The sequence below is a fragment of the Electrona antarctica genome (assembly GCF_951216825.1).
Source record: "Electrona antarctica genome assembly, chromosome: 6".
Taxonomy (NCBI): Eukaryota; Metazoa; Chordata; class Actinopteri; order Myctophiformes; family Myctophidae; genus Electrona; species Electrona antarctica.
In genome coordinates, this window is record NC_136811.1 from 49,572,111 (window position 1) to 49,716,289 (window position 144,179).

General features: G+C 42.9%; 1 long non-coding RNA gene across 1 annotated transcript; it reads left to right on the forward strand.

Annotated features, from left to right (window-relative positions):
- The first annotated feature begins 12,916 nt into the window (after positions 1 to 12,916).
- On the forward strand, positions 12,917 to 82,712 carry LOC306924775. The gene is made up of 5 exons (XR_013790210.1): positions 12,917 to 13,219; positions 58,952 to 59,003; positions 65,361 to 65,506; positions 80,350 to 80,408; positions 80,699 to 82,712. It is a non-coding gene; the product is annotated as an uncharacterized lncRNA (long non-coding RNA).
- The last annotated feature ends 61,467 nt before the right edge of the window (positions 82,713 to 144,179 follow it).

Consider the following 144,179-nt stretch of genomic DNA (forward strand, 5'->3'; position numbering starts at 1 on the left):
TACTATAAAGAGATGAAACATGGACCTCTACTGTAGGTCTACTATAAAGAGAGAAACATGGACCCCTACTGTAGGTCTACTATAAAGAGATGAAACATGGACCCCTACTGTAGGCCTACTATAAAGAGATGAAACATGGACCTCTACTGTAGGTCTACTATAAAGAGATGAAACATGGACCCCTACTGTAGGCCTACTATAAAGAGATGAAACATGGACCCCTACTGTAGGTCTACTATAAAGAGATGAAACATGGACCCCTACTGTAGGTCTACTATAAAGAGATGAAACATGGACCCCTACTGTAGGCCTACTATAAAGAGATGAAACATGGACCCCTACTGTAGGCCTACTATAAAGAGATGAAACATGGACCCTATACTGTAGGTCTACTATAAAGAGATGAAACATGGACCCCTACTGTAGGCCTACTATAAAGAGATGAAACATGGACCCCTACTGTAGGTCTACTATAAAGAGATGAAACATGGACCTCTACTGTAGGCCTACTATAAAGAGATGAAACATGGACCTCTACTGTAGGCCTACTATAAAGAGATGAAACATGGACCCCTACTGTAGGCCTACTATAAAGAGATGAAACATGGACCCTATACTGTAGGTCTACTATAAAGAGATGAAACATGGACCCCTACTGTAGGCCTACTATAAAGAGATGAAACATGGACCCTTACTGTAGGCCTACTATAAAGAGATGAAACATGGACCTCTACTGTAGGCCTACTATAAAGAGATGAAACATGGACCTCTACTGTAGGCCTACTATAAAGAGATGAAACATGGACCCCTACTGTAGGTCTACTATAAAGAGATGAAACATGGACCCCTACTGTAGGCTTACTATAAAGAGATGAAACATGGACCCCTACTGTAGATCTACTATAAAGAGATGAAACATGGACCCCTACTGTAGGCCTACTATAAAGAGATGAAACATGGACCTCTACTGTAGGCCTACTATAAAGAGATGAAACATGGACCCCTACTGTAGGCCTACTATAAAGAGATGAAACATGGACCCCTACTGTAGACCTACTATAAAGAGATGAAACATGGACCCCTACTGTAGGTCTACTATAAAGAGATGAAACATGGACCTCTACTGTAGGTCTACTATAAAGAGAGAAACATGGACCCCTACTGTAGGTCTACTATAAAGAGATGAAACATGGACCCCTACTGTAGGCCTACTATAAAGAGATGAAACATGGACCTCTACTGTAGGTCTACTATAAAGAGATGAAACATGGACCCCTACTGTAGACCTACTATAAAGAGATGAAACATGGACCTCTACTGTAGGTCTACTATAAAGAGATGAAACATGGACCCCTACTGTAGGCCTACTATAAAGAGATGAAACATGGACCCTATACTGTAGGTCTACTATAAAGAGATGAAACATGGACCTCTACTGTAGGCCTACTATAAAGAGATGAAACATGGACCCCTACTGTAGGCCTACTATAAAGAGATGAAACATGGACCCTATACTGTAGGTCTACTATAAAGAGATGAAACATGGACCCCTACTGTAGGCCTACTATAAAGAGATGAAACATGGACCCTTACTGTAGGCCTACTATAAAGAGATGAAACATGGACCTCTACTGTAGGCCTACTATAAAGAGATGAAACATGGACCTCTACTGTAGGCCTACTATAAAGAGATGAAACATGGACCCCTACTGTAGGTCTACTATAAAGAGATGAAACATGGACCCCTACTGTAGGCTTACTATAAAGAGATGAAACATGGACCCCTACTGTAGATCTACTATAAAGAGATGAAACATGGACCCCTACTGTAGGCCTACTATAAAGAGATGAAACATGGACCTCTACTGTAGGCCTACTATAAAGAGATGAAACATGGACCCCTACTGTAGGCCTACTATAAAGAGATGAAACATGGACCCCTACTGTAGACCTACTATAAAGAGATGAAACATGGACCCCTACTGTAGGTCTACTATAAAGAGATGAAACATGGACCTCTACTGTAGGTCTACTATAAAGAGAGAAACATGGACCCCTACTGTAGGTCTACTATAAAGAGATGAAACATGGACCCCTACTGTAGGCCTACTATAAAGAGATGAAACATGGACCTCTACTGTAGGTCTACTATAAAGAGATGAAACATGGACCCCTACTGTAGACCTACTATAAAGAGATGAAACATGGACCTCTACTGTAGGTCTACTATAAAGAGATGAAACATGGACCCCTACTGTAGGCCTACTATAAAGAGATGAAACATGGACCCTATACTGTAGGTCTACTATAAAGAGATGAAACATGGACCCCTACTGTAGGCCTACTATAAAGAGATGAAACATGGACCCCTACTGTAGGCCTACTATAAAGAGATGAAACATGGACCCTTACTGTAGGCCTACTATAAAGAGATGAAACATGGACCTCTACTGTAGGCCTACTATAAAGAGATGAAACATGGACCTCTACTGTAGGCCTACTATAAAGAGATGAAACATGGACCCCTACTGTAGGTCTACTATAAAGAGATGAAACATGGACCCCTACTGTAGGCCTACTATAAAGAGATGAAACATGGACCCCTACTGTAGATCTACTATAAAGAGATGAAACATGGACCCCTACTGTAGGTCTACTATAAAGAGATGAAACATGGACCCCTACTGTAGGCCTACTATGAAGAGATGAAACATGGACCCCTACTGTAGACCTACTATAAAGAGATGAAACATGGACCCCTACTGTAGGCCTACTATAAAGAGATGAAACATGGACCCCTACTGTAGGCCTACTATAAAGAGATGAAACATGGACCCCTACTGTAGGCCTACTATAAAGAGATGAAACATGGACCCCTACTGTAGGCCTACTATAAAGAGATGAAACATGGACCCCTACTGTAGGCCTACTATAAAGAGATGAAACATGGACCTCTACTGTAGGTCTACTATAAAGAGATGAAACATGGACCTCTACTGTAGGCCTACTATAAAGAGATGAAACATGGACCCCTACTGTAGGCCTACTATAAAGAGATGAAACATGGACCCCTACTGTAGGTCTACTATAAAGAGATGAAACATGGACCCCTACTGTAGGCCTACTATAAAGAGATGAAACATGGACCCCTACTGTAGGTCTACTATAAAGAGATGAAACATGGACCCCTACTGTAGGCCTACTATAAAGAGATGAAACATGGACCTCTACTGTAGGCCTACTATAAAGAGATGAAACATGGACCCCTACTGTAGGCCTACTATAAAGAGATGAAACATGGACCCCTACTGTAGGCCTACTATAAAGAGATGAAACATGGACCCCTACTGTAGGCCTACTATAAAGATATGAAACATGGACCCCTACTGTAGGCCTACTATAAAGAGATGAAACATGGACCTCTACTGTAGGCCTACTATAAAGAGATGAAACATGGACCCTATACTGTAGGTCTACTATAAAGAGATGAAACATGGACCCCTACTGTAGGTCTACTATAAAGAGATGAAACATGGACCCCTACTGTAGGCCTACTATAAAGAGATGAAACATGGACCCCTACTGTAGGCCTACTATAAAGAGATGAAACATGGACCCCTACTGTAGGCCTACTATAAATAGATGAAACATGGACCCCTACTGTAGGTCTACTATAAAGAGATGAAACATGGACCCCTACTGTAGGCCTACTATAAAGAGATGAAACATGGACCCCTACTGTAGGCCTACTATAAAGAGATGAAACATGGACCCCTACTGTAGGCCTACTATAAAGAGATGAAACATGGACCCCTACTGTAGGCCTACTATAAAGAGATGAAACATGGACCCCTACTGTAGGCCTACTATAAAGAGATGAAACATGGACCCCTACTGTAGGCCTACTATAAAGAGATGAAACATGGACCTCTACTGTAGGCCTACTATAAAAAAAATGTGTTGCAGATTAAACTTTTTCATAGATTTCATGAACTTGTTTGGCAGCATTGCCATCAGTGTTGTGTATATCATGTTTTAGTTCTGTTTGTTGAATTATATTTCTATGAATATACTTAAACCAAGTAAACCTGACCGTTGCTCTGTACCTTTTTGCCGAAAACAAGCTCACAATGTCCCGCTGTGTGTGTGTGTGTGTGTGTGTGTGTGTGTGTGTGTGTGTGCGTGCGTGCGTGCGTGCGTGCGTGCGTGCGTGCGTGCGTGCGTGCGTGCGTGTGTTTGAGCAGCCTGATCTCACATAACTAGGTAAATATGTACGGAATTGCAATCCCGTACATACACGACTAGAAAACCCCAAAATCCGTACATATGACACGACTACTGTTTTGACCGTGACGGAGGCGTGGCTTTCACTAGTACGGAAGTGCTATTTCACCATGTGGTTCAGGCTCGGTGAGTTCGGGTTTGACATTATTTATTATTCTGTCCATATCGGGTTATAACTATAGAGCGTCGCAGTCCCACCCCCTTTCATGACGACGCCAGGCCCAGGAAATTAATCACAATGCATTTTTCCCATAGACATTTCAAAAAGTATTTATTTAAAGACCTTTTAAGCGTCGTACGAAACCAACTCTTGTCGTGACAAATCATGACAACACACAATATTATATTATATTATAACAAATAATTACATAGAAGAAAAACAACAAAAAAAGTGTTGTAACCTGCCGTTCTTTTTCTACTTTCTAATTATTTGTTTGGCCCGAAAAATTGTTGTTGTCATGATTTGTCACGACAAGAGTTGGCTTTGTCCGCGGCGTAAACGTCTTTAAATAAATACTTTCTGAAATGTCTATGAGGAAAATTGCAATTCCGTATTTATGTATTTCTGTGAGGTCGGGTTGGTGTAGCCTCATACAGCAGGGTCAATGACTCCAATCAGCAGTAGTGAATGGGTCATGCATACATACAGACCTACACCCTGACCCTGGCTCACTTAATGTCAATGGGTGATGCTCACATACAGACATATACACACAAAGTCATTGATGGAGGCGGTTGGCACTGCTCAAAAAAGACCCCCCTGCAGTAACTCTGAGGACCCTAGGGGTCCCGGACCCTCCGTTGAAGACCCCTGCATGACACATGTGCATTGGCTTAGCCCAATGGCTGAACTGTACACATTGCGAATTAAATTAAAAAAATCACCTCAGTCAGCAGGGACATGAACGATTAGTTAAACAAGGTCACATGCAGCCTAACCAATCCCTGACCTCCGTGCGAAGGCTAGCCAATGACTCAGCAGAACAGCCAACCAATCAGATGAAAGCACCATCCTCACCCTGACCCCAGAGGTGGTGCGGATAAGCAGAGAGGCCACTAAGAGTTGCAGGCAAGGATTACTTTAAAGGCATTTTGTACTTAACCGCCTGACCTGCTGGTTTTGGTGAGGGTTTGCCCTTGACCTTATGGGAGTGGCAGACTGGCAGTTACTGTCCTTCAACGCATATTTATGACATGGACAGGGGCGTGCAGAGAATGTTAGAGAAGCAGGGGCTGAAATTCCCTAAAAGGGCACTTTTGGCAAATTAATGCAAAAAAAGGGGATCTACAAGCTCAGAGAGCTTATAGAAATAGATCAGCTATTTGCATGCGGAGCATGACCCCGCAAAATGCTGCGTTCAAGTTCAGTAGAGTTCGGGAAAAGGCAATTCTCCTGAATGCTGCCCTCCTGCACAGCAAAGGAAGGGGGGCATTTGCATTAATTTCACCATATCGTATTAGTTTATACTGCTTTCATGATCTATGGATGTTATTTTATACACAGGTTAGAGGCCAGGGGCTGCAGCCCCTTTTTATGTGTGCAAGTGCCTGCATGGACCACGATGGCTTATAGCAGGGGTGGGCAACTTTGACGATGGAGAGGGCTGCACTATATATTTCCACACTCACTCACTCCAGAGGACCTCATTGCATATTACTGTACATGTTTGTAAATCAGCTATTTTTGCTATATTTTAATTTAAATCCTGAATTATTTTTGTATATTTTTAAAGTAACTATTGTAATTATTGAATTTCAAATGCATTTAGTTATAGTCGTGTTGACTTGAACTAAATGCATATAGAGGCCTACATTGGACATGAAAAAATACAAAAACAATAAAACATGTAGCCTATTAGTAATTTAAGCTACTAATTTAGATTATAGTAATTAAAGCGGGTCATTGCATGTTTGGAATTGTAACAGCTGAAATCAATATTATATCAGTATTCATTAACCTGCGGGCTGCATTAAGTGAAGGTGGGTGCCGCGGGCCGCCATGTTGCCCATGTATGGCTTATAGGTTTTTTTTTTTTATGTATTTATTTACCCAGGGTAGTAGCTGAGCACAAGTGCTCATTTTCAGCAACGCCCTGCACATAGAAACACAGAGAGAGGGAGCTGACCTGCAGTACAACCACAGTCTTATACTGTTGGCCACTAAGCAGCTCCACTGGAGCAGTTGGGGGTTCAGTGCCTTGCTCAAGGGCACTTCAGCGGTGTTGGGTGAGTGATGACCAATCACTTTCCAACCCAGATCTTTCCTGCCCGTCCGGGGAATCGAACCGGCAACCTTTCGGCAACAAGGGCGCTCCTCTAACCCTTAGGCCACCGCTGCAAGCTTGTACACCTGCTATTTTTGAACGAAAGCACACACACAAAGAAAGCACACACATACACACGCGGTACACACACACACACACACACACACACACACATACACACACACACACACACACACACACACACACACACACACAGGAAAGTCCTTGCGTCTGGGCTCTCTGCACCCCCAGGGCTAATGCTTGTATTGTGTGGAATGGATCATTAGAGTCCAGCCTCTGGTAAACGTGTGTTGTGTTCCTAGACGTTTCACACACGTGTGTGTCTTCTCCACGCCTCTCTGCAGGGTGAGGGGGCAGGGGGAGAGGGAGATAACAAACGCACACGGCCGGATCCCATTAATTGGCTAATTATCATGGCCAGTGGGGAGTGGCAGTGATCGGGAGAGACGGGGGGGGGTCGTCCCTGGGTGGTGCAGCCTAGCGCCCGTCTCTCAGGAGTCAGAACCTGTTTATCAATCAACCGTTTTAATGAAGCCCGGAAAAAAAGACACGTGGGGGAACGGTCGCTGGACATGTACGTCCTTGAGACGCTGGCCGTGTAGCAGGCTGACATTGGCCCAAGTTCACTTTATGATATGGGATGAGATTGAGAATTTGATCACTTAGCATTGCCCCTCAGCCCTCATACGCAAGGTCATAGGAGATAAAAAAAAAAAAGAAATAATAATAATACAATTCCATTGTTTTTATGTAAAGTACTACTGTTGCTTGCTGGGGGGGAGAGGGGGTAAAGGTTACAGCGTCCCATACTGATGAGAGAGAGCGGGGGGGGCTGCATGATTCTTCAGCTCTAAGAGGGATTTGCGGTCTAAATCGTCTGCTGTCTGTGAAATGGCAAGCCCTTTTCCTGAGTGTCTGCGGTGTTGTGTTAAATCAGAGAACGGATTCCGGAGAACATGCCAAGGCAGCCCGCCGTGTAACACAAAAACAATAATATCACCCTGGATGGAAGGAGCCCGGTGACAGAAACATGAAACACGCTCTCTCACACACACACTCACACCCAAAGCTTTAAATCCTCTAACCCCCACAACACGCACGCACGCACGCACGCACGCACGCACGCACGCACACACACACACACACACACACACACACACACACACACACACACACAGCTCTGAAAAACATTGTGATTGGGATATGAATGTGAAATTAAAAAACAAGGTGTAGGCCTATTAGGTGTACTGTATACATATAGATATATTGTACTGTACATACTGTATACTATACAGGTATACCTGTACTACGTATATACCACAGGCGTGGCTGTCAGGATTGTGTCAGACTGTGTGTTGCCGCCAGAGATTATTGGCCCAGTAAACAGCAGGCCTGCCGCCTGAATGGTTCAGGAGGATAGCGGTGAAAAAGGAAAGTCACAGGCGTTTATCCGCCTCTGATCCCCACCACGGGAGCTTTACAGACATAATCCCAAATTACACCCAGACCTCAGCGGCCGTGACCAGATTACACAGAGTGAGACCCACCCAAGCCTAATGGAGTGTGACCAGATTACAGCGTGTGAGATCCACCTGTGGCGAGGATACCGAGTCCCCCGGGGGAATATGCTCCATTCCAGGAGAGGTGGCACGCTTGCCTCGTGATGAATGGAGGCTATGAGGACCGCGTGCAGGACATCTTCTCCTTGGTCCAGAAGATGAACATGCTTAGGAACACACACATGGCATCATTTCAGAGGAAAAAATAAAACGTAAGCCTAAAAATAGCTGATCTACAGATGTTGGCTTGACGGCCTGGGTATCGGAAGAGACCCGAAGCTTTCTTCACCCTCCCAATGACTGATTGTGGGGGTTAGCAGAGATGGAGTACTTGTAGAGAGGCTGGGGAATTGGGAATTGGCTTTACTAAATTGGGACTTGAAGGGGAGAAAATGTTTTTCTTTTGTCTTGAAGGGGCATGTTTTGCACAATAACATAGTCTTTTCATTATGTCTGCCCACGATCTCTGTGATTTATACAGTACGTTTGTTTACCTCAGTCACTGATACTGATTTTGAAAAGAAAGAAAAATAGCTGATCTACAATACACTTTGGAGCTTGTATATTTGGATTTATTATTATGAAAACAATTGGGGGGATTAGCAAGAGGACAAAGGTGGAGAAAATATGCATAAAAGAACAGAATGTGACATAAAAAGACAACGCTATAGGGGGTGGCACTTGCCCTCACCTGGGACCTCAAACGATGCCACACTGAGAGGCGTCTTGTTGTCTCATGATAAATGGATGCTGTTGAGGACCACAGGATGTCTTCTTGGTCCAGGAAGATGAGCTGCTCTCTCCTCCGTGTCCGAATGCACAAGGCAGCAGGTGCACACACAAATGAGCATATAACGAGATACATAATATAGACTACACATTATTCATACCAGTTCATGCTTTAGACCACAGAGACGGTGGTGGGATGTGGGTGGCAGCTGCTGTAACATCGCAATATTAAACACCGGCAGCAGCACTGCATTGTTTATCTGCCGTGAAAGCCAGTGGCACAGCTACCAGCAAGCCTATATACGCAAACTGAGGAATTCTGTATAAATCAACTAATCTGTTACTGCAGCAACACGTTTATTCTGCCCCTAGGTTGTGGGTTTAATAATCAGCCGGTACCAAAATGCTTCATCCTATAGCCGCCGCATAAACTCAGAAAAATATATTGAATTTTGTTCTACCGGAATCAAGAGCATGATCACGCCCATTCAATCTGGTGTGTGCAAGGGACATTCTTCAGCCATCAGGAACTATTTGATATCTACATATGTGACCTATTCAGATTCAGATTTACTTAAATGTATAGTATTTTATACAGTATATGCACTTAGAATCATTTTACATGATGTATGATTTAAACAGAATCTCCCCCTTGATGTTGTGTAATTTAGATAGCATATGTTCTTAGTCCTAGATAACTATTTCTAAGCATTTGATCTTGTGAGTTCTTGCTTACTGTAAATCGCTCTGGATTAAGAACGTCTGCTAAATCCCTACATTGTAATTGTAAATGTTGCTTTCATACATGATACAACTGCAGATAAGAAATTAGAAAGTAACTTAGTAGTTACTTTCCCCCTTTCAAATATATATTACCCCTTTTCAAATGTGTGATAATGTGTGAGACAAAGTCTTTTGCGTATACCTATAGTTTAGCTATAGATAAAACAGAAGAACCTGCAGCCCGTCTTGGTGATGGACCAAGGGGCGACTGTGGCTCAGGAGGTAGAGCAGGTCATCCAATGATCCATGGGTCGGCGGTTCGAATCCCGGCTCCTCCTGTCTACATGTCAAAGTGTCCTTGGGCAAGACACTGAACCCCAAATTGCTCCCGATGTGCTGGTTGGTACCTTGCATGGCTTCCGCCGCAATCGGTGTATGAATGTGTGTGTGAATGGGTGAATGTAATGCACAATCTATGTAAAGCGCCTTGGATAAAGGCGCTATATAAATGCACCATTTACCATTTTATTTATTTACCATTTTTACCTTGCAGGCATCTGGTGCCCTAGGACACGCACGCACGCACGCACGCACGTGCATGTATGTTATTTGCATTTTACGCTGTCATGTGTGTACAGCAGCTTTTTGCCTACAGTGTCTGATGGCCCTTTTCTGCACACCTTGTATTGGCTGTTAATATGGTTATAATCACAATGAAAACGTTCTGAAAAGGTGACAGGTAGCTCATTATAGGCATACTAGTATTAATTGGACATGAATAGCACCATGGTGTATTGAAGTCAATTAATCCTGTCTCGGTGGACGCCTGCACATGTGACGAAGAGGCCGGAAGCCATGACCTCGCTACTGCGAGCGAGTAGAAGAAATCCTTCTGCAACCGCCCACATCTTCCAACCAAGAGTAAATGCACAAGGAAAGTTTATTCCAGCAGCTGAGAATTATGACAGTTTGCAGTTACATGAATAACAATGTCACGTTCACCTGCATGTGCACTATAATTGTCCCTCGTCACCAGCATTTGGCCTGTGAGGATGTTCTATATCTGTCTTCATTATACAATATAATCCACTGTTAACACAGAATGCAGAGCATATTCAAAAGTAATGGAACGAGAATAGAATGGTATTATTATTAAAAGAAAAGAACATTCAGAATCGTTGGCCATTATAATGGGACATATGTGACCAGGTCTAGCAAAATGGTCCTCATCTCGCCTATAATGAAAAGGCAGAAAATCTAAAATAAACTTGATTTTTTTGTTGTTGTGATTTTCGGGGTTTTTTTTCATATTAACACAGCTTGAATGTTGAAGAAAGTTTTCATTCCAACAGATTATTGATTTGGTCAAATTAAATGTATACATTTATAAGTCAAAGTAGGCTAGCCAGCTCTAGGTGTTGAAATGTTGTGAACCTTCAAAGGGGATTTTCTCAGCTTTGGGTAAAACGGCACAATCATTTTAAAATGGTCATATCTCCTTCAAATATTTTCCAATTTCATTGAATGATACATCATATGAAAGCTTACATTCTGTACTTTAATAATCTGTAAAAAACTGAAAAATTACTCTGGTCGAGATGAGGCCCTATTTGCCAGACCCGGTCACATATAGCATAGGGGGGTTTTGAAGGGCTTTGTCAGTTGTCTTGATGTACAATACGTAGGTTATGGTCAGCCTTGCTCCTCTGACCCCACCTTCAGCCAATCATAACCAACTGCTGTCCTATAAAAAGCCATGTGGTTCTGCTCTATATCTCTATATGGATATATATATGTTTGACCTGTTGGTTTGCCGTGCGTGCATATGCTCTGACAGGTAAGACAGGGTCCTGTGCTCTCGATCTATATACAGTACATAGTCATCATGTAGGTTGAATTCTTGTTAGACACACAGGGTGGTTGCCACTCTTGTATTTATGAACATGATTAGAGTAGTTGTAGGTACACAGGCTGTTGTTTCATTGTTAAGGCTCATTCATAGTCTGGATTTTCGGGGTGAGGTGACCACCGGAGCTGAAATAACGTTGAACGGTGGTGAGTAAAAACAGAGAGAAGGGCTGGGGCGGTGGCGGTGGTTTGCTCTTCACAGCGGCTCGTGACGTCATGTTGTAGTTCGGTGGTCACCTCACCACCGAAAATCCAGACTATGAATGAGCCTTTAGTCAGTCTGTCTTTGTTTTCCCTAGGTGCATTTGTTATTTTGATAATATCAGTGTCCACTGCATGATTGTGGCTTGTTTTTGTTCATGCCTTGTGCATATTGTAGCCTAAATAAGAACTCCACTCACTAAAATGGCACCTTTTGCACCTTGAAATCCCATTAGTCAGTGGGAGGTCAGCACAAATGTGCTGACCTCATCACATTTGTGATGACGGCTATGGCCTTTTTAGTGTGTGTTTTTCATGCAAAACTAATGCTTGGAATGGATTCAGAATCCATACTGTATCAATACAGTATAAAAGTATCAATACTGAAATACTCTGCTACAAGTAAAAGTTTTCAAATGTATAATAATCTTTTGAAAATAGCAAATATCATATCAAAAACAGAAGCGTGTCTAACCTAGACACAGGATCCTAGCCTATACAGTATGTCTCAATAGAAGAGCTGGGAGATCAAATAGCCTACAACCACCCACAAGTGTATACGTTATACACCACCATACAGACTCGCACAAAATAACATTTTAGCCTATACACTAAAGAAAGTAAAGTTACAAAGTAAAAATGTCTGATTTTTTTAAGGCAATAATAGCGAAAATAGCTGATCTACAAGCCCATGGCCGGTGTAGATCTATTTTCAATATATGGGGAAAAGTGCCTTTTAAGACATATCTTGTATTGTATTGAGGTCCTGGCACAAAATATTTTCAGATCCCAATACATTTTAATCTGGCATGGGGGGTCCTTGACATGACAAAATGTGGGAACTACTGGTTTAAAAGAACATTAGGAAGCAAGCCCAAATAAGCAACTACACTTTAAAAACAAGCCCAGAGTCGCTTATTATAAACAGACATGGCAATACAGGACTCACTCATTCACTACATTTCTAGGAAGGGAAAAAAGTACCTTATGAATTAACCACAATTTTATAGCCTTACATTTTAATATTTTATAACAAATATCAGATTTACAAGCTTACAACACAACATTGATGTGACAGGAAATTAGCTTGTAGATCTGCTATTTTCAATAATACAGGTCAAACGTATAGTTGCTTCTTTTGGGCTTGTTTTCATAGACCTGGCGCTTGTTTGTTTTGCAGCACTGGCATCAATATTGAAAAGAAGCAGCAGAAAAGTTCAATGAAGCTGCCCTGGAGAAGGGCCACAGAAAAAGGAAGAAACAATATAGTGGATGGATGAGACAAAAACGACACAATTCGACGTACTGTTTGACTGTTAAGTTACTTGTGATTGTGAACGAGTTATTTTTGGCGAGGCCACTATTAGGCGTATTTCGAAATATGAATAATTATGTATAGGGCTATAGGCTCATATATGAGAGCTATTTCTTGGGTTAGTTTATCGGGCTTCACGGGAAACAGCTGCACTTTGCTTTGAAGTCGTAGCCTACTGTCTGGAGGCTACACACGGAAGGAAGAAGACAACAAAGGTAAGAAATTTAACTTTTGCTTTTCTACACTGGCTTGCTTTAGCCATGGGACGGTCATGTCAATAACGTGGTGAATTTAAACACAGCTGTTACCAATGCTAATGAGCTAATGGGCTCTGTTTTGACGTCAGCGCAAACGTGGGCTACAGTATGTGGTTGTTCAGTGGTTTTCCACCAGTGGTCCGTGGACCACCAGTGGTCCCTGAGGGAGTTCAAGGTGGTCCCCAGCTAAATGATGGAGAGTTGGTAACCAAATGGACCCTTATAGATTTTTAACTCTAGTCTAGAGAGTGTAAAATAAATGTACACTCTCCAAAGTTAATTGCCTAATTTACAAGAAGTCTATACAATTAGAGAATGTGGAAGAATTTTTATATTTTGATTAATGTAATTGTCTCTCCTAAACCAACATCAATACAGCATGGACACAATCTTATCCAACTACAACAAAATATTCTTAAATTTTGGGTCTGAGAGGCTAAATGTGAAATGGTGGACCGTGGCTCAGATGCTGAATAAATAATGGGCCTTGATATGAAAAAGGTTGAAAACCACTGTTTTAGTTGAACATACTGGTGAGGTCAGTCGCTGTAGCTACCTGACCTGAACCATGACTGTCATAATCATTGATTGATTGATTGATTGATTGATTGATTGAAGTATTTATTAACAGTATGCAGAATGGGTACATTTCAAACGCAAGCACAACTCAATACAAAAAATGTTACTGTAGACGACACCATGATAAAGCATTACACCTGTTACACAACAGGGTCCACCATTTTCAATTCATCAGAACATTTAGAGACGTACAAATATACACTTCTATATAAAAAAAACACACCCGTGTGAACTGAGTGGTGCAAGGTCTTATATAGCCTGATCAGCTGTGGTCTGACGTAATGTCAGTGACCATAGTAACCATGCTCACCTGTGCACGGACACGTACACAGGTACACAAACATACAGACAAAGCTGGTTGTTGGAGTGGTTTGCACCACTCAAAAAACAGGAAATCATCATATCCTTATATTATAAGGAGGTAAAAATGGGAAAAACATATACAGTTAGAGGTAAAGGGGGGACTTGGTTTCGAATTGCAGCGGTCCGTGTGCCCTCTGAGAGCGGTTTTGAAGGAGTCAAGGACCGCTGTTGGTAGGGCGTTCCACATTTTGGTGGCATAGGAGTGAAATTAATTTTGTCCCTCGTTTGTGGAAGTATTTAGACAGGTACATGGGTATCTTGGTGGTGTAGCGAATTTTGTGGGCCAGACCCATTGCAAGATGCTGTACTCTGTCGTCAACCGCCCTTCCAGCCTGTCAAAATAGGCAGGGGTGAGGTGGGTTCGGGGAGTGAGGCCAAGTAGTAGCCTGACCAGTTTGTCGGGAGTCTGGAGCCTTGTTTTTAGGGCCTTTGGCTTTGAGGTGCTGTGGTAGGTGCATGCATAGTCGAAGAAACCTTGTACAAGGGCTCCTGTTAGGGCCTTCAAGGTGTTTTTGTTGAGGAGATCCTGTATAGGAATCTTGGTCGACTTTTATGATTACGATTTTAAAAATGAAACATTTGCCTCAAGGATGGAACCTGGTAATTTCATTTTTTCGTGTGATAATATTGTCACCCACTCGAACCAAGAAGCCACCTGCCTTATCGTAGCTTGTTATCAGCGAGCCATTTGCAGATTCTAGTTCAGAGCTGAGGGCCTTTTCCACCTGCAGTTTGTCCAGTCCTGTCTGAGACCAGCAGGTCTGAGCCATGTGCGAACAGGAACAAGTTTCAGTCACAAGCTGATGTCATGTCGTTTACATATATTAGGAACAGTAAAGGCCCTAGCATGCTTCCTTGTGGAACGCCACAGCTCACCATCTGTTCTATCCCCTCATGACAGTACTGGTCATAAGTCAAGGCTTCGTGGGGTGTGTAATGTGTATCATTCATTACATATTTTGGGTGAACTACTTGAATTTGTGTGCACTGTATTGATTTGTGGCTTTGTTGTATTTACATATATTCCAAGATATGCCTAGTATAACTTTAATAATGCACTTTCATAATATGACAGAACAACTTGATTCATAAATATTGATGTAGTGTAGGGTGTAAACAAATACATATACATATATAAAAAAGTATATATCAATAACCAGAAATAAATATTTTTTTATAGTTAAAAATGGAAGAGACTCCACAGGGCCTTGGTTGGTGCTTGGTTCATCCGCACCAACTGGATACATAAAACTAAGGAGCAGTGACAGGCATAACTCTCGTAACTTTGATCATGCATTATGAATTCTGAATGTATTATTCATGTAGAAGGAGAAGGGTGCAGTGGAGCTCAAGGAAGGGTCGTTTCCTCCCATCCCTGCATGCTGCTGCCTACATGAGGCAATCCAAGCTTGTTTTCACAACGCTGTCTGTCTCCTCCACCTGCAACTCTCTCTCTTCCCCTTTCTTCAACAGCAGGGAGGCTTCCCTACTCTCTCCATCAACAGTATAGTTGCAGACAGTTTTTGCCATGTTCGCTTGGCGCTTATCATAAGCGACTTTTGGTTAGTTTTTCTGTAACATTGTGAATATTGGTATATATTGGGGGGTGCAGGGGGCTTGTTTCTAAAAGTGTAGTTGCTTATTTGGGCTTATTTAGGCTACTATAGTGTTGTTTAAGCCATTTGGTGCTTTTTGGTGGAAAATATCAGATTGTTTTGAGCTTGTAAATCAGCTATTTTCAAATAGCCGATGTATATAGGTTTAAAGTGGGCTAACAGGATAACCCAATATCATATTCCCACTGTGGTCCTATGTATCCAATTCATCAACAGAGCAGACAATATTAACACATACTGTGCATAAATACATCATGTCTTAAAAAAATCACACCTGTGTGAAGTGAGGGGCGCTAATATATTAAAGTCTAACTTATGTTGATTAGGTGATGTAATGGTGATGTAAAACAAACGGTGCCAACACAAACAAATACGCATAAAATACGCATATTTTCATAGCAATGACAAGCTATGCGATCCGTTGGTTGTGTTCCAGTGATCCAGCTGTGTGACACGTCATAAGTGATCACCAGCCCTGTCGATTACTCCGTCCTTGGATGTAACCCTCTTCTCAATATTTGCCATTGACAATGAAAGAAGAAATGAGGTCAAAATTTCTCCGCCAAATATGACGTAAATCTTGTCCCCACACGTCTCATATTTGCCACTGACAATGAAAAGAGATATTGGGTCAAATGTCCGCCAAATATGACGTAAATCTTGTCCCCACACGTCTCATATTTGCCACTGACAATGAAAAGAGATATTGGGTCAAATGTCCGCCAAATATGACGTAAATCTTGTCCCCACACGTCCTTCCTGTTCTGACATTACATATGCTCTCAATATTTGCCATTGACAATGAAAGAAGAAATTAGGTCAAAATTTGTCCGCCAAATATGACGTAAATCTTGTCCCCACACGTCTCATATTTGCCAATGAAAAGAGATATTGGGTCAAATGTCTGCCAAATATGACGTAAATCTTGTCCCCACACGTCCTTCCTGTTCTGACATTACATATGTTGATCTGACCTCATCAAACCCTGTACACTCAAGACACACTAGAATTCATTCCATATGTTGATCTAACCCCCCATGCCAAAGCGTCAGCGGTTTTGTATAATTGTATGATTAAAATAGAATGTTAGTGTAGCAAATCCACCGTTATTAATGAAATGGCTAACATTAACTGAAAAACATACATCTCCCCTCTGGTTATATTGAGCTGAGAAAGTGTGAAATCTGTCAAAACGTTGACGCCAGGTTTCTCAGATATAGGTATATGACCTAAGCTGTGAGTAATCATGGCAGATATTTACACTGGTATGGTCCATTAAGCAGTTCTTTATAATTTAATAAGGGGATGTGTTGATTACACCTCAAAACTCCATAGCCAGTGATAAAGCAGTGATAAAACCAAGGGCAGAATGTTAAAGACTGTCTAATCATTGTAACGAGGTAATTTTAAGTGTTGTGTGACAAAGCCTTAGCGTTAAGGTATAAATTACCCTTTGGAATATAGTTGGAAGGTCGAGGAAAGACGGAGAGAAAATGATTTCTCTCCTTATGTTCAGTACAGTGCTGTGCTTTGATTAAGACATACAGTAGGGATTGGAGCAGGTGTAGGCCATCATTCAGGCTCACCCGGATTAACCCATTTTGACCTGAGATCAGATTCTAAAAATGTCTTCGAAATCCTGACAGTTTTCTGAAAAAGCGATTTTTCAAAAATAGCAGATCTTCAAGCTCATAGCGCGCCACTCGGTGGCGCGCTATGAGCTTGTAGATCTGCTATTTTTCAATAGCTAAAGCATAACATGATGTTAACACCAAAAGGGTTCCCGCCCAAAATTGGTTAAACGAGAAAAGTCTCTATCCACCCTAATCAGGCAGCTTTTTTTTCCCTCCTCCACATTGTGAATAATGTATCAGAATATTAATTTGGTTCAGTGTCTGAGCTTGTCAGATGTGTGATGGAGAGGCTCATCTAACTCTCAATAATAACTATAATAAGGGGGGCCAGAGCATCTTCTATTCTATGTATGCTGACTATCCATCTTATAGAATGATTAGCCTTGTCTGGCATTCAAACAACTGAAAATGCTACAGAATGCTACAGACAGACCTCATCTTTACCCAACCAGTTATACTGTATAATGAAGAGATATTATTAACTCTTAGATCCATATTTTCAGTTGGACAGTATCTTCTTAAGAATGGGCGATAAGGAGTTGACAATTAAGTCAAGTATACTGTTCTTTACGGGACTACGGCAATTTAGTTTAATCACAATTAATTAAAAGATCACACTCCAAGTATGTGTTTTATTTTGGTTTACTCATCTTTTAATCATGGCCTACACTTGTTTTATATTGTCTCACCCACTTGTTCTATTTTATTATTTACGACGATTAATGTACCGTAAACTCGTTACTCGTATCTGTCCCCCTGAATCCCATCTTCAATCACATTACATTTCCCCTCCTATGTCCAGCTTTGCGGGTTTGTGTAAACACAAACATTGTCTTAACACAAACATTGAATGCCATTGATAGTGATTGGCCAGTTTTGAGTTTTGTAAACGCAAACATTGCGTAAACACAAACATTGAAGACGAAGGTGAGGACGCAAATTGTGATTGGCCGGAATGAGATGATGTATGATGATGCATGATGATATGAGCTAGCCCCTCCTATGTCCAGCTTTTGGTGTGTGCACAAACGTTGTCCTATTTTTGAGTGTTTTGCGTAACACAAACATTGATGACGCAATGTGTGATTGGCCGGAATGAGCTGATGTATGATGATGTACGATGATAAGAGGATCCATGTGAAGAGGACTTCACATGGATTGAAAGTAGCTGAGCTCTGGCAAGCAATCTACCAGAGCTTTGGCAGCTAACTGTATGGATACCAAACCATGCAGAGCCTCTTTGATGCCTACTAAGATGCTAAATCCTATATACATTAGTAATAAGGTTAACCATTAGGCAAGGGAGAGAGGGGAGGAGTCCTTCTGTGATCCCACGCTTGTCTATCCATTTCTGAGGCCTCCTTTAATCAGCTGCTGCAGCAGACTGCAGATGCACGCACGCACAGACACACGGTGGCCACGGTGGCCGAACGGATAGCGGCGCGGTCTAGATACCGGAAGGTTCCCAGTTCGAACCAGCCGTCCGACACGTTAAAATTACCACCGCTGAAATGCCCTTGAACAAGGCATCAACCACTACGATGAAATGTGTTCTATGAGCAGGGCCTGGCTGGAAACAAGTTCTTGAGCTTAGCCCAGATACCCTGGGTAAATATAGATTTCATTTCATTTCATTTCACACACACCAACACATGCAGTATCAGGTACTTCTTCAATTCAAGCTATTCACCTCTAATTTGTATCCATTTGTGACATTCTTCTACAGCCAGGAAACGAGCCACGTATAGAAAATACAAAGGTCATTTGGAGAAGAGATGAAAAGCCAATGACAGAACCTAACGAGCAGAGGAGCAGGGCATGCGAGTGGCACAATGCGACATATGAAAGGCGGAACAACAGAGGAAAGAGGGTGGAAATGGAGGGATGTAAAGGAAGAGGGAAGAATGGCAGGGGGACATGGGACCAGGGGGGGAGAGGCTGTTGATTGGGTCCTATTGAAGTTAACCCATTCTGGGCGGGAACCCCTTTTGTCGTTAGTATTATGTTATGCTTTAGCTATTGAAAAATAGCAGATCTACAAGCTCATGGCGCGCTACGAGCTTGTAGGTCTGCTATTTTTGAAAATTCGTGAAAATGTGGGGCAAATCTTTGAATATATATTCTTTCAGAGCGAACGTTTTTAACTCAAATCTTTGCTTCTGGGGGGGGGGGGGGGTCCCTGGAACATCATATTTCCAGATGGGGGTCGGTGACTCGGTGGCCAATTACATATCATATCAGTCCTTGACATGAAATATTGAGAACCACTGATATAAAAACATGAGGTTTTTCAGAAAAAAAAATACATTTTAAAAAGACATTTATTTTAAATTTCGACGTCAGGCCTGAATGCGTTAAACCCCCTCCAGCAAGCTGCCGGTCCCCTGGCCCCACAATTAGAGGCAGCTGTGGCTCCAGCGTCAGCTTGATATTCAGTAAATGTCCAATAAACACAGTCATTAAACTGTACGCATCCACCATTCTATAGCTTTTGCATGTGCCTCAGAGACACAGTTTACTGCCGTGCAGTGGGAAGTACAGGAGAGCATAAAAGCCTAGACTAATTATTATTCATCGTACGATGGTTTCGCATGCCGAAAGTAGCCGATCTACAAGCTCACCACGCGTCGCGTCCACAACGTTTATCGCTATGTTGTGACACGTGACACTGTGGTACAACGGATCATAAGTGGGACATGAAGGGGATGTAGCTCTTAATGGCAGATCTACCGCTCCATTACCACCTCTCAGAGGTGAGAGGCGAGCCAACCTTCAAGCTGGAACAAACAGTCCCATTTGTTTGGCTCGCTCTTTGAAAATTGTTTTTCACGCATACCATTTGTGTCTATGGATCATGAGTCAGGCTCATTTAATGGTTCCTCTGTTACTGTAGCTCTCACAGATGTGGCCTTAACCCTGGCCTGTTATGTAGTAGACTTGAAGACACTGTCGGCTATTTCCCAAATCATTCAATTCAATTAAATTTTTATTATAGTGCCAAATCACAACAAGCTGTCTCAAGACACGTTACATACAGAGACTTGACATTGAGCAAGCACTTTTTGCGGCAACAGAAAACTCCCCCTTTAACTGGAAGACATGGAGGAATGTCGGGTAGACCAAGGAGGAAGCCATTGGATTCCATGTATGAAAATCTATTTGCAGCCAAAATGTGTTGTGTTTAGAACACTGACTAATTTGTAGATTATAGGCAAAAATAGTCTTTGGTGTGTAAATCCATGAATATGAAAATCATCTATATTTCTGTTCAGTTGCAATACATACTGTATGGCTGAAGCTGTGGATGAAGAATTACATATTGTTGGTGGTATGGTCCTTTAATTCAAAGGCTACGAGGGAGAGAGAGGGAGAGAGGGGGAGAGAGAGAGAGAGAGGAAGAGAGACTTTTAATATTCAGGCAATTTAAGTATATCAGCAGTCTGCTCCCTTATGTTGGCAGGTCTGCACTGTTATCACTGCTCAGAAGGAAATTATAGCTCTATCTTCTACCCCGGAAGGTGTGTCAGCACGGCCCAGCCAGGCAGCGGGGCCACAATCACATAGCAACACACCCAGACTCATTTTGCAGTTCGGGGGATCTCGGTCAGGACACCTAAAGCGTGTGGGAAGTGTTCTCTCTTTCTTTGTGAAACTCATAGAAGGCTTATGCACATGCTCTGCCTGTTCCCAGCTGCCCCCCCCCCCCCCCCCCCCCCCCCACTGCCTTTATAACAAAGCTGGGCCTTCAACGGCAGAACGAGGCTGATTCAATCTGACCCGCTATGAAGGCAACCCTCTGGAGATGCAGATGGGGATTTGATAAGAGGCAGATGAGGAGCGGCTGACTGACTGGGGTAACCTGGGGCTGCCGGGCGGGCTGGCTGCAAACAAGAGCAGCAACGCTCTGCACTGGGATTGCTGGCATAGACGTTAGTCTGAAGACCAGCCGTGTGGCAGTGTCCAAATGCAATTTCACCACCGAGGGGCCTTACCCACAACACACTAACATGTTCTGTCAGAGGCAGTGTTTATTACTGTTAACCCTTAGACAGATTACTACTGGAAAACACGTGGAGTTTTGCATTAGTCTTTTCTGCCCTGTACGTGATTTTCCGTAGTTCTCTTTTTTTATTAATACCAATATATTAATTCGGTCCGCACCTCTGTATATAGTATTGAGCATAAATATCAACTACATTTCCCAGAATTCCCGTGTCACGTGACACACGTGTATGCTTTCCTATTGGAAACTGACGCCCAGCCCCCAGTGAACAGGGGGGTTGGTTGACTCCTCCGAGGTGGGCACTGGAGGAAGAGTTTTTCAGCCAGGTTTGCAGTCGCCGCAAAAAAAACAATCTGAAAAATTATCCATCCGTGTCCAGTGGCATTCTCCAGTCCCAGACCGTTGGCCGGGCTGCAACATCCACCCTCGCGGATTACACGTGTGCAATGTTTTTTCTTCTCCCCACCGGAGTTACCACCAAGGCTGATGCCTTCGCTAAAAGGTAATTTTATTGTATTCGAAAATGCCCTAATATGACATGTCTAGTAAGACGATCCCTATATTTGGCCCGAGCCGACCTAGTGCTGATATCAGATAGATGTGGTAGAACCATATATGGATAGATCTAACTGGTTTAGTCATCGTGACATGCATAGTCGGAGAATATATAACAAGGGTCGGTACTATAGGTGATCGACGTAGCTAACAAAAACATCTGATCAAATGAATGTATTGTACTGTGTCTTTGTGGGCCGAATCGTGGCATCGTGGCATACAAATAGATGTTTGTATAATTAGTATCACGATAAAATAATATGGCGACGTTAGAATGACACCACCAATGAGTGATCGCGTGTAATGTAGCTGCCCAGCGTATATCCAGCACCATCACGTCACCACATTCCACTGGCTGTTGGCTAGTAGTAGTTGCTAACAAACACTGCACAAATGGTACTGGCTATTGGCCGGGCCACAAGCCCGGGCAATAGCCAGTACCAATGTTGCTGGATGATTGCGACGCAATGGTGCTGGATATACCCTGGGCAGCTAGCTACATTACCACCGATCACTCATTGGTGTTTCATTCTAACGTTGCCATATTATTTTATCGTGATACTACTTATACAAGCATCTATTTGTATTTGTCATGCCACGACTCGGCCCACAAAGACACTGCACAATAAAATCATTGATCGCCAGCAGCCGGGTAAAACGCCATGTAATAGTAGCGTGCACTGACTACAGCTAAAATGTTTATTTCTTTTTATATATTTAGAACTGGCATCAGATGAGGAGGAGGAGGAGGAGGATGAAGAGTCAAGACTGCGATGGCGTTCTCCGACACTGAACCGGATTCATTCATTCATTCATTTCAGGGGGGGCAGTTTTTGGGTGTTTTTTTTATTTAGCCTACTCACACATAACCTGACTCCGCCAGATGGGGCAGCAGAGAGTACACTGGGTTCCCCCCTCCTGCTCCCATCTGGGAACTCTCAGGCAGACTTGATGCCCGGCCACAAAACGGCCTGGCCAATCAGCAGCAGCTAGAAGCGAAGTTGCTCACAAAACGGCCTGGCCAATCAGCAGCAGCTAGTAGAAGCTAGAAGCTGCTGCTAGAAGTTGCTAGAAGCTGCTGCTGATTGGCCAGGCCGTTTTGTGGCCGGGCATCAAGTCTGCCTGAGAGTTCCCAGATGGGAGCAGGAGGGGGGAACACAGTGTACACTCTGCTGCCCCATATGGCGGAGTCAGGTTAACTCACACACACACACCGTCAAGGACTGGGTTTGGGGACATTTGGGAGGAGTAGCTCTGATCCATAGCTCTAAATGCGCATTTAGAGCTATGGATCAGAGCTAGGGGAGGAGTAACTGTTTTGTATGTAGGCCTATTTATTTTCTGTAATATTTATCATTTTATTATGTTAGTAGTCGTAAAAAATAAAAGACGCTTTTACAATGAGTTAGACCTGTCATGACTATTTTGTTCACTATTGTGAGGTTTATTGTATATGACTAAGCAAGTTTCAACTGTGATTTACTCTGTAACGGTAGATGGTAATAACTCAATTTCTTTTTTATAATACAGTATACATTCAAGTCTATATTTTGATACATATCATGGGCACCAAGTCATATCAAAACAATGTCCTTGGATGTGTTTTTTATCAAAACTGTGTTTCTTCATAACAGGTTTTTGAGATACATGCATGAATAGACAAGGTACTGGTAAGACTATGTAAACATGGTATATATCAAAATGTGCGTTAGAATGTCTAATTTTACCCCAAAAAAGAATTGAGTTTATATGATGTTCCAATTTCAGAGCTATGGGGACTTTTAGCTGGATAGGTCAGATTGATCATGACTGACCATGCTATTTATAGATGGCAAAATATCTACAGTGGTACATGTGAGAAACTTTTTATTTTATTTTAATTGAACTAGACAACTCACCCTTTAAAATGAGATATTGCATGGCTATGTATGCCCAGCAGAAAAAAAGTTATTTAGAAAATAAAACTTCAACCGGGCATAACTTTTTTTGGTTGTCCTAGAAACAGAAACAGTGTAAATGCAGGCTCTTTTAAATGGCTTCCAACACAAGAACTAAACATTTTATCAACTCAGTTAATTTTTTTCCTGGAAGCAGACAAGTCAAGCTTTCTCTGAAGGTCTTTCGTTGTCACACATTCACAACAGAGAATTTTCAATAAATCATTCAAAAACGCCATTCTGCCATAGAGAAGTCTACAAACTATATAGAAATCCTTGAAACTCTCAAAGAGTTAAAGACCCAATGCCATCATGATTTGGGTAAATCTTCTGCTTTACATACAGTATTACTTCTCTATAGACCACCCGATGTGGTTAAAACTGTGCGAGGACTGTTAGTAGTTTAGCTTTACGGCTGAAAACGGGTGAAAACAGTCCTGTCGTATCATGACTATGTACCTCCCATCAGTGATCACGTTTTCCTTTTCTTTTTTCTTTTAGAGTAGGCACTTATTTTTTTCCCCCCCTTTTTATCCACAATTTAGTTGTTATGCCATTAGATTCCTCCCCTATTCCTCCTATTGTCCCTCCCATTGACACACCAGCTGTAGGTGTTGAAATGTTGTGAACATTCAAAGGGGATTTTCTCAGCTTTGGGTAAAATGGCACAATCATTTTAAATTGGTCATATCTCCTTCAAATATTTTCCAATTTCATTGAATGATACATCATATGAAAGCTTACATTCTGTACTTTAATAATCTGTAAACAACTGAAAAGTGACTCTGGTCGAGATGAGGGCCTATTTGCCAGACCCGGTCACATATTTCTGTCACTCCTCTGACTCACCTGCCAGTGAGGAGCCCCCACCAGGAGGACATATAGAGCCTTCTTTGTCCTATTTCTCCCGCCCAACACTCCATGCTGACAGGTGCCACGTCCCCAGCTGTTAGGATTACGTGTAATAACCAATATCACCTGCCCAGCTTCCCTCCCCGAACACAGGCCAATATGTGTTCGTATAGTATAGTATAGTATAGTATCATCATTGATCACATTGACTTCACTCAATAACTGCCAAGGATGAGTTTGGACACGTTTTTATTGAATTATGCAAGATCGCCGTCTTAATACCATCTGGTTAGCTCTCGGTTGCTAGGCGATCGAATAAACATGCAATGCTCTCGTCCACTTCAATGATAACTGGATTTTTAGAACCCATTTCTCACAACATTTTCAAGTCAAAAACCAATGTCTGCAAATTGCAAAACCCCTGGCTGCACACATCCCATCTCTGAAAAGATTGTTCTCCAGAAGTCCCCATATGAGAAGATTTTTGTACAAAGTTATTCAAATATGTTTTTTACTAATGGGCAAAGTGTTTAAAAAAGATTTCTATTTCTACTTGGCAAAGGAGATAAATAGGGAGATAATAAAATGCTTTGACGGTCAGAGGTATAGGGTGGAGGGAACTAGTCATTTTAATGAGCTGGATGTGTCCCCAGAAGTGCAGCTTTTTCACATTTTAACTGTACACTTTTGGAAGATAAATAATTGAGATATATATAGTACAGTATAATAGTAAAGCGTAGTTATCAAGGAGGAAATAGGAATGTGGCAGTAGGACTTTTGTGTGTGTGTGTGTGTGTGTGTGTGTGTGTGTGTGTGTGTGTGTGTGTGTGTGTGTGTGTGTGTGTGTGTGTGTGTGTGTGTGTGTGTGTGTGTGTGTGTGTGTGTGTGTGTGTGTGTGTGTGTGTGTGTGTGTGTGTGTGTGTGTGTGTGTGTGTGTGTGTACTTGTGTATGAGGGTAAGAAGAGCGATGAGCCTGAAAGCATACCATTAATACCAGCCCACCAGCACCCTCCCCATCTCTGCCCCTCATATTTCTTTGGTGGAAGGAGAATGACGTCTATGTCTGTTTCTCTTTCATTATTCCACATCTGTCATGAGGCTACGAGATGGGTTGCATTAATTCATTGGTATGTGCTGTTAGACTACTACATACATGGCACTTCTAAATCTGCAATGACATTATGAGATATTGTGTGTAAAACAATTGGGATTTAGTCCTGAGGGTGGCACTGCAGGAAAGGTCATTGTGGTCACAGAAATACTTGGGGTTCTTCCTACAGTGAACATGAATGCACTCATGGAGATTAAGGACCTTCTGCTCGTTAGCATGTGAGATCTTATGTGTGCAAGTAGAAGGTTTGGCCTAATGGTGGTGCTAGAGGAAAGGCCATCGGGTCAGCAAAACCAGGAGTCATCCTCTGGAGAGCATGGAGGTGCACATCACATTCCATGGCAGTTGAGCCTGTGTTTTTCAATGGTGTTTGTTTGGGTGTAAAACGTGGAGTGGTGGCAATATAGAGCACCAAAGTCTGACGTCACTTTCAGAAGAGGGCGCCAATATACAGGTTCATGTCTTTTTTTAGTTGCATTGAGATTCACTCGTTTCTAACGCTTTTTGTGTTACTCTTTGGGTATATTTGTACATTTCCACCTTCAGTCGATGCTTCATATCCATATGAGTGAAAAGGCCGGGGTGATCGGTTTATTTTTCAAACACAGTTCTTATATGAGGCGATCTAAAATCCCCCTATGGAGATTACAATGCAAATAAAAAGTAGACAAACCTGTGGATTGACGCCCTCTACTGACAGTGACGTCAGGACTTCGGTGCTCTATAGGAAAGGCCATAGAGTCACCAAAATTAGTTGGGGCCATGTCCATCGAGCTGCAGAGCAATGTTCATCATCGCCAGTAGTTCTCAACGGTACACTGTGACCAAAATGTTTAACCGACCGACTAACCGTTTGACCGATATGGTTATCCTTGGTACACTGCCTCTAGTGGGACTAAAAACTCCTAAGATACATTTGTAACATTCAATTAATTTTAATCTAAATGGCATCGGCAGTGAGTGCAATAAAAACAGCATGTAGATTTGTCGACCTTGGGCCACCACAGCTCAGCGAGGCAGCTTGCTTGCTCGGCTCGTTGGCCAAACGGACAGGTACGCCTGTCACAGTTATTGCATAATCGCTCAATCACAATAATTTGAGAGAATCTCAATTATTTTTTGCAGAATTGTCAATCGTTTCCATGTTAAGAAATAATGTCCATACATTTTCAAACTTGTTTTTTTAAATGGCAGAAATAGCAGATCTACAAGCTTGTTATTTTGCAAATTTTTTTGGAAAGAAAAAATGTGATTTGTTTGTATATTTAAGTTATTTGTCATCTGTCCTGTGCAATTTGTGATTACGAAGCCTAAGAGGCAAGCAGAAATACAAATTGGAACTTTCTCATGTTCAATGCAAAAAAAAACACAATCAAACCGTTAATCACAGTTATTTGTGTGACAATTAAGCGTCAACTTGAATGTGTAATCGTGACAGCCCTTTATAGACAGTGGCAGAGGTGTAATCCAGCAGCAGCTTGCACCATGCTATAACATGCTCAGGTGGCGCAGATGGATCAATAGTGCTAAGGCCCTGCTCCAGTCCACTGACGGGGCTGCATGAGGAAACAGGACACCGCAGGGGGGCTGCGGGCTCCGTGCCAGAGGCCTGGAGATGCCCTAGGAGGCTGCGGGCTCCGTGCCAGAGGCCTGGAGATGCCCTAGCTCTCTGTGGCACCTCCGTGCCAGAGGCCTGGAGATGCCCTAGGAGGCTGCGGGCTCCGTGCCAGAGGCCTGGAGATGCCCTAGCTCTCTGTGGCACCTCCGTGCCAGAGGCCTGGAGATGCCCTAGCTCCCTGTGGCACATATCATTAAGAGAGGTGAGGCCAGATCCCCTCGCAGGAGAGTTGTCTCCACTTTGTATCTCTCTCTTAACCCTCCCCAATTAAATCAAGCAGGTTTTTCTTCTCAAATAAGGCTGGATGATTAACAGGGCTGTGGCAGGAGGGAGCTGAGCTGCCCACAACACGGGGGAAAAGCAGGCAAGCATATAGCAGGCAGTCACTCCAGCGTCCAGCCCGAGACCGCCTCCTGTGAGGAGCGAGAGTATAAGAGAGATGTGAGGGAGGGGCCGGGTTTATTTTCTACTTTCTCATAACGCAGCCAACTGATATGATACTCTGCCATAAAGCATCTCCCTGAATGGTGAGATATGATGGAGGGAGAAAACTGGAGCAAAACGTAGCTTTAACCCATTCTGGACTGAGGTCGATTAAAAAAAAAAAGGCTTCTAAATCCTAATTTCTTTCTGAAAACGCCATGTTTCTATGTCAGCGGTGCTCAACCTTTTTCATGTCAAGGACCCCCAGAATTATCTCTATTGGGCCACGGACCCCCATCTCAAAATATGTAGTTCCAGGGACCCCCCAGAAGCCAATATTTTAGTTAAAAATGTTCGCTCTGAAATATATATTCAAAGATTTGCACCACATTTTCACGATTTAAAAAAAACAGCAGACCTACAAGCTCGTAGCGCGCCACTCGGTGGCGCGCTATGAGCTTGTAGATCTGCTATTTTTCAATAGCTAAATTATAACAATGCTTCAAACACCAAAAGGGGTTCCCGCCAAAAATGGGTTAAAAGGTTTGTCAGGTGGAAGAGATATGCACAGCAGGGAAATAAGGAGGCGCAAATGGCATTTAGAACCCGCTGTATGCACGGAGAGATAGCTGCTCTCCATTGAAGTGTGGCGGAATGGACACATTTCTCAAAAAAAGAGCTCCCTCCTCCCACAGACACGTTGTTTTTATTCTATTCTGTGTGCGAGTGGGTGAGAGAGACTGTAGGGCTCCATTTTCGTCACCGCTAAACCCCTTATCCCTAAATTTCTTTGCCTTTTTTTACTATTTTGAAAATCATTTTTGAATAGTTCCACTCGCCAATCTACATTGGCACGTTGTGAGCTTGTAGACTGGCCATTTTAACTATTCAAAAATGTTTTGCAAAATAGTAAAAAAAGGCAAAGAAGTTTAGGGATAAGGGGTTTAGCGGTGACGAAAATGGAGAATGTGTGAGAGAGGAGGTGCTATTGGCATGACGTGCTAATAACACAACATATATTCTTTACATACATATATGTATAATATATATATATGTATAATATATATATTACATATATATTTAAATTCACTTATAGCTACGTGATTTCTTCCCAGTTCAAACCCGGGCTCCCCCAGAGTTAGTGTCAAAGTGTCCTTGAGCAAGACTCTGAACCCCTAATTGCTCCTGATGTGCAGGTTGGGGCATTGCATGGTTTCCTCCAGCATTGGTGTGTGAATGTAATGCACAATCTCTGTAAAGCGCCTTGGATAAAGGTGCTATATAAATGCACCATTTACAATTTTATTTACCAATGTCCCATTTCAAGTTTTAAAAAGCATACAAATCTTTAGAAAATAGCAGATCTACAAGCTCACAATGTGTCACATCCTGATGCATTGTGAGAGCTTGTAGATCGCCTATATTCAAATAGCCGAAATGTATTTAGGGCAGCATATATCAGATGGCTTCATGAAAACAAAAGAGCACCTCAAAAAAATATAAGGGACCGTCTAAACCCAGTCAAATTTAAATGTAAAAGGCGGTACAGATCTGTAAACCTACCACGCACCACAGAGTGACGCGCTGTGAGTTTATTATACGTCTGTTTTTTAGCGAGTGAGCGGTGTTTAAATTATTATTCGATATTCTTTGCTGCATGCACTATATTTAATTTAATTTAAACATAAGCTGCTGTCCACATTCTCAAATGTGAATGAAATCGTAATGCTACTGATATTAGGCTAAAGACTGCTGTTTATTTACAGCGCAAAACCAAGATGGCGGACACACAACTAAGTTTAATCCATGAATTTATCACAGTTTAATGGATTTAATCACAGATCTGTTAAGCAATGCTTAAAATGAAGTGGTGCAACACATGCTCAAATTAAAATAAATCTTTGATCAACAAATCCTTGATTAACACTAAACTAAGCTTTATTTAATCGTTCTTGGTGCAAACGGCCCAGACGTCATGATGATGTACGATGATAAGAGTGCCCCTCACTTCACACGTGTGATTTATTTTTGAGTGGTGCAAACCACTCCAACAACCAGCTTTGTCTGTATGTTTGTGTACCTGTACACCTACGTGTCCGTGCAAAGGTGAGCATGGTTACTATGGTTAGTGTGTGACGTCACTGACATAGCTGATCAGACTATATAAGACCTTGCACCACTCAGTTCACACGGGTGTGATTTTTGAATATTCTATGACTTGCCAGTTGCCACCCTGCTTTTTCAATGCAAAATGCCACCATGGCCACCATGTGGATATTGTCTATTCATCTCTCTGAGAGCTCTGCAGGGTCAGCTTCCACTGGCTCAGCATCAGACTGAGAGCTCTGCAGGGTCAGCTTCCACTGGCTCAGCATCAGACTGAGAGCTCTGCAGGGTCAGCTTCCACTGGCCCAGCATCAGACTGAGAGCTCTGCAGGGTCAGCTTCCACTGGCTCAGCATCAGACTGAGAGCTCTGCAGGGTCAGCTTCCACTGGCTCAGCATCAGACAGAGCTCTGGGTCAGCTTCCACTGGCTCAGCATCAGACAGAGCTCTGCAGGGTCAGCTTCCACTGGCTCAGCATCAGACTGAGAGCTCTGCAGGGTCAGCTTCCACTGGCTCAGCATCATCTCTCTGAGAGATCTGCAGGGTCAGGTTCCACTGGCTCAGCATCAGACTGAGAGCTCTGCAGGGTCAGGTTCCACTGGCTCAGCATCAGACAGAGAGCTCTGCAGGGTCAGCTTCCACTGGCTCAGCATCAGACAGAGCTCTGGGTCAGCTTCCACTGGCTCAGCATCAGACAGAGCTCTGCAGGGTCAGCTTCCACTGGCTCAGCATCAGACTGAGAGCTCTGCAGGGTCAGCTTCCACTGGCTCAGCATCATCTCTCTGAGAGATCTGCAGGGTCAGGTTCCACTGGCTCAGCATCAGACTGAGAGCTCTGCAGGGTCAGGTTCCACTGGCTCAGCATCAGACAGAGAGCTCTGCAGGGTCAGCTTCCACTGGCTCAGCATCAGACAGAGAGCTCTGCAGGGTCAGGTTCCACTGGCTCAGCATCAGACAGAGCTCTGCAGGGTCAGCTTCCACTGGCTCAGCATCATCTCTCTGAGAGCTCTGCAGGGTCAGCTTCCACTGGCTCAGCATCAGACTGAGAGCTCTGCAGGGTCAGCTTCCACTGGCTCAGCATCAGACTGAGAGCTCTGGGTCAGCTTCCACTGGCTCAGCATCAGACTGAGAGCTCTGGGTCAGCTTCCACTGGCTCAGCATTAGACTGAGAGCTCTGCAGGGTCAGCTTCCACTGGCTCAGCATCAGACTGAGAGCTCTGCAGGGTCAGCTTCCACTGGCTCAGCATCAGACTGAGAGCTCTGCAGGGTCAGCTTCCACTGGCCCAGCATCAGACTGAGAGCTCTGCAGGGTCAGCTTCCACTGGCTCAGCATCAGACTGAGAGCTCTGCAGGGTCAGCTTCCACTGGCTCAGCATCAGACTGAGAGCTCTGGGTCAGCTTCCACTGGCCCAGCATCAGACTGAGCTCTGCAGGGTCAGCTTCCACTGACTCAGCATCAGACTGAGAGCTCTGCAGGGTCAGCTTCCACTGGCTCAACATCAGACAGAGCTCTGCAGGGTCAGCTTCCACTGGCTCAGCATCAGACAGAGCTCTGCAGGGTCAGCTTCCACTGGCTCAGCATCAGACTGAGAGCTCTGCAGGGTCAGCTTCCACTGGCTCAGCATCAGACTGAGAGCTCTGCAGGGTCAGCTTCCACTGGCTCAGCATCAGACTGAGAGCTCTGCAGGGTCAGCTTCCACTGGCTCAGCATCAGACAGAGAGCTCTGCAGGGTCAGCTTCCACTGGCTCAGCATCAGACAGAGAGCTCTGCAGGGTCAGCTTCCACTGGCTCAGCATCAGACAGAGCTCTGCAGGGTCAGCTTCCACTGGCTCAGCATCAGACAGAGCTCTGGGTCAGCTTCCACTGGCTCAGCATCAGACAGAGAGCTCTGCAGGGTCAGCTTCCACTGGCTCAGCATCAGACAGAGAGCTCTGCAGGGTCAGCTTCCACTGGCTCAGCATCAGACAGAGAGCTCTGCAGGGTCAGCTTCCACTGGCTCAGCATCAGACTGCAAAAGATGTGCCCTGCCAGGTACAGACAGCATTCACAGGAATGTGAACCCACGCTAGATGCTTTAGTTTGCTGAGGTTCGTTTTTTTTTTTTTTTTATCACCCCTCCAGTCTGCTGCATCATCGCCATCCTGCCTAATCAGTTTGAACAGGTGGGTGAGCTCTGCAGTGACAACGCCCCTTATTGCCATGTTGACGGGTCTTCATGAATGGGGAGGGAGGGCTGTGCTTCCCAGCAAAGCATTTTAACTCAAATACATACATGTGGTGGTCGGTTCAGCCAGGGTTTCATTTGTAAGGGGGAAAAAAATAAAACCATGTATTTTCTTAAACACTTAGCCTTAAGACCTGAGGCTGATTCTACACATGATTGATGGATAATTTTGAATTATTGTAGATCTGTTATTTTGTGGATGGAAGTTTACATGTTCCCAATGACCATGTATTTTTCATGCCCTGTATCCCACTACATCTCATTTCTGCCACAGCGTAAAACAGTTTTAAATCTCACTCTCCCCCAGTCAGTGAGTAAGAAAGAATTGTTGTTTCCTGAGTGATTGAATATTTTATTAGGCAACATATAAATGCAAATAGCACAATGTACAGTCAGGCATTTTTTTGTCCGAAAAAGGATTACACCGAAGAAAGACCTTGCGGCCTTGTTTCTGCCTTTCTGCGGAAAACACCCTGTTATTCGGCCTTGGTGCTTTGCCAGAGCAGACAAGTTGTCTCCTAGTTACGTTAGCTGGTTGGCATTAACTTTGAATTAGGAACTACATTTACATGATTAACTACATATCCCATACATTATGCTTCCTGGTTTGGACAGGATGTGACAGTGAATCATTCTTTGGTTGTTTGACACGTTGCTCTGTGTAGCGTATTCTATCTGATTAAAATTATATATATACCGTGTCCATTTTGTGGCACGCGGGAGAGACATTTTGTAATTTGGCTGTATGTGGGATCTGTTCTATTCTCTCCGAACTGAAAATGAATTGACTAAACCATAATGCTTCTGACTGGACAATCATTCTTCCTGGTGGACTCATCTTTTTTTATTGGGTATTTAAAGGTATTTTTCTAAAAGAGTATTTCCTGCTTAAGGTAACATTTGGATATTGATCATTTCTCTTAAAAGTATTCCTGTTAAAGCTAATTCTTAACTTTATCATCTAAAAGGTTTAATAACCATTTTTGCCAATTGTTAGAGGCTCTCTGCCTAGATTGTGAGTATTTATTTGTACTCTGATTACTTTCAAAAGAGTATTTTTACAGTTTTATAGTTTCAGCTCTGTTATCGAAGTAATACAGTATTATACAGTCCTTTTTATCATTAGTAAATCATTAATTGTCCCTTCTGCATTTATATGCAACAATTGGTCTTCGAGCCTTCCCTTATCTTAAATTTACATAACATGTCTCCTAAATCCTAACGGTTTGAAAACCCTATGTTGCTAGTGGTGCTCAAACTTTTTTCATGTCAAGGACCCTCAAAATGATATGTATTTGGCCGCACACCCCCATCTCAAAATATTTTCATTTTATTTTATTTTATTTTACGAATATGTATATATTCAAGGATTTGCACACATTTTCACGATTTTTCTAAAATATCTACAATCTCATAGCGCAGCGATCCAATACTTGTTATTCTTGCTCCTGATTTGATTTTCACTGAAGTGTGGAGTCAATTTATATAATCAAGAATTAGCAGTGTTGATGCTGGTGACAATGGTGATGCATTGCATGATCTTCATACTCACTAAGACAGTGAGAAACATGCTAATCCTGGCTTATTCGTCTCAACGGTTATCCCCTCACGGGAACGGTACGCACGGGAGTCGGGAGGCATCGTGCTCTCAGATTTCTGAAGAAAGCTGCAGCCTGCCTTCCTTCCATGCTATGGAGATCTGCCTCATCTTGAAACCTCTCTGTCAGGATCACCACCAGTGGCAGTGACTGATGCCTCGTTGTGGTAGCACTCTGTTCTATCAGGCTAATGGAGTGGCTACAGCTGTAATAGCCCTTTAGCTGACGAGTGCATATTAGAACATGCAAGGTTTGTCATTATTCTATGGTAATGCACTCTGCAGTCACACACATCCCTCCTGGGCACACATGCAGACACATTGGTAGGCTACATTGTGTGCACACTCTCGGGCACACAAGCACACACATACAGTACACACACATGCACACACACGTGCACACACACACACACACACGCACGCGCCATATTTACTGTGTCCTTGGGGAATAGGACCATGCAGCGATGAGGCTCATCTTTAGACCCACCCAGAGCCACCTGCAATATCACATGTACACCATGTACGCTATTTCTCTAATATGTGTATTTATCATTTTGGCTAGACAGCTTTTAAATCATTCACCTGTCAGACCAGCAGACATTGAGCTCAGTGCCAAGGCACCCATTTGTCTCCCAAGTGTCTGACAGCCAGGGTGCCACGCGGCGGTCTGCCTCAAAATATACCTCTCAAATCTGACTTATACTCCATGGTATGACGGTGTTCCATGCCGTAAACGCATTTATTCTTAGTTGTACGGCGGTGTCCCGCACCGAAAAGGGATTTATACTTGGTTTACGCTCCCAAATCAAACCTGCAGTGTCAAGCCGCTGGCATGACCTGATTCTCTGAGTGTGATGTCTTTTCCCCTGTTGTATCTACAGCGCATTTCATGCCCAGCTGTAACTGTATAGAGGGTATGAACTATGCGCGTGACATCATCATCATACCAGGAAGTTATGTGGAAATGCCTACTGGGGGGCAAAAAACTACTTTCTGTCCTTGACAGCCCATAACATCCAAACAGAAAAGTCATATTTGATTGCATTAAATTACTTTAATCAACATTAAATTCACTTTGTCACTCACTTTGCCACTGGATTTGCCACTCGATCTGCCATTCACTTTATGCATGCGCATACCCTCTATTTGAACTGCTGTGCTGCGTTGGGCGACTGAATCCCGGATCAATAAAGGCCTGGTCTTCAATGCAAACTCTATATAATACTGTAGACATGATGAGTGGCGGTGCGTCTCGATGCTTTTCTGTGATCTACAGTAAAATACGTGGCGTCAAACCAAGCTAAGTCTTAACGACGAAGTTAACGACAGTTTCCTGCACAGTTGTACGATGGCGCCCTAAATAGCCGATCTGCTATAAATAGGCATCACACTGCATTGTGCAGTTGTAGGCATGTAGTACACCTTCAAGGTCATATACAATCTGTGTATGCATGTACCCTGCACACACACCCACACAGTAGTGAGATTGATATGACTTTGATTGTCTGGTCAGGCATTTACAGTGAGCAGTGAGGGTGAGGGTGATCTACAGCTGAAGCTCTGCAACATTATGGTCTGTTTGTGCGTACCGACTGTGGTGAAAATAATTTAGACGGTATACTATTCGTCTATTAAATGGGTGTTTGTGTGAGTGAGTATGCATCTGTGCATGAACATAAGTCTGCGTGCATGCAAGGCATTCACGTGGCAATGCAAAACGATGTGGTGCCATATTTATGAGGTGTCTTGTTCTCCATAGGTAATTGATATAAACGGTGTGTGTCTGACTGGAGATGAAGGACCCATTTGTTATTGGTATGCTCACCAAGGCAGTGTCCTTTTCTTTTTTTTAGAGCAATGTGCTTCGTGACGCATCACATCGTCTGCATATAGCTTTCATGAATCCCGCATCCTCGGCGCTGCATAGCCAATCACATCACTTAACTCGTGCCCGAGTCTTTGATCACAGTCTGGGACCAAATCGCCGCGGCTACCCAAGCTTAGTGGAAAATGTCACAGACACTTTGTGGCATCTTGTTTAACCCATTTTGGGCGGGAACCCCTTTGATGTTAGCATTATGTTATGCTTTAGCTATTGAAAAATAGCAGATCTACAAGCTCATAGCGCGCCACCGAGTGGCGCGCTATGAGCTTGTAGGTCTGCTATTTTTTTTAAATCGAAGAACGACTGACATAGAAACATAGCTTTTTCAGAAAACTGTCAGGATGTAGAAGACATTTTTAGAATCTGATCTCAGGTCAAAATGGGTTAACATGCAGCACACATGTACAGTAAATGATAAAACTGAACGTTGTTTAATGACTGCGTGGCTACACATTGACTAAACATGTGGTGACAAGTCTGCAGTGTAATAAATAATCAAGATGTGTGTTGGCGCAGAACCACGGACTGCTGAGTTAACCCGTTAAAACCGGAAAAGCATCTGTGTCATTTTAGATTGTAGATTATAGAAAACTCTTAGGATTAGGAACAGTATAGTTAAAAAAGGCAGATATACAAGCTCACTTTGTTCTGCGTTGTGAGCTTGCATATATAATAAATAAAGTTTAAATGGTAAATGGTGCATTTATATAGCGCCTTTATCCAAGGCGCTTTACATAGATTCACCCATTCATACACCGATGGCAGCGGAAACCATGCAAGGCACCGACTAGCACATCTGGAGCAATTAGGGGTTCAGTGTCTTGCTCAAGGACACTTCGACAGTAACTCTGGGGGAGGCCGGGTTTGAACTGGCAACCTTGCGGTTGCCATCGAGGCACTCTACCCCTGAGCCACCGCCGCCGCAAAGTTTATTATTTGCATAGAATCGGCCTCAGGTCTTAATGGGTTAAGCAGCATACCATGAATGCATGGAACTAAAACAATATGCCCTTGTTGTAAAGAATAACTTTGTACTGTTTTCCTTTACCTGTTACAACGTAGAAATGTTTTTGCCTGTTGCCAGGACTTTGGCGACATCCGTCAGCATGCCTCAGTGTGTGTGTCCCCTGCCGAGCGGCCTTAGAAGATGGATGTGATGTTTTGTGGCATGTCTCTTAGTGAGATGATGAAGTGGTCTGTGCACACTGACAGCACAACACCACGTCAGGAGAAGTGCATCTCTGCATGGGTGCCTCGCTGCATACAGATGACACAATGTCATTGGAGTGTGTATGGGTGTGGAAAGTGAATCAAACAACAACAGAGCCAACTCATCTCACAGCCATGTTCAAGTGAAACGCGACAAATAGTGTATCTCTTTGTAAATGGAGGCAACCACAGACACCCAGTAAAGTATTTTTTTTCTCTTTCTTTTTCAAAGTTGCTCTAGGACTTTTGACTTTCCCAAGAATATAAATGAGCGATGAGAGGAGTTGTAAAGTTCTAGGTTGATCACTACAGGGCCAATTCTCCCACCAGCGGGAAGCAGTGAGACAAAGGTTCAATTGCTTCTAGCAAGAATATGTTTGCATGTGATTAAAACAACACAAGGTAACTTTAATGGGAAAACGGTAATAAAATGGCACTCACTGTATCAATGCTTTAAACCTAGTTAACAAAGCCTGGTATTCAGTGGTATTTCCTGCTGAAATCAATTTCATACAGCATGATCTCAGGTGTGTGTGTGTGTGTGTGTGTGTGTGTGTGTGTGTGTGTGTGTGTGTGTGTGTGTGTGTGTGTGTGTGTGTGTGTGTGTGTGTGTGTGTGTGTGTGTGTGTGTGTGTGTGTGTGTGTGTGTGTGTCGCCAGTTAGAATCCACGGACCGGCACGTTAAAATTACCACCGCTGAAGTGCCCTTGAGCAAGGCATTGAACCCCTACCATGAAATGTTCTATGAGCAGGGTCTGGCTGTAAACAAGCATCTCGAGCTTAGTCTATTCACCCTGGGTAAACAAAGAACTTTGCTTTTTGCTTTGTTTGTGTGTGTGTGTGTGTGTACACAGATGCATTATTAGAGGCAAACTAGATTAAAACTAATGTTTGCTGATTGTTTACCTCCAGGATAACAGATGTGCCAGTTATGGAAACGTCACTCCTGAGCCCAATAGAGTTTAATCGTCAGTAGCGTTGTTGCAGCATGTCTGTTCTGTTAAAATGAGCCTTTGATAAACGGCTATAGCTGTTTTAATCTGTGTGTATGCAACTCTGCATAGACACATAGGATTTGTATCATGGCTCAGTTCTCCATAGGCCTCTTATTGTCTCCACCAGGCCGAAGGCATGGGGAGAGAGTATGTTTTGCACTCCGTCCGTGTGTGTGTCCGTGTGTGTGTCCGTCCTTCCGTCCGTCTGTGTACAGCTAATCTCCGGCACCGTTAACCCGGTCGATGCCAAACTTTGCACACACACTCCCTGGATGCCAACGATGAACCTCTGCCCCGCATTTTCCTGAATGGCCTGTTATAGCGCCACCATGAGGCAGCTTTTCACATTTTTGACCTAAAACTGCACCCATCTGCGTGAAACGTTGCATGCACACTCCCTAGAGGCCAAGGACAAACCTTTGACCTGCATTTTCTGTATCTGCCTTTTATAGCGCCACCAGGAGGCCGACTTTTGTAAAACACATTTTTTGATATTACTCCTCCAGATTCTGTCCAGAAATCTCACAAATCGTTACACACTATCTCTATGGTCATGTGCTCAAGTCGGATCTGTCCAATATTTCATATACATCCTAATTGGCTATAATTGGCTTTCACAGTTTGCAAGATTCCCCCGTTTTGAACAAAAGCCTCAAATCATGAACGCAGCGTGCAATTTACGTGAACTCTTTCACACATTTTCTTACTAGGCTGAGGAATTTATCCCACCCTTTTCTCATTGACCTGTTATAGCTCCACCAACAGGTTGATTTTTGCAAAACACATTTTTGGAACAAAATGCCTCAAATCATCCAATTGCCATCAAAGGCAAACATGTTTATATTACTCCTAAACATTTTGCCAAACATCTCACACAGTCCTATCCTGCTGGTGGAGACCTGTGCCCAGAAGGGCACTTTTTCTAGTTATTATTATTTTTTGTGGTGGTGTCATTTAAAAATAACCACAATTTGAATTAAACTATTGTATGAATTCAGGTTATTAATGCATTTAGCTACTGATCTAACAATACATTTAGATTGAAGGTGTATTTAGTACCACATTAGAATCGGGTCTTGAAACCAGCTCAAAACAAACAGATCAGATGTGTGTTCTCATCGGGCCTGACAATTAAGGACCCAGCCCTACGGGGCCGACCCGGGGCTCGGTCCAGCCCGGTCCGAACAATTACCATGCTTTGTGTGTGTGTGTGTGTGTGCGCGCGCGATATATATAGCTCTGTTAAAGTTTCAAGACTTATATTTCAATAGCTAAAAGCATTGTGTCTAGAATACAATGGGGAAAAACGCACTTGCGAACACACAAAGAAATCTGTTTGAAATGGAAACAATCTGGGAAAATAATGTAGTTTTTAGGTCCAATACCAATATGTGTGTATTGTTACTGCATGGTGATATCTCTCATAGCTGACATGTTTAACAATAGGTGCCTGTCTGGAGCTGAACGCAGGCCTGAGTAATCCTGAATTATGGGTTGAGCCTTCTAAGTGACTGTCTCCAGATGTGACTTATTCTCTTTCCCGCGAGAGCAATATTATTATGCTGATGAGAGTTTTATCCTAATGGAAAAACCATTAGGGTAAATATGCAAATAAAGTGCTCCATTCTTTCAACTCTGTTTGTGGCCCAAGGGTTAGATAATGAGCTTTTATGTTTCCACGGAATGACAATTACCCCACAGAAGCTGGGGGATGGCCATGGAAGAAGGTAAAGGCTGCCATAAAGTTAACGGCCAGAAACCTACAGTACGTACTGTACAATACTGCCTACTTCACCAAAAATACAGCCTACTGCCTTTATATTTTTTTAAACAAAAATGAAAATACTATTTGTTTTAAAGATGTATCATATTTGTTTTGTTTGTAGTTTTACAAGATAAATGAAGCATATACTGGCCACCAATGTGTATTTATATGTTATGCTGTAATGTATGTTCCTCCATTGTTGTTCCAAGTTAGCGTCATTGTTGAAAACGTCCTCACATTGCGACTCGTCACCTCCTGCGTCCTAGATCAAACACTAAAGGCTCATACATAGTCTGGATTTTCGGTAGTGAGGTGACCACCGAACTACAACATGACGTCACGAGCCGCGGTGAAGAGCAAACCACCGCCACCGCCCCAGCCCTTCTCTCTGTTTTTACTCACCACCGCTCAACGTTATTTCAGCTCTGGTGGTCAGCTCGCCACCGGAGCGGTGGTCACCTCACCACCGAAGATCCAGACTATGAATGAGCCTTAAGAGAATCTGTCCAGACAAGTTTCTGTCTGTTATATCCCCCTGGCAGATGCCCATGTGAACCTCTTCTCTTTTCCACATTCTTTATCTTTTCTGGGGGGGAATATTGCACACAGCGCATGGCAATGCAACACACTGTGAGCTTTTAGATCAGTTATTTTCAGTGCCTGACATGATGACCACGTTGGAGTATAGGCTTAACACGGAAGCTACATGTTGCATTACAGTATAGAGCGTCGCAGTCCCGCCCCCTACCATGGACCAGGAAATGAAACCCAATGCATTTTCCCCATAGACATTTCTTAAAGTATTTATTTAAAGACGGTTACGCCGCGGACAAAGCCAACTCGAGTCGTGACAACTCATGACAACACAAACAATATTTTGGACCAAACAAATAATTACAAAGAAGAAAAACAAAAAAAAAAAGTGTTGTAACCTGACGTTTTTTCCTTCTTTCTAATTATTTGTTCGGCCCAAATTTTTTTGTTTGTTGTCATGATTTGTCACGACTCGAGTTGGCTTTGTCCATGGCGTAAACGTCTTTAAATAAATACTTTCTGAAATGTCTATGAGGAAAATGAACGGAGAATCATTTCCTGGGCCCTGGTAGGGGGCGGGACTGCAACGCTCTATAGTGTATCAATATAAGTATGATTCATCAAATTAGTTGTTAGTATTGTGATGTCATCCGATGGGGTAATTGGCATACAGTATAAACTACCAGTAAGACGCCCTGGGGGCGAGAAGCTGAAACAACAGAGCTTCTTAATACGGCACAGTTCAGAAGCAGGATTTAACTATTAATCTGGTGTCCATGAGGTTAGATGTAGAGTTGCTGGCTGGCTGCAGATCTAGGTGATGATCCAGTCTTCTCATTTTATGGCTCTCCAGGATTTGATGAGGTCAGAGTTGATCTTCATATATGGAGATCCAGGTGATGATAGTCAGCTAGGGCTGCACGATTTTGCCTGAAAAAAAAAACCTCGATTTTTTTCTCTGAAACCTCGATTTCGGTTTCGATTTCGATTTTTTTTCAGTAAAAGAAATACATTGTCTCAAAATGTTTTTATTTTTTTTAAATGCAAACAAATGTGAATTTTCCTATTGGAATAAAGTCCAAACCTTAAAAGGATCCCTGTCTACAAGACAAATATGCCTTAAAACATTACACTTGCCCTCTATGAATACAAATACATTTCATAAATAGAGAATCTTTCAAGCAATATTTAAATACTTTTTATTAGCATGTGCATTCCATACATTCCCTGGGGCTGGACCACACATGGACTGGACATGTCATATGACATCCTCAACTTGCGACAGGAGCTGTTCCTATTGAGTGAAAGATAAACAGTGTACACTACCCAACTTTATTTTATGAAAGAAATACAAATATTTAAGGTGTTTTTATTTTTAGTTATAGAGGGCAAGTATAGTGTTTTAAGGCATATTTGTCTGGCCAGGGATCCTTTTAAACAAAGAAAGATAAATCCCCTTTGGGATTAAACAAGTGAAAACGTTTACAATATGTCCAAATTAATTCTTAAAAAATAGCCTATTTAATGTTTAGGTGCCCACACCCTTTTGCAATGTGAAATGCAACTGAATCTGTCTCGTCATATGGGCCATGTGAAAAATAATGATGCCACATCTCTTTTCAACTTGTGACAGCTGATGCTTGTACTGTGAAGGCAAAAGTTTCTGAACGTCTCATCCTCCATTTTTACGCATGCTGAAAATAGCCGATCTACTAGCTCACAGCGTGTTGCGGAGGCGACGCGTCGTGAGCTTGCAGATCAGCTATTTTTTAGCACGCTGATGCAACAGGTCGTACGGCGAAACATAAGACAGGCTTCCCCTTTGTTTTTAGCCGAGGCGACGTACACAGTCAACACAGAGTCAGACACACATGGCTATTGGCTCCTCGATGCAAAATAAACAGTGTACACTACCCAACTTTACGATAATAAGGGACAGTAGGTCGGGACACGCTATTGATATTAAAGCTTCATGTTCTCCAGCACCCACTCGCTGCTTAGCTCTGATCCATAGCCCTAATGCTAGGGTAGAATTAGCATTAGGGCTATGGACCAGAGCTACTCGCCTTGTCCATTCTACTCCAGGCGCTGGAACAAGCCACTCGTGCTGCCGTCTCCCACAGGGACCGACTCTCCACTATGTCGGAACTAAAACCTGTCCCCGTAAAAAGTCGGTGCCTGTGAGAGACGGCAACAACACGAGCGTCCCAACCTGCTCCAGCACCCGGAAAACAAATACAAGCACAGCGATGTGTGCAAAGCGCGTGTGCATCCCCTTTTTACAACTTTTACAACGCTGAGTAATTTGCTCCACATCTAAAACGGAGAAGCCGAACCATTTCCAGACGACAGACATTGTCTTGCCTATTTTAGCAACTAAATCCTCGTTCCTATCGCTCCCCGTGGCAGACATGCTAATGCTGCTTTCAGGTTTTCTCTCTGCGCGGCAGTGAGAGGAGGAAGTAACTACGGTAGCCCGGCAGCCTGCAGGCGAGTGCGAGAGACATTTACCGTAAATGCCCTAGTTAAAGGGAAAAACGATTTTCGATTTTCTTTTTTTGTCATCGTCCAAATCCAAAAATCGCGATTTCGATTAAAATTCGATTAATCGTGCAGCCCTATAGTCAGCTCAGCAACTGTACAAAGATGCCCAGAACATCGGGATGAACCTGTGTAGTTTATGGCTGCTCCAACAGTGGTGGCAAAATTCAACTCTGGAGAGAAACGGAATGTCAAAAAAATACACCAACGCGTGACTGAGACCAAAGCCATAGAGTAATGGTTGAGACGAGGCAGTGAAAGGTCCTGAAAGATGCATAACGTCAGTCTTACCCAATACCCAATCTTTCTGCTGTATGAACACAACTTTATACCTATGAGGTATAAAGTATATACTTTATACCTATGAGGTATGACCTATGTTGCCTGGACCATGGGACCCGTCTCTGAATGTGTCTATATGGGCTTAATATTGATGACATCAGGGATGCGTGTCACCTGTGAGGCGTGACTGACGGACTGACTGACCGGAGATGCAGGTCTTCATAGTAAACTGTGACCTACGGTCGCAATGAAACAAAAGGCAAGTATATTGATGCGGTCCTATTCAATGTTTCTCAGACTGTGCCAAAAGCACCTAAACGTGGCTTCAACGTTGACATCAGTGACCATGAAATGGATGTAAACAGAACAGTGTAATTTGTGAGCTCGCATTCACCTGGTCTGGAACAGTAGTGGACAAGATACTCAACCCCAGTGCTTGAGTTGCAGTAAAGTGTAGTCCTGCTCAAATAATGACTCAACTGCAAGAGAAACTTGCTCTGTCAAATTTGTAGTTGAGTTGAAGTACTGTAATGCTTGATCCATTTTCCACAAGATAATTTTCAACAAAAGAAGTTTTCAAATTTCAACTTTAGTCTAATCAGCCAATCTGCCCACAACCCACAACATGATGTTAGTCAAAAGTATGATATTTGTCTTTGAAATTAAGTGGAGAGATTGTCATATGTATCCATCCATGTATACACAAAGTAAATGTACTGTTACTGTCCATCAATGGAGAGCACTCAGTATTATTTTTGTTCTGAGAACAGTGTAATTATTCAATCTGCCGGCAGCACAGTCTACTACAATCACTTGTTCACTAGAGCAGTGCTTCTGAAACTGTTTCACGTCAAGCAGTGTTAATTTTGACATTTTTGATTTAGTTTAGTCATAGTCTTTGGAATAAAATGTAATTTGGTTTTTTGTCATATTTTAGTCATCTGAAATGTTTTAGTTTCAGTCTAGTTTTAGTCTCAATGTACAGTTGATTTTGTTGACAAGTTAACAATGTATTTTGGCAGGCCTTAATGGCTGATTTTACACTTGGTTGCATGTTGAAAATAGCAGATCTTGTAGATCTTCTATTTTCAGAGCACAACACCCGAGACCAACAAAATTACTTCTACTGGATTTCTTCTCCACTAGTCCCTCCATAACATCTAGTTTTTATTTGTTTACAAAATTATCAATATATTTTGTCTTAGTTTTAGTCATCATAGCATTTTTATTTAGTTATCGTCAGTAAAAAAAAATTGTTTTAGTCGACAAAATTAACACTGATGTATTTGTCCGCATGAAATTGACAATAAAGCTGATTCTGATTCAGCCCATCTGATAATATTTTGTGCCAGGAACAAATATACCAGCCTGGTAAACCATTCCGGTCACGCAAATTCACATGATTTACGTATCTTCTGCAGACCAGTCTGACCCCAAGCACTGACCAAACAGTGGAACAGACAATCAGCGTCTGCGCTCAGGGCCCTGTGATTGACAGATCACAATGACAGATTGAGGTTTTTGTTTCTGCAAAACGCCCACACAGCGACTGGGGACAGACTCAAGAACGGGTCTGAATAACATCAAGATCTATGTTAAAATGTTTTAGTCTATACTGGAATCCCCCAATCCCCATTTTCTTCAACTGCTTTTTATGCAAAGCCAGGGTTTCCTGCAATGCCATGTTCACGTCACAAGTCTTATCTATTAAATGAGAAATAGGGAGCAACGGTTTCATTACAGCTTCAATGAAGCTAACATGGTGCGTTTATCACCAGAGAGCAGGGTTTCATTACAGCTTCAATGAACCTAACATGACGCGTTTATCACCAGAGAGCAGGGTTTCATTACAGCTTCAATGAAGCTAACATGGTGCGTTTATCACCAGAGAGCAGGGTTTCATTACAGCTTCAATGAAGCTAACATGGTGCGTTTATCACCAGAGAGCAGGGTTTCATTACAGCTTCAATGAACCTAACATGGTGCGTTTATCACCAGAGAGCAGGGTTTCATTACAGCTTCAATGAACCTAACATGGCGCGTTTATCACCAGAGAGCAGGGTTTCATTACAGCTTCAATGAACCTAACATGGTGCGTTTATCACCAGAGAGCAGGGTTTCATTACAGCTTCAATGAAGCTAACATGGTGCGTTTATCACCAGAGAGCAGGGTTTCATTACAGCTTCAATGAACCTAACATGGCGCGTTTATCACCAGAGAGCAGGGTTTCATTACAGCTTCAATGAACCTAACATGGCGCGTTTATCACCAGAGAGCAGGGTTTCATTACAGCTTCAATGAAGCTAACATGGTGCGTTTATCACCAGAGAGCAGGGTTTCATTACAGCTTCAATGAAGCTAACATGGTGCGTTTATCACCAGAGAGCAGGGTTTCATTACAGCTTCAATGAACCTAACATGGCGCGTTTATCACCAGAGAGCAGGGTTTCATTACAGCTTCAATGAAGCTAACATGGCGCGTTTATCACCAGAGAGCAGGGTTTCATTACAGCTTCAATGAAGCTAACATGGCGCGTTTATCACCAGAGAGCAGGGTTTCATTACAGCTTCAATGAAGCTAACATGGTGCGTTTATCACCAGAGAGCAGGGTTTCATTACAGCTTCAATGAACCTAACATGGCGCGTTTATCACCAGAGAGCAGGGTTTCATTACAGCTTCAATGAACCTAACATGGTGCGTTTATCACCAGAGAGCAGGGTTTCATTACAGCTTCAATGAACCTAACATGGCGCGTTTATCACCAGAGAGCAGGGTTTCATTACAGCTTCAATGAACCTAACATGGCGCGTTTATCACCAGAGAGCAGGGTTTCATTACAGCTTCAATGAAGCTAACATGGTGCGTTTATCACCAGAGAGCAGGGTTTCATTACAGCTTCAATGAAGCTAAAATGTTGTGTTTATCGCTGGCCATATGTGTGAGGAAACATAAAGAGACTGAGGAAAAAGACAGGCTCTTATTTATTTTTAGTGTTATAATTTTGTCACGTTGCTAGATACTCCAGTGTACTATACAGCCTGTCAGACATTCCGAAATGTGCATAAAACCTACTCTAAATGCTGTTTACTAATTGGATTATAACCCACTGGAAAATGTAGGTTGCTGTTGAAGGTGTTAGAGATGTTTCCCTTTTCTCCCCCAGTAGGGCTAAATTACTTTTCTTGGCATCAATCAGGCTTGCAAATTAATTGTTATTCCCTCAAAACATTAAGCTCCTATTTCAAAGCTGCCTCAGAAATCAGAGCCAAGAATTATTAAAAGCTTTCCAACATTGAAATCACATACGGGTGATGGCAAGTATGTAATCCAACTAAAATCCGCTGTGCACACTGCGTGGATTAGAAGACGTAGAAGGAGGGGAAAAAACCTGCACGTGACAATAAAGTTGAGAGATAGGATGCAAGATACGTTACTCTCTATTTCTCTGTGTGTGTGTGTGCGTGTGCGTGTGCGTGTGCGTGTGCGTGTGCGTGTGTGTGTGTGTGTGTGTGTGAGATTTTGAAAACACGACCAATGACAAAAAACTCCCATATCTGCTGGGCGAAGTACAACAATGTGCAAACACAGCAGCAAGATTCGTGAGTTGCTGTGATAGGAGAAGGATATCAAACGGAACACAACCACCCTAAAGACTAATCATTGTGTATATTCCTGCACTATACCTGCATCCAGTGATCTTGGTACATAGAAATTTATCTATTGAAGATTCTGACTTTCAAATGTACATATTTTTTGTTTTGATTGTATTGCTGTACTGTTGTATTGTGCTTTCTGCTTTGGCAATGTAAACATATGTTTTCTCATGCCAATAAAGCGTGTGTGTGTGTGTGTGTGTGTGTGTGTGTGTGTGTGTGTGCGTGTGCGTGTGCGTGCGTGCGTGCGTGCGCGCGCACAATAAGCTACTCTTCCTGTACTTCCAGGCCTCTTCCGACTTCCTTCACAGGTGTTACAGTTTTTTCACAATTGTTAACACACAAAAATCTAAAACTTGGCACAATTTGCACAACCTTCACTTCATGTACCTAATCGCTTTTTTTTGGGGGGCGGCGGTGGATCAGGGTTAGAGTGCCTGGATGGTAACCGCAAGGTTGCCAGTTCGAACCCGGGCTCCCCCAGAGTTACTGTCGAAGTGTCCTTGAGCAAGACACTGAACCCCTAATTGCTCCCGATGTGCTAGTTGGTGCCTTGCATGGTTTCCGCTGCCATCGGTGTATGAATGTGTGGTTGAATGTAATGCACAATCTCTGTAAAGCGCCTTGGATAAAGGCGCTATATAAATGCACCATTTACCATTTATTTTACCATTTCTTCAAAATTGTGTATGTGCATACACTGTAGAAGGAGTGAGGGAGAAGGAAAGGAGAGTGGGCAGGGAGATGAAGATGCACTATAGGAAGATAAGTATCAAGTATCAGGAGAGAAAGAGGGAGGAAGGTACTGAAGAGAGACAGTGGGTGACTGCGAGAGGGAGCTGATATTTGCATATGTGAGAGAGAACATAGTCGGAATTAAGTTTTATCTATTCAAATAATTAAACATACTGCATATGGGGTGTAGATTGTGGACATTATGGGTATTGGGGACCCTAGGAAGTCACCCTAAAAGACTACCTCTATAACCTTGAGACCTTGAAGAACTCGTAAATTTAGAGGTAATTTCAAGTAAAGTATCTTAAAGGTACTGTATCGTAAACGTTTTCTGCTAAATTGGTCATTCATCAGTATGAGTGGGCACTTACATGGGTTACAGAAGACCCTGCATGGCTTCACCTTCAAACTGTACAGACAAACCTTACAACCTGTAATAAAGCCCAGCTGTCTTTCTAAAAGTGAGACGGAGCGCTCCTGTATAGACCGTACATCAGAGCGCTAACTGCCTCTATAATAAAGATATAAACCTGGGTTGAAGCTGAAGCTTCTCCAATGTGTTGACATTGTGCGCACAACTGAAAGCTATTTATTTGATGACATGCATTCCAATTATGTAGAAAATAACATAGGATTTGCTTGCAATTGCATAACTTCGCTAATGAGGTTGTGAATGCAGGTGCATGCATTTGGCTGGACCGCAACCGCAGAGCCAGCCGTATAAAAACAAGAATGTCTCTTAACTGACTTCACTTTGAATCTGACAAGTACAAACCTATCACACGAAAAGACGTATACGGTTGAGCCAGGTACTGTTGACCTAATCCTGTTTTGTTTGTATGAGGCTGCGGCACCATTTAGATCTGGAAAGCCTATACGTTGTCATCCTTCTACCTAATTAAAAAGGGGTGCAAAGGAGTATGCCCGTTTATCCATTCGTCTTCTTATACCCAAACCACTCTGTTTGCACAAATCTCTCCATGCACAAATACTAATGCACATGCCATCGGAAAAAACACGCACTGCATTGCATGCTTCCAACTTGCATATTCACCCTACATTTTGCATTTGTTTGCTATACTATGTTATTACGCAACATTTCACCAGAAGTGGTTTTTACACACACACACACACACTCACTCACTCACACTCATACACATACACATACACATACACATACACATACACATACACATACACATACACATACACATACACATACACACACACGTGGACGATTGGGCACCTGGACACCTGGATGAGTAAGCACCTGGACAACTGGCCACTTGAATGACTGGGCACCTGGGCAAGTGGGTACCTAGACGAGTGGGCACCTGGTCAACTGGCCACTTGAATGACTGGGCACCTGGGCAAGTGGGTACCTAGACGAGTGGGCACCTGCAGTCAACTGGCCACCTAGGGACAACTGAGTATGTGGACAAGTTGGCACGTGGACAAGTGGCCACCAGGACGAGTGGCCACAGTTAGATCAGTGAGGGCAGCAATGTGGCCTGATATCTAGATGTGAGAACCTCTAGACCCTTTAAATCCAGAAAAGCATACGTGTCATTTTAGTTGGTACTGTATATCGTTGTCGTGCAGAAACCTCTTGCAGTATCTCCACATTCTCACTTTGATGGGTTTTTTCGTAAATTAATGCCCTACTTTGATCATACTACAGCGTCACACAATAACATAAAAGTAGCAGATCCGCAAGCTCGAAACTACGTTTTGAGATTGTAGATCTGTTACTTTTGCTATATTTTTTTTAATTGAATCCTGTAACTACAGAGACGATATAGCAACATGACCTTTTTTAATATATTTTTTCTTAGGATTTAGTTGACGTCTTTAGAATCAATCTCGGGTCTCTTGTGTGTAAACAGAAATCCAGTTTGAACCAGTTTGCATTCATGGAAATGTTTCTCACTGCATTGATTCAGGGCGAGGCATTCAGTTCAATTTGTTGGGACTAGCTGGAGATCACGGCCAGGCGTGCATGCAGCCGGGGGGAGCGTTGGACGGAAGGTCCACACATGGCACACATACAATATTAATTCTGTCTTAGCGAGTGACAGAGTACATGGAAAAATACAGCCGTCACTCCCTTGACAGGACTTTGAATAACAGCCCTCTGGGATTTAAATACAGGTCACTGGTGAAGTATAACGTAGTAGTAGAGTGCAGTGCTTAAAACAGAAATATGAAGGGCACTGAGATTCAAATAAAAATATATAGTATAGTAGCCACTCTCACTGAGCTTCGGCAACAGACTTGAGTTCTCGGTTATGTATAACGTGATTGATCAGAAATGGTTCCAGAGACCACTGAGTCGGTATTTGTCAACATAAGCATTCTCACTTTGGCCAGATTCCATAGAACAAAAACTGCATATATACTGTACAGTGGGGAATGTTACACATACAGCCTATGGCTGTTGTGTGTGACTTTGAGAACTATAATGCATTTTTTTGTTGGATTCAGATTAACAAAAAATAAGTAAAGAAGAAAAAAACTCCCTGAAGGAGAAAAATATTCCAATATCCAAACGGCTCCATCTGGTTTCTGGCTGTTGGACTATGCAGTAAGTGGGCAAAGCAGTATTCCACACTTTAAACTGCTATACGCCCCACTAACCCGACAGATGGTTTCAAAGGTCACAGCATTAACGATAATTTGTTTAGGGTTTAGCTCATATTGTACATATTGTAAACCTGCACAAGCAAGAGCAGTGTGTGTGTGCAATTCATATATTAGTTAATAGGCCTACAGTATATGGTCACATCATTTTTCATTACGTACTATATACTCATAATGCCAAAGGGACCTTGAAAAGGTGATTCGCGTGCATTAGAAGGACAGCATGAATGAGTTTTAGCTATCATGACATAAAGGGTTGATTAATAATCTTTAGTAATTATATAATTGTCTTTTTCTTTTTTTTAACCGCTATTACATATACCTTATGAATAAGATTCATTTATTTGCAGTGAAAATGTGAACATTTAAATACAAATTAAATTTCTGTTTGCAAACCAAAACTGCACAAATTAGTTAAATGTTATACAAAGCTACTGAAATATACAAAAAAAAACAGGAACGCGCCCATGGGGCCGGGCCGGTTCCGGTGAGCCGCCCCGCGTTGAGAAATGACAGAGTTACCGTGTGGGGGTCCCTCTACTCAGTAGAGTCTACTGTACCCTCTACTGTACTGTACTGTCACTGTACTGTACTGGCACACCCGAAATCATCATATATACAGTTAATATGTGCGTGTGTGTTTGTGTGTGTGTTAGGTTGTGCACAGGTGGTGAGAAACAACCATGCTATTTTCATGCTCATACCCTGCAGGCAGCCAGCCACCCACCCACCCACACACATACTGTAGCTCCGTAAGGGAGTGGTTGCACCACTCAAAAAAATGACAGGTACCGATATTCAACAATGTACTGTACCAAGGCCAAAATGAGCCATATCCTTGTCATAACCAACCTCTAGCAATGGCTAGGTACTGTAGATGTTTCCAAGAAGATTTTATAACATGGGCTTAAAGGGGCATTACACTAATTTTCAACATTTTACTATGTCATTACTATACCTTAGAGCTGTTGTGTGGAAATAATAAAAAAGTCCCTCCATTCTGTGTTTCCTAGAACTGTAAGTATGGGAAAAAAATCATTAACATGGTGAAACACATCTTGATGACATCATCAAGATGTGAAGTTTTTTCCAGATCTCCAGTTCTAGGAAACACCGAATGGGGGGACTTTTTATTATTTCCACAGCTCTAAGGTGGAATGCCCCTTTAAGTGGTCAAGGCAACATGGTGTCTCAATGTTTTCAGCCACATTCCCCAGAGTCAGTACAAACACATGCAGCCTAATGTCTTGCTAACTTAGCCACCAAAGGGAAAATGTGCTTGGTTGTGAAATAGTAAAGCTCCTTTAAGTGGTTTATTTTTCCTGCATGTTGTGTCGTTCAGTACAGGCCTAGCAATTTAGGTTAGCTACTTTTTTCTTGCATATCTTATCCATCATCTTTGAGTTCTGCTACAGCTCTGCCCTGTCACTGTTGCCTCCTTACTCTCTCATCTCTGTCATCTCGCTTAAAAGCTAGCCCTTAGTATCATTCACTATACCACTCACTGCATCCCTGATGTGGCCCCTGAATTTCGGATCAGAAAGCTGCCATATTCAGGAGCTCTTGAAATGGAGTTGCACTGCACTTTTAATCAAGAGAAGACAGCACATTTTTGTCTTGATGTTTTCTGTGTATGTGGGTGTCCTTGGGGTCTGGGGATAAGAGTTTTCCGTTTAGAAGTAGAAAACAAGGTCATGTACTTTTCCCCTGAGAGAACATCAGTAAAATCTGCCCCTATGGTTTCGGTGCTGCATTGATGGATTCAGACGTGTCATTCCAAGTCGGGTTGAAGTGGCACTCATGTTTTCTGTCATTGGTCAGGACGTGTTAGGGCAGGGAGTACCCTCTGCATGGACTGGCACAGAAAATCGGCCCAAAAGATGGCCCAAAGACTCCACAACGTATGACTTTTTTTCTTGGTATAACTCATTGTGTAGAGAAATCCTGCAGGAAATACTGTATAACATTTGTTTTTGCTTTTGTTCGTTACACTAAAATCACAATAATAACATTTACATTCATGGTTTCGATTTCAAAACATTTTATAAAGCAGCTAGAGAGAATTGATCGTCACTGCTCCGTACGTACGTCTGTAATCCACCTACTTCAAATTAGACACACGTTCCACACCCCCACAGGGAGTGCAGTGCCCGGTGTTGAGTCCGTCGGATTCCAGCTCTAGTGAGCGTAAATGATAAATAAAAGTAAAAGTAAAAATATATTTTTTTAAATAAATACAGCTGTTTTCAAATTGTGCGTGTGTGTGTGTAAATGGTAAATGGTGCATTTATATAGCGCCTTTATCCAAGTCGCTTTACATAGATTGTGCATTACATTCACCCATTCACACATTCATACACGATTGCGGCGGAAGCCATGCAAGGTACCAACCAGCACATCGGGAGCAATTTGGGGTTCAGTGTCTTGCCCAAGGACACTTCGACATGTAGACAGGAGGAGCCGGGATTTGAACTACCGACCCATGGATCATTGGACGACCTGCTCTACCTCTTGAGCCACAGTCGTGTTGGAGGAAGTTGGCGTGTCAGTCTGTAGCATTCTCAGGTCACTTCTGTATCCACCTCAGGTTGAAAGTGTTGACCAGCCTCCTACGCAGTCCCAAGCCGTGTGAGCTGTAGGCCTACAGCCTACAGTGTGAGCTGTAGGCCTATGCTGTAGGCCTACAGCCTACAGCCTACAGTGTGAGCTGTAGGCCTATGCTGTAGGCCTACAGCCTACAGCCTACAGTGTGAGCTGTAGGCCTATGCTGTAGGCCTACAGCCTACAGTGTGAGCTGTAGGCCTATGCTGTAGGCCTACAGCCTACAGTGTGAGCTGTAGGCCTATGCTGTAGGCCTACAGCCTACAGTCTGAGCTGTAGGCCTACAGCCTACAGTGTGAGCTGTAGGCCTATGCTGTAGGCCTACAGCCTACAGTGTGAGCTGTAGGCCTATGCTCCTTCTCACTTGCTATGGCATCTGTGACAGCCAAAGACTGTGGCCAAAGCCATTTATCCATGGCCAGTCGAATTTGCATACACTGCAACAACAATGTCACACAACCACTATCCGTGGTCACGCAGGACATTTTCTCATCTCTAATGCTCAGTCTGCCAAAGCAGCATTATTATGAAGAAAGGTTGAAATGGGCTGAAGTGGTTCTTTAAACTCATGTGTGGAGCTAAGCTGGGTCATATTTCAGCTTGACCACATGCATCTCTGTAGTGGATGGATGAAAGTCATTTGAATGGTTGAGAATGTCATCCTTCACTTGGTAGTAAGCAGAGTAATCTAGTAAGAGAGTGGTGACATGCTTTGATCTCGCCGCAAAGCGGGTGCCTATGGGCGATAGTTCCAAACATTGCTCCTATGGCTGGAACTATTCCATTGAGATAGAATGAGCACTTCCGCATTCCATTGTTACAATGAGAGTCAACAGGAGTGTCATTACTCTCTTTTATACTCTGGTAGTAAGTAAACTGTACATTTTATTTATTTAGCACTCACAGGGAAAACTGACAAAGTGCTTTACATACAGAAAATAAAAACAAAATCGGATCTCAAGACCTGAGGAAGAGCATTCTACAGTGTGGGCGCTGCGACCTGAGAGGCTCTATCACCTTTTGTTCTCTAATATTCGTGTTAGACAGTTAGCAGAGCCTGTTCAGCAGACCTTAAGGGTAGTATATTAGGGTAGGATAGTAGTGTAAGTTGGGGATTGCAGTTTAGGAGATTGATGTCTTTTTCCTGATGATTTTATTTCTTGTCAAACTTTGCAGCATTTATTTAATTTCTTTCAACCGTATTGACTGGCTGTAATTCTTTGGCTATACACCATGTTGCTCTGTTAACGTGCGCCATCTGGTACTGTCACATTTTATATTTAGATACTTGTCCCAAGTTGTCCGAAAGCTCCAGCAACAGCCAACTGCAGAAATGGAACTGTGATGGACTGCCTTTCCAAGTTCTCTGAATTTTAAGTGGGTGGTGGTGGATCCGTAGATATACAGTATATAAATATTTTTAGGTTTGGTGGTCTTATAGCCCTTTTGACCGCTACCGTTTTACAGAAAACCTGGAAAATTCACCTTCCCACAAGTTATTCTCATGCACTTTTCATTGGGCTTTAAACTGAAATGGGCCCACAGCGGTGCTGTGGTGTTTGGCTTTGCAACTGAATATTGATAGATATCTGCTTGTCGAAATGTGGTCAGTGGAATATTGAAAGTTAAGTGTCTCGAGAGGAACACTTGGTAGTATAGCAGGAGAAGGGCATCATTAAACGACGAGCCAGTCAGTACTGCTCCTGGTAAACGGCAAACGCACATACCACTTAAGGCTATACGACGTATACGTCCTTCCCACTTCTGGTCAGGGATCACAAGTCTGCACGTAATCTCCGTCGCCTTCCTATAGCTGTCTCATTCTCTCTTTTCATTGTTTATCAAAGTAAAGCACACATGCTGAATAATAATCATAAAAAAGAGAAGAAAAACTATAGCGCCGGTAAAACCTAAACACTGTGGGAAATGACATGGAAGTAATAATGGTGGAAATATTATTAAAATATTATTAATATTAACCCATTTTGACCTGAGATCAGATTCTAAAAATGTCTTCTACATCCTGACAGTTTTCTGAAAAAGCTGTTTCTATGTCAGTCGTTCTTCGATTTTTCAAAAATAGCAGACCTACAAGCTCGTAGCGCGCCACTCGGTGGCGCGCTATGAGCTTGTAGATCTGCTATTTTTCAATAGCTAAAGCATAACATAATGCTAACACCAAAAGGGGTTCCCGCCCAAAATGGGTTAATATCATATATTTGTTTCATCCATCCGTTTTCATACAGATGAAAGAAATAATGATTATGTAAAAATGATTGTGGTCAGGCGATTTATATAATAATTGTGACAGGCGTAGAGAGTGAGACACAGGTTGTTTATTGTTTTACCTCTGCACTGCATTGGCCTCTAACCCATTTTGGGCGGGAACCCCTTTTGGTGTTTTAAACATTATGTTATAATTTAGCTATTGAAAAATAGCAGATCTACAAGCTCATAGCGCGCCACCGAGTGGCGCGCTACGAGCTTGTAGGTCTGCTATTTTTGAAAAATCGTGAAAATATTTATTTCAGAAAACTGGAGGATTTAGAAGATTTTTTTTAAATTTCGAGGTCAGGCCTAAACGGGCTAAAGTAGCTTTTCATCAAAGCTCTTTGTCAGTTACCGTGGTTACCAATTTTCTCTGCACCTTTTTGTTGTAAATCTTCCACTGAAATGCAAAGATCATATTTTGTTGTTGGTGCTGCAAAAATTGTTCTATGCCCACTGGAACATGTGTTAACCCATTTTGACCTGAGATCAGATTCTAAAAATGTCTTCTACATCCTGACAGTTTTCTGAAAAAGCTATGTTTCAGTCAGTCGTTCTTCGATTTTTCAAAAATAGCAGACCTACAAGCTCGTAGCGCGCCACTCGGTGGCGCGCTATGAGCTTGTAGATCTGCTATTTTTCAATAGCTAAAGCATAACATAATGCTAACACCAAAAGGCGTTCCCGCCCAAAATGTGTTAAAGGTTAAGATGTGATTTTGTCAATATCCATTTATTTATGCCCCACTTTATCTTAATTGGTAATAAACACAGTGAACAGCGAAAAACAACAAAGATATAACCCAGCAGATTTTGCAGTAGGTGTAGATACAGTATATGCTTCTATGTAATAAAGCAAACTGCTAATAATGTTAATTCATTATGAATTCTGAATGAGAGAGAGAGAGAGAACAGATATGGCAACACTGGACATTTCTTCAGCTAAACTGACCATTAAAAGTGAAGCTTTTGTTCCGTTTAACATGGTGGACACAACACAGTAATACAATATAGGCTATAAATTATATGAAATTCAATTATACTAGAACGGTGTACTTTCTTCTTGCATATATATATTTTTATTGCAATCAATCCAGACAGATAATGCATGCGGCAGGCAGGGGTTTTCATACATACTGTGGGTAAAGTATCTCAACGACATGCCCACAGATAGAAGGCGGTAGAGGCTGCGAGCGGTGGGAGCGTGCGGCGTGGAGTAGGGAGACTGTGGATGTCTAACGCCATGCGAGCTGTGGGAGCGTGCGGCGTGGAGTAGGGAGACTGTGGATGTCTAACGCCATCTCAGGGGAACAGCGGGGGGGGCCTCTAGTTCAGGGGAACAGTGTGAGGCATCAGTAGTCATATCGCATCACTGTGTTCCAACTGCAATTTTCAGCCACTGAGCGCTGGAGGAGTGCAGACAGTGCAACGCAAGAGGGAGAATTACAGTAACGGCGGAGGCGCCTGTCTAATGGCATGCCTTTTTGACGGCATGCAGCAGGCTAGGACTGGAGACGATGATGAATAAGAAATGTTTTTTTTTTGAGAGGCTGATGATACAATAAGCTCATAATCACATTTCTTTTTTTGCCAGCAATGCATGGCAAGTATTACTGGAGACCTGGAAAATGAGATTCATTGTTTTATGGTGTAAAATAATTGATGCTATGGTATGAAGCTCGGCAGAAAGCACACACAGGTAGTCGATACGAGATCACAGACTTGTTTCATCACAAACACACGGGTGATTAAAACGGTACACTAGCAGGTCTGAGGTCTTGAAGATGGATATTAGAGACATGAGGGGAAGACAAGTCCAATGTTGCCTTTGAGATGGATTCCTTCTCCAGGTTTCCCCAATATCTTGATTGTCATTTAACACTTTGTCAGTTGAATATTGACATTATTTACACACAACAAAAGGAAAAGTATAGGATTCAAACCACAACATGGGACTTGTGGACATGGATTTAATGAATTATCATATATATTTAGGAGAAAAACAAGTTTCCCTTTAGTTTAATTTAGATATGCAATAGATTCTATTGCATATCTAAATAAAACGGAAAGATAAAAGGGAAACATGTCGGTGAGAATGACATCAAGGCCTGGGCCATGGCTCAGTGGTCCAGGCACCTTGGCTGGTAATCCAGTCTGGCAGTGTGCCGCGGGTTCGACTCCCGATCCCGACTGCCTTTACTGCATGTCTTCCCCCCATCTCTCTACCCATGTCCTGTCAGCCTACTGTCTGTCCCTCCATAAAAAATATACATAAAAAAAAAGAAAAGGCAAAAGCCAAAAAAAATAAAAAATAGAATGACATCAAATCAAACTGGGGGTGTTGTGATTATGTGATCATACTCTACAGTTTAACATTGTTTTGAAACCTTGTAGTCTAATCTTGTATGGGGTCCCTAGCACTAAATACTTTCAGATGGGGGTCTTGGCTTGACATGAAAATGCTTGAGAACCACTGATTTAAACAGCATTAGGAAGCAAGCCCAATAAGCAACTAGGTCTACAGAAGGACCTATATACAACACACTAGAAATTATTGTGGTAATAATGTAAGCAAGTGTTCGTTCGTTCATTCTTTTTTTTTTTTTTTTTTTGTCATACATCTTTTCTTTTTTTCCATGATGATGACAAAAAACAAAGACAGAACAAAAGCAAAAAACAAAGGGGTGAAAGTAGGCAAAAACGGGCATTAATGCCAAATGTTTTTTTCCCTGATTACGGGATGTTAACGGACATCTGTGGACATTTACCGAGAAAACAATTTACTGAAGATTTGTGGACATTTGTGGACATCTACATGGAATCTACTCCCCATGCTCAACAAAGACACAGCATGGGGTCTGATCCTTGCACATTGACCCTTTGTTTAAAGAAGGGCAGGGGGAGGGCCCCCCTCCCCCTACCCAGCCATGCACAGCCATGCACAGCCAATGCATTTCCTTCTCAGTTTGGCCAATCAGGTTATCATGCTTTTGACTTTGAAATCTTAACTGCCAGCCAGCCGGATGAAAATCAGTTGACTCAGACTGACTTGAATGAAGGTAAGCTAAGCTTCTAGCCTAGATCATGTATTTCTAAATTGTTGCGAACGCAGTGAGCATTTACTATGAGACCCAGCAGATCACGTCTGTGTGTGTGTGTGTCTGTGTGTCACGCTGTAACACCACCCGCCCACCACCAGAGGGCGCAGCTGTATCACACACAAAAACACACACATGCACGCACACACGCACGCACGCACGCACGCACGCACGCACGCACGCACGCACACACACACACACACACAAAAAACTTAACTTAAAAAAAAACTTAACTTAAAAAAAAAACTTAAAAAGGAAAAACGCACACACAAAAAACTTAACTTAAAAAAAAACTTAACTTAAAAAATAACTTAACTTAAAAAAAAACGTAAAAAGGAAAAACGCACACACAAAAAACTTAACTTAAAAAAAAACTTAACTTAAAAAAAAACTTAACTTAAAAAAAAAACTTAAAAAGGAAAAACGCACACACACAAAACTTAACTTAAAAAAAAACTTAACTTAAAAAAAAACTTAAAAAGGAAAAACGCACACACAAAAAATTTAACTTAAAAAAAAACTTAACTTAAAAAAAAACGCACACATACACACACTAAAAAAAACTTGAAAAAACATTTAATTTAAAAAAACTTAAGTACGTAATTTATTCTAATTGTTGTTATTGCAATTTACGAGCTGCGTTCGCTTCCCGCGTTTGCTCGTCTTACTTGTTAGTAGGATACAATTTTGTGCTTGTTTTGTTTGTTTGTTTTTCCAAAGTAACTGATTATACAACTTGCATTTATCAATTACATGTCTGAGTTGTCTGATTATTCGGTTTTTTTAAAGAAAAAAAATGCTCTCTACATGTATTAAGTTTATTTAAGCCCTTCTAGAAATCAACTATGCTTCTTCTCTTCAACAGTTTGTTCTTCACATCATTTTGCACTTATGACGGGTTCCAGAGGTTTTAACAGGTAAGTTAGCAGACAAGGAAAACAAACACACACACACACACACACACACACACACACACACACACACACACACACACACACACACACACACACACACACACACACACACACACACACACACACGTGAGTTAAGAGACAATGGGATGCCAGGAAATGCTACTTCTAACTCCTCTTCTAACTTATCCTAGTATCAACTCTCTCCCCGACATAGATGGTGTCATTATAACAGGTAAGAAAATATATAGACTTTTGTTTATTTTTCCCCCCCCATAAGTGTCCTGTGTATTTAATTCATAAAGGCATTGCCCAAGAGGTGTGACTAGGAAGCAGCCACAGCAGGGGGCCTTGCATATTTAAGTTGGTACAATTTGGACCTCTACATACCGGTAGATTTGCTGATTACAGGCTGGTAAACAACCGTAATCACCCGTAAATTTACTGGATTTACATGGCCTCTACATGTAGTATATCTGCCCGTAATCCTTGTTTTTTGCGCAGTGGGTACAGTACAAGTTCCATCTTTGTTGTTCTTAATACTGAACTAAACTGATAAAGCATTGTATCTTTTTCTAGTTTTTCTGGTATTTACTTAACTTTTCTGCACTAAAGAGCCAATTAACAAAGGTGTTTTGTTTGTCAACTTAACTGTATCTATTGTGCATTCAGCATACTGTGTTAAGCATGCATGTTTTGTTTCCTAGCTTCTTTCTGTGCATGCATGGTCTAGTGCCCTTTCACTCAAGGACTCTTGTCTTGTGGCTACATAATGTGGCATCATCCTCGCGCTGTATTTACATGCTTTTTGATGTCTACACCACTCTGTACTTTCTTTGATCTGACTTCATTCTGCACACATCTCGAATGGAAAATAACTTTTAATGCGATGCATTACTCCTTTCTAGTTATTGTCTCACTCTCGGTGTAATTGTTTCATCTAGCTGTGTCGACAGTGCGGACCTACTCCGATTATGAGCCCCATTGATCTGCGGTAGGAGGGAGATGATATGCAGCACTGCTCATGTAATTCACCTTGTAATATGGGAGATGATTTACACACTGACGATAATGCTGCTCCAAACTCCGCAGCCATGGGGATCGTCCTTATCTCATTAAGTATGATAGACGCCAAACCCAGCATACAATTGGAGCCAGGTTAAGTAAGAATGCATCATAATGCATCATCAGGCCGAAGAGTGTGTGTGTGTGTGTGTGTGTGTGTGTGTGTGTGTGTGTGTGTGTGTGTGTGTGTGTGTGTGTGTGTGTGTGTGTGTGTGTGTGTGTGTGTGTGTGTGTGTGTGTGTGTGTGTGTGTGTGTGTGTGTGTGTGTGTGTGTGTGTGTGTGTGTGTGTGGGGGGGGGGGGGTGTGTACAAATCCAGATTCCAGCTGCGCATTTCTAGCATTGACATATCACAATACAAATCAAATAAACAAACAGTGCTTGTAGATTAATTATTTTCAGTGCACGAGGCCTATGTACACTTCCCGTATAATAGCATGCAGCACCAGCGTAGTAAGAAAGAACAGATCTGCAAGCTCACCGAGGGGGGCGTGGTCCCACCGTAACGCCACATCAATGCATTTTCATGATAAATGCTGAAATTGTCAAAAGATGAAAAAGCACGTCTTCACTTCTTGACTATAGGGCCACCATTGCAGATAAAAGGCCACATAAAGGTGAAAAATATGTTGGAGCTAAAGAAACAGAAAAAGTCCACATTCACTGGAACATATCCACCTACGTTCGCTGTCAGCGTTAATTCTAAGATGAGGATGCTGGAGGATTTGATTCGCATCACTTGACCCATCCTTCTGGATCAAAGTGAAGAAGGAATTGCCCTTTGCTAGTGGTGTTGCTTGCATGTTATTTACTTGAGCGTGTCAAAGCTTATTCTTCATCAGTAGCCTACCGATAACAAACTCTCACTACTGTACATCTCGGAAAAAACAGAATCGATTATGTTTGTGTCCACACATGCACTCAGTAAAGTAAATGTAGATGTTTTCAAGGTCAGAGTTGACGACATAGTAATCTCCAGCAAAGAGGAGATTTACATATCTTGGCTGTATTCTTGACAACAAACTGAAACGAACAAATCAAAAAGTGCTCTCAAGACACTAGCTGGAGCCCTAATTCAGCCCTACTTTGACTATGATTGCACCTCTTGGTTCGCAAACATCTCTATTTCACTAAAGACCAAGCTACAAACCTCCCAAAACAAACGAATTCGACTACTCCTCGGTCTGGGGCCCATGACCCATCTTTTTGTAACCCATCCCATTTTGATAGTCTAGGATGGCTCCGGGTAGAAAACAGAGTTAAGCAATTGCAATTGGGACTGACATTTAAAATTGTAAATGCAGCTTTGCCCTCTATGCTCTCTGTACCTGCATTCCTGACAAACTACCTAAAAAACCTTCCCACAGCCACAATACAAGAGGAAGCGAGAACAACAATCTGGTACCACCCACTTTCAAAACAAACATGGGCAAATTCTCCTTCTACAGCATTGCCACCCAAGTGTGGAATGCCCTGACTCCCTCTACACTACCACCCAAGTGTGGAATGCCCTGACTCCCTCTACACTACCACCCAAGTGTGGAATGCCCTGACTCCCTCTACACTACCACCCAAGTGTGGAATGCCCTGACTCCCTCTACACTACCACCCAAGTGTGGAATGCCCTGACTCCCTCTACACTACCACCCAAGTGTGGAATGCCCTGACTCCCTCTACACTACCACCCAAGTGTGGAATGCCCTGACTCCCTCTACACTACCACCCAAGTGTGGAATGCCCTGACTCCCTCTACACTACCACCCAAGTGTGGAATGCCCTGACTCCCTCTACACTACCACCCAAGTGTGGAATGCCCTGACTCCCTCTACACTACCACCCAAGTGTGGAATGCCCTGACTCCCTCTACACTACCACCCAAGTGTGGAATGCCCTGACTCCCTCTACACTACCACCCAAGTGTGGAATGCCCTGACTCCCTCCCTGTGTGGAATGCCCTGACTCCCTCCCTCAAAAAATACTAATCCCTGGGATCCTTTGAAACAGGCCTGAAGATCCACCTTTCAGCATGCCAAAGGAAGAAGAAATAATTAGCCCCCTTAGTCTAGTGACTACTCCCACCTTCTTATAACCCCCTTCTTTGTTCCCCAACCTGTACTGTATTTTTACCTTTATGATTATTGAATTTTGTTATTTTTCATGTCATGATTATGAATTGAATACCCAGGAGCTGAATGGAAACAAGACCGCAAGGACTGTTTTTTTCGGTGAATCCATTGGAATCGTGGATTTGTCATTTTATTTTGAGTATTTTTGGAGTTTTCAAGCTTGCAGACAAGCCTGACACCACAGAATCTAAAAAATAAAAGCTCTATAGCATCAAAAACAGACAGAACGAAAATAATAAAGACTCCACTCTAAAGAGTCTATGGAAAGCAATACACTTTGTCATGGATTTGACATTGTTATTAGCTTTGTAATTGTATACATTGGTAAAGTTATTTTTTCTTTCTATTTTCTTAAAAGATGAAGTTTTTAGATAATGTGAGATGAGACTGTGAAAGCTTGTGTGAAAACATTTAATCAGATCCTGTAGTCTGTTTAACAAGGACAGAATCTTACCAAATAGGATTAAATGCAATCTGAGCAATCTGACTGCATTACACAAAACAAACCCCATCTACCACAACCTCACAGGATTAATTGGGTTAAATAATGACTCCAAACTGCACTACGAGAGTCACACAATGTGACCGCAGGACAGTATCGAGTCTATCGACTAGCAGGGGGAGTATTTAATTATGCTAAGCAAGGGAAATCAAATTCATCATTCCAGAATTCTAAGTGATTAATTCAATTCATTTGTTGCCCCTGTAAATTAGATGCATGAGTGACTGCTGGAAGGAATATTAAGATAATTATGAAATGAGCTTCTTCCATTCCATTTTACTGCTGTGTTGTTCTAGAATGTATTGAAGATTGGAGAGCTACAGTACAATATCCCTTTGTCTCCAGTGTACCACACCAACAGCGGTTGGAGAGCTACAGTACAATATCCCTTTGTCTCCAGTGCACCACACCAACAGCGGTTGGAGAGCTACAGTACAATATCCCTTTGTCTCCAGTGTACCACACCAACAGCGGTTGCACAATCCCTTTGTCTCCAGTGTACCACACCAACAGTGGTTGCACAATCACCTACTTGGCAATCCAGTCCCGTTCCTCCACAGAATAATGCTCTGCTACTGTATGTACAATGAAAACCCCTCCTACGGTAACTGTAGTAGCAAACGCTATCATGTCTTAATGATGACCTGAAGTGGTATTTTGTTAATTTTCACGTTGTGATGTATTTCCTAGTGAAACGACACAGTTTTCACCATTGGTGAAATTTGTGGGTGTTGTGAAACTTTTTCCAGTCAATAATTACATCAAATTGAACTTTTGTTTTATTGAAAAGGTTACACAATATAGCTTTAACTACATTTTGATACCAATACTTTTACTCAAGTACATATTGAATTCCGGACTTTTACTTGTAACAGAGTACTGTATACATAGAGCACCGAAGTCTGACGTCACTGTCAGTAGAGGGCGTCAGTCCACAGGTTCATGTATTTTTTTATTTGCATTGCGATTTTAGGTCGCTTCATATAAGAACTGTGTTTGAAAAATAAACCGACCACCCCGGCCTTTCTGTCAGGGGAGTGGCTGTGCGTCGTTAATGATGTCCATCATATTTGATACAGCCAGTTTCTGGAGAAAATGGAATTAATGTGGCCGCAAAAGCCTTGAAACTACATATGAAGGCAATGTCGCTGCTAATATACGTCACGCCCAGCTGTCAACACATTGCGTTCCTGAGATTCCTCGTTGACGTAAGCTCAACTGGTGGTGACTCGACTCGTACTAACCACGAAACATTAAATATCAATAAAATAAAAATAAACGTAATTGACATTCAGTTTCTGTTGTGCGACGGGCAGATGCAGCCACCCCCCCTACCCAGAAATGTAGTCTCTGGGTTGTTTGACTCGTTTCTAACGCTTATTTTGTTACTCTTTGGGTATATTTGTACATTTCCACCTTCAGTCGATGCTTCATATCCATATGAGTGAAAAGGCCGGGGTGATCGGTTTATTTTTCAAACACAGTTCTTATATGAGGCGATCTAAAATCCCCCTATGGAGATAATGCAAATAAAAAGTACATGAACCTGTGGACTGACGCCCTCTACTGACAGTGACGTCAGGACTTCGGTGCTCTATTGCAGTAATGATACTTATAAGTAAAAACGGTGTGGTTTTTCCACCACTGCCGTAAGTGAATATTATATAGCCTCATAAAACTGTGGGATGTGTGCAGGGTGCTTGTGGTTAAGTTGGAGTGTGAGTGTTATTGCACATTGCAAAACCAATCCTGTCGTGTAACGGTTACATGACAGTTAATAAGGGAAAATTAGTGAAATGTGTGGAAAATCGGGGGAAAAAATGCTTACCACTAGCTTTCTTCACAGATGTGCTCATAAAGGTGTCTACAATCACATATAAATTTGTTCCAACCCAACTCCCTTGGGAAACTTTGTGACAGCTGCTGAAAGATGGGGTACTATTATCAACCAATATAAGGCAACAATTTCCAAATTTCATTATACTTTAAGAAGCATGTGACATGTCAAACTAGGGGGTTTTCATGATTCTGAATCCATTGCAAGCATTAGCTAAGACAACAGTGTGGCTTGCTCGTTAGCGCACGCTCGCACGTGCACAGACACACACACACACACACACACACACACACACACACACATTATTTATTTTATTTGGATCTGCACAAGAGGCGCAATACAATAGACCCAAACACTGATCAGAATCAGGTTACATTATATGGTCCAACCGAATATAACTGCTGCACATGCTTAACACACAGAGGGAAAAAAAGATAGCACATTGATGACATACTATTACTTGACACACACACACACACACACACACACACACACACACACACACACACACACACACACACACACACACACACACACACACACACACACAATCTCTTCCATACTGAATCAAATTCGATGACTGGGAAACGGAGTGGTGAAATCATCCCCCCACAAGTCTGCACACATAACATATTGGCAGCAATGGTGACGTCTGGATGAAATATTCAAACTGGTCAAGCTATTTAAACTTCCCCTAGAGCGTGGAATGAGGAAAAGAAAGTGATGTTTTAAGGACCTTCTCCAGCCGTACTGGCCTGATTCATCTTTCCTTTACTAACAGAATATTTCTCACTTTGTCACCCCCCTCCCTCTCTCTCTCTCTGATTCTCCAAGGTTCAGGCCGTCTGTCGTAGTTGGCTGTGATGTTTTTATGACGTCTTTCAGTATAAGGACTACGGAGGCTGCTGTGAGCAGGGCTCCCCTCTCAAAGTCACAATGATTCACACACAGCAAGGATCTGTGGAGTGTATTATAGAACTGTAAGTGTTAATAGCCACCGGCTCTTAAAGTGGATTTATTTTTATCCTCCAGAGAAAAGACATGCGGAAAGTATAAGCTGCCAAAGCCAACTGCAAAGGTTGGGTGGAATTTTCCGTGGCTTCACAAAAATATATCTCTATTATGCCATAATTCAGTCAGGATATTTTCCTCCCCTAAAAAAATTATTTTGCCTAATTGTAGGTGCATTAATGCTAGCCTGGCTAATAAGCCAGACCGAATCAGCCGTTGGCAAAAAAAATGCCTGCCGGCGGATTACGGTCTGGTGTGGCCAATCGGGACACAGTATGCAATATGGGCGGGCTTTGGTACAGTGACGTTCAATGCTTGAGACCTTTGACTGACAGTAGCTCTGACCAATTGCGTCAAAGAGAAAATGTTTGAACCCGCCCCCCCGGGAAACAAGATCCATACACAGCATCTCCAGACTCAAATACCACACGACAGTGTGATTTGAGTCTGGCTTATTAGCCAGGCTACATTAATGCAACCTTTTTCATACAAAGCTCTGGAAAGAAAAAAAGTCCAGACAAATAACTTTCAAAGCAGGAAAGCATTGAATATAAAGAATAACCATTGATACGGGAATGTACTTGGCTTTCTCACAAATTAGTCTTGCACCTGTCACAGACTAACCTGACTCCGCCAGATGGGGCAGCAGAGAGTACACTGGGTTCCCCCCCTCCTGCTCCCATCTGGGAACTCTCAGGCAGACTTGATGCTCCGGCCACCAGCGGCCAATCAGCGGCAGCTAGAGGCGGGATCAAGGCATACACAGTGCTCTGCTGCCCCATCTGGCGGAGTCAGGTTAGTCACAGACATGCGCAGATCAAGTTCAGTCAGGAAACTCAGTGCAGTGCAGTTGCTGCCGGCCGTTAATTGGGCCGCCTCAGCATCACGTTCTCATTCACATGATTCACTCACACACTCACTCCATCTTCATACCGGCTATTTAAACTGGAGGTTTTGTACTGCTCTTCTTGCTTGCTTGCTGCTCTGATTCTGCTGCGCTGCTGTATGCCAACCTTTTGCTGCTCACCCTCCACCACCCCAGCTACCACCTGTAGTTTTGGATCTGCTGTTTAGGTATGGGGAATTCGGAGTACCTAATCGGAGTACCTAAAAAGCAGATCCAATTCATCGCCAAACCATAATAAATATATTTCTCATTTTATATTCAGTAAATATATATTCCATCCATTCATGAATGGCGGCGGTGGCTCAGGGGTAGAGTGCCTGGATGGGAACCGCAAGGTTGCCAGTTCAAACCCGGGCTCCCCCAGAGTTACTGTCGAAGTGTCCTTGAGCAAGACACTGAACCCCTAATTGCTCCCGATGTGCTAGTTGGTGCCTTGCATGGCTTCCGCTGCCATCGGTGTATGAATGGGTGAATGTAATGCACAATCTATGTAAAGCGCCTTGGATAAAGGCGCTATATAAATGCACCATTTACCATTTTATTTACCATTCATGAGTTGTCCTGACTGAACTGAATGAAATGGGCTTTGTCCATGTGATGATAAGATAGTGTTTCGAGTGTAAAGATGGACCCTCGTTGGATGCATTATTCAGATTTAAAGTTAAATGAACTCTCTGGATTGTTAGCGCGTACTGGTAATCAGACCGTAGCAGGGAAACGGCACAGGCACCATAGCAACAGCAGGAAGTTGGAGAAGTTGTGAGTGCCGGGGAGCTTCATGCAGTAGCAGCAAGCGAGCAGCGCGCGTTGAGTTGTCGGACTGGAACAGATACACGTTAATTGGAAGTAAATCTGACAGCAGCTCCAAGGGAGAAATGAGGTGCAGGAAAGACTTGGGGGAATTGTCGGGGAGGGAGGGGGGTTATCAGCAGACACCTAGACCCATGGATGAATAAAGAAATGGGAGCTTTCTTAAGAATGGCTTCAAACATGTTGTATTTATCACTTGTGTGACAGACAGACAGACAGTATTTTATTTATTTTTTTACGGCACTTTATTTGTCGCTTCTATATGAAAGAAAAAAGTGGTCTCCATGTGAAAAAGGAGAAAAGGCACACATCTGAGAAACCGTTAAGAATCGTTGTGCTTTGCCTTCATGTGAACTTCATGGACAGCTGGTGATTCTAATCAAGAACAAACGAAATAGGGGAGTGAAGATCGATGAGGACAGGATGTGTGTGTGTGTGTGTGTGTGTGTGTGTGTGTGTGTGTGTGTGTGTGTGTGTGTGTGTGTGTGTGTGTGTGTGTGTGTGTGTGTGTGTGTGTGTGTGTGTGTGTGTGTGTGTGTGTGTGTGTGTGTGTGTGTGTGTGTGTGTGTGTGTGTGTGTGTGTGTGTGTGTGTGTGTGTGTGTGTGTGTGGGGGGGGGGAGTCCACGTTTTCTCATTGGACTCTGTGTTTTTGAAGCTGACAGCTTCCCCTGCCTGCCACCTAAGAGAACACGGCAGGAAGTCAAGATAGAGAGAGAGAGAGATGGGGGGGAGAGAGAGAGAGAGAGGGAGAGAGACGGCGGGGGAGAGAGAGAGAGAGAGAGACGGCGGGGGGGAGAGAGAGAGAGAGAGAGAGAGAGAGAGAGACGGCGGGGGAGAGAGAGAGAGAGTTAGAGAGACACGGCGGGGCGGGGGAGAGAGAGAGAGAGAGAGAGAGTTAGAGAGACACGGCGGGGCGGGGGAGAGAGAGAGAGAGGGCGGGAGAGAGAGATAGAGAGACGGCGGGGGAGAGAGAGAGAGAGAGAGAGGGCGGGAGAGAGACGGCGGGGGAGAGAGAGAGAGAGAGGGAGAGAGAGAGAGAGAGAGAGAGAGAGAGAGAGAGAGAGAGAGAGAGAGAGAGAGAGAGAGAGAGAGAGAGAGAGAGAGAGAGAGAGTTAGAGAGACACGGCGGGGCGGGGGAGAGAGAGAGAGGGATGGCTGCCAGAGAGCCTGAGATGAAAGCACCGGGAAATAATAGATGTCCATGTAACTTCCCGAGGAAAACAAGTGATTTAATAACACTAACAGTTTAATGAATAAATAAAGGGAAAATAGCCGAAATGCACTTTGATGGTCCTCAGTGAGTGGTATAAGTAAAGAAGGATAATGAAAGAATGAGGGGAAAATGGCTACAAGGCAAGTTTATAGCAGATTATTTCTGTGGATAAGGCCATTATTTTTGTTAGATGCGTGATTAAGCCATTCTGGGCGGGAAGTCGGGAACCCCTTTTGGTGTTAGCATTATGTTATGCTTTAGCTATTGAAAAATAGCAGATCTACAAGCTCATAGCGCGCCACCAAGTGGCGCGCTACGAGCTTGTAGGTCTACTATTTTTGAAAAATCGAAGAACCACTGACATAGAAACATAGCTTTTTCAGAAAACTGCCAGGGTGTAGAAGACATTTTTATAATCTGATCTCAGGTCAGAATGGGTTAAGCCAAGGCAGGCGGCTGTGTACTGATGGATAATTGGTGAACCACAGCCAACACACAGACTGATAACGCATGATGAACTGGGGCTAAACTCCTGCAGAGGAGATGAGCGACGCCTCCCCTCAGCATCACTCCGAACGGCGTGGCATTATTCCATCACAACACAAACCTGGCATCCAGAGGATGGCAAGATGGGGCTGAGAAATATGTTTGTTTTTCTCTGTCATCCACACTAATCCCCCCCCCCCCCCCCCATACACACATAAACCCACCCGCCCGCGCTTATCTCACTTCCTGATAAGCCGCGGTGCCAAGTCGTAAACTGGTGTCACAGGAAATGCATTCCTGCCAGTAACGGGTAAGCACAGGTACTTCCCTCATTTAGTTCACGTGAATATTTGATAACAGATACATAACTGCGCCAGTTCGCCCCTGGCACCGCCGTTTGTTTTGTTGCCATGCGGTTACACACAAAAGACAAATGCCTTCTCATCTGAACAGCGTTTGGCACGTTTAGATTTTTCCCTGAAGAGGAGGGGAAGAGCACTGTGAGCCATGTCAGAATAGAGTTGACATTTTGTTTCTCGCGCTAGCTGTGAGTCGTGTGCGACCCATTTGAAATATTAATGCCATGACTTTTAGAGAGTGGTTTTATGACGGTGCCATTAGTAGACAGTGAAGGCGATGAGAGTTGGTTTGTTGTATAATAACGCTGTTAATTAGGGGAAATGTTTAGTTTGCGGTGATGTGTTCTAGCTCATTGAAACACCCCTTTGCACCTGGGTTCTAATTAGGACTTCTGTCACTGGGCAACTCTGTGAACTTACAGGCAACAACATTCATTTATAATAATCACCTAACTTTGTTTCGTTTATAATAATCACCTAACTTTGTTTCATCCAACACAAGTTTATCTCACAAGAGATGGGCGGTCAGCCATTAATTAGGCCATTTGATAAAAACATTTATTTTCTCTGGGACCCCAATCTATACTATATAATCCTCTGTGTTACAGACCCGTAAGGACCCATTAGGACACCCCAATGTTGCGGTGGAAAATGTACTCATTTTGTTTTACAAAGTATCAATAATGCAATATAGAAACACTGTTACAATTAAAAGTCTGGTAATCAAAATCTACAAAGTCCCTATAACTAAAGTTTTCAAATAAATGTAGTGGAGTAAAAGTGCAATATTTGCTTTTGAGGTGTAGTAGAAGTAAGAGTACTGAACATTGGAAATACTAAGTAAGTAAAAGAAAATAACTCTCTCAGTCTTTGCTATCTTGACTCACAGAGAGAGAGAGATAGTGTGTGTGTGTGTGTGTGTGTGTGTGTGTGTGTGTTGTGGGAGGCTATGCTGCAAGTATGTGCAAAAACACATTCTTGAAGTGTGCTGTAAACACTGTGACAATTTAGCTTATTAATGCAAACTGAGTCAGGGATAAGCGTTATGCTTCTCCCTGTCCCCCTTTTTGGCATATTTGACACCTTATTACATTTTTTTTGCGTTAGTGCCTACATGCACGCCTTGCACGGATGTACATAACACAGACATGTATTTTGTTGTCCCAAGAAAATAAACTGAAATGAACACATTGACGTTGAGAAACTGTGTGTTATGCAGAGCCCTCCAATCACAGCAACGTTTAACCACTTAAACCCTGCTATTATACTTGAGTGTAGCCCCCCCTGGGCGCTACACGAGCCCCCCCTGGGCGCTATAAGAGCCCCCCCTGGGCGCTACAAGAGCCCCCTCCTGTTTTCACTCTACACTAAATTCCTTTGCTGAAAATAGTCACATGCATGTGTGGGTACGGTGGTTCAGTCGGTACCACTGTCGCCTCACAACTAGAAGGTCCTGGTTCGATTCCCGCTGGGGACGCTGGGGGCATGTTCTCTCCTCTGCGTCGTCAGTGCCCATACCCTATAGGTGGGGTTGGCAAAACCGTTTTTCTGTGTGGAGTTTGCATGTTCTCCACGTGTCCAGGGTAGGTACCCTCACAAATAACATGCAGTAATCCTGGTCTCTATACTGCCTCCCCATGGCCAGCTGGGCCGCCTGATGGAGTGTAGCGCCCAGGATTACATTAGAGTGATTCGATTAGACAATTGACAATCTGTCCCAGAATAGGCCTAGGGATGCTAGGATTCAAGTGGATAAAATGCCGGAGACGGTGGTGGAAAAAGTACTCGTTTAATCTTCCCCGTGTGAATGCAACATAAGACTCGGTGAGGACCCGGGGATAAAGTCAGTAGGATCCGGGGTTGTCACAGTGTTGATTTCATCGACTAAAACCATGACGAAAAATATCAACTAAAACTAAGACTTAATATATTGACAATTCATTAGAACTAAAGGACAAGTCATTTCATGTTTTGGAGCTTGTAGATTTTCAGCATGCAACCAAGTGTAAAATCAGCCATTACGACGCCACCAAGGCTCGCCAAAATATAGTTTAGTCGGTAAAATTAACTGTAGATTTAGTCGACAAAAATCTTATGATATTTAGTCCACTAAAGCTAGACTAGCCTACTTTTCAGATGACAAAAATGTGACTAAAACTAAATTATATTTTAGTCAAAATGTGAACCTGACATCTCTACAGAGGGTATATGCGCATGCATTAAAGGAGCATTCAGTGATTTGGGTGATTTTGAAAACCCCCCGGCCCACCCCGGTAACAAGATGTGCACATGCACGCACTACAGTGGGGGGACACGCGACAGACCCACAGCACACACACCAAGGCCCGTCCCCGCTCGATCATGATTGGCGGAAGGCCCCTCGCTATCCTGATTGGATGAAGGCTGGGCCACCTAGCCAAAAATGAAACCTACATTTTTTTGACCGCCAGGGGTTAACTGGGGACAGGGAGGAACTCCTTATATGGTCAGCACACTCTATAGTAGGGAGGATTATCACAACAAAACCAAAAAAGAAGTGATATTTGAATTAAGTGAAATCACTGAATATACCTTTTTAAGTGAGTGGCAAATCAAGTGTCAAAGTGAGTGGCAAAGTGAGTTTAGTGTCGTTTAATGTTGTTTAATGCAATCAGATAGGACTTTTCTGTTTGAATATGGACTGTCAAAGCCAGGATGTAGTTTTTTGCCACTCAGCAGGCGTTCCCGCATAACGTCCAGGTATGATGATGATGATGTCACGCGCATACCCTCTATTATGAACCTGGCATCTAAAGAAGTCAAACATTTTCAGAATTAGCAATACTGTACAAGCTCACAACGATTTGGCTACTTCTCAGCCTGTAGATTGGCTACTCACGCATGACACTGTCATACCACCACGTGTAAAATAGGATGAATGGAAAACGTAAAAAGATGAAATGCGGAGATCATAAGGTTTATGCCCGACAGCAACATGCGACAATAAAACACCTTGAACCATGAACCCGTAACATGAACCTTGAAATTGCCTCAAGGCTCATGCACAGCCTCAACTGAGCTGATCTGTTGGGGAAAGGAAAAAAAATCGCCATCTGTCACAGTAAGTGGCCACAGCGTGAGCATCTTTTAGTGGAGTTTTGGTTCCTCATCCCCAGGAGGTTACTAGTATTTCTACTGTTTAACCCATTGAGACCTGGAACGCATCCATGTCACGTTAGCGTTTAACCACATTAACCATTAACCCATTTTGGGGCGGGAACCCCTTTTGGTGTTTTAAACATTGTTATAATTTAGCTATTGAAAAATAGCAGATCTACAAGCTCATAGCGCGCCACCGAGTGGCGCGCTATGAACTTGTAGGTCTGCTATTTTTGAAAAATCGTTAAAATGTGCCTCATCTTTCCGAAAATTTTCATGATTTAGAAAACTTTTTTTTAAAAATGTCGACGTCAGGCCTGAATGGGTTTTAATTCATCACAGCGTCGTTTGAGGCCTGGAGTGTGGATATAGAAATGGGATTGTTTAGTGCCATCTACAGATTAATGCACTGGAAGACCCTCACTGAATGGGAGCAGCAGTGATTTGTAACTTAACATGGTTCTGCTATCAGTAGTTCCCGGGTCCCTGGGGGTCCGGGGACCCCCGGGGGCTCCCATTGGGGTCCCTGGGGGTCCGGGGACCCCAGGGGGCTCCCATTGGGGTCCCTGGGGGTCCGGGGACCCCAGGGGGCTCCCATTGGGGTCCCTGGGGGTCCGGGGACCCCAGGGGGCTCCCATTGGGGTCCCTGGGGGTCCGGGGACCCCAGGGGGCTCCGATTGGGTCCCCAGCAAAGTTACTTAATACGGGAACAGAATCAGTTTAAACATTTTTAACCTATATACCGTACATGGGATATTTTGTAAATTGAACTACAGTTTGGAACATTTAATCTCTTTGGAAGATTTTAACAACGCAATTAATTGTCTGGTGTCCCTGGCACAAAGTATTCTCAGAGGAAAGTCTGTTGAGAAGGGGTTAAAAAAACAGGACGTTTATATGAGGACAGGGCATCGAAAGAAACGGAGGGAGGACGATTGAATCTGCTATTACACCTTTCTTTTGTTTTTGAGATGTGAGCGGGGTTGTTGTATTTCCTCTCACATTGAGTGAATACAGAAACGCGGAACGTGGACTATGAAAAGACAGCAATGACTGATGTACTGATGGATAACAGTCTCTACACAGTGTAGTAAAGTACTGAAACTAAGTGTCAACAATGTTTTTAGAAGACAAAAACAGTCTCTTATATATAGTTTTATATTGTACACTTTTGCGCACGCCTGCAATGGAGATGTCCGCGGAGTCAGGCTACTTCATCGCTCCTTATTCTCCTATGCATCTCTTTGTAATTGTCCTATATTCAGCAGAAGTGAGTGCCTGTCACTTCGTTCTGTCCATTGTGTTTATATAGCCTAATTGTCTAGTCAAAGAAGTTATTTGGCATTGAGCGCCATTCCATTTGCTTGTTCAGTTTCATCACCCCATAGTGCAGCAAATGGGCTCTAATCCGATTTCCCGAACTTTCGTTTTCGATTGATACGGTTTTGTAGAGACGTACACACACGTGATCTATATACCAAATGAAAGCTCAAATTCCGTAGATTACATAGCATGAAATATTAAAAATGAGCGAGATCTGAGCGAGTTGTAACTCAATGAAAAGATGAGTGTTCTTGGCTCTGTGCGAGGTGGAAAAAAAAGAAAAACGGCACGGGGGGTGCAGCACAAGTGAGACTTGGCAGCAACTTCACTCTTCCATGTATGAGCATAGACCGTAAGGCTATGAAGCATATAGCACTGGACATAACGGGCAATGGATAAGGGATCTCTTATCATGTGGATCTCTTGGCATGTGGCACCGTGATTGGTTTCATTATTGTAACGCCCAAACCACACCTATGCATAATGTAACGGGTAGTGGAGGTGTTTTAGGGATTTAGACAGATGACCAAAATAGCCACGTCAGTGCGGGAACACCCCTTCCCCAATGCTAAATCCCCAAATAGTGGAGTTGGTGTCTTCGAAAGAAGATAAGAGCCCTACATGCCTATCTCTATATATTCTAACTTTTTGTATTTTTTTACTTTTATCGTACGGTAAATTACCGGCCTGCTTGATCATACTACATCATCACACAAATAGCAGATCCATAAGATAGAAATGCAGAGCGTATAAGACACACTTTGAGTTGTAGATAGCCTATGCTACATTTGCAGTTTTGGAGATAACAGTATTATGCGTGTCTTAAGTACCAGGTCTTATGACTTAACTTAAGACCTGGAGGCATGATCAACGTCATTTGGCTATTCTGAGTGGCCAAACAGCATTGACCACACCTCCAGGTCTTAAGTTAAGTCATAAGACCTGGTACTTAAGACATGCATAATACTGCCCATGGGGTTTCCACTCGACAGAGACAAAATAGATTTGTAACTCTGAGAATGTATACCATAAGTGTACAAGGTACAAGGTACAAACTTCTATAGATATTTTAATTTGCAAGGTACAGACTTGTGACATTGAACTTTCTTCTGCAGTGACTCAGCTTTATTGTGCAAGCTTGATAAACAGCATAACGATAACGGATGTGCATGATAAACAATATAACAATACACGTGCATATAATGAAAGGTACAGGATGTTAAATCGGTAAAATTACATCACGGGGGAAGTGAAATACTATGCAAGCGTGTCAGTATATTAGAGTGATTCGCCATGCATGATGCATGGAACAGGAGTTGAGGCAAATATATGTGAGAGAAATTGACTGCTACAAGCCATTTGGCTCATCAAACAGCATGAAATTGTTTTGATATTTACTGTGTGAATGTGTGAATGTAATATGTAAGTATGTATGCATTTATTCATGTCTTGATTAACTAGCTCTTATAAAACACAGATCTAAGAAGGTGTAGCAGTTAGCATGTCAACAGGTGTTATATATATTTTTTTTGCTTTCGCCTTTTTTTTGTTTGTTTTGTAAATGCCATTGACAATGAAGGGAAAATGTATGTCATAATGTGCCACATTATGTCATATTATCTCTTTATTGTTAATGGCGTTTAACATTTGTGTTTGTTTTACCACCATTACATCACCTAATCAACATGAGTTAGACTTTAATATATTAGCGCCCCTCACTTCACACGGGTGTGATTTTTTTATTGATAGAGGGATAGATGAAAGTAGGCTGACAGGAAATGGGGAGAGAGATGGGGGGGGGGGGGGGGGGGGTGATACGCAGTAAAGGCCGTCGGGCTTGGGTTCGAACCCAAGGCACACTGCCAGACTGGATTACCAGCCAAGGTGCCCACAGCTACGCCAGTCGCTCTATCTCTACCGCTAGCTGTTAGCATAAACCCCAGCTCCAGGGACCAGAATACACGCTCACTTTAATAAGACGGTGTTTCCCCCCCCCCGCCCCCCACACACTGTTGAAAGGCACAAATTAAATCCGAAATGTGTGGATGGCAGAAAATCCACCAAGGACAGTGATCTTAGAATCTGAGGTTTGAAAATCCTCTCTTGCACTGCTTTGCACTGTGAATATATTTGCAATCCCATAGTTGGAACGATAGGCCGTTGCTATGGGAACCGGACCAATGTTAAAGGCTTCCGTAGGCATCAACCATTATATAGACGGCGTCTACGTTGGGGTACTTATATATACGGACTTGGTATATGACGCCACCTAGCGTCGACGTACGTATACATACCTGGGAAAAATAGAGTTAAGGTTCAGATGGTTAAAGGGATTGTGACATTAAATAGGTTTTCTGAGCTCAATTGCACCCAAAGAACCTGAACTTTTAACATTCAGTAGATTTTCTGTGGTCTGGGGTATTCTGGCTCAAACAAGTGCTCTGATTTTCCTGCTGTTTGTGATGTCACAGCCTGCAAATCCCATATGTCAATGGGATTTGCCAGCAGATGTCACTGTTTTCATAGTTTTTCCTGTTTTCATTGCAGCTCAAAAGGCTTCCAAACCCCAGAGAAAACTCCAGACCACAGTAAATCCACTGAATGTTCAAAGTTCAGGTTTTGTGGGTGTAATTGAGGTCATGAAACCTAAAAGAAAAACGAAAGATAAAGATAAATTAAAATGAATGTGATGAAACCTTTAAGGATAGCAGTGGTGATGTCTGTCCGGCAGTCATCCAACACGCTAAACGAGCTATCTTGATAACTACTGACTGCATGGATTCCAATGGGATTAGCTGGATACATTCTTGTATAGGGTTTAAGTTAACCCTATACTGTACATATACATTGTACATTTCCTCTTGTACCATCCTTAGCTATTTCATAATCTAACAGCAATGCCATTAAACTTAGCGAGCGCGCATTCATGCTCACCGCCCCAAGGATGAAGCATAATGCATTTCAGTGATCCCGTGGCCTTCCCTTCCCTCTATCACCACCCTTAAGGCAAAATCTCCACTTTCTTGCACCCAAGACATCTCATATTTTAACGGGCAGATTGCCATGAAACGTATCTGTCCTGCACTTTGGTCCCAAGATATATCTTTAAAAGTACTATCTGGGGTGCTATGTGCTGCACGACCTCTAGGAGTTGGTAGCAGGGCTTTTAGACATCGTTTGAAAAAATAAAACTGTGAACAAAACAAAACAATAAAACACTGCAAATCTGCCAGTAGACTTTGGTGAGGTGCTGGAGGGAGCCAAAAGGAAACCAACAATTAAAGGGAGCCCTTGCACATTCAAAACTGTGCAAAATCTGATTATCTTTGTTTTATATATATATATAGCAAGCAAGGTCATGAATTGCCATGGCCTCAGGCATATTACTTGAAGAAAGTAGTAATAAAAATGTATTCCAGAGTAAAATGTCCCGGCTATAATCTACTGAGCTTTGTATTGGACCGACAAAGTGTCAAACACTACCCAGCTGAATCATCAGGACACGCTTCTCAGAGTCAGTAGGTCAGTAAAAAAAAGTATTTTCGTTCAAACTTTGTCTGTGCATTGCTAGCTGGCAGGAAATTAAAAGAAAATCGTCTGAAATTGGATTTTGATGACTTCTTCGATCATGGGCGTATTATTCATTTTCATATTTAATCAATGTTTTACGGAATAAAAATGTATTAGAAATATATGTGGACTTCCTACACTCAGCCTCTGGCTAAGTATGGTTTGTCTACTCGCATTTAAAATCATATAAAGACTTGATTTTCCACCATGGACAGCTCTTCTGGATTCCGACTTATGGAGGTTTGAAAATCCTGCTTGTAACCGAGTTAAACGGAGATCAGATTTTACGCCCCATAGCTGGTGGTGACTCGGCATTGCCATAGCAACCGGACCAATGTTAATAATAAATAATAATAATAAACTTTATGTATAAAGCGCTTTTCAAAACCGAGTTACAAAGTGCTTTCCAATGGAATATAAAAATGCAATACACCAGTTTAGAGGCACTTACTGGAATAAAACAGTAAGTACACAGAAGAAATAAAATAAAACAATACCACATAGTGAAGACAATACAATACATCTAGGGGAAAGCCTGTGTGAATAGGTGCCTGTGTGAACCTGAGGTTGCGTCCCTCAGGTTCTGGGGTAGGGCGTTCCACAACACGTTCCACAAATATGGTGCCCATGGCTGCGAAAGCCCGGTCACCCATGGTGACTAGTTTTCATGGGAGTCAGGAGACCCCTACCCAACGATCTGAGGGTACGCGGTGGGTTGTACGGCTTTAGCATGGCCGAGATGTACAGTAGGTAGGGGCCAGGCCTCGCACAGCTTTAAAAGTTGTCTTAAAATCAATTCTAAAATGTACTGGCAACCAATGAAGGGAGGCCAGCAGCACAGGGGTGATGTGTTCACGCCTTCTTGTGTTTGTCAGCAGTCTCGCTGCAGAACTTTGTACCATTTTGTAGGCGAGCAATGGCTTATTTTCTGAGCCCAGAGTACATACAGTAGCATTACAATAGTCTAGGCGTGAGGATATAAATGCATGAATTACCTTTTCGAGGACTGTGAAGGTGAGGTGAGAATGGTTTAATTCTGTGAATGTTTCTCAGTTGGAAAAAGCAGGACTGTATAACTTTGGTAATTTGCCCATCAAAGGCTTTCAAAGGACAGGTCGGGGCGACTGTGGCTCAAGAGGTAGAGTAGGTCGTCCAATGATCCATGGGTCGGCGGTTCGAATCCCGGCTCCTCCTGTCTACATGTCGAAGTGTCCTTGGGCAAGACACTGAACCCCAAATTGCTCCCGATGTGCTGGTTGGTACCTTGCATGGCTTCCGCCGCAATCGGTGTATGAATGTGTGTGTGAATGGGTGAATGTAATGCACAATCTATGTAAAGCGCCTTGGATAAAGGCGTTATATAAATGCACCATTTTACAGGTCGGAGTCAAACCAAGCATCTCGAGCTTAGTCCACTAAACAAAGAACTTTGCTTTACTTTGAACCATACTCCCAGGTTACGTATACGGGCTGAGGCCATACTCCCAGGTTACGTACGGGCTGAGGCCATACTCCCAGGTTACGTACGGGCTGAGGCCATACTCCCAGGTTACGTACGGGCTGAGGCCATACTCCCAGGTTACGTACGGGCTGAGGCCATACTCCCAGGTTACGTACGGGCTGAGGCCATACTCCCAGGTTACGTACGGGCTGAGGCCATACTCCCAGGTTACGTACGGGCTGAGGCCATACTCCCAGGTTACGTACGGGCTGAGGCCATACTCCCAGGTTACGTACGGGCTGAGGCTATACTCCCAGGTTACGTACAGTACGGGCTGAGGCCATACTCCCAGGTTACGTACGGGCTGAGGCCATACTCCCAGGTTACGTACGGGCTGAGGCCATACTCCCAGGTTACGTACGGGCTGAGGCCATACTCCCAGGTTACGTACGGGCTGAGGCCATACTCCCAGGTTACGTACGGGCTGAGGCCATACTCCCAGGTTACGTACGGGCTGAGGCCATACTCCCAGGTTACGTACAGTACGGGCTGAGGCCATACTCCCAGGTTACGTACGGGCTGAGGCCATACTCCCAGGTTACGTACGGGCTGAGGCCATACTCCCAGGTTACGTATACGGGCTGAGGTCTTTACATTTGTCGCTAGGCTGCCTAGCTCTGCTTGGATGGAGATGGTGGAGTTAGGGGGACCAAATAAGAGGATCTCGGATTCATATACAGAGTATAAGTTGGGGTCCGTATATACTATACGGACCTGGCTGATAAATTCCCCTAGCGTCCCCTAGCGACGGGGTCCGTATATATAGGGACCTGGGAGAAAAAGAGTTAATATAGTGGTTGCAACTGTATTAATTGATTGCCCAAATCTCATGGTGGGAGTTCTGCCCTGGTTTTGGTTAAATGTGAACTAGTTCGGGTCATTTTGTGGGGGCACAGGGGGCCACGCATTAAAAGTAAATTAATTCACAAAACTTGTTGTTGACCTATTTATACTATATAGTGCAACTTTCGTTAATTTTTGACCCCTCTATCACACGGAACTGTTTTTTGTGTCCATATCACTACTCCCAAAAAATAGTTCCATGTGATTGAGGGGTCAAAGTTGAAATTGAAATTGATATTTTAGAAATAGGTCAACTATACAAATGATGCTAGTTTTGTGGATTAATTTACCTTTAATGCGTGGCCCCAGTGCCCCCCACAAAATGACCAAACTACATATTATTCACCAAAACCAGAGCAGAACTCCCACCATGGGACTCGGGCAATCAATTAATACAGTTGCAACCACTATTAGTATTTCATACAACTTAAGTTCAAAATGTGTGAACTATCCCTTTAAGCTGCCATCAATAACATAATAACATTTCCTCAGAAAGTGCAACTGTATGTGTATATGGTTATGGAGTCCATTTAGCATATGTGTGAAACATGCATACAATTCTTATTCAGCATCTGTTGGGGGAAAAAAGGGTGACCGAATATTAGTTGCCATTCAAAACAAACTGCACTGATATCAACTCTACCTTTATCGTCTTTCCCAGATCTAGACTGTAGGCCTACAACGTGTCACCAGCTGGTGCAGTTTGGATCTACAGATCTGGTGGGTTATGAACTATTACTATTACTTGTTTGAGACCTGATGAGTACCTAGTGTTGTTGGTGGTTGAAACATTTGTCATCCATCCATATTTTCTCCAGGGAGCAGACTCCATTCTCTTCTCTCCAGTGTGCGTGTATACGGCTGTGAATGTGCGTGCTTCCCTTTGGACTCCATCAACTCAACTCCTCATCAATTATCTTAAATTGCAACTGAGCTTCAGGAAGCACCTCGGCGCCGCTGTCATTTTTAATAATTACACTGATTGAAGAATACCTTTCTCCCTAACACAGGGGGAAGAAGACGGAACACGTGAGAGAACATCCAGCCCTCGCCTGCCGTTGCTAAGCAGCAGTCAACCGACCATGGCCGCTCTGACAGCCTGACTACTTCCTGAATATCTTCACGAGGTAAAGATGGAGGTTGAAAGGGAGGTCAGGGCTGGCCTTGGATTGGAGGCGCACACACATAGAAACACACATTCACATACATGGAGGTGCACATGCACACACACACACACACACACACACACACACACACACACACACACACACACACACACACACACACGCATTCTCTCTCTCTCTCTCTCTCTCTCTCTCTCTCTCTCTCTCTCTCTCTCTAAAGGCCAAGGGTCATCAGTCAGTGAGTTATTTGATGTTGTATATCTCACGAGTCCAGTAATGTGCTGCTCATCATGTGTACTGTAGAGAATCTGAGCTCATGAGCCTTCCCATGGCTGCGTTTCCCATTGTTATCATCACATATGCATGTAGTTCAGCTTCATGTTTGCATACCATTTACACCATTCGCCCATGAGACTGTCATGTCACATAAAGAAATCACTGCCGTCTCTCCCTGTCTGCCTGTGACACATATGTGTTGTTAATGCCACACTGTGTGGTGACAGGTTCATCATGCAATATTCATATGTGTACAGTAATTGCTTGGCTGTTGTTCCTCCACGTTGTCAGTACTGCAGTTTTTTTGGTAAATATTCCCTGCAACGTTTCCTGTGAGGGTTTGGAAAGCGGCCATGGCCTATAGGCACAGCCCGACTTGCGCAAACGCGACAAATGCACACATGGACAAAAGCACATGCAGGAGAAAGTGAGTGTGGGAGAATTTCCAATGAGGCCATTGTTTATAGACTTGCGTAACTACTATGTGAAGGAGAGGATGATTTAGGCCACCTAAGGGTATAATGCATTTTGTTACTCTGACACCTGGGATGGTTTGGGGTACATTTATGAGCATTAGCGTGATTCTCTGGTTACTGTTCTCGAGGAAATTTTCTCTCAATCCATTTTGTTATGTTTTCTGCCACTGCCGAGTCCCTATGGATGACCCATACACACACACACACACACACACACACAACCTGCACATAAACACATATTTGCGCGAGAAAGTGCACACGCGCGTTCAGAAAGACAGAAGAGAGAGAACGAGAGAATCCCCATATACTGTAGCAATGAGGCCAAAATGACAGCAAACACCGAAAACAAGAAGCATCACCTTCTCCCACAAATAATGCTCTCCTGTGTGTGTGCTGCAATATCAGACACCATCCATCAGAGGCTGGTCTGTGTTCCTATCAATAAAAGCCCTCATGCATTTTTCAGCATTCAAATACCTTGCAGCTCAAGCGACGCATGCAGCATTCCAGTCTGTCTATCAGCTCCCCCACAACAAAAGCGTGATTCATAAATATTAGAGGGAGGCATTCCCTGCCACAATTCCCACCATCACCACCATCTCCTCTGTCTCTCCCTTGATTTATAACCCCCTCCCCCTTCACAGGGGGGCTTGCGGGAGCTTTATAAACTCCCTATCTGCTGCCACTTACACGTCTCCCGGGAATCAGCCTGCATGTGTTTACTTTTAGTTTACCGGCAACATCTGGAAAATGACAACAGCGCTATGAATTCAGTTTGAACGCGGCTCCGAAGCAGGTTTGATGGATGCCTGCGTACTAACAAGCAGAGTGGGCGAGGTCCGGGGGAGTGGGGTGCATAGTCACACATGTCACCCGAGTGCACCCTGAAGCCAAATCTGTCCTGAAAGCTAATCCCTTACAGGTGGGCAATGTATGCATAAAGCATGCATGGAACCTCCAGAATGAGACAGAATGAAAGACAGAAACATGCCCGTGCATACATTTTGTTTGTGTTTTTAACATCCTTGTTTACTTAAACCATTTGATTATCTTGTTTTCTTGTTATGTTTACTGTGATGTCTGACCTGTACATGTCTGTATATTCATATGTCGTATGTAAAAGAAAAAGAAGCATAATGTACTGTATATTTTACCCTTAAAATGGATAACATGTCTGAAGACTCCCCCCCCTTCTCTCTCTCTCTCTCTCTCTCTCTCCCTCTATCTGTGTCTCACACAATGTTGATTTGATCTTGTTATAGCTGCACCAGTTTCTATTATTGGACCAAGTCAATCTGGATAATCAATCAGGTAATGTGATGATAATGGTAGTTGTGTTGAACGTTGGGTTCGACAAGAAGCAAATCACAAACTAAACTGGGATTTGTGAGGAATAGGGCAGGTGGAAGGATGTTTAAGCTGTGACAGGGAAGCAGGATGGGTTGATGTGAGGCGTGTTTGATGATGAGTCTCTTCATGAATGCTTGTAATGAACTCTAAACCAGTGGAGCTGGTGAGAGAGAACACATACGTTTAAACCATATTATTTATAAACTAGAGAGAGGACAGCCACGTCCATATCTACCGTTATTCATTTCAATGGAAGTTGCTCAGTGGCAGTTGAAGCACCCGGAAGTCTGCCGGAAGTACCACTGTACGTTGGTTATGTTTGGCTCACGCTGGGTCTCAACTTTGAGAATTGAGACCCATTTTGCGTCATGACGTCAAATGAACGTTCGTCCAGGCGTCCACCTCCATGAACGTCCTGCAGTTCCAGCTTTGGCCAGTAGGTTAGGGCGGCTTCAACGTTGGCTTGGTTTAAACGAAGAGAGATTGCAAGCTACTAATAGTAATGGATATACAGTACACCCTAGCTACTGTATGCTTGTGCAAGCATGGCATGCACGCATACACACGCACGTCGCACGCACACACGGACAGTATCATACATTACAGCCTATACCATATCACCCTGTCTATTCTGTTTAGCTTTTGATTACCTCTGCGGTAAATAAGTAAGTTCCTGTCAACCGTATGCATGCACGCACGCACGCACGCACGCACGCACGCACGCACGCACGCACACTGAAGACAGGAGAGGAAGACATATTGTTTTTGCAGCTTGAAGTCATGATGAATGTTCTGGCAATATGCTGACTGGTGACCGATGTGATGTGCACACACAAACATACACTGATGTATAAGGCATGTATGCATGTACACGCACGCACGCACGCACACACACGCACGCATGCACGCACCCCCGAGGTGAAATGGACACTATGAAATGTGTCATGTAGAGGGGAGAGGGGACAGTGACATTTCCATGCCATGACAGGATGTAGTGATGAGGGTTTTGATGTCCTGACAGTGAGTCCTTCCATTGGAGAGCACTTGTCATTGAGAGTTCCATGCAGTACCTACCGTATTTATATGTTTTCTGAATGATATTAAAGACATACAGTACTGTATAATCAGTGTGATCATTCATCTCGTTAGATTTTCAAGCCCATTGTTGTGACAGTTGCATTTGTTTCATCCCAGTGTGTACATACTCTAAAATAGCATACACCACTCATGCATACCGTGACTTCGTCACATATCCACTTTCAGACAAAATTAATGCAACATTTCAACTAAGTTTATTCTGACTAAAAGTACTGGAGTGCAAGAAGTACATTTCCCTGACTGATGCAAAAACGTCCTATTCCCTTTTGATGAATCTCGCTAGCATTTTCTTTCTTTTTCATTATTTGAATAAAACATGGATATCTTCTGAAACATGGCCCATGAAGGAGATCCATCCATTTGGTGTGTGTTCATAATCACAGCCGGACGGGCTGTGACCAGATGGCAGAGCTGCTACTTTGGACATGGTCCAGAGCCACTTCTGTTCTCTGAGGAGATTTGACTGTGAAATCTAACCTTGAATTTGCCAAAAGGATGTTTTCTGAAATCTGCAGACGCCCGCGAACGTTGCCTCGCTGTCTGCGATGCTGTCGGGTCCTCTCAAGTGAAAGTCATTCACCTCCAGTGATCATCTTGAATACCTGCCATCAACTCACACCACGGGGGGGGTTGCACCAGGCTCTGAGAGAACGGCACCGTAAACAAGTGCATTGCGGTCACAACGACTACAGGGGGAGAATGAAGATGTGAGAGAAATAATATGAAAATATGTTCGGCTGAATGCCTTAATAACGCTGACTGCATGGGAGGAATCCACGAGCATCTACACCGAAACTTCTCAGCATTTGTCACCCCCCAAAAAGCTGTAGTAGCAAAATTGCTTCTTTACTTCTGCATATAGCCCATCATCACCTTACTATACTTTCCACTCCAATAGAACCTCATCTGCTCTGAACACGAGGGGGGCCCCATCAGAGCAGCGTTCAGATTCCACAATGACTCAATGTTTTAATGACACCTATTTTAAGTGACATTTCTTCCGTGTCACAATGTGCCTTTGGACAAGAGTACTGTGTTTTCTCATCATGCAATAAAGTCGTATATTGTGTGTTTACTAGCTATAGCCATAAAGCTTCAGCATCACCCCGTCAGGATTAAACAGTAAGGCACTGAGCCTGCAGGACAGGCAGAGAGAGGTGGCGGTATGGGTGGGGTGTGAGAGACAGGGAAACAGAAGGATTATTGTCACTTATGGCCATGTTTAGAATTCAAATGGCCGACTTGCAACAACTGTTCAACCCACATCCGCCCAAATGATTTGGCAGCGTAAACTTGGGTTTGCAAAAAACTGCAAATAATTGGATGTGACATATTTCCAACAGCATTTTGTGGGGGCCATGCTTCTGTTTTCTCACATCACAATCCAGGCCAGTTTAAAGCACAGCCTGAAGTGGCGCGCATTTCAGCAAGGCGGAAGAGGCCATTTGTACCGTCTGCTAGACCAGGGGTTCTCAACCCGTGGGTCGCGACCCCTCGGGGGGTCGCCAAATTATTTTAGGGGGTCCCCAAATTATTTAAAAAAATAAATAAAAATAAAAGATTTTTTTTTAAATTTTATTTTCACGATTTTTCAAAAATAGCAGATCTACAAGCTCATAGCGCGCCACTCGGTGGCGCGCTATGAGCTTGTAGATCTGCTATTTTTCAATAGCTAAATTATAACAATGCTTAAAACACCAAAAGGGGTTCCCGCCCAAAATGGTTTAAGGTTATTGTAGCAGTCAATTTATATTGGGGGTCGGGAGGGGGCGGGGCGGGGGTCCCGAGACATTGCCAAAGCATTTCCGGGGGTCCCCGGCCAAAAACGTTGAGAACCCCTGCACTAGACTAGAGAGACGTCTTGCTTCTGCTCGTGCTGCTCGGAGGCTATAAAATGGAGGCTGAAACGGCTCTTTCCTGTTGTCTTTGTTGTGATCAATCACCCGGGCCAGCTAAGACCCCGGCTAACGATTAGCATAATCACTCAGTCCCCCGAGCACTCAATCACCTCCAGTGGCACTTTATAATGTGGAAGGACAGACGTGATGGAGAGGAGCTTTTCTTGGCAATAATAATTGGCTGTAAATATCATACTTTCCCAAATCGGGAATTACAGGTATAGAGCTCCGTGTATTCAGTCTATAAATATGTGAAAGCATCAGTAAACGGAGCCAGACTGTTGTTTTTCTTAGAGAGAGAGAGAGAGAGAGTGGAGGGAGAGAGAGTGAATGAATGGAATTGGGTTAGGGAAAGAGAGAAATGAAGATCTGAGGTAAGTCTACACCAACCGGGTGTTTCGTTAGATAGCTCGTCCCAAAGGTAGCGAGGCAGACATACACACACTGGGATTTAACCACAATCAGATACTAACCAATAAATAGAAATGTTTACAGAGTCTGAAAGCAAGAGGGTTGGTGCAAGCATGTGTGCATACATGCAAGCGTTTGTGCGCACGCACACACACATCTGTGGAGGCTGGGGGTGTTAGAAGGCAGCATGCATGAAAAACGTAAGGAAATTGATGACTATCTGTGTTCTGCTGAGCGAACGCAGTGGGGCACGTGGGGGTCAATTTGGAAAGCATGCCCAAGCAGCCCAACCTGTCAGCCTGCATCCATATTCAGCGCCCGGCGTTAGTGTTTTTAATGCCAAGCTAACGTCCCCAAAATATCTACTTTGCCTTATTTGACATTTGCAGAGCTATAATAGATGTCAGCGGATGCATGGCCCGGGGACGCCTTCCGAGGACAATTCCTCACAGAAACGGGTAAAGCCAGTTTGTACTCGTCCCAGTAGAGTGATTTATTTCGTACTGTATCATGCGGCTCAGCTTTTTGAGCATACGCCTAGCCAATGGTGTGTATGTTAGCGCACAACCTCCCTCCCTCCCCCACCATCATCACCACTACCACCACCACAAACACCCAGACGCTCAAAAGTGCACACATACTGTACATGCCCATGCGCACAGGCACCGTGCAAGTGCGCACACAGGCGCACGCATCCCTGTCAACTCGCATTCTCGGCCTCAGGAGAATAGCCCTCTCCTCTCCATGTGCGTTTGTCCCTGGAGAGAGAGGTCGGCAACTGGCTACATCCTTGGGGATGTAGCAGAGAGAGAGAGAGAGAGAGAGAGGGGGAACCGAGCTGAAAATAATGTCCTTGAGAGCCTCCCGGGGGGGGGGGGGGGGGGGGTGTACCATGGGTGTCAGCGCCAAAGCCATCGGTCACCTGTCACTCACTCATCAACAGCGGCGCGCATGCGGTGGTGAGAGAACTCATCTTCACTTGAAACAAACAAGCTCCTTCATGGTGGCTGGACTGTGTGAAATTATAGAGTCAGCCAGGTGCGTAAATCAATCAAGGTTCAGACGTTTTGACTTGATTTCAAATCAGTGGCAACTGGTTCCGCTCTGTAGCCCGAGAGACAGGCTGGGAATACCAAACACGGCCTTCTAATCTCACTTTGCTGCTTTGTGATTGTGCATGTGTGTGTGTGTGAGTGAGTGAGTGCGTGTGTGAGTGAGTGAGTGTGTGTGTGAGTGAGTGAGTGCGTGTGTGTGCGCGCCCATCCATCTGGGTTATCGGTTACAAATCACGCTGGGTTCTTTTGACAGCTCCACCACAGAGAATGTGGGTGCATCAGTATTTTTGTTCTTATTGTGTTGTAATTAACAATGATCGCTGTTACAGCAAGTGTCCATCTATATTGCTTTAATTGCATGTTGTTCTTCTGCCTTCATCCTCTCGTCACAATGAAGACACTGATCCGGAGATGGAAACCTTGACTGAAATGTTTAGAATTTGAGGTTAACTTGTACATTTAGCCCCCACATTACCCACGGACCAGATCATTTAGCCCTCACATTACCCACGAACCAGATCATTTGCGGTCATATAGTTTGGTTGTCCACTGCAGTGCTGTTTGGCAGTACATCGATTTGCATGTTAAAGTGAGATGTTTATTTTTGTATTTATTTTTACCAGGCTTTGTGCTTGCTACTTTTTCTCCTTCCCCTAATCAGGTTCTTTTCCATTCTCTCTCTGTCTTTCTGAGTCGATTAAAAACATTGCCTCCCCACGCGTAGCGATCAATGCTATCTGCTGCTTGATGAGACTGGTGTGTGATTGCACACGGAAACGCTGTGTCTCATTCCTTATTAGCATGTGAGCTGCCATTCTTAGGTGTGTGTGTGTGCGCGTGCGGGCGTGCGTGCGGGCGGGCGTGCGGGCGTGCGTGCGTGCGTGCACACGCGCGGTTGGGGGGCCCACAGCCGCCCCACAGTGGTAAATGAAGGGAGCTGGAGACTGCCAATAGCTCCCTCTTATAAGGATCTGATTCACTCACACACCAGCTTTAGAAGCTTGACTAACGACAATGGCCTGGTAAAGAAATTCTACACTCTGCAAATGTATATTGTAAACAAAGTGTACTTGGTTTTTGAAAGGCACTATATAAATTCAAGTTAGTGTTATTGCAATGGGCTGTGATGTGCTACTGGGTAGATGGAAGTTTTACACATTTTAAAAGTAGGCCTATCAATCCTGCAATGTAGATTTACTCTGTAAGTCTGTTACAAGTAGAAGTCCTGTATTCAAAATGTACGTAAAACATACTCTTGCAGAATATCCCATTTCACAAGTTCAAAATGTATTAAAAATATTTTGAAAATAGCCGATCTACATGTGAGCTTGTAGATCTGCTCTTTTCAAAAGACCGAAATATAGGGCTGAAGTGGTTGGAATGGTTCCAGCCACAGGAGCAATGTTTGGAACTATCGCCCATAGGCACCCGCTTTGCGGCGAGATCAAAGCGTGTCACCACTCTCTTACTAGATTACTCTGGCTCACACTATATGCAGCAGGCAGATATTGTTTCATCACAGCATGAAGCTTTCAGTACTGAGCCAACTGTACTCGTTTGGGCGTTTTCTGATCCAGTCTAGAGAGAAACAGCGAATAGGGATATTATGGTCTGTCTGTGCTGTGCTCTCAGAAACCAGGGGCGTCATAGAGGTTTATCCCACCGCCCACCCCCTTTTCCCCTCACTGTATATGTTTCTTTTCCCTTTTTACCTCCCTTATGATGAATTCCTGTTCTGTTCTTTGACTATATAGAAGTGGTGTCTATTTGTACGTCTCTAAATGTTTTGATGAATTGAACAAGGTGGACCCTCTTGTAAACAAGTGTAATGCTTAATTGGGTCGTCCACTCACAGTTAACAGTCTTTGTATTGAGTTTGTGCTTGAAATGTACTGTAATTCTGCAAACTGTTAATAAATATTTCAATCAGTACACCCATAAACCTAAGAAATATGATATCTTCAAGTACTCTTGAAATATTTGTATTTGGTATGTCCAAATGTTTTATTGTAACTTGTAGCAACTGGTGAGACAAGGCTATTCAGATTCTGCTTTTTGGAGGAACAGTTACAATGTGGTGCCCAACTGGACATGGACATCAGCAGGCAGACTTTTGACAGGGTCACACTGGTCAATTTGGATGGAAAACCAGAGAGAGAGAGATTGACCAGGACGTAAAAGAGGGGGGTTGCGAGGAGATGTGGAATGGAAAGAGATGGAGAGATGGAGACATCATCTATTTGATGTCACAAGCAGCTGACTGTTGACCCCTATAGAGCGTCGCAGCCCCTTTCATGACGACGCCAGGCCCAGGAAATAATTCCCAATGCATTTTCCCATAGACATTTCAAAAAGTATTTATTTAGACCTTTTAAGCGCCAACTCGAGTCATGACAATAAACACAATATTTTAGACCAAACAAATAATTACAAAGAAGAAAAACAAGAGAAAAAGTGTTGTAACCTGCCGTTTTCTTCTTCTTTCTAATTATTTGTTCGGCCTGAAAAATTGTGTTTGTTGTCATGATTTCTCACAACTAGAGTTGGCTTTGTACGATGCTTAAAAGGTCTTTAAGTAAATACTTTTTGAAATGTCATTTCCTGGGCCCTGGTAGGGGGCGGGACTGCGACGCTCTATTGGCAATGACGGTAACTAAAAGTATATTATTAATATTAGTAGTAGTACCTTTTTTTTCCTCTTATTTTCTTGTTTGTAATAATTCATGGCTAAATCTAGCATTGCTATGAACTCAATGCTTTTTTCTTTCTTTCTTTCTTTCTTTCATGCTTGGTCATTCTAGGATCTATATTGTAGAGTTCTTGTTCTTGTTCTTGTTCTTCAACAACACATTCTCTGACATTTTAAAATGTCTCCTCTCAGCCCTGTTGGGAAACAGTAGGTGACCGGAAGGAATCTTTATGAAAGAAAAAGATGAAAAAAATAAATTGAAACTACAAGGCACCTCTCACAAACTAACTTAACCTTTCCATTTGTTCTTGTTATTTTAGGGTACTTTTCCTTGGAGCTTATCTTGCTTTCTTTCACTACCTCCCTCTCACTCTCTCACTCTCTCTCTCTGCATGATAGCCTCACGTTGGCTTTACTGAAAGCTCAATAAGGCCAGGGTGAGTGGGGGAGCAGCTTCCTCCGCTCTAAGGAGACAATAGGCCATCATTAGAGCTGGGAACGTGGTCGACATTCAGTTTTATTTCCTTGGCACGTCTCCCTTCCTCGGCCTCTAAAACGTAATGCGTAAAAGCTATACGGACATGTGTACAGAAAGTGACGGAAGACCAAAGGCTTATTGACTGGGAGACGATGAAAGAGAGAGAGAGCGATAGAGGAAGATCACACATGAGAAGTGAGAATGGTCAAAGACCTGATCTGAGGGGAAACTGAAGACCTGGCCCAGACACAACCTCAGCCCTCACCCAGGGGTTGGAATCCAGCATGCTCATTATTAGGCCTTGCAACGGAAGTAACCTGGGGAAAAAAAGAAGAAAAGTAGCCAGATGGTTGTTGCCCTGAAATCTAATTAATTGTTGCCCCAAAAGATTAAATGAATGAAAGATACAAGAGGGAAATCGAATAACTGTAAAAATGTGATAAATATAAATACATGAATACATAAATAATAACGTCCTACTTTCCCGTTTCTGCATGCGATCGATCACTACTTTGATCATCCCAAATGAGGGCAATTGAAAACGTGTCCATGGTGTGCTTGTCCATTGTTTTGTTTTTCTATAGCTTTTTCCTCCCATTTATGTATAGTATGTGCACAGATTTTACTCAAGGATTTATCTAATCGCGTTACTGTACCTCTCTCTCTCTCTCTCTCTCTCTCTCTCTCTCTCTCTCTCTCTCTCTCTGTGTCTCTGCTTAAACATCCCCCTACCATCTCAGTATAATTTGTTACACAGCTATAGTCCCAATGTGAATAATGCCATGCATGCATAAGATGACCCTCTGTCTGCTCTGTCCCTCTTCCTGTCTCTCTGTACGTTAGTGTCTTCCCTGCCCGCGATGAGGTGTCTGTTCATTAAAGAAACACAACACATGCGCATGATGGAGTCAAGCGCCGAAGACGCCTCTTCGCAGGTACTTCTTCATGCACCGTTTGATTAATAGATTAATTCCAAAGTAACATGTTCTTATTCATTGTTTTCTCTGGTGGGACCCGACGGTGGGAAGCGGTGATTAATGGCATCGAGCATGGAAATGGTAATCCGCACTTTTGAAATTCATGACCTACTTTTTTGCACTAGTTTAAAAAAAAATCCCCCCCTCCCTCACCCCCCCCTTCGGCTGGTGCTTTCTCATATCGGATCTTTGGTAATAGACTGCTATGCATAGAAACGGAATGCATAACTCCCCTGGGTCAATTTGTTTATATCTGCAATAAAGTGCTACTGTCACATTAAATATGGTGGTGCCGGAGACGGGGGAGTATATTTAGTGAGGGGCCATCAGTGAGTGCTCCCAAGCCTCGCCCGCTACATGCTCTCAATGCTTTCTTACCCAATGAAGACCAATTAGTGCACCAATTAACAAAACCAGGGACTGTGCCATCGCTTCTCCTGCTTTATGTTAATTCACTGGAAACCACGGCAGCGTCTTAACACCAGGGATATAAACCACATTACTTTATTGCAATGAATTTCTCGTTTAGAAAATGTGTTTATGTTTTGGGCATTTTCTTTTAGTTTTGCTAAAAACGTGTGGCACAGCTGTGTGCTCACTTTAAATACTGGAAGCTTGCCGTAATTAATCAACACAAAGTGCTATGATTTCAAAGCACATGCACTTTTGACATTGTGAGATTCCCTTTGACCTACCTTCCATTTATCCCATTTCTGTAAGACCTGGGGCCCATTCTACCAATGCTTTCTAAATCAGTAGTTCTCCAACATTTTTTGTGTCAAGGACCCCAATATATTATTATTTATTTATTTTTTATGTTTTTTTCATTTCTTTTACCAGGGACCTTTGAAAACTAAACACACGTGCGCGTGTGTGTGTGGGTGTGCGCATGTGTGTACTATACAATCTACAATGGTAGCTACAATGGCATTATTGTAACGTTCTCTCTAACTCATAATGTATTCTGTTCTTTGTAAACTCTACATTTTAGCATTGTGATCCACAATTTGGACCAGTCCGTAAACTAGTTATTAGGGGTGTTCAATGTTTTTCAGGCCAAGGACCCCCTAGCTGAGAGAGAGATGAAGCAGGGACCCTCAACTACTGTACATACAGTATAGTGTGTTTCAACTACATTAAACTTTTTTTTCATAGATTTTTCATAGATAGCTTCATAGACTTTATAACGGGAGGTGGACGCTTTTCAGACAGGGCATTAGTCCAACATTCATCCGCATGTCGGACTAGCGTCTGCTCCCGTGCTTGCGGTTATGGTTAGGTTAGGAGATGAGGTGGGTTGTCATTTGTCGGACCAATGACTTGTCTAGCACTTTGCCATCACTATCATCAGTGCACGTTCAGACATTTAACCACTTAAACACTCTATACTAGTAAACTTGACCATTGGCACTGCACTGTCTGCTCTTTTTTCCCTCTACACCAAACCTCTTTAGCCGAAAATATCAGCTCTACAAGCTTTGTGTGGTTGTAGATCTGATATTTTCAGCTCCCTCAAAATAGGGATGCTAGGGTTAATGTAAAATAAAAATCACACAGGTCACACAGGTATTATATAGCCTGATCAGCTGTGTTCTGACGTAATGTCTGACGTAATGAAATCAGCATCAACCAATCAGCATCAACCATGCTCATTTTTTTTGCACAGACAGACAGACAGACAGACTAACAAAGCCAGTTGTAGGAGTGGTTTACACCACTCAAAGAAATAAGTATGATATCACGATGATGTAAGATGATAAGGGTTGGTAAAGCGCCCCTCACTTCACACGGGTTATAGAGAAGCAGACCACAATTAACTATTTATGTCCTTCACAGTAGCCAATGGAATATTGCATCAATAGGCTACTGTATATTGTATACTGTACCTCTGTATTTTATATGTAATGCACTATACTGTCCACACTGAAGTGAGATCATGTTGTGTGAAATACGATAGACATAGTATTGTCTGTGAGGGTCATGCACTGTGACGTCACCACAGCACATTCCTATATATTTAAAGTATTTGCCAGATAAAAAAATCCATCCCTGGCTGATACACAGCAAAAAACATACTGAGAAGTGAATGCAGGATGAGTGTACTTCTCCGTTTAAAGGTCATCTCATCATCTAATCAGGCTTATGTGAACACCCCAGACAGTTTTTAAGTTGCTCGAGTCAGTATTTAAATATTTGATATTAATTGTAGTTGCCCCGCCCCCTTCCTATACAAACCCATTGTAACTTCAAACTCCATTATAACCATGATATATTTATGATAGAACACCAACCTTTTTTCTGGTGACTGATAATGTCCTCCATGAGGGGGCCATGTTTTTGAGTGGTGTAAACCACTCCTACAACTGGCTTTTGTGTTGAGTGGTGTAAACCACTCCTACAACTGGCTTTTGTGTGCAGAAAAAAATGAGCATGGTTGCTATGTTCAAAATAATTTCTGACGTAATTAAATCACACCCGGGTGAACTGGATGACCGTAGCAACCATGGTCATTTTCTCTGCACAAAAAAAGCCAGTTGTGAAATCACATCCAGGTGTGATTTCATTACGTCAGATCAGAGCTGATCAGGCTATATAATACCTTGCCTTATATAATACCTCACATCGGACAAAAACTCCAGCTGAATCAACTTCATGGTCACAAATCATCACATCAGAAGACGAGTCTACCTAGCCAAAGATCTTTAACGTCAGACATTACGTCAGACCACAGCTGATCATGCTATATAAAACCTTACACCACTCAGTTCACACGGGTGTGATTTTTTCAATTACTGTTGCTGACAGCTAAAATGAATATAAAATATCTAACTACTGAATCAAGCAACTTAAAAAACTGTCTGGGGTGTTCACATAAGCCTGGGTAGAATTACCATATGTTTTTTCGGAAGCATCAACGATATGTGGTGATATCAGATCCATTGGCTCTGATAAAAAACAATAAAAACTGTGGACTTTAGTCCACAATCCTTCCTTACAGCAGCTCAACGATTACACAATGTTCTCCATTTACAGGAATCAGTCAGTCAGTTGTGTTGTGTTGACACTGGAGCAGCGAACTTATAGAGACTTGTTTCTTCAAAGACAAACTCTCTAGACACTGATAAGGTAAGATAATGTATGACTATATTATTATTTTTATTTTTTTGTGGCTTTCGCCTTTATTTTATATTTCTTATGGAGGGACAGACAGTAGTCTGACAGGAAATGGGGAGAGAGATGGGGGGTGACATGCAGTAAAGGCCGTCGGGATCGGGAGTCGAACCCGCGGCAAACTGCCAGACTGGATTACCAGCCAAGGTGCCTGGACCGCTGAGCCACGGCCCAGGCCTTATTATTATTATTATTATTACTATTACTAGACCGGTGCCCGGCTGTAGAGCACCTAGTCGGTAACGATGGAAGTTGGAGATCCATGCCCCACCTGGCTATGCAATACCCGTTGTACCCGTGTCAGAGTACCCGTTCCACCCATCTGTCTGTGTCCCTTTTATGCCCATGTAAGGAGATTTCTGTATCTGTCTCTCTGGCCCCTTTTCCACCGGTTGGTTCCCAATGGGAACCGGTTCAGTTCTTTTTGGTTCTTAGTCCATGAGCCAGAGCTCCAAAATTGGAACGTTAATTACTAGAATTTCGCAGCGCAATGGGAAGAAGGACATTGTGGGATTTGACAGACTCCACTTCATGTTTCAGCTGTGTTTTTAAACCCAGTATTGTGGTAACGGATGGGTTATTATTATTATTGTGTTGTTTTTTGGGTGAAACCCCCCAATACCAATTTCTTCCTAACCGTTTTTTTTACAAAATCATGTTGATAATATGTATATTGACAAAAAAAACAACATATACAGTAGGGCGCTATAATCGTTGAGCTGCTGTAAGGAAGGATTGTGGACTAAAGTCCACAGTTTTTATTGGTTTATATCAGAGACAATGGATCTGATATCACCACATATCGTTGATGCACTTAAAGGGATATTTCACTTCCGAAAAAACGTATGGTCATTCTACCCAGGCTTATGTGAACACCTCAGACAGTTTTTAAGTTGCTTGATTCAGAGGCACTTCATTAAGAAAACTCAACTAATAACGCTTGTGTGTGTTAATCTGCCCGATTGTGACGTTAGTATAATGTTTAGATTGTTTTCTTCTTGGACATGCGTTTGTGGGCACAGTGGCAGCCTTGCAGGTTATTTAATCTAGTATTTAGATAGCTCCGGTGTGTGTGTGTGTGTGTGTGTGTGTGTGTGTGTGTGTGTGTGTGTGTGTGTGTGTGTGTGTGTGTGTGTGTGTGTGTGTGTGTGTGTGTGTGTGTGTGTGTGTGTGTGTGTGTGTGTGGCTGGCTGGCTGGCTGGCTGGCTGGCTGGCTGGCTGGCTGGCTGGCTGGCTGGCTGGCTGGCTGGCCAATCACAGCTGTGTTTTGCTGCGTGGGGATCGGCATGTGAGCGGGCTAGCCAATAAGGGACTGGTCGTTAATTATGCACCAGGGGGGCTGGTGCAGATGTGATTTCGTTTTTGTTTTGTTTTTTTTACCTCCCCTCAGCCTCCAAATATTTTTTCGGGACCCCCCCTCAGGGACTGGAAGAATATATATGACCCCCCCCCCCCCAACCACCATAAACCATATTTTTTTTATATTCACACCAACAGTATAGCAGCATAAAGTAAAGTGAACGCTGATCGTTTATTAGGCGAATAGCGCCGGCCGTTGGGGGTTCATTTGGTTCCATCCGTCATTCCATTATGGTCAACACTCAACACTGATGATATGCCATTGCATTCTTCCAACTAAAGATTTAAATATGAATCTGGTAGAACAGATCTACAAGCTAACAACGTGTCACCAAGCAACACGTTAGCTTGTAGATCTGTTCTATTTGCATGCGCAGTTGTGCACACATGGAAGATACCAAGTACACTCGCCACAAATCCCGCAAATCGTTACACACTATCTCTATAATCATGTGTTCAAGGCAGATCTGTCCGATATTTCAGATTCCATCCTAATTGGCTAACATTGGCTTTCAAAATCTGCAGGATTGGCCCATTTTGAACAAAAAGCCTCAAATCATGAACGCAGCGTGCAATTTATGTGAAATCTTTCACAGACCTTCCTACTAGGGTGAGGAATATATACCACCCTTTTCACATTGGCCTATTATAGCGCCACCAACAGGTGGATTTTTCAAAACACATTTTTGGAACAAAATGCCTCAAATCATCCTATTGCCATCCAAGGCGTAAGAAGAAATGTCACCCTTTTCACATTGGCCTATTATAGCGCCACCAGGAGGCCACAACCTGACCTGCCCTGGTGGAAACCTGTGCCCCGAGGGGCACTTTTTCTAGTTCCTTTATATGGACTTCTGTGTCAGGCATGCCCAAAAATGTTTGTTATGAGTGTTGTTATGTCAGAACAGGCCAGCTCTATATATGGACACTGGGCAGGGGCCCTGTCCAGTGGGTCCGACCGGTTCGACACCAGGCACTGCATCCCCTGTGGGGGTGTGGAACGCGTGTGTCGAATTTGAAGTCGGTGGGGTGAACGGTTCTCGAGTTACGTGGATTACAGACGTACACACGTACAGAGACGTGCATAGATAGATTGATAGATAATAAGGTTGTTAACATCTGACTATAAATATTATTATTAACTAGTCCATACCCGTTTGGGGATATGATGAGTAAATTTCACCATGCAGGTGAAGGAGGTTCCGAGCTCTGTCCTGTATCGTCTTTCAGTAAAACCTACTTTAATAGGTTAATATAACACTTCAACAAAATCCCAGCCGAAGAACGTAACCTACGTTAATCGATTATTCTCTGCAAGCACCAATTCACATAAGTTACGTTAATTCAGTTGTATAAATGTTTTGATCTGATCTAGTCGAAAGGCTACTCACATTAGCTTCGGATGGCTATCTGTTGTTGGCCATAACACTGGCTGTGCGTGCACCCACGAGTGCACACACACGCCCATTAGTACCTGTCCCTCAGTTAAAGGTATATTCAGTGATTTCACTTAATTCAAATATCACTTATTTTTTTGTTTTTGTTGTGATAATCCTCCCTACTTAGACTGTGCTGACCATATAAGGAGTTCCTCCCTGTCCCCAGTTAACCCCTGGGGGTCAAAAAACCATAGGTTTCGTTTTTGGCTAGGTGGCCCAGCCTTCATCCAATCAGGATAGAGGGGCCTTCCGCCAATCATGATCGAGCGGGGGCGGGCCTTGATGTGTGTGCTGTTGGCCTGCCGAGTGTCCCCCCACTGTAGTGCGTGCATGTGCACATCTTGTTACCGGGGCGGACCGGGGGTTTTTCCAAATTACCCAAATCACTGAATGCTCCTTTAAAGGTTTGCTTGTGGTGTCTCGCCAGATGGCTATCTGGTATGGGGGTCGTATTTTCTTGTGGTTAGCTGTAGGGCTTTTGGGGGCTACAGTATAAGGAACACCAGTACAATGGCCTTGGGAGTCAAACTTGGGTTTCCATTGCAATGATCAATGTGAGTTTGGCTCCTTTACTCGAGTAAAAACGCTTATACTTTCTAGTCTGAATTATTTTGTGTATTGTTTTGCTGAACATGTAGCAGATCCTTCAGATTCCCATAACACGTCCCCCTCAAAGACCTCCAGGGGTCCTTGAGGGGGTTCCTGGGGGTACCTGCAGCCAAAATTTGTTCATGTAGACTATCATGTGACTCATGTCGTTCATGTGACTATATGTCGTAATGTAACACATGTTAGTTTGTGAGATCATTGTGAGATCTGTTATTTTCAAGAATACTCGCAAAAATGTGAACACAATTCTGAATATTTTTGAAACATTTAAAGTTGTATGGAGGCTGGCACAAAACATATTTTCAGCTATAGGGTCTGTGGACAAATATATTCATTTGAAATGAAAATGTTTAAAATTAAAAATAATATAATTGTTGTTGTTGTATCGGGTGGTGGTGGCTCAGGGGTAGAGTGGCTGTAACCACAAGGTTCCCAGTTCGAACCCGGGCTCCCCAGAGGTAGTGTCGAAGTGTCCTTGAGCAAGACACTGAACCCCTAATTGCTCCTGATGCGCCATCAGTTTATGAATGTGTGTGTGTGAATGGAATCTCTGTAAAGTGCCTTGGATAAAGGCGCTATATAAATGCACCATTTACCATTTTGTGACTAAACAATGTTTTCTCCGACAGGAATGGCTTACCTCAGCATGGTGGTGTTGGGAGAGTTTTGGTCTGGAAAGAGTTCAGCAGGAAACACCATTCTGGGAGGAAGTTTTTTTAAAGCTGGAGTTCAGAGGTCAGTGCAGAGTGTAATACATGGTGAAGTAGCAGGGAGACGTCTGACAGTGGTGGACTCACCAGGCTGGAGGTACAGTCCACTACAGAAGACTCCAGAGATCGACAAACTGGAGATCCAGAACAGTGTGTGTCTCTGTCCTCCTGGACCACATGCTGCTCTTCTGACGGTTCCTCTTCATCAAGCATTCACCAAAACAACCAGAGTAGCATTAGAGGAACGCATGTCACTTCTGTCACAGAGCGTGTGGAGTCACACTATAGTACTGTTCACCTATGGAGACCGTCTGAGAGTCAGAAGCATTGAGCAGCACATTGAGGCTGGAGGGGAACACCTCCGCTGGCTTGTTGACAAATGTGGGGACAGGTATCATGTCTTCAACAATAAGAAGAGAGATGACACTCAGGTCACACAGCTGCTGGAGAAGATAGAGGAGATGGTGGCAGGAAACGGAGGTGGACACTGTGAAGTTAATGGAGATGTTGCAGAGAGGAAGAGGAACATCGAGGAAAATGTCCTGACATTGATGACCAAGACACACAGACACAGAACTGTTCTGAAAGCTCTGTTTGAAGGTGATGAATGATTATAAATCAGTCAGTCAGTCAGTCAGTCAGTCAGGCTGGTAAAACTGATAATCGATTCAGCAATGCATCGTGATTCGACCGTGCACGATTCTGCATCGATTCAGCAACGTGACATAATTTATAATGTGTGTGTGTGTGTGTGTGTGTGTGTGTGTGTGTGTGTGTGTGTGTGTGTGTGTGTGTGTGTGTGTGTGTGTGTGTGTGTGTGTGTGTGTGCGTGTGCGTGTCAGGAGAACATCAGAGTCTATCAGATGTGAGGCTGATGTTGGTTGGAGGAGAAGAGGTATCGAGGAGCTTGGCTGGAGATGTCATACTGCAGGAGGAGGATGATGTGTTTACAGGGAGTCAAGTGAGTAATATTATATGAACTTCTTGTTATAATGAGTAATATTATATGAACTTCATGTTATAATGGGGATTACCTTTTCCACAGAGCCTGGGAGTTGATGGGTGCTGAAGGAGAGCTTGTTTCTTTTTTTTTTACAGGTTAATGTTAGGTTTATGTTTAGGTTTAGGTTTATTTATTTAGCATGTAGTACAAAAGATAGACAATACATATCAAAAAACAAAAATACAATGCAAGGAAAGGAAGAAGCCAGCTGGCTTATTTGGAATCCTTTCCTGTATGAGGTCAATTGATTTAAAACAGATTAAAAGTTCAATTAAGAACAATACAAAAGTCTAAGAGGTTTGGCAAAGGGGGGCAGATGTGCAATAAAGAAATAAAAAACAGACTGCACAAAAAAGGGAAATAAACAAAACAACAAACATACAAAAGAAAATATAACACATAAAAGTAAATCATGTAATCTACAGAGAGGAAGACATAAGATATTTCTTTAGATGTTTTTTGAATATTGACAGGGATAATGAGGATTTAAGTGAAGCATCTAGGGAATTCCAAAGATGAGGGCCTCTAAATTTGATGAAAGATTGATGTTTTGAAGTACGACAAAAAGGTAATTCAAAATCATCTCTTTGCCTTGTGGGGTAGGAGTGAATGTCAGAAGTAACACGGAAAAAATTGTGAAAAGAAGAGGGAATGTCTTGTATGCATTTTTTGAATTTAAACATAAATAAACAGGTCTGAAAAACGTTTACTTTGTCAGTGGGTAATAGTGAATATTTGATAAAGAGCGGGGCAGACGGCTCATACCGATTTGAATGTGAAATCATTCTCAGAAACCTTTTTTGAATGATCAGTAATTTAGAGAGATGTGTTGAATATGTAGCAGCCCAGACAATATTACAGTAATTAATATGAGGGAAAATTAAGCTATAATAGAGTGTTAAGTGACATGAAGGAAGAACAAAAGGGCAGATTTTTCTCAATATACCAAGCATCTTCATAGACTTCATACATACAGTATCAATATGTTGTTTCCAATTTAAATGTTCGTCTATAATGACACCCAAGAATTTAGTATGTGGAACCTGGTAAATTTCAGAGCCATTGATTACAATTTTAGGTTTTTCTTTGGGAAATGTTTTGTTAATATTGCTAAAAATCATGAAGTTGCATTTTTTTATATTGAGAGTAAGCTTATTCAATTGAAACCATTTGAAAACATCCAACAATTCATCATTAACATATTTAACGAGAGTATTTAAATCCCTGTGTGAGGCAATGAGATTGGTATCATCTGCAAATAAAATAGGAAGAAACTTATTGCAGTTCATGGTTAAATCATTAATATAAATCAAAAATAATAAAGGACCAAGTATGGAGCCCTGTGGCACCCCGACTGAGATTTTCAACTTTGCAGATATGCAACCATTGATACATACATATTGGTCTCTGTCTTCTAGATAATTAGAAAACCACTTGAGAGCAACATCCTGAAGGCCATATCTATTAAGTTTAGAAACAAGAATTTTATGATTTACAGTATCGAAAGCTTTGGTTAAATCCAAGAAAACCCCAAGAACAAATTTCTCATCTTCTAGAGCAGAAGAGATATTGTTTGCAAGCTGTAACAGAGCTTGTTCAGTTGAGTATTTCTTGCGAAATCCATATTGGTGGCAATAGAGGATGTTGTTCTTTAGTAAGTGGGCTGAAATTCTGGAATAGATAAGTTTTTCCAAAATCTTTGAAAAGCAGGGAAGAATTGATATAGGACGATAATTGCTAAAATTATTTGAATCTCCTGATTTATGTAGCGGCACAACTTTTGCTATTTTGAGTTCATGCGGAACGACACCAGATTGTAAAGATAAACCAAAAATATGAGTTAAAGGTTGAATAATAAAATCAATTATTTCTTTGATGAAACTACTTCTGAACCCATCATGCCCTTCAGCAGAATTCTTTAAGTTTAAGACAATGCTTCTCACTTCAGCAATACTGGGGGGCTCAAAACTGCAGAGTGGAGAAAACTGACCCTTAATCAGACTAGCTGGTATTTCATCAGAATCATTTATGTTTGCTGCCAGCGAGAGGCCAATATTGACAAAGAAATCATTTAAACCATTTGCAATCTCTCCCTGATTGAGAGGAGAACCTTCATTTCCTAGTACCTCAACTGGAACAATTAATTGTTGTTTTTTGCGTTGTAGCAATTGATTAATGACACTCCACGTGGACTTAGTGTCATTAGATGCATGGATGAATTTGTCTGAGAAATATTTCTTTTTTGCATTCCTTACAGATTGAGTGAAAGCATTTTTGCATTTCTTATAAGTGTCCACATTAAGAGGCGTGGGACTTAGGATAGATTTTTTATATAGTTTCTTTTTTAGAAGAGAATGTTTTCTTAATTCTGTGGTGAACCAAAGGTTTGCTTTAGGAGCTTTTTTCTCTTTTGTAGAAGTTATCATTGGGAAGCATTTCTCAAAGACAGGATTAAAAAGCATTAAGAACAACTGGTAAGCCTTCTCCACATCTTGCAGCCCTAAAACACCATCCCATGAAACACACTTTATAGAAGATATGAAGAATTCTACATTCCTTTTGGAATATTTACGATATTTAATTTCCTCTTGTACCAAGTTATTACTAAGTGCATTATCATTAATATGAATTAATTGGAAAACCGGGAGATGATCTGAAATATCATTTAACAAGAGGCCAGAAGTAATTTCAAGGTTCAAAAAGTTAATTAAAATATTATCAATAAGTGTGGCTGATGAAGTAGTTATTCTGGATGGTCTGAGAATTGAAGGATAAAAATAAGTAGAATAAAGAACATTAAGAAAATCTACAGTAGCTGACTGTTTACTGTTGAGAAGGTTTACATTAAAGTCTCCTAATAATACACACCTTTTCCGCTCTTTAGAAATCATTTCAAGCGTGTGATAAAGGGCATCATTAAAAATGGCAAGATCTGACTCAGGTGGTCTGTAAATGCACCCAATTATGATGCTTTCCCCATCAAAGGGTAAGCATGATGGAATTTCCACAAACACAGCTTCCACTGAGGTCTTATCAAAATACTGGTTTAGCTCCTTTTTTTCCTTGAAATTAAACTGGTCTGAAACATAGAGGGAAACACCACCACCTGGTGTGGTGTTTCTACAGGAATGAATAGCATTGTAATTTTCCAAAGGATAGAGACATGTAATATTATCGTGAAGCCATGTTTCTGAAAAGGCCATTACTGAAAATGAGAAATTTAGGATAGATAGGTAATCAGTTAATTGATCATAATGTTGAGGTATACTACGAATATTTAGGTGGAAAAAAGAAAATGTACTTGGCGCTTTTACTTGAGCAGAATTACTAAACTGATCATCAGTGTAATATTCACAAGATAATTTAACATTTTTCAGGTCAACATGATTTGAATCAGGATTAAAGAGCTCATCATAGATGCTATCCTTATCAATACATAAATCAAAAGGATTAAATGCTGGTAGACTAGATATGGGTTGTAAAGGCACATAAATATGGTCAGTCATGATAAAAGAAAAAGAAAAAACAAAGAAAGACTTAAAAATTTAAAAATCAACAAGCAATAGCATGGATCTAAGTTTCGCGAGGGGGATGAACAATCAATTTATCAAACTTCAAATAGGCATAGGTTTATGTGTAGTTCAGTCAGATAACTCGAATAGATTGAACAAATATTTATTATAGAATGTGAATACAAGTGTGCATACCGGTATAACATTTTTTCTTGGCGTTCGACTGCTACATTTTTCTCACTGCTCGGCACAATTAAACACCATAATTAACAATTAAGAGCAATTGATAGATATACAATAACAACCCCCATGGGGAACATAAATAGCAGAGCCCACCGGTGGTGCTGGGGTGGCGGTGGGAAGGAACTCAGGAAGAATCCAGACTTAAGTGAGCTTAAATACCCCACCCAATTGGTCAGCTGATTGCCACGTCAGCAAACACTGAATGAGTTTTTACCCGCCTTTAAAAAGTGCCCTCTCCAGACCATGAATTCAGCATTTCTGGTGAAATAATTGCAAACACCCTCCCTCCCCCTCTCTCTCTCTCTCTCAAACTCTATTGAATGCAGCATTTTTTGTTGAAAGAATCGCCCAAATATATGGTGATTTACAGGTCCAACGCAGCATGTCAAATTTGGGTAAAAGTGCAATTGTCGGTGCTTTTAGAACTCCCATTTTCTATTAACATAACACGTCAATTCATCAAGTTTACAACAAATAGTTTTTGAGAAGATGTTTTTGGAAAGAGCTAAATGTGTTTACTTAAGAATAAAAACATTACATTTTCATTTAAATCATCACTGAAAAATCTTTGAAAATTGAGTCTGTGTTCATGTTCAACTGGCGCTTGCAGCTAAGATTAGGCTGCTCACAGCGGTAATGCTCAACTGCTTGCAGGCTTGCAGTACATCTGCATTTGCTCACTCTTTGCTGCTGCCACAAACTTTTGTGAGTTTGACCCCATGCTCGGTGCAGTCATTGACAACGTTGATAGCACACACATTCACCAGTCACCACACCTGCCTGGAATGATAGCCCAATCCTCTGGTAGCCCAATCCTCTACATTGAGTGAGACAAATGCTGGATCGATCTGCAGCCGGTGTATACCGAACCAGCAGTCTGGGTTGGCAATGTCGGACAGCTTGGTGGTCGGCGAGAGGACTGGAAGTTTTGGCTTGCACCAGTGCCAAAGCGCTGCTGCTAGCATGGGAAGATCATCTGGCTTGTGATCCAAGATGGCATCCGCAAGTGCACGTCACTCATCAGCTGGTACCTTGGTGCTGAAAAGTGTGCAGATTGTGGTAGAGTGTGAGGTCATTCCATGCAGCATCTACGGCCGAGTCTTTTGTCACTGGCTACACGGTTGAAGATCACACCAATGCAGCAGGCTGCCTTCATGTGCGCCCTGATCACAGAGTCGGGCGGTAATTGTGAAATGATTTCAGCATCATACACAACAGTAGATCGATCACAGCGCAAAGTGTTGGAGTCTGTCAATAAAGAACACCACAAGCAGTGGACACCACCTCCTATGTGCACCCTGCACTGGGAAAGCAAGTTGACACCAATGCTCAGAAATGTGTGCCAGTTGGAGGAGTGTTTGACAGTGGTGGTTGGAGATGCGAAGCAGCTCAAATTGCTTGGTGTGACAGCATATACAAAGGGGAAAGACGAGGCGTGTGTAGAGATCATCGCTCGGCTGACATGTAAGCTACTGCAGGACTGGTGCTGTGCCGACCAGGTTGTGAACATCTGCAACACTGCATCAAACACAGGCCATCTCACAGCAGCCTGCATTGCCATCCAGCTCTCACTTGGTAGACCACTGTTCTGGCCCGGTGCCGGCATCACATTGGTGAGGTGATCCTAATGAGTGACGTGCACTTGCGGATGCCATCTTGGATCACAAGCCAGATGATCTTCCCATGCTAGCCCCACCAGTGCGCTTTGGCACTGGTGCAAGCCAAATTTTCCAGTCCTCTCGCCGATCACCAGGCTGGCCGACCTTGCCAACCCAGACTGCTGGTTAGGTATACACCGGCTGCAGGTGTGGTGAATGTGTGTGCTAACAACGTTGTCAATTACTGCGCCGAGCATGGGGTCAAACTCACAACAGTTTGTGGCAGCAGCGAAGAGTGAGCAAGATCTGCAGAATGTACTGCAAGCCTGCAAGAAGTTGAACATTAGCAAGAAGTTGAACTTCGCTGCTGCAAGCGCCACTTGAACATGAACACAGTGAAGGACTAAGACTCAATTTTCAAACATTTTTCAGTGATGATTTCAATGAAAATGTAATGTGTATTCTTAAGTAAACACATTTAGCTCTTTCCAAAAACATCTTCTCAAAAACTATTTGTTGTAATCTTGATAAATGGACATGGACATGTAAAAATACAGAAAATTGCCTTTTTACTCAAATTTGACATGCTGCGTTGGACCTGTAAATCTGAATGAATTTCCCCCAAACTTTGCAAAGATCATTTTTATAGCCATTGGAACAAAATTCCAAAAGAACAGATTGATATTTTGTAGTAAATATTTTGCATTGAATTTTGATGATGTATGCTGTAAATATTTTGCATTGAATTTTGATGATGTATGCCGCATTATTATGACTAACAAGCAGTAAACTTCATATTCCAGCCTAAACCGACAGAATGTGTCAGACAACAAAGACAAGTTGCTGACAGAAATGTGAGTGTGGTGATCTGTCCAGACTGGTCGACTACACCTCCATCACAGAAGATCAAAGATGTCCTTCTACACGGTGTGGCTCTGTGTTCTCCTGGACCCCACGCTGTCCTGGTGAATGTTCCTGTCTGGCACAGTTTCTCTGAAGCTGACAGGAGATCAGTGGAGGAACACATGGAGCTGCTGGGGGACAGAGTCTGGAGACACTCTCTGGTTCTGTTCACAGAGGGATGGTGGCTGGGAGGGAGACGTGTTGAGGAGTACATCGAGTCTGAAGGAGAACCTCTGAGGAGGATCCTGGAGAAATGTGGCTACAGGTACCATGTTCTAAACTGCATCAATCTGGACATCTCAGAAGTGAAAGGGCTGATGGAGAAGGTAGAAGACATGGTGACGAGGAACAGAGGACACTTTGGACCTTCAGACTCCAGAGAAGACAGGTCTGTCAGAGACAAAGGACACCTCAGTGAGGGACATGAGACGAGACACGAAACCCTGGATGGAAAGCAGACATTTACTGCTGAAGAATGGAACAGTCGAGAAGAGGAATTCAAGAGGAGGGAAGAAGAATGGATGAAGAGAGAGGAGGAATTGATGAGGAGAGAGGAGGAAGGGAGAAGAGAGATGGAGGAGATGCTAGAGAGAATGTTTACGTTTGTGGAGAAGGAGACGAAAAGAAAAACCCTGCCACCTGTCAGGAGAAAAAACAGCAAAGGGCACCTTAATCCAACCAGTGAGTATCAATACAATTGATCGGATTAAAAAAAGAAAGAAAGAAATTCAGTAGCTTTATTTGCCATGAGAAAACATACATTTACATTGCGAAAGCAAGTATCAATATTGTTCTTATTACACATGTAAAGAAAAGCCGACTTGTGTCTCCTTCTGCTGGAAGGGGACAAATATTAATATAATAATAATAATACTAATAATAAATGTAATAATAATAATAATAATAATCAGTATATTGTTGTGTGTTGTCTTGTGTTTCAGTGAGTGGTGGAACGCCATCTGAAGCAGGAAGTTCAATCCGTTGGTCACCTGACAAGGTTCATGATTGGCTGCAGAAGAGATATGCTGGACCAATACCGCCCTCTTCAGGATATGGAAGTGAAGTTTCCTGCCAGCTCGATGCGATGAGTGTGAGAGAAGAAGATGATGCATAGATTTAAAATAAATCTGACAATTCCTACTTTGACCTTCTGAAGCCTTATGTTCTTACTGCAGTCCTACTTTGACAACTGCTGCTTATTAATTGGAATGAAGACAGTAAGACACCCCACAATGTCAGTGGTGGAACAAGTGGGCTACTCAGATTTCTAGAAGTACAAGTAGCATTTCCAGAAGAATAAAGAATAAAGAATACTCCATTACCAGTAAAAGGACCTATTTGTAACCCAGCCAACATGGCAACCCAAAAATGTCAACCCATGTCAACCTGTCAATCACAGCAGTATTAGTATTAGTATTATTAGTAAATCTACTAATCAAATGATTCCCGAGCGCGGCACGGCTGCAGCTCACCGCTCCTTGGCTGCGGCTCACTGCTCCAAGAGATGGGTCAAATGCGGAGAACAAATTTCACTGCGGTAACGTGTGTGACAAATCGTATGACTTTGACTTTGACTTTGACTATAAAGGTGACATCAGTTCCTACACTTCCCACTCAAGATGGCTGCCTGAATTTTTTGGCATGGCAGCATCAGTTTCTTCTACACTACTGTGCTAGGCCCTTGTTACTCATCGGCGGAGGTGAGTTATTTAGGCTTGGTGTCATTTTCATTTGGATCAACTGGTTAACTGTTTGAGTTATTTGAGTTTGTATTGAAAGCATTTGATTTATGTTTGAACTTTTGGTTGAATAATTAAGACTGATATTATAAAATACTTTGTATTTTATTTTCTAAGACAAACCATGCATGATAGTGTTGAGAGGTGATCTTTATTGTTTGTATATATATGTAAAAGGTAAACCCTTATTCTGAAATGCAAAACGCTTAACAGGAAGTGCCTATTAACATTGTGTATATATTGGCTGAATAAACGGCTGGCTTCAGTTGTGTTGACACTGAAGGAGTGGATGTGAGTTGCTGCCTACTCGTCTATTTATTTCCTCCGTATGCCCGACTAGCTCTATAGGCTGTCTAGATTATTTCTTGATCACTGCAATGGTAGCTCTGCTAAAAGATATAAACTGTTTAATGGAAATCATGATTAAAGAGGGCGATCCTGATTTAATGTTGTACAACAATGATTTTTGAACAAAAGACTGATTTGGACACGGACACCTGGCCTTTCAGGTCAGGTTTTTGTGTCCAGAAAGGATTTATCTTTGGATGGTTCTGGTACCGGCTGCAGGTACCTGGACCTGGCGAGCCAACCCGGACCTGAACCCCCCTACCCCCCCACAAATGTGGTAAATCTGTTTCTCCACACTGGAGAAAGACTGAATCCCCTCTAGAACAATAGGAACTGAACAGGGACTCTCAAAGTCACCACCTTAAAGGGGGCCCCCCATTTTGTGTTTTTTATTTTCTATAAATGTTCAAAGCTGTTTAATTTCTGTTTTTTGAAGTTCAATAATATTTCAGTTAACCTTTAACCCCAGTTTCTGCCTCCTTATTTCTTTGGTTTTCACTTACACCTTGAGCTCCATCTGAATCTGGTACACTCTGGTTTATGCGCATAGTCAATTAATTTACCCTATACCCACCTTCATTAGTTATCCATTTTGTGCAACTTGCTACATTGTGGCAAGCCAGCCAGGAGCTATACATGTGAAAACCATTGAAGTTTGTTTTCTGAATATTTTCATGTCATGATGGATTTCATTGAACAATCGGGGGTTAAATTGACAAAGTCTGTACTTGTCAAAGGTGACAAGAACACAGCAGAGACAGACGAAAAACTGGTTGAATGTTTAAAGTAATATGGGGCCATTGGAAAAAGTCATTCCAGTTGATGATCCGCTCGGCACTGATTACAAAAACCTGGTCGTTGAGTTTAAAGATGACTCTGCTATAGCAGCATTAGAGCCACTGTTGTCACTAGTGCACAATGATGATGGAGTTGTTTATCATATCAACTTACTAGCAAATGAGTATGCTGCTACTTTTGGAGGTATACACACTAAAGCCCTCATTTTTCAACGCGGCGTACGCCAAAATATGGTTTTACGGCGGAATTACCACAAAAAATCACGTCAGGTCGGGAGCTGTCGTAGGCTTTGTCCTCAGCTGTTTTGGACCCTTTTTACAGGTGACAGAAGGATTTGAATCCCATTGCATGGATACTAGTGCAAAAATAGTAGATCTGATTTGTCACATTGTGCTTATTTTGGGTTTAGTGTTTTTTTTTTTTTGCTGCTGCGTTTAGATTAAGATTGTAACTTACAATCGGGGGGCACCCACTACCGTTATAAGAACCTTCCGCCACTGATTGTAAGAGTTAATGCAAGCTGCTTACTGCAGTGTACTGTACGTAGAAGTTACAGGCCATAACGACGACGGTCAAGGTTCTGTAGGTCTACAAAATGTCGTCCCTCTGCTCATTTTGGTCGTCGTTGACGCATCATCTTTCGGCATCCCACTATCGTCTCTGACAAAGGGGCGAGTGCATTTTCAATGCGGACTTTGAATACATCTTCAAAACATGATTAGCATGGACCGCACATGCTAGGCATTTCGCCATAATCCCTTCAGGTTCATCTTCACTGCCACTGAATCAGAGACACCTCTTTGACACACACTCACGGAGGAATCTTCAAACATGGTTTTCTTCGCGTGAGAGCAAGGACAGCCAGTGACTAATTCCCGCCTGATTACCATATCAATTATATCTGCAGCTCGAGGTGTCCACCGCGGCTTTAAAGATTGTGTATGTGTTGTGGTGCAGCTGTTGAATATGCTTATGGGCTGGGCGAGATTAAAAGAAAGACTTGGAGTGGCGAGCACCGCCGCTGACCTTGGATGGCGCAGCCGCTGACCCATCCTGGATGGACCAATCAAAAAGTGTCGTTCCTCTGTGGGGTGATGACGAGCCAATCATTGTCCCTATGATGGGAGAGCCGTGGGGGTCTGGACTGGCAACATGCCTGTGATCCGTTGCACATACAAATGACGTTCTGCTTAAGTTGTAATACACTTAAAGGACCATACCATTCCACTGCTGTCTGGCATGTTTAGCATTATAACCCCTTCACCACTCGCATGGACATTTACTGCTATATTTTATTTTCCTGGAATATTTAATCTGCCTTGTGAGATTACTTGCATTCATCTAACGGTCATCTGACGTGGGAACTGTCACATTCATTTTCTTTTCTTTTCAAAATCTTTTTATTCAAATTTCCAGTGACAGGGGCCGGCAGGCATACAGTACATAATTACCTCTCAGATTCCAGATCCCATTTCTTTCAAAAGTAAATAATTAAAGCAGATATAACATCAAATCTGAGGTGTACTATTGCATATAAAAGGTACAAAAACAAATAAAAATAGACTATGCTACTGAATTTGTTCTCCCCTTCATATTCCCAATTTAGTAATTAACACATTTGCTGCGTTATAAATCTAAATCTAACTCCCGTTCCCTACCGGTGTTTACACAAACCTTTGAAGAATTACGGCGTTGCAATTGTAACTTAATTTCATGACAATCCACCTGAAAATAGTCCCATCGTTTGTGTTTGAATCGGGGATTCCACCACCGTGGCGATGCGAAACGTAAACAAGGAACAGATCAAGCATGATCAGGAAGCGGCCGCCACGCACCGTAGGCACCGTAGACACCGTAGGCAATGCATTGAGCCTCGGTTTCCCAGAAGCCTTAGGAATCGAGCGTCAGTGTTTTTTTTCCGGTCACGTGATCCAAACGTGTGACATGTCACGGATGTCTGACGGAAACCCTGTATGTCTTTAAAGTTATCAAAAAACGTCAAAACAAAAGTCGGGTATAGCGTGTTCCGCAGGGAAAGACAATGGGAAAAAAGACTGGTTTAGCGTGTTCCGCAGTCAAACTGTTAAGTCACTGTCAAAAGCATAGCATAGTTTGTTTGATTTCCGTGGATTCCTTCCATTTCAGTGTTAAAATCAACTTCTTCCATCACTTAAAATATGTTTTGATTTAAAAGTCTATCTTGAAATAGACCCTGGGGGAAAATGTATGTACAATGAAATTCAAATTCAAATGTCACATTAATCATTGATATTATGTTGAGCCAGCATTGATTCATTAATTATTCAGGCATGGTAACATTTAATAACTTTGAGTACCACTGAACCATAGAGCTGTTACATTGGCTCACATGCCAGTGCCATCTACATCTTCCTAATCTCTAAGTCTGTTGTGATTGGGAGACTGTAGACAGGGGTGCGGCTCCTCAGCTGCAGCCCTTTAGTAATCGGGTGGAGCCCTATTTAAGCTCTGCTCTGCACTTCAGTGTTTGTCAGATCCTTGCTGTGTTTCTCTTGCTCCAGAACCTGTGCCTTGTCCTGGACTTTGCCTCTTTGCTACCAGCCTACGCCTAGGCCTCAAGTTTGCCTATACCTTGTTTTGAGTTTTTGCCTGCTTTTGCATTTTTGTATTTTGGTTGTGCTCTGGGCTGGTAATACATCTTTGTGTTTTTGAACTTGAGTCTGCATTTGGGTTCACTAAGGCTGAGCTCACACGGTTAATGCAATGCTCTATGCTCGTTGGGTAGTGTCATGGCCGCCCCAATGCATTTCCAATGGGAGTCACATGGTTTGACACAACATTGTGTTGTGTGAGGGGGAGGGGCGCAGTCGAAACACAGCTGAAAGCCATACAACAGACCATGTGACCTCCATTGGAAATGCATTGGGCGGCCATGACACTCACAACAAAAATCACTGCATTAACCGTGTGAGCTCAGCCCTAGACTTTCATACCTAACAAGAGCACCAGCTGGCAAGCCCTACTGTACCTCCCTCAATCAAGTACTCACGTACTGTTAGTAGTTTACTAACAGCTTGTTCATGATCTATTCATTATTTATACAAATTATAAGGCATATAGTGTGAAATCATTAACCAAAGATTTAACAAGTAATGAATGATACATTAACTAACCGTTTGTGAATGATCTTCTATTTATTGTTGAAAGAGAGCTGCATATTAATAGTATCATGTTATCTAATGCTCTGCTCACAACAATGTCAAAGGATTTCATCTACAAAGTGCTGTGATTTGCATGGGACTTATTCTTTTTTAAACAAATTATTTATTTATTCTCAAACGGAGCAGCCTTACATGGAAAAAAGAAGATAAGAATATAATTAAATAAAATGCATTTAATTAAATCCCACAAGACCAGTCTCCGCCTCACCTTGCAGGCAATGGCTATAATATGGAAATAAACATTTGAGAACATAGAAATTCAACTATACTTAAATGCATAACTCACCACAGGCCTAAAACCACACCAGCGTTTTTCAAAGTGGTCTTTTATTGAGATTGAACACACATGTATAATTAGCTTTAGTTTGTGTGCTAAAAGGCTGTGACTTTCAAGACCTGTTTTACCTCAAGTAAACCTCAAATCAAACCTGAAGTCTAGTTTTGCTCTAAATGAACTAGGGATGCACCGATATGGAAATTCTTGGCCGATACAGATGTTTATAATATATTTTTAGCCGATACCAATACCGATATATATGTTTATTTAGTTTTTGTTGTTTTTATTTCCCTTTCTTTTGTCCCAGTTTGTGCCAGGGAAACCATAAGGGTCCATTTGGTTCCAAACTATCATTTAGCTGGGGACCCCCTGGAACTCCTTCAAGGACCCCAGGGGGTCCCCGGACCCCACTTTGGGAACCACTGGCCTATACTATTAGGCAAGGACTGTCTAAAGTGGACGAGACGCGAAGACCGTACGGGCGACGCCATGTTGCTCCATGGTGCTCCATGGAAGGAAAGAAACATGCGCAGTTGAGACCAGGAAGTTGTACATGCCCAAATTTGTGCATGTACAACTTCCTGGTCTCAACTGTGCATGTTTCTTTCCTTCCATGGAGCACCATGGAGTCGCCCGTACGGTCTTCGCGTCTCGTCCTCTTTAGACAGTCCTTGCTATTAGGCAGGAAGACTTGTTAGTTTCTGTAAAGTACGCACAGAGTAGGAGTAAAACAGAGGGGCACTTGGGTGGCGGTGGAGTTCCTGTCCTCCACCGCTGAGACTAGAGAAATGAGCAACCAGGTCTTTGAAAACAAGCCCCCCAAAAAACCAGCCCCCAACTACCAATATTTCTAAGCAACTTTACAAAAAAACAAGCCCAAAGTCGCTTATGACAAGCAGACATGGCGACACTGCTCCATCCTATATTACAATCCTCTGAATTCCATGCCCAGAATTTTGTGAGCACAACTTTGTGTGCAATTCGAACGAAACGAAAACGGACAAATGAAATAATTAAAACTAAATGCGAAATAACACATAATCGAAACAACAAAGTGAGCTGGATTCACTGCGTCTGACCACCACACTACCAGTACCTATACCATCTTATATTGTTTTTTATTCAATTGTTTTGTTTTGTTAGTTTTTTCTTATGTATTTTGAGGTGCAGCACGTGATGGTAGTGGACAGGAATGATATGTCAGCACAACCCGGACACCCAATAACACAGTGCTTTTCAACCAGGGGGGTTCCGGGTGGTCCCCAGCTAAATTATGGAATGTTGGTAACCAAATGGACCCTTATAAATATTTAACTCTTGAGAGTGTAAAATGAAACCAAATGGACCCTCACGGGTCCATTTGGTTTCATGCTTTTCAACCAATGGTTGCAAAGCGTTAAGAGTTAAATTATTGCTAAACATCTGCATTACTTAAGTTAATTTACAAGAAGTCTACAAAATTAGAAAATGTAGAAGAATTGTTATTTTGATTAACGTTTGCCTGTTATCTCTCCTATGGTGCCAACATCAATGCAGCATGGAATTGTGGACAAAATCTTATCCAACAACGATAACAGAATATTCTTTAGTGTTTGGTCTGAGAGACTAAATATCCTCAGGTGCATCCGGTCCGTGGCTCAAGTGAGAGACTAAATATCCTCAGGTGCATCCGGTCCGTGGCTCAAGTGAGAGACTAAATATCATCAGGTGCATCAGGTCCGTGGCTCAAGTGAGGGACTAAATATCATCAGGTGCATCAGGTCCGTGGCTCAAGTGAGGGACTAAATATCATCAGGTGCATCCGGTCCGTGGCTCAAGTGCAGAACAAATAACTGGCCTTGATGTGAAAGGGGTTGAAAACCACTGCTATAACAGACACTTTAACCCATTTTGACCTGGGAACGATTCTGCAAATGTCTTCTAAATCCTGACTGTTTTCTTGAAAAAGCTATGTTTTTCTATGTCAGTCGTTCTCAAACACATGTCACTTTTCACGATTCTTCAAAAATAGCAGACCTACAAGCTCGTAGCGCGCCACTCGGTGGCGCGCTATGAGCTTGTAGATCTGCTATTTTTCAATAGCTAAAGCATAACATAATGCTAACACCAAAAGGCGTTCCCGCCATAGAGTATATAAAGGATAGAGACCGAACTGGAGCACTAGCCCCGCCCCCAAGCTATTCATTTCGATGAAGTTGCTCAGTGGCGTTTTGAAGCACCCGGAAGACTGCCGGAAGTACCTCCTCCGGACCTCAAATTTGAGGTCCGGGGTGACGTATGGGTGACGTAGGGAGTGATGGTCCTACGTGTTAAAGCACGGGTCCGCCTGCAGTCCTTCCTCTTACCACTAGGGCCTAGTGCGTCAACGTTGGAGCGCCTCACTGGCCCCTTGGTTCCCGCCCAAAATGGGTTAAGGCTATGGGGAAAATAACAAAAGCTGGCAACGCAAACCATGGGTCTTCCGCTATTAGCAGCACCCACCCAGCCCTCTCCGTTTCTTTACACACAGCTTTTTGAAGGACAAAACAAAAGAGGACAGAAAAAGAGACAAAAGGGAGAAAAGAGGATGCAAACTTTTCTTCCACAGAACAAACACACTATGCATGGATTGCTGACACAGATCGATACCAGCCCCCTTCCCGCTCCGCAGCTTCGTGAGGACGGGGAGCTCATTATGATTCCCCTGACTCTCTTCCACTGTCATCTGTAATATTATTTTAGCCCATTTTAGACCTGAGATCAGATTCTAAAAATGTCTTCTACATCATGACGGTTTTCTGAAAAAGCTATGTTTCTATGTCAGTGGTTCTTCGATTTTTCAAAAATAGCAGACCTACAAGCTCGTAGCGCGCCACTCGGTGGCGCGCTATGAGCTTGTAGATCTGCTATTTTTCAATAGCTAAATCATAACATAATGCTACCACCAAAAGGGGTTCCCGCCCAAAATGGGTTAGAGCAGGCCAACTCGCATTCTGCGACCTTTTTGGCGAGTGGGAAATACTGTCTGAAATTGATTCTGTTTCCTTGCGTTTGTGTTTGTGGGAAAATACTGCACGTGGGTGGTGGGGGTGGATGCCATGTGTGTGTGAGGAGGGGAGGGGGGGGTCATAGGGGAGGGGGGATGCAGGACAAAGGAACAAATCTCTCAGATAGGAGCACACAGATATGAAATTACCTTGTGTGCCTGGTTGTGTGTAGGTGTGTCGAGATTTGTCTTTGAGACTTGACATGCACTGTATTGGTTTTTGGAACAGTAATACAACACACCTTGCACAGTAGACCAAAACACAGATAACCGCGTGTATGCATCGCTGGATTTAGCACTGGGCTGGCTGGGCTGTAGCCCAGGGGCCTGCCAAAAACGTATGATGGAATTGTATATTGCAATCCAATTCCCTCCCTGAGTTCATATTTATCGGAGGAGACACCCTACCAAAACTGTAGGTGTTGACAGTGACAGGGATTCATTATTACACATGGGGGAATTGGCACAAAATAAAATAAAGAAAAGACACAAATGCCCTGAAAACATTTACAGAAACCAACAGGATAAATGGAGAAAATAGGTGACGATTGATGTTTGCATTTGACGTGCCAAATGTGGCCTAATTGTCATGCGTACTGTATGTGTGGTTGAGGGGTGCAAGCCAAACATTTCAACTATGCACACAAGGCCCAGAAGGCTTCGCCAGATGCCTCTAGCCCAGGAATCTGTTCCAACACTCCGCTCAATCCGCTAAATCCGCTCCCTCGCTTCCCCACTGTGTGTCTGACATTACGGGACTAGGCAGTCTTTTAGGGTGCCATGCCATAAATATGAACTCAGGGAGGGAATTGGATAGCACCTTTTTCTGTCAGTGCTCCATTTGATTGGAACGAACTCCAAAAATCCCTAAACATCAGATCACTGCCTTCCCTAGGTCAATTCAGGGAAATGATTTCTAGCACTTTTACTCAACAATGTAACTGTTTTAATTGATTCTCATCTATCTATTATAGTTATTTTATTTTTACACTTTCTGTTTTACAATTCATATATTTGATATTGCTGTATTTGTGTATGTTGTTGATTTTTGTGTTTTGTATTTCGGCTACATTGAAAATGAGGGCCTGCCCCTCAATTGTACTCCGAGTTTAAATAAAGGTTATGATGATGCCACCATACATTTACGGAGAGATATCCACCGCAAAAAAAAACCTTCACATTTTGCGCTGCAGATGGAGGGATGGCACAAATGGGATTGTTATCGATGCCACTTGACTCCCCAGGGGCACTGAATCGCTTTCTCAGTGTTCCAAAATAATATCAATGATACACACCTCCCTCTGCTCTCTACCTCCGTATTGTGTGTGTGTGTGTGTGTGTGTGTGTGTGTGTGTGTGTGTGTGTGTGTGTGTGTGTGTGTGTGTGTGTGTGTGTGTGTGTGTGTGTGTGTGTGTGTGTGTGTGTGTGTGTGTGTGTGTGTGTGTGTGTGTGTGTGTGTGTGTGTGTGTGTTGATTCTATTTTTAACAGGTACATAGGGGGTCTCTGTTGCCCAGTGCGACAGCGGGCATAACCGCAGGCACTGTGAGTTCATTGGGACTATCAGGGCGGAAGAGACAAAAGCCCTACACAGTAAAAATGGTCAGTTTCAGTCTGAGAGCTATGGTAATTTTAACTCTCTCAGGGCTTACGGTAAAACAAAAGAATAACTTGCATTATACACTTTTGGAGTGTACAATGCACTGTAATGAGAAACAATGCCCCGCCATGATGAAATTACACACAGGAAATGTGTTTGTGTCTTAGTCTCTCAAAGCATGCTGGGAGGTATGGAGGTGGGGTACCAAGGGGCCAGTGAGGCGCTCCAACGTTGAAGCACTGGGCCCTAGTGGTAAGAGGAGGGACTACAGGCGGACCCGTGGATTCATGACCGTGCAGCTGGGCTTTAACATTGAGCGCTCGGTTGCACTTCCGCATTGGACCACCAAAATGTGGTGGTCCAATGCGGAAGTAGACGTTTTGAGACGGTCCTTCCGGGTGCTTCAAAACGCCACTGAGCAACTTCCATTGACATGAATAGCGGAGGGGGCGGAGCTTCGCGCCAGATGAGTCTCTATCCTTATGTATACTCTATGGGCACCCCCCGGCAGTGTGATTATGAATCCCACCAACGTTTTGGGATAGACCCGCCTTACCATGTGTCTGATTGGCTCCTGGGAAGACATAGTTTTACTGAGGTTATAGGTTTCTGGCTTATTGTCCTTATTGTCCTTCTTCAGGCAAGAGATTATGCTACTAATATAGCCAGCCCAGAACCACCAGTAGCTGCTGAAAAGGACGAGGGTTCTCCTCATTCCAAAGCAAAAATGACAGTTCATTATTTAAAAATTATATATATTATTTATTCATTTATGCCATTAAAGATTAAAAAAAAAAAAAAGAATTTCAAAAATATTGCAAAATTAGTAGATCTACAAGCTCAGTGTGTCACAATGTGATGCCCTGTGAGATGGTATAGCTATTGTTGCGAGTAAAACAAAAGAAAAGCTTAAGTAGTTATGGGATTGCTTTGCTGCATTCACACTGGCAAAGATACAGAGATGCAAAGCCATGCAGCAAATCTGTTTTCATGTTGATCAACATGCACATTGACATCATCAAGCATGTGTCCGACGAGCAAGAAAAATATATAGCCTAGAAACGTTGGCCTTGGTCTGTATCTTCCTGTCACTGGCTTCCATTGACAATGAATGGTAGCCTGTAGCTTTATACTGTAGCTGCCAGTGGGAACTGGGAACACAGCTTTTGGAGCTGTCCATGGTGCTGACCGTACACAATGCATTTAAGTTGAAGGCCAAAAATATACCATTGTGGATGCAATCTCTCTCTCTCTCTCTCTCTCTCTCTCTCTCTCTCTCTCTCTCGGTTCAGCATGTAGACTCTAGTGTAAGTGTGAGTGCTTTAGGGGTGGACATACACACAGTATATGACAGCAAGTTAAACCAATTATAATTTAGGCCGTTCTCATCCATATTTACATATAGCTTGTTCTCCCTACCGTAGGTAGTTTTCCCTTTAAGCATATATGTAGATTTACGTTTATGTCTTAATTGACACACCTCCACGGGAGACTGAGGCGGTTCTCTGATGCCTATACAGCTAAATGGTCTTATTTGAGCTTTGAACATCTTCTTCTTTTTCATTAAATAAGACAATACTCTTGTGCCGAGCAGATACACAGTGTGTACCTTATTGCTTTCATTGATGTCCACTGGCCTACGCACCTGTGCATACGCCTGACTGCTAGGTGTGCGATAGTTTTCTCCTACAGAACATATTCTTCTTAGAATTATGTTTTTTTCCCTCATCCTATATTGTAGTTGTGCTTTTTAATGAAATGACAATGACAGTGACAATGCGGTGCTGTCAGAGGTTTTGTTTAAATCCATAACGTGGACAAGCTGTCAGCAGTGTGTCACCAGTGCAAACAACTGTGAAATGTGTTTAATGAGTGAAGCTGCTTTAAAACGAGTGCCTGGATCTGCTGATAGAAGCAAGTGCTGCTGGTTACACAGCCGTTAAGCATAGCAGACACACATAAGCCTTCAGTTTACCATACCTAGCCTTAGGCGCAGGGTTTAACCCATTTTGGGCGGGGACCCCTTTTGGTGTTAGCATTATGTTATGCTTTAGCTATTGAAAAATAGCAGATCTACAAGCTCATAGCGCGCCACCGAGTGGCGCGCTACGAGCTTGTAGGTCTGCTATTTTTGAAAAATCGAAGAACGACTGACATAGAAACATAGCTTTTTCAGAAAACTGTCAGGATGTAGAAGACATTTTTAGAATCTGATCACAGGTCAAAATGGGTTAAACAAACACATTCTAATGCAGTGCTGTAAAGGTACTGTGATGCAGTTTGAGCCCTCCTGCAATATAAAGATCAAGAGTAAAATTAAAGAATGAAAAATGAAAAACTGCAACTACAGCAGTGAACTTTTGGGGGGAAATAAATGTAGATACGGAACGATGCATGGCTAGTTCAGCCAGACCCTGCACAGTACTGTTAATGTATAGATTTGTAACTCTGAAAGTGTACACATTAAACCAAATAAGATGGACCCTAATTCTTACACTCTAAGAGGCCGACTCCCTTCTCATTTTTCAAATTATCCCCGTTCTGTTTGAGTCATTCTCTCCAAAAATGAATAAAATATTATAAATTATGATGGGAATGCGTTTATCTTGTCATTGCCAACTATATGAACCGTAGAAGGACTTTCGGGCTTTGCACAGCTTGTTCCAGAGTGTGAGAGAACGTGTGCGTGGCGCTCTAACACAAGTTAAAGAATTCAATTGTAGCTCGACAACTTTCCGTTCAGTTTGTTGACGGACCAGCACCTAAAGCTACTCTCTGTAACTTTCCTGTTCCACCCCGGATTTGAACCTGGTTCCCCTGCACAACTGCTGAAAGTTTAACCACTGAGCTAAGAGAGCCCGCCTGGGAGGAATATAATTTTGACATGCAGGCAGTACCACTTGTCAACCAGTCTCATAAAACCAGACACATGAATCTAAATGTCTCAACAGAAGGGAGGGAGCAGGGAGACCAAATACAACCATCCCAATTGTGCAAGTTATATATTGTATTAAAATAACCATACATGTTTGACTTAGTTAGTTAGTTAGTGAATTAGTAACATTGCAATCGCACACAGAAGATAGTTACATACTGTAGCTTTAATTTGAATTCTAGAACACGACCAAAACATTATGGAATGCATACACATCACATCAGTGAGATGCAGGAGAAACTGTACATACATATTCAATATGTGTTGTCGTGGGACATTGGCACATCATTGGCACATCATTGGCACACATCATTGTCCATTTACAGCAGGGGATCATAGTCATGCTTCTGTGTCAGACCTGAGGCTTAAAGAAGAAATGTAAAATTATTCAACATTTTTAACACTTTCATGTTAAAAAATAGCAGATGTACAAGCTCACAGCGAGGCACAAATTGACGCACTGTTACATGTATTTCTGATATTTTTGAGAACCACTCTTCTAAATCCCTACAGTCTTTTGATATACTGTATGTGAAAGACATTGTTTAGACTAGAGAATGATCCCAATTAGAGCCACTAGAGGCAACACAAATAGGTACACAAACAGGTACACACATCCTACAAATGATCTTGTGAAAATCTTGCGAGTGTCTTATATTTACTGGTCTCTCAGAAAAACGACATTTTTTTCAGCTCATAGCGCGCCACCGAGTGGCGTGCTACGAGCTTGTAGGTCTGATATTTTTGAAAAATCGAAGACCGACTGACATAGAAACATAGCTTTTTCAGAAAACTGTCAGGATGTAGAAGACATTTTTAGAATCTGATCTCAGGTCAAAATGGCCTAATAAAGAATGGTTCAGAAGCTGTGTTAAACTTCACTCTTCCATTGGAATGAATAGACTCCAACCTGCTTCCGTTCTCCTAAAAAGGCGGCCACCTACTTCTTGGACCAGACCCATTTCAGTGGGCGGGAGTACTTCCCTTCCCAGTACTTCCCAGACAAACACTATCATGACATAGTTGAAAGTCTTTTGGGAACATTTAAAATGCAATGATCATGTCAACCAACCGTGTAATGTCAGGATAAAAAGTGACTTGACATTTTCCTTCTGCCTCTCCAAATCCTCCAACCTTTCATTTGTATGGATTCAAAAAGTCGTTGAGACCATGCTATTATAGATTTAGGGCTGTGTGTGTGTGTGTGTGTGTGCGTGTGCGTGTGCGTGTGCGTGCGTGTGCGTGCGCGCGCGTGCGGTCATAAACATGAATATGCATATACACCTACACTTTTTCTATGGCAACTAAACTCCACTGGGCTGCCTGTTCTCCCTGCATTATTGATGAGTGTTGCCTTATGGACATTACCCACCCATCCATGGAGAATGGCTCACTTGGTTTCAAGTATAGAGGTCCCCCCCCCCCCCCCCCCCCCCTTCCCGCCTGCCACTCAGCCAGTGCAGTGTGCCAACCAATTTTCCAGGGAACGGTGGAGTGTGACTAACCACAGTCTGTCTTTTGTTGGGATCTTTGCAAAGTTCAGTTCACAAAACGGATCCAAGCGCTGCCAAATCAACACGACAGGCTGTCGTCTCGTCGGTGAGGCACTCCTCTGAGCTTAGCGGGATCCGCAGGGCATTTTGCTCAACTAACTAACAAACTGCTAGACCTGTAAGTCTAGTCACGCAGACAAAAGAAGGAAGGAATGACAATGATGTTTGTTTGTTTGTTTGTTTGTTTCCATAACAACTTTAACCCATTTTGACCTGAGATCATATTCTAAAAATGTCTTCTACATCCTGACAGTTTTCTGAAAAAGCTATGTTTCTATGTCAGTCGTTCTTCGATTTTTCAAAAATAGCAGATCTACAAGCTCATAGCGCGCCACTCGGTGGCGCGCTATGAGCTTGTAGATCTGCTATTTTTCAATAGCTAAAGCATAACATAATGCTAACACCAAAAGGGGTTCCCGCCCAAAATGGGTTAAAATAAAATAAACTAACTATACAAAATAAATGAAAAAAGTAATGGAAAAATCACGGCCCCCTTAAGCATTAGAAGGACAATGTCAGGACGCATCTTTTCAATGAATCAATGTATATATCCGATATTCTGGCGAAAATAGCAACCTGCCGAGATATATCCACGCTGTGGGGCGAGATATCCACGCTTTGGGGGCAAGCTATCCACGGCTTGGGGGCGAGCAGTCTTCACTTTTTGAAATTCCGGGGCGAGCCGTCTTCACTTTCCGCGGGGGCGAGTTGGCAAAGGGGCGAGATGACCTGTTACCCAACGTGCCTCGTTGCGTTGCGGTCGCCGCAGAATAGGGACGATAGGGTTCATGTGGTTAATTTGTGGAGGAGGACACATCACGGCTGTGCCAAGAAGATAACATAATGCCGACCAATCAATGGTGTAGATGCAGCTAAACGCCCAGCAGCGTGGGTCAATAAGAAGATTAGGCCCCCGGGGAAGACTGCCGGATCTGCTTGTCGTCAGTCATCCCAGATACCAGAGGAGGAGCCACAGGTCTCTATCTTAACGGCAGGGAAAGTGGGACACATGCAGGGCATCGTGCTACCGCATCAGTATCCATCTTACAGCATCCACACAATAACCTTTTCTGCTTTTATACACTTACGTTCTTTACCCTTTTCAACGGTGGTTAATGTATAGCAAATGCGCGCGCACGCACGCACGCGCGCACGTGCACGCGCACACGCACACGCACACACACACACACTTTTTGGTATTACAATACGTGTGAGAACATCAACATTATGACACACAACGCAAAAAAACGAGCAAACCTTAAATAGAGTAACATCACAAATTTCGCGCTAGACTTCTAAATGATCCGAGATCATCCGACAGATTGACAAGGACAATTATATGAACAGGGCTTGGCTCGGCTGAATTTGATAATGGCTTCGTGCCAGCAGTTCCTGAAAATTTGCATTAAATTTGCAAATCAAATTGTTCTCTTGATGGATTGCCAGACTAAAACTAATACCTTGCAAATTCATATCCCACTTGATAAACATTTGAGTACTGCCAAATGCAAGGAAATGAATCACAGCCCTTGACATGTGACCGAGTGGCAGGGGCAAATATACTATGGAAATGATATATTTCTACGTTTGAAAGGGACATTACTTCCACTGTTCATGTGCAAATGTGAATTACCACAACATATTTTTTGCGTGCATGATGTTTAAAAGGACGTTATGCGATTGATAAGTGAGAATTCACAGCAGTGGGTCTGCAAGCCTTGAAACAACCAACATGGGGGGAAAACCCGGAGACAAAAACAAAACAAGAAACAACATCCAGCTCAATCTTACTCATCATCAAACCACTGAAATGCGTCAAAAGAACATCTTGGATTATTGCCGCTTTAGAACAGAGATGCATTTTGAAATGAAAATGATCCCCTTAATCTGTAAACATGCTGGAATCCATGGAGTCAAAAGAATAATCCCCAAATCATCTTAGTGCATAACTGCCTGTTTTAGCAGAACTAGGTCATTGTAGTTCATTTACGTATTGCACAACACTCCTCATTTCTTCCCAGAGGCAGATATACATTTCTAAAATGAGAAATAAAATCCTAGCAGTTTAAGAGATGTACACAAACACATACAGCATAACAGCCACAGGGAGGGATGGGAACTTTTTATTTTTTTTTGTATAGGTGACACCATCAAAGAATGCTACTTAGCTCTGCACTTTTTATATTCTATGTAAAACAGCAGAGCGCCAATCTAGAGATATAAGAAGCTTGTCCTGATCTGAAAAGGAACTGTGCAGTGTCTAATTATCACAGATCACATATAAGACTCCGGTTACACTGCCACCCTCCTGCTCGGCTGTATGTAAGCATAGCGGCATCCACTGAATCTCTTCAGCAGAACCATACGCTGAGAATTGAGGGCCACATGTTGTTCTGAAGACTACGTTACAGTCAAGGCACTACCCCGCTAGCCACTCCTATAGACAGCTATGTCAGACTGTCCCTATGTGTACGTGTCCGTCCAAGCACGGACAGCTGCAACATCTCGGCAATACCACTGGATGGCAATGTTGCGCAGCGTCACACGCACACACACACTCACGCGAGCACACACATGCACACAGGCCAGGGAGGAGGGCTTTTACAGTACAGTACAGTACAGTACTACAGCACAAGTACAGTACAGCACCACTCAGTTCAGACAGGTCTGATTTTTTACTTAAGTAAAATATCAACAATGCAATATACTGTAGAAATACTATGTTACAAGTAGAAGTCTGGAATTCAAAATGTACTTGAGTAAAAGTACAAACGTATCAAAATGTACTTAAAGTACCAAAAGTACTCATTATGTCCCATTTCAAGTTTTCAAATAACTGTGTTAATTATATTTTTGAGAATAGGTGTACTAACCAAATTGGTCACATTTATAGAAATACTCTCAGAGTTACAAATTACGTATCTCTGAGGACTTTACTGTGTATCGCCTTGTAAGCATTATGACATACACAGGAAAAAGCTTATGTTTAATTGAATCACACTCACTTTTTTTATTTTAATAATGCAAAAGTACACCTCTGAAATCTTTCCTTGCTCTTAGAAATAAAGCGTGCATTCGTCCAGCTCCGGCGAAAAGCACTTTCATATAATCTTGACATGACGCAAAAGCTGTGACCCCCCCCCCCCCCCCCCCCCCCCCCCCCCACACACACACACACACTTCGGCTTTGGTTTGCTGACAAACTCACTTTGTATACAGTTCACATGCATGAAACATTAATTGCACTGTAAATTATTGAGAATCAAACTCCCCCGGCTCAGAGCTGTAGCCATGCAATAGTGTGGCAACGGTCCATTCGTAATATGCAAAGCAGCTTCGCTGTCACCAGTCAGCCAGCCTCAATAAGATGCAGTACAGTATCGAGACATGACAAAACACCTCTGATTGCAGTCGGCGCCTCATTCCACTACACAAAGCAACCAGGGAGCTTTCTGTGTTCGTTGTAACATCGCAATAATGGGAAACACTTTGCACTTGACGATACTGCCTCACTCCCTTGAGCTTTGTGTTCGTGTCTAGTCACTTACTGTAGTGTGTGTGTGTGTGTGTGTGTGTGTGTGTGTGTGTGCGCGTGTGTGCGTGTGTGCGTGCGTGTGTGCGTGCGTGCGTGCGTGTGTGCGTGCGTGCGTGCGCCATCATGGTTCAGTGTATTGCACTTCAGGATGCGAGTCCAGGCGCTAGAGAACTTCCTTACAACAACTAAGCGTGGCACATAATTATATGATTGGCCAATCTGAGAACCCATCAGCAAATAAAGGAGAAACAGCGCCCACCTTTCCTTTGAATTAGTCTGTCTCGAGAGAGAGACTAATGATTGGTAAACGTCTTATATTGTCAGTAAAGTATGTGATGGATGTTTCAGACATTTTATGGTGGCAGTGTACAGTGTCTGAAGTCTCTGAACAACTTATTGGAACTGACTAAGAGCTCCCTGTATGTTAGATGACATTCCCAGGAGGAGCGACCATGACCTGGTGGTACCACCATCATTTACAGTATCATTATTTATACAGTATTAATAATTTATAATAATTTATCATTGTTCTCAGATACACATCATTATTTCACTAGGCAGTCATCAGAGGGTCAGTTCCTGCTCCCTTCATGTAGAATAAAATGAAGAAAAGAACAAAAGAACAGTCCATAACAGAGCATTAATGGTGACATGGAACTCATTACCTATTTCTTTGATTGCTGAGAGTGGCTATATGAGTTTTAAGAAAAAGTTAAAGTTGTTTTTGTTCACACAGGAGATGTATGAGAATATGAGCTATATAGATCCCGATTTAGAGCGTCGCAGTCCCGCCCCCTACCAGGGCCCAGGAAATTATTCTCCGTTCATTTTCCTCATAGACATTTCAGAAAGTATTTATTTAGAGACGTTTACGCCGCGGACAAAGCCAACTCTTGTCGTGACAAATCATGACAACAAACACATTTCTTTGGGCCGAACAATTAATTAGAAAGAAGAAAAAAACGGCAGGTTACAACACCTTTGTTGTTGTTTTTCTTCTTTGTAATTATTTGTTTGGTCCAAAATATTGTTTGTGTTGTCATGAGTTGTCACGACTCGAGTTGGCTTTGTCCGCGGCGTAACCGTCTTTAAATAAATACTTTTTGAAATGTCTATGGGAAAAATGCATTGGGTATCATTTCCTGGGCCTGGCGTCGTCATGAAAGGGGGCAGGACTGCGACGCTCTATAATATAGTATTTGTTTTGATGTCAATGTGAAGACTGAATTGTGTTGTATTGTATTGTTGTGTTGTATGACTGGTGTATGTAATGACATGATGATGGTTTTGAAACCCTAGGAAGAGTAGCTGCTGTCATGTACAGCAAGCTAATGGGGATCTAATAAATCAATCAAACCATGACCCACATTTAGAACAAACTGCTCTGCCACCAAAATGTGGAATGCCCTGACAGACACCATCCATTAAAGGATGTGTAACACTGCTTTCTTTCAAAATTGCCCTGAAATCTTCTATAACTGAGGACTGAGGACTTCTATAACTGCCTTAACCCACAATAGCAGGGGCTGTGCTGCTGTGAAGGTTACTCTGGTCTTAGGAGCACCGAACCAGGGCTGTGATAGGACTTAAGATTCTCTCTGAGATAGACAGAAAGGCTGTTTATTAAGAGCTCGGTGTAGGAGGTGATGTCGTCCTCCGGCGCCGTACCGCACGCCGCGGCCTGCCGCTGTATCCTATTGAGCCGCCGTTCGTGTCCTTTAGTGAAGACGGCTTAACTTCTATTGATTTCCCCGACGGCAGCTCTGAAACGTCTGCGTAAGTGATATCGAACCTTGAAAAGGAGGGGAAAAAATAGAAGAGAAATTTGACAACAATTTCAGACAAATTAAAATCTGGCTGAGAGAGGCCTCATGCGGCCGGCATCCTGGTAGAGGGGGCTGGATGCCCCCCCCCCCTCCTCCTGATAAGACACCACAACCTTGTTGCAGAGGAGGTCATATATTAAGGAGCTGTCCGTGCCAGAAATGAAATGGATGCTTCTGATAATAGATCAATAGTCAGGGTGTGGGGAGGTGTGGGGCGGAGGGGATTAGGGATACAAATGAAACAATGAAACCATGGGGGAGGGGAAGGCTAAACAGATACTGTATCTTGGACAGATATTTGGATGGTCGCCTCTCGAGGACTAAACGGCAATGGGGAGTTAAAAAAGGAGAATGAAGCGAGAGAGAGAGAGAGAGAGAGATACCCTTAGTTTTCAAATGAAGACCTGACGTGCCTGCTTTGCGATTCCAAGCCGCCTCCCTATAGCCTGCCTCTCAGGGACCTCAGAGTGAGACGAGGGCCCTCCTTGGGTGAGGCGTATCTCTCAATGGCTAGGATAAAAAAGAAACATAAATACACGTTGCCACACGCGCACGCACATGCAGCCGGCGATAAGAACAGTGATGTGCACTCTGCTCCTTTACAGATTGTCGGCCCAATTATGACAGAGGGAGATACAGGATGGACATCATCTGCATATAAATGGGTTTTGAGAATGTAAAGAAGGTGTGTGTGTGTGTGTGTGTGTGGGGGGGGGGGGGGGGTGGAGTACGTGGCTTCGACCGTCCATAATGGGGAGATCCCATCGCACCTCTCCAGCGGGGCTGAGAAAGTTATTAAAGTACAATCGTGCCGCCAGCCGCCTCCTCCTTCTCCTCATGCAAATTAAAAGAGGAGTTAAACAATTATCGGCGGATTTGTATTATTCTCACACTCTTCTCGGCGGTGTCACTCTGCTCGCTGTGATGTTTAATTCAAAGTGAAAGAGATTGGAGACATTCAGCTATGTGAGGAAGATAATGCGTCCCCCGGGCCCCCCTGCTGAGCACGTGACAGGAGAACTCCGCCGCGAGCGCCGTGTCTACAAGGAAAGGGAGGCGCCAGAGATGAACATACTGAGATGAATTCAGTGCCAGTGACAATGAGGGATTCACTATACTCACGGGCCAAGTGTTCGTTTCATTCTCCTCTAGACAAAGTACCCCCCGAGAAGGTTGTTTTTGACTTTTTGTTGTTTTGTTTTTTGTTTAGTTTTTTCATTCTGCTGAGATCTCTCCCCTCGGAGAGAGGCCTTAGCTGCGTGATTACACTGCGATAATCTGCTGATAACGTGTCTGCAGAGCAAGAGATGTCCACTCTTGCAATCTCCAGAAATCCGCACGTAATTATGGCGATGGTGATCGTGTGATAATCTTATCTGCACCCTACAGGAAAGACGATGTGAAGCCTGATTTATACTTGGTTGCATGCCAGTGTCGCACGCCCGAAAATAGACGATCTATAAGCGCCCGATTCATCACAGCATGATGCTTTGGGAGCTTGTAACGTTATCGTATAACTCTGGTTTTCGACAATGCACACACACACACACACACACACACACACACACACACACACACACACACACACACACACACCACACACACACACACACACACACACACACACACACAACCAAGGATCACTTGGAGGAAGAACTTGAAATTGTATAAATCCTGGTCTAAATAATGCTCTGATGAGTTAAGATGGGGATTTGTTTTCTCCAAGTATGACAAATTGTTTTCTTTCTTCCCCATGGCAGACTGTTACATTTTCACTAGGCTCCTGTGCATTGTGGGTGTTTTCTTGCATTTCTTTTAATGTGACTATATAATGTAAAATGCCTCAACCGCACAAAATGTTTTATATGCACTAAGTGCATTGTGTTTTTTTCTTTACTGTAATGTACTGTACATGGTGGCAGTGGCTCAGTAGGTAGAGCAACCAGTTTGAACCCTGGCTCCTCCAGGGCTTAGGCCTGACTCACACCTTCGCATCTAGCATACAACATTGTTGGATGCTAGATGCATGAGACTTGTTTACTGATGCAAGCTCGCAATGCATTTCCAATGGAAGTCACATGGTTTGACACAACATTTGTGTTGTACGGCTTTCGGCTGTGTTTCGACTGCCCCCCACCCCCTCATACAACACAAATGTTGTGTCAAACCATGTGACTCCCATTGGAAATGCATTGTGAGCTTGCATCAGTCAATAAGTCTCATGCATCAGCTATACATCAATCTGTTGCGAAGGTGTGAGTCAGGCCTTAGTGTCCAAGTGTCCTTGAGCAAGGCACATAAACCCCCAACTCCACCCGATTAGCAGGTTGGTGCCTTGCATGACACGCTGGGCAAGACCTACACTGTAGTATATAGTGTATCGGCGGAAGTAGCAGGATTTTGGCGGAAGTATACCGCTCAATGAAATGACGTTCTTTACAGATGCTTTTACAAAACTGTTTACATTCAAGTGCTGTGATTGGTCTAAAAATATGGTATCGGGGGGAAAATACATCTGCCGAATGTTCCGGCCCAACACCGATACCTTCTCTGCCTTAGGTTGTGACATGCAGGCTTTTCTCTGCCTTAGGTTGTGACCAGGCTTTTCTCTGCCTTAGGTTTGTTGTGACCAGGCTTTTCTCTGCCTTAGGTCAGGGGTTCTCAACCCGTGGGTCGCGACCCCTCGGGGGGTCGCCAAATTATTTTAGGGGGTCCCCAAATTATTTAAAAAAAAAAAAAAAAAAAAAAGATTTATTTTTTTATTTTATTTTTTACGATTTTTCAAAAATAGCAGACCTACAAGCTCGTAGCGCGCCACTCGGTGGCGCGCTATGAGCTTGTAGATCTGCTATTTTTAATTAGCTAAATTATAACAATGCTTAAAACACCAAAAGGGGTTCCCGCCCAAAATGGTTTAAGGTTATTGTAGCAGTCAATTTATATTGGGGGTCGGGAGGGGGCGGGGCGGGGGTCCCGAGACGTTGCCAAAGCATTTTCGGGGGTCGTTCAAACCGTATGAGTTTTCCTGGTGTCATAAACTGTCAGAATCAGCTTTTGTTGCGTTGGTTCATGTGCTAAAAGACTGACTTTGAGAGCTGTTTCCCTGTTACAATGGAAGTCAATGAGCGACTTTTTTTATTTCTCAAATTTCTAATAAACAACACAACGGAGCGAAATAACTCATGGAATGGACTAGTTTGACCATAATAAGGTAAGAAAACAACCCAAACCTCTAAAAAAGTGGTCTTACCCTTTAAGCCTGGTTTATCATTTCTCGCACAACGGAGTCACCCATTGAAAATAGCTCTACAAGCTCACAACACGACACATTGGGAACTTGTAGATCTACAATTTCTGGGCATGTGATTCTGTTTACAGGACGGAGAGTGGATAAATTAAGCAGGGACTTCACAAGTCTACAGTCTCCAACTATGTTAGTAGTATCGCTGCGGTGATACACGGGACTGTTTTCTTCTGTCTGCCACCACTAAATGTGTTGTTCCTCTTTCTTTTGTCATTTTCATGCTTCGTTAACATAATGTGTAAAAAGCGGTCTTGAGTCCATAACGACGCGAAGATGCACTTACGGGGGCCTCCTGAATTTCCATGTTAATGAAGGTACCAGCAAGTACTCTTTTTTTGTTTTTGTAAACCTCACAGGGCGAACGGAGAGCACGGGTTCCTGTCGGGTTGACCGCGGCCGCGGTGAGACCTGTACCTTTAAAAGGCTGTTCCTCGTCTAAAGCCATTCACAGCCAGCGCAGTTTCCCCGCTTGTTAAAATGAGCACCCTGATGATTGCCATCAGGGCTGAAGTGATTGAGCTGAGTGAATCTAAGGTAGGGGAAACTACATGGCCAATGTGGGGGGAATGAGCCGCGCAGATTGAATTGAAAAGAGTAGATATAAAAACAGCAATAAAACCGCGGAGGGAAAAAAAACAACTAAAAGCAATGCTCGGCACTTAACGGTAATACAAGTCGATTGGGGGTGCTCAGACGTGCATGTTTAAAACAATCGAGGATGATATAGTCCATATAAACACAAATGTTCCATTCCTTCGGTGGAGAGGATGTTTGTAAGGGTCACACAGGGTGCCGTACTTTACAGGAAATTTTCTCTGTTCAATTTGCACTTCACAGTGGCTTTATTAAGTGCTACCGCTAGCTCTGTATGTCTGTAAAAAACATGTCTCTCCCCCGCCACACGATTCATGATAAGAGATGAGATGGGATTGTTTCTATAGTAACGATGATGTGAAAGCATGTTATTACAATGTTTGCCCGCGCTCTTTGTGTGACCGTGGCATGTAAGCAACAACATGTCACAGTGATGGGAAGGGAACAGAGGTTCCTGTAATGCACAATAATTCTTCAAATTGTTGTTTTGCACTGTACATAATTCACTGTTATCAAATATGCAACCAACTCCAATGTATGAGGCCGCCCACATTGTTTCGACAAGCACTCATGGATGTATTTCACTGCACGGGTCGTTGAAGATGTGGTAAACACTGAGAACATCGAACAAACAACACAGCTCGTAGTCACGATGCCATCACATTTTTATTTTTCCAACGTTTCGGCAACAAGTTCCCGAAACGTTGGAAGGGAATGGGGAATAGGGAATAGGGAATGGTCATTCCCTGAAGAAGGCAACTTGTTGCCGAAACGTTGGAAAAATACAAATGTGATGGCATCGTGACTACGAGCTGTGCGGCCTCTCTCCTTTCTCAAACACTGAGAAAATGTCATGAAAAAAACTGACATACAATCTTATATACTATACGTTTTTTTATGTTTTACTTATGGATTTGAGTTCCATATTGTGTTGTTTGTCATTTTGTGTCTGCTCTTTCCAGGCTGTTGTTTACTCTAAGTTGGGAATTGTTGGTGGCACAAAGGAGCGCACAGGACTGACAGTGTTTGCCGCCCTGTGGTTGAGCCCATGCACTATGTGCACAAATTGGTTCTTTTACACATTCACACACAGTCCCTGTTAATCTAAACTGCACCGAGTGGGAAGTAAATGATGAGGTCCTGCAACAGAAACAAGTAACAGACAGAGAGATAAAGATGTAGAGATAGTGAGACATGGCCACTGCGCGCTCTCTCTCTCTCTCTCTCTCTCTCTCTCTCATATACTGTACATATACGCGCACACGCGCGCACACACACACACACACACACACTGTACACACACACACACACACACACACACACACACACTGTACACACACACACACACACACACACACACACACACACACACACACACACACACACTGTACACACACACACACACACACACACACACACACACACACACACACACACACACACACACACACACACACACACACACACACACTGTACACACACACACACACACACACACACACACACACACACACACACACACACACACACACTGTACACACACACACACACACACACACACACACACACACACACACACACACACACACACACACACACACACACACTGTACACACACACACACACACACACACACACACACACACACACACACACACACTGTACACACTGTACACACACACACACACACACACACACACACACACACACACACACACACACACACACACACACACACACACACACACACACACACACACACACACACATATAAATAAATAAATAAATAGAAACAGGTCTCAGCAGTCAGGTGCCAGGTGGAGTCTGACCGCTATATGTACTGTAGTACAGATCCCAAGGTCAGTTAGTACTACATGCTACTGGGAATGTAATCTAACATTCTAACACAGTCATTGTCTCCACCAGGCCGAAGGCATGGGGAGAGAGTATGTTTTGCACTCCGTGTGTGTGTGTGTGTGTTAGGGGTGGGACGATATGGGTTCCTCACGATACGATATATATCGCGATATTAGGCCCTCGATAACGATAATATCACGATATTCGATATATTGCGATATTTGCGATATATCGATATATTGTATGAAATTTCATCAACGATATATCACGATATCTGCAACTACAAAATACAAAATGCAGCATTTTGTATTCCCACAAAGCTGTTTGGAGACTTTGGACAAATCACCATCCAGTAATTCAGTACTTCTGGTTGCTGTGGAATCTGAGTGGGATTTGCTTTATTTTAGCTGTCATTTCCTCCTTAACTAAACATGTTGTTCATCACTTCATTATGAACATTTCAAATTTCCGATATCGATATTTTAATAATCGATATCGATTATTTATCGCGGGAGGACGTATCGATATATATCGCCATATCGATATTTCAGCACACCCCTAGTGTGTGTGTGTGTCCGTCCGTCCGTCCGTACGTCCGTCCGTCTGTTACCAGCTAATCTCCGGCACCGTTAACCCGGTCGATGCCAAATTGTGCACACAGTCACATACACTCCCTGGATGCAAACGATGAACCTCTGCCCCAACTTTTACAGAACGGCCTGTTATAGCGCCACCAGGAGGCCGACTTTTGATATTACTCCTCCAGATTCTGCATCTCGCAAATCGTTACACACTATCTCTATAGTCATGTGTTCAAGACTAATCTGTACGATATTTCAGATTCCATCCTAATTGGCTAACATTGGCTTTCAAAGTTTGCAGGATTGGCCCGTTTTGAACAAAAAGCCTCAAATCATGAACGGAGCATGCAATTTACGTGAAAAACCAACAGGTGGATTTTTGCAAAACACATTTTTGGAAATGTTTTTGTGAGCAGGCCTCTTCTTACCACCTAGGGTATGGGCGCTGATGACGCGGAGGAGAGGACACGCCCCCAGCGTCCCCGGTGGGAATCAAACCCAGGCCCTTCTAGCTGTGAGGGGACAGCACTCGTATACAGTTGGTCCTACATGGCATTAGTCCTAGATTGATTCATGTACTTTATTTGTCAGAAATGTAAACAGCACGTGGTACAGTAAGATGTTAAAGCCAAAAACCTTGTAGTCCTACAGTATCCTACTATAAATGCGCCACGTCTCTGTGTGGGTGCGTACGTGTGTGCGTGTGTGTACGGTTGTAATGCACGTAACTCGAGAACCGTTTGACCCACCGACTTCACATTCGACACACGCACTCTGCACTCTGCACACTGCACTCCCTGTGGGGAGTGCAGTGCCAGGTATCGAGTCGGTCAGACCCACGGTTCTCCAGAACCACCACAAAAGGCTCTGGTCAGGCTCTGCCAGTGGGCCTAATGAGGCCAACTCCTTTCACCAATTTCCAGCCTTTGCCTCAGCCAATTGAGGCTCAACCAATCAGGCTCTGCCAGTGGGCCCAATAAGCCTATCTCACAGAATTTCCCCGCCCCCCTTAATACGCCCCCTTTCGGGGTTAGTGGTGATAGCGTGACGTCACACCATAGACGCTACAGAGGTAATTTAAGTCTACAACTTTTGTTTTCTCAAGGTAAGGTTTGTTCTATCTGTTCGAGCTGATTTACCATCTTGTTTGCTTCATACTAATATTGGTCTGTCACATTTTTACATTAGAAAATGTACTTAGATTCTCCAGAGAAGAAAACGTGTAAATGCTAATGTTAAAGACACCACTATTTACCGGAAGTGGGCGTGGAAAGCGGGCTGTGAGATAGGCCTATTGATTGCCAAGTACACTTTTCAGTTTGCAGTCTTCACACACACACAGTCACACACACACACACACACACACACACACACACAGGCACATACACAGATCTCCATGTGGGACACCGGCTGACAGTTAAAACGGGTGCTATGGCAATGTATATCATTAGGTTACCAAGTTGCATCGTTCCCAAGTAGGCCGGTGGCCGACTGTGACGGGCACGTACAGGTCTATGTGTATTCAATTCATCAACATAGCATACAAGATTAACACAATTCCCGGTATACATGTCATCAACAAATACAAACACTATGTACAAAAGAGATGGGAAAATTGAATTTGCCACCAAATATTTGTGTGATTGGATTTTCTTTTTTACATTAACCAATTGAACCCTAGCTTCCCTATTCTGAGGAGAACTTTAGCCAAAAATAGCAGATCTACAAGCTCACAACGCCTCGCAGCATGAGGTTTGGTGTACAGGGAAAAAAGAGCGGACCTAGTACAGAGTGAAAGGTCAAGGTTACCAAGTATTGACAGTTTATTAGCTGGTTAAATGTGTGAAAATACACATGAATCCAACACAACACTGATGATATTGTCAAACTATAGTCAATCTATGAATCTGCAACACAATTGTATTCAATATGTAGTGCAGGTCCCTGCTTCATCTTTCTCTCAGCTTGGGGGTCCTTGGGATGAAAAAACCTTGAAGACCCCTGGGTTAAGGTGGTACTTGGTTTTGTGTGCATGCCACATAGTTCCACTACGTGTTTAAAGGAGCATTCAGTGATTTGGGTGATTTGGAAAACCACCCAGTCCGCCCCGGTAACAAAATGTGCACATGCACGCTCTACAGTGGGGGGAAGTGCAACAGGCCAACAGCATGTGCACCAAGGCCCGCCCCCACTCGATCATGATTGGAGGAAGGCCCCTCTCATCCTGATTGGATGAAGGCTTTGCCACCCGCCACCAAAACTGAAACTGGGTTTTTTTGACCCCAGGGGCTCACTGGGGACAGGGAGGAACTCCTTATATGGTCAGCACACTCTATAGTAGGGATAATTATCCAGAAAAAAAGAAAAAATAAGTGATATTTGAATTAAGTCAAATCACTGAATATACCTTTAAACTGGCCTGACATAACGGCCTCCTAGTGTACCATGTTACAGCATATCAGGCCTGTAATCATCCATTGTGATTGGCCCAGCCAATTTACTGAACTTGCCATAGCGATGGAGGGCTCGTCCCGGACAAACGTATCCTCAGATCCGCTATGAGTGAAGGTCCTCGTAGAGGACGGCTCATTTGTCTAGTTGCTGTTGTTTTGCTGTCTGGCTGAGTCAGCAGGCGGGCCTAAGTGCCCATGGTAAGACTGTCATATAAAGCCCTGGACCTTGTAAACGTCCCTCACCGCGAAGGGACGGTCACAAAACAAGGGCTGCCAGTCACTTTGTCCCTCTACGTCTCAGGAATGGTAACTAGCGAACCCCTCCCACCGCCAGACGTGTGTCAACGATGGCAGAGTTATAGTCAGGCGAGGTTTTATTTTGTTTTTGTCTTTCTTTGCCTTCATATTCATGGTTACTGGCCTCATTTCATTCAGGAATCACCCAATTTCCGTCTCTCCCGTGTGCCGGAGCCAATCAGTTAAAGCGGCCGACCTTGAGCGAGATGACACCGGGATAAATTAAGTTTGTCACGCCTCTCCACCCGGCGCTCGGCGGTTGAGGAATACTCCATGTGGCTCCGAGAGTCTCTTAACCCTTGACCTCGCGTCACATGTAGCGTCAACCCTTAGAGGGGACTTGCATGCGACACCTACACAGGCCGCTTTCTTTTTACTGGACTTGACGCATCAAGGACTTTCAAGGGCTGGAAATCATGTTTAATTATGTATGTGTGTGTCGTCAGGTTTCACAAATTGCTTCCACAATCTGGTGTTCCCTTTTGAGCTTTCTCCACTGTGTGATTGAGCGATATGCGACCTGTGGCACCACATAATAAATTATTACAGGACTAGACAGTCAAATCAAAACATAATTTAATCTTTTTTATCAAGCAAAGATGGTCTAAATTATCCACATAGTGCGGACCAGTGGTTCTCAATGTGGAGGGCGGGAAAACGCATGCAGCGATCATTGAGGGGGTTCTGTCCCCAGGTAAATGACGGATTGTTTAGGGGTGATCAGTTTAGTTCTTATGTGAAGAGATCTAAAGTCCCTCTATGGGGATTTCAATGCAAATAAAAAGTACACAAACCTGTGGACTGGCACCCTCTACTGACAGTGACGTCAGGACTTCGGTGCTCTATGGCCCTTACTGGTCCATGTGATTTCATTTGTATACAGTCAGAGTTAAATTAACACTATGAACTGTAAATTGGTGGCCCAGAGATACACTTTAATACCAGTAAGACGGCTGAGGGCGAGAAGCGACCTCGCCCTAAAGGGTGAGGTCGCGTGCACTGGCCATATATGGAGCATGTCTTGAGTCGACATATGCTTGTTTAAACTAACTATTTTGTTTTCTTTACTAATGACATAAAATGAAGTCTAAAGTCTGGCCAAAACCTTTTCATTGAATGGACACCTGAATGTAGTGGTAAAAAGTAAAAAGTGCTTATGATAAGCACTTTTCACTGTATTGGTCTCGTGCCTAATGATATGCACATGCACTTTCTATGACCTATCGCATAGCACTTTAACGCCTGCACTTTAATGGTTATGTGTACCTTTGTACTTTGGTATCTGCTATGTGAATTGTTTGTTTATTGTCTCCACCAGGCCGAAAGCATGGGGAGAGAGTATGTTTTGCACTCCGTCCGTGTGTGTGTGTGTGTGTGTGTGTCCGTCCTTCCGTCCGTCTGTGAACAGCTAATAGTAGAAATTGGATATTGGAAATACTCAAGTAAAGTACAAATACTACTTCAGAACTAAGTACAGTACATAAGTACAGTACATGTGTATAAGTACATGTACTTAGTTACTTTCCACCACTGAAAAGAAGCACTTCCTGGGTGTCAGATGCCGTGAAGCTTCCTTGGCGCATGGTGGTGCGTGTCAAGAGGCTGCAAGAAAGCGCCTAGAGCAGCCCAGCAAGCCAAATAACGTCATGATAACGTTATGATGACGTCCTCCAGTGACTCCGGTGACGTTCAAGACTAGGCCAGATCACAGCCCATATGGGGAGGATCTTTACGTAATTTCCAGGACGTCTTCACCAGTTTAAATAATATAGCTTATTCTGGGCCAGATATGACTAGTTATGATATGACTTAAGTTGATCTGGCCTCGATCAGACTCTCTCTGATTCATCCAGTGACATCCGTCTTAGTGGGTAAAATTTATGTTGGTTGAAATCAGGTGATATTCTGGGCCAGATCTGACTAGTCTTGGTTTGACTTGATCTGGCCCCAATCGAGACGTCACTAATTCGTCCAGGTCCTGACCGTGCTTGCTGGGAGGTGTCTCTTCCTGATTTTTAGACAGCTGGTGGATGGAAATTACGCTTGTTCTGCTTCAAGTTGTAGCGTCGGCAAAAAAACGGAAACGCTTTGGCGACGCTAAAGTTGAAGGCCACGCACTAGTGTTATTTCCATCTACCAGCTGTTTAAAAACCCGGAAGAGACGCCTGGTCTATAGGCGCTTTCTTGCCGCCTCTTGGCGCGAAATTGTGCCTGTGCCCTCCGAGGCAGTCTGCAATCCAAAGGCAACATTTGGCCTCAGCAGGTAGACTTGTTGAGCGATCACCTCTCAGACTCTCACCGCGGAGATACAGCCGTTCCACTTATAGACACGCCGGCTACCAACAACACGGGGATGGATCGTTGCGCACACTGATACCATGATCAATCTGTGCATCGTCGTCCATTTAATCAATCACACCATCAATTTACAGTAGTAAGTCATCGGTCAAGTAAACATTCCAGTCCAGCAATCATGTGCTCTTTAAGTGTGATATCTCCACCACTGGACGAGAGAGAGAGAGAGAGAGAGAGAGAGAGAGAGAGAGAGAGAGAGAGAGAGAGAGAGAGAGAGAGAGAGAGAGAGAGAGAGAGAGAGAGAGAGAGAGAGAGAGAGAGAGAGAGAGAGAGAGAGAGAGAGAGAGAGAGAGAAGAGGGGGAGAGGGAGAGAGAGGAGAGGGGGAGGGAGAGAGAGAGAGAGAGAGAGAGAGAGAGAGAGAGAGAGAGAGAGAGAGAGGAGAGAGAGAGAGAGAGAGAGAAAACTGAGGAAGATGTTGACTATGTACAGACCCAGCGACCACCGCCTGGCAATAGAAACAGGCAGACACAGACAGAACTGGCTGCCTGGAGAAGACAGACTGTGTTCACTCTGCTCTCAAGGGGAGGTGGAGACGGAACTACACTTTCTGTTACAATGCGACAAATATAAAGACATCAGAGAATCATTCTTCCCTAAATTTAAAGAAAAATATAAAGAATTTGAATCCACCATTAATAACTCATCATTTCAATATGTTCTGGGAGAACAGTCCAAATGCACAGTTTTGGCAGCAAAATACGTGTGGAGTTGTCATCAACTGAGGGACAGCCAGTGGACAGAAGAGACAGGTATATCTGTCTGAACAGGGTCATTAAGTTGCTGTTATGTTTCTGTTTGTTCATTTATTTTCATTGTTACTGTATTGCTTGTTGTTCATTATTGTTGGGATGTTTGTTGTTGTCTCTGTGTGCACAATGTTGACTTTTGTTTTGTTGTATGTATGCTTTGGCAATGTAGAACATATTTATCATGCCAATAAAGCCTTTTGAAATTGAAAGTTTGAATTGAGAGAGAGAGAGAGCGAGAGAGAGAGAGAGAGAGATTTCCCATAAACAAAGTATAAAAATAAGCACATAATTTCAGGGAGTTGTCATCTGTGTTTTTAGCTCGTACTGTGACAGATGGCGGATTTCTTTCTTCTTCCATCTCTGAGGCGTTTTGAGTGGTGCCTTCTTGTGTTCTTGGTTTTGGGCCATTTTTTCTGTCTAAAAAAATAACAAAATTAATTCATTCTAATTTTATCGCACTCCAGTTAACCCTGTTAAGTTCTATGAAAGTCTGGGATTAGCCTGTGTCGGAGCAGCACTACTGTAGCAAGCCGTGGGCTAAAATCAAGCTTCTATAGTGCTCAGCTAGTCCAGAAAAAAGAACATCGGTTTGTGTGTCTGTCTGTCCACCTGCCTTTTCGCAACGTAATTAATTGAGATGAGCAAAACGTTGAAAGGGGTGAATTGTTTAAGATGCCACCCACACACTCCTCTTAATTACTATTACAAGGAACTGACTGCTAGCTGCCCCTAGCAATGAGCAGAGAACACATCCAAAGGAAAAAGCTAATAAGTGAAGTGATAGTGAGTTGACACACTATGGAGGAGAAAAAGGTATAGGCGTGTTTTTGATGATCTACACTCCCGTGTAGATCATCCACGCCCTACGGGAGCTCTAACGTTAGGACCATAAATGTCATCATGCTTCAAAATGGACAGATCTAGAAGCTTACGTGTCGGGACGCACCACATAACTTGCTGATCAGCTTTTTTTGGCAAGCGAGTCCCTCACGCGTTGAGATGGTTCATGAGTGTTAATAAAGCAATAGCCTAGTTCAACCTCACGACCAAAGGCTAATAAAACACAGTGACGGCAATTAAATTATATAAGCCCTTTCTACTGAACAGTTGTTCACTCACCTTTGCCGAGGTAAAAAGATATCTGATCATTTTTATCAGAGCTTTATGGATTACTGAGGGGATTATGTCCTTTGGATGAACATATATCCTCCACTGTCCTACATGGGAATTGAGTAATGGACTTATGGACAGTATGGATTTCATCCATACTGTATCCTCGTCATGGTAAGACTGCATGCGTTCATGTGATGTGGTCAATAATCTAAGGGAACCCCTTTTGGTGTTAGCATTATGTTATGCTTTATAGCTATTGAAAAATAGCAGATCTACAAGCTCATAGCGCGCCACCGAGTGGCGCGCTATGAGCTTGTAGATCTGCTATTTTTGAAAAATCGAAGAACCACTGACAGAAACATAGCTTTTTCAGAAAATTGTCAGGATGTAGAAGACATTTTTAGAATCTGATCTCAGGTCAAAATGGGTTAAAAGTGCAACATTGGAGTTGGCATGACACAATGCCAACAATCTCAACAGCGAAACTGTGGCCACACGCAGAGGGAACTTTGCGGCAGGACTAAATGTGTCAACTGAAAATAAACAATAATCGGTTGAATTTGCATAATGTCTATAATATGCATCCATGCAATCGATCATTGCCATCTTTTAATTTTTTTTCTTTCTATTTGTTGACAAAATAATGTTGGACACATACATATTTTATTTGAGGTTTGGCACTATTGTAATATAGATTAAGGCATAATGACATACGTAAGCTTTAGTCTTTAAGTCTGCCTCAGAGCAAACGTGAGAGAGCGGACCTGAGTCCTGACGCAAAATAGATAGATTAATGAATCAGACTCATGATGTAGGAATTTGCGTGAATTCCTTTACGTTCAAAATAAATTATATTCATAATATACAGTACATAGCATGTCAAAATATCATGCATCTACATGTGAGAATGTACAAACATTCCCGTGTCATTTCATCCATGTTCCATCTCTGTGATAACCCAGACATGTTTACATCTTTAACAGCTAATAAACCATGATGTTGTAGTTGATGAAGAGTCCAGGGAAGTGTCTGTATTAGAGATGGCCTGCACCTTTGACCTTAGCCTAGAGGAAGCCTTTATGACCAAGGTCATTAAATACCAACCACTCCTACATACCATCTCAGAGCTAGGATACAAGTGCAGACTATTTGTTTTTATATTTGGCAGCCTAGGGCATATCCACAGAGGCTTCAATCATTTGGGATGCCCAAAAAGGAGGCAAAAAGGCTGGCAAAACATCTCTGCTATGGGCAGAGATGTTATTTATACCCATAGCGTACTTAGATGCCATGCTTTAGTGCTTACTGCACCTATAATAGTTGTGTGTTTCTCCTTGATGTGGACATAAATCAATGGTTAGTGTGTGCGACTTGCGTGCGTGTGCGCGTACGTGTGTGTGTGTGTGTGTGCACACATGCCTTTGTGTAGGTTCTGACATGTATACACGCTCCAACCAGTGCTTTAGGAGAGTTAATTCATGTCGTGTCAAATGGTCCTGTGTTTGCGCGGACTGGACCGGCGTCCGTAAGCGGGATCAATTTGTGTTCTCTCCACCGAATACCCATCCTGGTGCACGTGACCTTGTTCTCGTATAGCGACACTATTATATTTAAAAGCCTGTGCTGAAAAAGCTTTCAAATGGCTCGTTCCTTTGGAGTGTGATCCTTTTAGCCCTGCTCCCAGTCCCATGTTCACACACCACAGATAGCCGCGGGGGAGTTGCTGTAATGTGTCACTCCATTAGCATATTCCACAATAACTTTGACTCAATTACTGCAGCAGTTATCACCACTCTATGCTTCCAGTCTGCTGTAAAAAATAATGCACAGGAGGGACGTGAATAACCACAAAGTGTTACGAGGGGAAAAACACTCCATCACGTAAAGGTTATGTCAATTAGTTGTTGTGTGGGTTGTTGATGTTTTGATGGTGAAGCTGAGCTTGAAGCTAAACGTCTTGGGAGGGGAAAAAAATACCACAAAAAAATAATAATAATCCATTGGAATCAGGCTTATTTACCGGAAATATGTATGCATTAAATGTTAAACACGATCATGCTGAAGTGTTTGATTACATAAAGCAGTGAAGCACAGCGTTCTGTACACAAAGCAATCACATACAGCCACAGTTATGCAGTTATGTGCTCTCACCTGTACTGAAGTTCGTATAGAAAACCAGAGAAATATGAATATAGATATATAACTAACTACTTTATTGTGTTCATTGTACAGCACTTTGTAACCTTGTTAAGAAATGTGCTTTATAAATAAAATGTACTTACTTACTTACTTACGCTGACTAAGATATTGCTGCTATTATAATAGATGACCTCAAAACTTGACAGTAATAATGATACTATCTCAAGATTTTGCTTACTTGAGTAATGCCCGATTCATGCTTTGCCACATGACGTTGTGTAACTATAGAAAATAGCAGCCTACAAGCTCACGATGCGTTGCGGATAATTGATTGAAACCTTTATTTCAGGGGAATCCAATTGAGACCAAGGTCTCTTTTTCAATGCCTGTCGCAGTTCAGGCATTCATTGATTGATTGATTGAAGTATTTATTTACAGTTTGCAGAATTACAGTACATTTCAAGCACAACTCAATACAAAAACTGTTAACTGTGGACGACACCATAAAGCAATTATAAGAACTCTTCGTCTCTGGTTTGAGAAGCGCTGGACTATAAAGTGATATCCTGCATGTGTTCAAAATGATGCCAAGGGTCTGACTCTTTACCAGGCAAACGATGTGTTCAAAATGATGCCAAGGGTCTGACTCTTTACCAGGCAAACGATGTGTTCAAAATGATGCCAAGGGTCTGACTCTTTACCAGGCAAACGATGTGTTCAAAATGATGCCAAGGGTCTGACTCTTTACCAGGCAAACGATGTGTTCAAAATGATGCCAAGGGTCTGCCTCTTTACCAGGAAGGCAAACGATGTGTTCAAAATTATGCCAAGGGTCTGCCTCTTTACCAGGCAAACGATGTGTTCAAAATGATGCCAAGGGTCTGACTCTTTACCAGGAAGGCAAACGATGTGTTCAAAATGATGCCAAGGGTCTGACTCTTTACCAGGCAAACGTCTAAATGATGCCAAGGGTCTGACTCTTTACCAGGCAAACGTCTAATGTCTCTTTTGGGTCTCGACCTGAACAGTTTGGGAGGCACTGCGATACTGGACCCCCGCCTCGGGTTACATGTTACATTTATTTATTTCCGAAATGGAAATTCAGCATTTTGTAAGGAATTCCTTCCAGGTACAGTACAGTATGCACTGTGGAAATGGCAGGTAGGTATAACTAATGAGCAGCTAAGGTGTCTCGGTACTGAAAAATGAAGCCGCTTGCAGGCAGCGTTATTATGCACAGTGAGTGCAAATACTATACGCAGAGAGCAGCTTCAGTAACAATAGAGAAAGATTCCAGCAATTATGTTGTTTTTGTGTCTCCTTTGCTGGTTCCGAAACCATTGTTCAAAGTGATCGTTTTAACAATGGATGCACCCCGGAAACTATTTTGACCAACGACACACAGTTCTTTGCCGGCTGCTGGAGACGATAAGTGGATGTAAATATGCAGGAAGTGAATATTCATAGGATAACTCGACTGCGATCTCTCTGCTTCCCCCCAATATGGCTCTCTCTGCTTCCCCCCAATATGGCTGCAATCTGCCGATCTCTCTGCTTCCCCCCAATATGGCTGCAATCTGCCGATCTCTCTGCTTCCCCCCAATATGGCTCGACTGCGATCTCTCTGCTTCCCCCCAATATGGCTGCAATCTGCCGTGAATAACTGTTAGCCCTGGGTGATCATTAAACCCGAGCTCCCCCTCTGTGGGAAGCTGGCACTGAGTAACTGACATATCCCGAATAAAGAAGAGAGAATGGAATTTAAATCGCACTGACTTAGTCTCTTAGTCTCTCGCACGCACGCACGCACGCACGCACACACGCACGCACGCACG